The sequence below is a fragment of the Alosa sapidissima genome, chromosome 8 (genome assembly GCF_018492685.1).
Source record: "Alosa sapidissima isolate fAloSap1 chromosome 8, fAloSap1.pri, whole genome shotgun sequence".
NCBI lineage: Eukaryota > Metazoa > Chordata > Actinopteri > Clupeiformes > Clupeidae > Alosa > Alosa sapidissima.
In genome coordinates, this window is record NC_055964.1 from 19,118,100 (window position 1) to 19,262,278 (window position 144,179).

The 144,179-nt window shown below is 42.0% G+C and overlaps 5 protein-coding genes and 1 long non-coding RNA gene across 14 annotated transcripts; 3 read left to right on the forward strand and 3 right to left on the reverse strand.

Moving 5' to 3' along the window:
* Positions 1-4,914: 4,914 nt before the first annotated feature.
* Positions 4,915-44,148, forward strand: msh3 (mutS homolog 3 (E. coli)). Its single transcript, XM_042100371.1, has 24 exons — positions 4,915-5,238; positions 5,418-5,529; positions 5,730-5,968; positions 6,064-6,273; positions 6,675-6,791; positions 7,078-7,195; positions 7,907-8,040; positions 8,374-8,540; positions 15,731-15,861; positions 17,129-17,234; positions 17,854-17,938; positions 18,290-18,399; positions 19,599-19,731; positions 21,255-21,442; positions 21,919-22,087; positions 24,115-24,179; positions 24,915-25,031; positions 25,272-25,379; positions 26,259-26,373; positions 28,854-29,011; positions 36,008-36,194; positions 41,157-41,283; positions 42,550-42,718; positions 43,502-44,148. The coding sequence occupies exons 1-24, from the start codon at positions 5,071-5,073 to the stop codon at positions 43,581-43,583; spliced, it is 3,315 nt and encodes a 1,104-aa protein (XP_041956305.1). The 5' UTR covers positions 4,915-5,070; the 3' UTR covers positions 43,584-44,148.
* Positions 44,149-44,717: 569 nt separating this feature from the next.
* Positions 44,718-104,592, forward strand: rasgrf2b (Ras protein-specific guanine nucleotide-releasing factor 2b). Of its 5 annotated transcripts, none has more exons than XM_042100366.1 (28): positions 44,718-45,515; positions 67,015-67,121; positions 68,661-68,808; positions 71,047-71,136; positions 71,449-71,702; positions 71,886-71,965; positions 72,516-72,709; positions 73,330-73,439; positions 73,827-73,945; positions 74,767-74,927; positions 80,712-80,778; positions 81,664-81,800; positions 82,854-82,936; positions 83,764-84,012; positions 84,931-85,023; positions 86,779-87,341; positions 90,073-90,198; positions 91,400-91,501; positions 91,679-91,785; positions 97,632-97,744; positions 98,206-98,266; positions 100,009-100,112; positions 100,483-100,567; positions 100,949-101,146; positions 101,308-101,387; positions 101,521-101,638; positions 102,160-102,228; positions 102,676-104,592. In XM_042100366.1, the coding sequence occupies exons 1-28, from the start codon at positions 45,240-45,242 to the stop codon at positions 102,766-102,768; spliced, it is 3,987 nt and encodes a 1,328-aa protein (XP_041956300.1). In that variant the 5' UTR covers positions 44,718-45,239; the 3' UTR covers positions 102,769-104,592. The 5 variants fall into 5 exon arrangements, with proteins under 5 accessions (XP_041956300.1, XP_041956301.1, XP_041956304.1 ...); XM_042100367.1 differs by having other exon boundaries at positions 91,400-91,489; XM_042100370.1 differs by having other exon boundaries at positions 86,779-87,221.
* LOC121715082 lies at positions 54,692-65,360 on the reverse strand. Its single transcript, XR_006033524.1, has 3 exons — positions 65,171-65,360; positions 55,227-55,319; positions 54,692-54,835 (listed from the first exon to the last, which is right to left on the reverse strand). It is a non-coding gene; the product is annotated as an uncharacterized LOC121715082 (long non-coding RNA).
* A 2,632-nt stretch (positions 104,593-107,224) lies between the features above and the next one.
* ckmt2b (creatine kinase, mitochondrial 2b (sarcomeric)) lies at positions 107,225-114,907 on the forward strand. Of its 4 annotated transcripts, none has more exons than XM_042100386.1 (10): positions 107,225-107,442; positions 108,910-109,120; positions 110,846-111,044; positions 111,340-111,435; positions 111,663-111,884; positions 113,045-113,130; positions 113,289-113,412; positions 113,666-113,800; positions 114,223-114,348; positions 114,678-114,907. In XM_042100386.1, exons 2-10 carry the CDS (start codon positions 108,975-108,977, stop codon positions 114,792-114,794), a joined length of 1,251 nt encoding a protein of 416 aa, XP_041956320.1. In that variant the 5' UTR covers positions 107,225-107,442; positions 108,910-108,974; the 3' UTR covers positions 114,795-114,907. The 4 variants fall into 4 exon arrangements, with proteins under 4 accessions (XP_041956320.1, XP_041956321.1, XP_041956318.1 ...); XM_042100387.1 differs by having other exon boundaries at positions 108,945-109,120; XM_042100384.1 differs by having other exon boundaries at positions 107,227-107,442; positions 108,942-109,120.
* Positions 114,908-118,223: 3,316 nt separating this feature from the next.
* Positions 118,224-120,880, reverse strand: LOC121715072 (corticotropin releasing hormone binding protein). 2 transcript variants are annotated; one of them, XM_042100411.1, is made up of 7 exons: positions 120,748-120,880; positions 120,564-120,648; positions 120,004-120,161; positions 119,402-119,612; positions 119,088-119,242; positions 118,855-118,972; positions 118,224-118,470 (listed from the first exon to the last, which is right to left on the reverse strand). In XM_042100411.1, exons 1-7 carry the CDS (start codon positions 120,817-120,819, stop codon positions 118,316-118,318), a joined length of 954 nt encoding a protein of 317 aa, XP_041956345.1. In that variant the 5' UTR covers positions 120,820-120,880; the 3' UTR covers positions 118,224-118,315. The 2 variants fall into 2 exon arrangements, with proteins under 2 accessions (XP_041956345.1, XP_041956344.1); XM_042100410.1 differs by having other exon boundaries at positions 120,564-120,651.
* A 13,161-nt stretch (positions 120,881-134,041) lies between these two features.
* On the reverse strand, positions 134,042-137,600 carry otpb (orthopedia homeobox b). Its single transcript, XM_042100413.1, has 3 exons — positions 137,461-137,600; positions 136,756-137,141; positions 134,042-135,382 (listed from the first exon to the last, which is right to left on the reverse strand). Exons 1-3 carry the CDS (start codon positions 137,495-137,497, stop codon positions 134,861-134,863), a joined length of 945 nt encoding a protein of 314 aa, XP_041956347.1. The 5' UTR covers positions 137,498-137,600; the 3' UTR covers positions 134,042-134,860.
* Between the last annotated feature and the right edge of the window lie 6,579 nt (positions 137,601-144,179).

Here is a 144,179-nt window from a genome sequence, read left to right on the forward strand (position 1 = left end):
GTATGGTAGCTTCAACATTAACACGACTTGGTGAGGATGATATTAATAATAATACATAAATAAATGTTTAACTTTGATGACTTTGAAGGTGAAAGAAGTGTGAGAAGAATTTCTGTGTATCTATCATATGAGTTACAAGATTCAGTTCGATGGCTAGCGTCACGAAGTTAAGTGTGAGTCTGCGCAGTACTGGGGGGACCAACTGAAAAATCGTTCTATTTGACTCAGTGCCCTCCCATTGAAAACGACGGAGTCTGTTCGTCCATTTCTTTTACTGTCTATGGTCTTAGCCTGCAGACAGATCTTGCAGTTGCCTTCCACGAGCTGCACGAGCTAAAACACGCCCTCATGACGTCAGTTCAAAGACGTGATAGGGCCATTTGGGAGGAATGTCCTCGTGACGATTTTGACGGGAGTCTCATGCTGCTTCCTTATGTTGGAATATGCGAAAATAAACAGAAATCAAAGGGATACCTTCTTATACGTGATTTCTGCAACAATGGTAGGCTAGCCTACTGAAAACGTTTGGATATTCTGTTATTTTCTGCTGTTGGTTAAATAGATAGACACACATATAGGGAAAACACTTGATATTGAATTTATGGTCTACAAAGCAGGCCTGTTAACTGGATGCCAACAGTGGTTTATTTAAACTACATCATAAGAATTTATTTCGTCAGTCATCATGCTCATGTCGAACCTATTCCTATTCCCTAAGCCTATTCTCTGTTCCAGCTGACTCTGGCAGATCACGTGGACAGTCAGTCGCGATCGGTTATTTAATAAATAAATGAATTATAGTAATAATAAAATTAAAATAAAAAGCTTCTACCTAATGTGACTATTTTTTATATAAACTGTAAAAGAAAATACGTGTTTTCCCGCTGTATTCTCCATAAAGAGTAAAGTAAATTATGTACTTATTTCTGGAATTGACGTCACTTCCTGGACTCGTCTGAGGCTGGTCTGAGGTCTCTCAATGACTTAACCCCTACTGGACACTGGGTCCCTTTTTCTATTTTTAAAATAAGTATATAGCCTATCCCATGTTGTGTGTTTGTAGAAACTCAGAAGTTTTTAGATTAAACTCACAAATTTACGAGGAAAAAACTCAAATAACTGCAACCGCGACGCAATTCATTCATGCGCGAACGACGTACCCGTTTATTCTGCTCCATAACCCATTGCATTATGTTAGTCCATACATTTACTATATACTATTATTAACAATACACTGATAGCTCTTACTTTCACTTCCTGGTCCTGCATCACTTTGTTTCCCCAAGGAACACGAGCCCCATGGCCATAGCTATTTTATTCACTGTTTGGAACAGGGGAAAGTGCTGTTTTGAGTGGGGGAAACTATTGTCACAATATAAAGTGATTATCTGTACTGTAGTGTAATTATTATCTAATTATAAATATATTAGAATGTTATTATTGTATAATATGGAAACTATGTTGGATTATGTTCCATGTATGTCTGTGATATATATATAAGGGATGATGATCATTGTACAGAGAAAATTACCCTGTTATATTGGTATCTACCAATTAGAGGTGATAGACGGCTTTATTTAAAGCGAGGGATTTTTGGCCTCAGTGTGGGAGTCTGGAGTATCAACTTGCTGAGAGGTTGGATACAGAGTATTGTTAAATTTGCGAATTGTGCTTGAAGTGAGAAACGGGTTGGTTGATTTTTTTGTTTATTTTTTCAGAAAAGTATTTTTTGTTGGCATTGTGCCGGAACATGTTTTTTATAGCACTGTAAATAAATCTGCACTTTTCACCACAATCCACGTTTGCTGTTTGCGGTGTCTTCACCCCATCACCGCCCAACCTCAGTGTGTCCTTGTCACCACCATCCTGTGTGGACGTGGGTTGCAAGGCCCATTTTTCACAGAATCACATTACCTTACTTTGCAAAGATGTCATCATCTTGAATTTCCCCTGGGGATCAATAAAGTATCTATCTATCTATCTATCTATCTATCTATCTATCTATCTATCTATCTATCACATCACCGAACTAGTTTGTACCATATAGGCCTATATTGCACTGCCTGCCACCACCATTTGGTTTCATTGTACGATGATGGACAAGGATCATACGTAGGCTAGAGCAGATTAGTATAGTCGTTATTCGTTATTCGATTCGATGCGTGAATTTAAACTTGAGAGTTCGTTTTATTCATTTATTTACTCATGCTGTTGCATTTCGCTTTAGTGGAAGTAGACGATAGGCCTAATGCAGTTCGAGAACTAGGCTTAGCTTAGGCCTACCTGAGAGAGAAAACGAAACGTGAGTGTAATATCATGGTCAAGTCAAGTCAACTTTATTTATATAGCGCATTTCATACACAGAGGTCATTCAATGTGCTTTACATAAACAAAAGCAAACAGGAATAGCCGATAAAAGCATAGAAGGGCAATAAAGAATAGTTTAAAAAGTAAAGAATAATAATAATAATAATTCGGGGCAGCCGTGGTCTACTGGTTGGCACTTCGGACTTGTTACCAGTTCGAACCCCAACCAGTAGGCACAGCTGAAGTGCCCTTGAGCAAGGCACCTAACCCCTCACTGCTCCCCGAGCGCCGCTGTTGTAGCAGGCAGCTCACTGCGCCGGGATTAGTGTGTGCTTCACCTCACTGTGTGCTGAGTGTGTTTCACTAATTCACGGATTGGGATAAATGCAGAGACCAAATTTCCCTCACGGGATCAAAAGAGTATATATACTTATACTTATATACTATACTTATAAGAAAACATAAAACACACAAGGTGATAGTACATAAAAGCGTAAAAGGGCAATCATTTAAAAGTGTTTAAAAAGTAATAATTAAAATATAAAAAACAACATAGAAACTATTAAAATTTGATCTGAAAGACTTTCCCAGATTTAGACATAATAAGTGATCAGTTAGCAGAAAGCATCTGAGAAAAGTTTGGTCTTAAGTCTAGATTTGAAACTGGCTACAGTTGGGGCAACTTTGATCTCATCTGAAAGTTGGTTCCAGAGCTGAACTGCATAGCAACTAAACGCTGCTTCACCATGTTTAGTTCTAACAGTAGGTTTTACTAACAAGTATTTCTCCTGAGACCTGAGAGGTCTGGAAGGTGTGTACTGCTGAAGCATGTCTGCTAGGTAATTTGGTCCCGTTCCATTTAGTGATTTAGAAACAAGCAGCAGCACTTTAAAGTCAATTCTGTGACTTACTGGAAGCCAATGCAGGGACAAGTATTGGAGTAATGTGGTCAATTCTTTTAGTTTTTGTGAGAACCCTGGCCGCTGCATTTTGTATCATCTGAAGCTGTTTGATAGTCTTTTTTAGGAAGGCCTGTGAAAAGCCCATTGCAGTAGTCAACCCTACTGGAGATGAATGCATGAATAAGTTTTTCTAGATCATGTTTAGACATTAGCCCTCTAAGTTTGGCAATGTTTTTGAGGTGGTAAAAAGCTGATTTAGTTATTGCTTTCATGTGGCTGTTTAAATGTATAGTCCGAGCGAATTAGCTCAAAAAGGGGTCTACGGTGGCGCTAAATACAGCGAAGCTATATTTGGTATCGTTGGAATCGTAATTTTGTGTAGATTATGAATTTAACGTGCCTACAGTACCAATCCTTTCCGGAAAAAGATAAAGACCTATGAATAAAACATGGTACAATGAGCATTGGGCCAAAATCATGTGTTACTACATTTTTATATAAGCTGTTATCTCGCAAACCTGTTAACCGTTGGTCATCATTTGATCCACTTACTCACTATAAGGTCCCAATAGACTGGCTAAGTATTCAAAGCACTGGGGTCAAAGGTCAAGGTCACGTGGGGTTGAAGAGTGAAAATACAGTATTTGGACAATACCTCTAAAGCTGATTGATGGATCTCCATTATATATGACAGTTGTCCACCATAAAGGATATAGCCTAGTATGAACTGATAAGATGCTCAGGGTCATGCGGTCAAAGGTTAAAATCAAAATAAATCCATTGCATATAATGGTTGCATATAAAGGTTGATGGGGATTAATGTGTTCAATATCTTCTGTGAATATTAAAGTGTAATTCTAGCGCAACTGTTAAGGCATTGGGGTTTACTACTAACGTTCTAGCGCCCAGCTATGCTAGCTAGCATCTATTACGTCAAACTCAGTCAAGCCAGTCAAACTCTGTTATGGGACCACACTGGAAAGTAGTTCTCTCAATCTTCTACTGCCTTTGTGAAATACTGTAATCTGAATAATAAGTGAGAATGTAAACTGCACTGGGATGTACAGCAACTGTTATTGAGTTTTAAATGTTGCAAATGTTGCACCTTTTTCATGGCTTTTCTTGTAATAGGACAACATCTTAGGTCTGTAGGCTATAGGCTACCAGTCACACAAGCAAATGGGAGTCTGAAGTAAAGTAATGTGAAAGAATTAACTCACCTCTGCATAAAACTGATTCAGGGCCATTTTTGACAGTGATCATTTTCCTTTTGTTGGAATTAAATCGTTTGAATAGGAAGGGATTTTGTTTGCTTGTCCCTTTGCTTGACCCTTTGTTATAACTCAAAGTGTCTGTAAGTGTCAAATAGGCTATGTGTCAAAACTAGTCTTTCAAACATTGACCTACACACACATTTGAACTATATGGGCTTTGTGTTCATCATCCTTGAAGTAGGCTACTCAGAGTTAGCAATACCGTACCTGAAGAGGTTATAGGCCTAGATGATCATACAGTATTTAAACTATTGAGGACCTTCGAGGATAGAGCACATCAAAACCTGTGAGGTCTATATATCTGCATGTAGCCTATGTATCCAAGGATGGAAAATCCTGATTTTTTTCTACAACCAACCACTAGTCCAAAATGTGGTCAAAACCCTCCCGCTCTCAAATGCGCAACACAGCGCAGTGTGAAACGTCTCGAATGTTTGTGCGCATGGCTATCAACGTCATTCCGGCGACAGAGCTTCTTCACTGGTCACTTCTTCTATTTTTAAAAGTAGGCTACTTTCGTGTATCCAATGTTGTGTATTTGACACTGATGTACTTTGCCAGAAATACATTTCCATGCATTCCTAAAAATGCATGCAAGGTTTGCTGTAGTAAAGTCCAAACCGAATAAGAACAAGGCTAACGTTCAGACGTCCATCAGTAAATTCTTTGCTGGAGTTAACAAGAAATCAGAAGGCGACAGTGCAAATAAATCTGGAATTAATCCGAATAATCTTCACCTTGGGATTGGATTGAAGGTAAACACTCAGTCATAAGCGCTATCACAACACTGCATGTTCTGCCAACCAAACAGTTATTTAGGGTGCTTCGAAAGCCAGTAGGCTTTCTTATGCAGTGTTGTTACCCTTAAAATAACCAACAGTTACCTTTTACCGCCATCTCACCTCACCCCACCCCTGTGTGTTTTTGTAAACAGAAGAAACACTGTGAGGATGGAGTGGAGTCTCCAGGGAAGCGGGCCAAGCTGTCCCATGATGGAGAACTGGAGAGCATGGACACTGATGCCAGTCTCAGTGACTGTGCCAGAGGTAAGGCAAGCCTGTAAAGCCACGCACTGTTGGTTCAGATAAAAGGCCATGATGAATTGTTCCTTCCTTTCTACCTTTTGTCTGCAGATGATGTATTTACATTTGAACATAATTTATATGATCAGTGAAGGCTTACTCATTGATGTTGTGACCATGCCATGTTTAGCATGTTTTATAAATGCTCTATATTCCCTCTGAAGAGCCAAAACCTCAGACGTCCAGAGGTAGCCTTTCGGGCACCACCCTGGAAAGACTGAAAGGCTTCAGTTGTCCCGGTACAGCGCAGAGCAATGGGGCAGAGGCAGAGCGGTCAGAAACATCATGTGGTGGGGGCCTCGTTGGCAACAGCAAAAAGCCAGCAGACAGCCCCACAAACACTAACAGAGAAAAGCCAGATGGAGTGGACGAAAAAGAGGAGGGGGGAAACCAGCAAAAACAGGTACACACATTATGCAGGCTGGGGTGACATATTTGCCACCCTTTAGAAATGTGCTTGCTCTCTTTGGTATTGATGCCTGTGACTTCATCTCTTAGGCCAAGGGATTCAGCTTCAGTCAGTTCACGAAGGCTGGTGGTAGTGCCACCAAGAAGAGTACCCCTGAAGTGAGTGCTCCCAACAGGAGAACCAAGAGCATCTACACCCCTCTGGAGCAGCAGTTCCTGGAGATCAAAGAACAGCACAAGGACACACTCCTGTGTGTGGAGTGTGGCTACAAGTACAGGTTCTTCGGAGAAGATGCAGAGGTGATGTCTGTTGTTATTGTTGTTGTCATCAGTACATGTACATATGTATGTGAGCTTTTTATTGGGGGGGGGGGATTTGAGGTGGAATTTACTTGAAGAAGGTCTATGACCGAAACGTATTTTCTAAATAAATAATTAATAAATACATAATTACTTAGCTAAGCTCCTGATCTGTGACCTTTGGTCATATCCAACGCACCTGCCTGACAAAAGAGGTGTGCAAAAAGCCTTCCTACATTGCACAGGGGAGAACAGTGGAAATACAGCCATCAACCACAGAAAAGAAATGAGGTTGTGACTGTGATTGGTTGGTCATGCATGGACTTGCATAAATTCAGATGGCCTTTCACTGAGGAATATTATTAATGTCTTTGTGGTTCATTATGGGGTTATATTCGTAGATTGCTGCCAAAGAGCTGAACATCTTCTGTCATATGGATCACAACTTCATGACTGCCAGTATCCCTACCCACCGGCTGTTTGTTCATGTTCGCCGCCTGGTCTCCAAGGGATACAAGGTCAGAGCTGACATTTGTGCGTTATCTGGTTATTGTGGCATGAATGATTATTGCAGACATTTTGGTTGCAATTTGTTTGGGGGTCTCTCTTCTATAAAATGTCAGGAAAGGCCTAGTCTGTGTTTCTGTTGCTTTGCAAAATAAAATCAAGTGTTAACAAAGCTCAATTCCTGGATTCAGTTTCCAGATGTCACATGACTTCAGATCAGTTTTTTTTATTGCAACGTATGAAATGACTCATTCTTATCCTCTTGAATGTCAATCAATGTCCTGCCCTGATGTGTAGGTGGGTGTTGTGAAGCAGACCGAGACCTCGGCCATCAAAGCGTCTGGTGCCAACAAGAGTTCTCTCTTCACCCGCAAACTCAGTGCCCTCTACACCAAATCCACCCTGGTGGGGGAAGGTATCCTTTTTGATCTTCAAAGAATGTCTGTCATCTCTGGGACAGTTTTGTTATCCAAAGGTGTTCGTTAGGTGAATGCCAGATGTGACATTTTGTCATACCTGGGATGTCTGATTGAAAAGCAACATCACCTGGTGGATCATGAAGAATTCACCATCATGACATTAAAAGAAGCGATTGCAGAGATTTGCTCATACAATATAGCACAATAGCACATTTTTTTAGTCCTTCTGTCACCAAGGCATGTCTTATGTTGATGTTTTTTGTGGATATGTCTTCAAAGCAAAGGCTTTCTTTGTGTTTGGTGAAGAGAAGGAATCCTTGCAAAAGATTACTTCTAGTATGAACATTATAATATGGAGCCCATCAAGTCTGCAGTACTCCATGCTCCTTGTTGTGCCTTAGAGAGCATTGAGATGTAGGCATGAGATAGGCCTACAATTATTATTGTGGCTTTGACTGACCCATAAGGTACATACAAATGTATGAATGTAACAATTATTTAGATGTTGGATCAAAAATCATAACAGACAATTTGTCAGACATTGAAAAGATAATATACTTAGCCTAAATGAAATGTATGTTTGTTTGTCAATACATACATTTCATGTATGGCTATGAACCTCCCTTCTATCTCTGAAAGGCCCTCAAATGTTTCAACCCTAAATTCTAAATTCTAATTTCATCCCTAACTCGGATGGCTCGTCCCAGATGTGAACCCTCTCCTGAAGTTGGGGGACCTGGAGGACGCTGAAGATGTGGTGCAGGATGCCCCCAACAACTACCTCATGTGTGTGTATGAGACCTGGGACAAGCAGACCAAGGAGCTTATTGTGGGTGTCGTGGTAAGATCTCAGTATTTTTGGTTCCTCACCCTTGTTCATCACCTCTCTCTCTCTCTCTCTCTCTCTCTCTCTCTCTCTCTCTCTCTCTCTCTCTCTCTCTCTCTCTCTCTCTCTCTCTCTCTCTCTCTCTGAGCATTGCAAAAAGATTATTTAAACATTTAAATAATAATAATGAAACATTTAAAACTACTCTTGGTGATTTTCACCAAGTATAGTGGAATTTTAGCAACCAAAACATCAGGGCCATAACAAGATGCCTGCACTAGCACTATCACATGCCTCTTTGCCATTAAACACCATTTATTACGCCCCTCTCTCCACCGCTAACTACAGGTGGTTCAGCCTACCATTGGAGACCTGATGGTGGACTGCTTTACAGACAATGTTTCCCGCTCCGAGCTGGAGTCTAGAGTGCTGCGGATTCAGCCAGTGGAGATCCTTGTGCCGTTAGACCTCTCTGAGCAGACTGAGAGACTGCTGCGCAACATCTCGCTTGCCAGGTAACCACTAGGGCTACTCATTTTAACACTGACTGATCCCAGAAGATGGATATCATAAACTGGGATATCATTAACTGTATGGCTGTTTAGCCCAAATGGCTGTATGGTTCAGATGCACTATTATGTTTTTTAGTGTGATAAACAAGGCATACCTGTTGGCCCTCTATGTATGGCCTTGTGTTGTAAGTTGTGTTGCATCACACTCACATGTGCTTATAACACCACAGAAGAAATTGCCAGTTCATGTTTATGTAAATGTAATTGGTACTGGTCTTAGTTGTTGTCAAAAGGATGTGTTATTTGCCTAGGTGAATTTTACAATATGTATGTTCAACAAAATATCAAAATATGTTTACCAGATTGATATTTGTAGTAATGACACAGACTATGTTACTATTTTTCTTACGAAATCAATTTTGCTTCAGTCATTTCTCTTAGAGTTAGTCATGGAGTGAATATGACTGAAGGTCTGAATATCTCATTATAAGTATGGTGTAGATTATTTATAAATGCCACATTATAGAGTTGTGACAAAAAGACAGTTGATACAAAAAGAACTGAAGTAACAGTGCATAAACCTAGAAGTTAGATAATCTGAAAATGTGAGCGCTAAAATTTCATAGGCCTTTCCAGGCGTCAAGTATGTTGATCAAAGGTGTACAGACTTTAAAAGTGCACTCTTGATTGAAATTCATAACAGTTTAAATACAAATTTTTCTCATGTTCCTCTAGCTGTAAATCTAGTGTATGCAATTTTCCACCACTGGGTGTCAGTAACAGCTTGCAAATGTGTTCAATCAAGGTTATTTTATTATAATTATGTAGGCATATAGCTGATGCATAACACATTTATATTAGCTTGATTTTTGTTCCGATATTGCTGGAAATTGATAATATTTATGGTACATGCGTGACATGCATGATTGAAAAGATTCTAGTCAAAAAGTTAAACAGGGTTTAGTCAGGAGAGAATCAGATGGTTCTCAAACTTGGAGCAAAAAAGAGAGACCATTTTCAGAGTCCCCGAGGATTCTAGTAAAGGCTTGCCTCAGTGTTTTCTTGAAAATTGCATTGTTTCCCCTGTTTCTAATTAGAAATGCAAATGAATTGTCAAGGAAATCTCCATCTTGGACATCATTCCCCCCTGGCCACATCAGCCGTCCCAGAAGCACTGTTTGATTTACCGTGGTTCGCTCTCCTCCAGCAGATGTGTGCTCATTATGCATTAATGGCACTCCCCCGTTGAACAGTGGGTTTGCATAATCAGCACTCATTGCCTTGCGTGCCAAGGACTGTTATTGCGATGCGTAGCAGGCGTTTGACTTGACACTGGCGAGAGAGTGGCACTCTGCTGGGCACTCTGTGCCTTCCAAATCAGAGGTGGCATCACACCTCCAAAAGTGGTAGTGTGGAAGTTGACGAAGCACTGACACTTCAATTGTGCGACTGTTGAAAAACTGGCATCAGGCCTCTGCATTTTAAAGTCTCAAGCAACGCTTTTCTTGCGAATTGAGTTTCTTTCAGTAATTTGTTCGGTTTAAAAATTGATTTTATGGTGCTCCACTAAAATCTGAATAGCTTTGTTGTGTAGAAGTTTTGGGCTTAGCCATCACTTGATCTGGGTGCTCCCTCATCAGATAGATTTGGGAAATTTCGTCAGCTGAGCATTTTTAAACTAAAATTGTAGGTGTCAGCGCATGCTGAATACATTTACCTACACCCCCACACTTCCTCCACGTGTCTATTTCAACAGCAGTGACCATAAGACCATTAACAAAATCAATTGACAAGCAATCAATATCAATACATACTTGAAGCCTCTCCCTTAAGATAAAACTCCAACATACTATATACTGTAGCTTCCAGAATTGATTGGTTTCACCGATCAGTGTTCTGTCATGAAAAGACCAGCGAGAATTTTTACATTTTCTTTTCTTTCCTCTTGATTGAATATTTAGTAACCAGCATGTTTGTGTACATTAACCATACAATATGATTAATTTTATATAGACACCCTTGCCACACCCTTGCTGTATCATTAAGTAAGATGATGCTCTAGATCTGTCTGGCCACTAGCTGGGGATTACGCACACTGCAGAGCTCTCCCAAAGGAAAAAAAGAAAAATGAAGAAGCCATTATTGGAATGGAACTGTTCCATCGCTCTCCTCAGTCAGATAACTTATCATATGCCATGATGAGCACATATTTGCAGATAGCTGTTCTCCACTCACAGGTCTCTCGTGTTCTGTTGACTGTTGGATAATATCTGCTGGTAAACAATACAGCCTTGGCATGAGTGTGTCTCTTGCTGCGAGTGTGTCTCTTGCTGCTGTAATTAAGAGATCAGAGACTCTAGGTTGCTGCTTGGGAGAACACCACATTTGTTTGATTGTGTCTGTTTGCTGTTTATTCAAGCCTACTAATTCCTGTGCAAAATTGATTAGGGGTAAAGCACTTCAAAAGTCTAAGTCCTTACTGTAGAATGCTGAAAGCCAGGATTGTACCCCCTCCCTCTTTTCTAGCACATGGAGTGAACTGGGTTGACATCTCAGTTTGTGAGAAGTTTTCTCTCTCTGTTTGTGCTCAGGGTTACCTTTTGAGAAAGAGAGAGAGAGAGGTCTAGACAGGGTTATTGTCTTTAGATTTCCCCGGAGGACGTCACACTCACAGAGCAGAGCTTGAAAGAGCAGCTCGACACGTAGGGCCGAGGGCTGAAGATCAATTTGAACCGGACTCGAGTCGGACATCGGCGCTGCTCGGAGAGGAGGTTAATGTGGGAACAGAAACTCGCTTTTCTTGAGCTGTGCCACTGGGGGTCTTTAAGCTCATTTAATTAAAAGAGTGACCTGACCTGGGGCAGCCTATCCCCCAAACAAAACCAAGTGGAGATTCCGGGTTGGTGAAGGGGTGAGCTACCTCTCTGGTATGTTTTGTTTGGTCCTTGGTTAAAATATGATGACATTTTTATTTTGGAAAATTCTTAGATATAAACATAAACATAAACAAATGTGACTTCATGCGCAATTGCTGACCTTACCTTTAAATTGTTTATTCATTGGGTGTCTAGTAGATTCCTGTTTTGCCTGTGTTTATGGTAAACAAACTTTGCTCCATTTATTTATAGACCTGATTGATCTGGAGATTTACTCTGACCAGAGCACTTTTCAGTGAAATATTCCTATTTATATCCATGAGGCCTCGACTTGTTATGTTTTATCGTTTTTTCGGTGAAAAGCTGCGTGATTGCTTTGTTTCCTTGCTCTGAGCAGAAGTGAAGTCCCAGTAGGTCTTCTCAGATGTTATGAAATGTCTTTGGTTTCATGTTCTCAATTGACTCTTTAACCTCAGCCCTCTTCTGCATAGCACACTTCAATTATTAACGTATGATAATAATGTCAACACCACACTGTACGTGAGCTTCCAAAGTAAGTTTGCCAAAAAGTTTGTCATCATCTGGTTCGGTTGAGATGATGACTATGTTTTTGCAAATTCCTGTGTGTGTGTGTATGAGCATGGAGAGGTGTAGGTCTGTCCATACAGTGTGTGTGTAAGTATATGTGAGTGTGAGTACCTGTGTGTGTGTGTGTGTGTGTGTGTGTGTGTGTGGGATCCAATGCTCAGAGGGAGACGGAGAGGCCTAATTAGGCGTAGCTGTTCTGATTTGTGGGAGCTGGAGAAGGGGGAAGGCCTGCTAATTTGCCATCATCTCCCAGCGCCGTAAGATGAGTGATGAGGAGGGGATTCGATTAGCACAGGGGGATGAGCGATGTCGCTCGCTTTCACTCTCCCGCTCTCTATTTCAATATCTCTCCCTCTTTAGCTCTCTCTCTCTTTCTCTCTCTCTCTCTCACACACACACACACACACACACACACTTTCTCTCTCTCTCTCTCAAGATGGCTGAGGAATTATGTACACCTCTGTTTTTCTTGTTTTGTCCCCTTTCTGATTATCCTGTCTTTATTTTTTCATCTTTCATTTTCCAATTTACAAAATCGCCAGATTTTGCAAGCATTTTGGTCTAATCACTTGTAGTTCTTTTCCCCTTCTGGCTGGGAAATTGGGGATCTTGAGCACTGTATTTTTTGTATTTACTTCTGATGAGTACCAGGCATCTGAGAGGGTTGTGTTGCCTCCTGTCGCAGTGTATCTCTACAGTACTTAACTAGAGCATTCTGTTTTAATTTAACCCTTGAATGGCTTTGGAAAGGGCACTGCTTCAGGTCTTCCATATTACATCTGCAAATCATAGCACAGCCATTTGAATCCTGTTAACCATTTAAAAAGGGCATTCCAATTATCCCACCGGGTTTTTATTTCATACACTGTACCATCATGCACCTCAGGAGTCCAGTGAACCATGCCGGCATCTTGGAGTGCTTTTCTCCCAGGTGCACCCTGACAGGCGCTGCAGTTCACACAGTGTGACTGTGTGGTGTAACACTGACGTCAACAGAGGCAGAAATTCTCAGCAGAGCAGATTGAGAGTTGTTTTTTCTCTCTTGGAGAGAACGTATTATGAGGGGGTCTGCTGGAGGGGTTTTGTTGTTGACATTGTATGAACATAAAAGGGTGCGTGTTTGTGTGTGTGTGCGCCTGCGTGCGTGTGCATGTGTGCATGTGTGTGTGAGTGCAGGTGAGGGTAGAGCTCTAGCTGTGCTTTTTTGATTGAAGGGACTTGCAGCACATATATTTTTGGTTTAAAAGAGTGTGAAGATGCTTCCTGCTAGAGGAGCCTATTGGTGCATTTCTGCTCTGGAACCTGAGGCAAATCAGAGTGGTCAGTTCTGGACACTCATGAAATGGAAGCCTTTACCTAAATTCTCCTCCAGCTATATGTTTGGAAACTCCAGTATATAGTTGGAAGATTCCTCAAATCAATGAAATGTTTGTGTACATTTGTGCTTTCATGGTGTCTTGTCATGTTGTGGTGCCAACATTTTGTAAAGTCAAGAAGTTGACACGTTTCTCCAATGATCATATATCTTCTAAACATATTGAGACCTGGAAGGAATACACTCTGCACAAAATACAGTTTGAAATACTAATACACAAACTACTGTTTGATGAATATGCTTGTAAAGCTGTGGTATCTCAGGTGAAGGGTTTTTGTTTTGGCTGCCTCTACAGTATATGGGGCTTTGCGGTCTCTTAGCTCCCTTCTAATGAGACCCTGTGAGGGTTATGGAGGCTAAGCCCCTGCTGACAACGCCAAACCCTTCCCCTAAGTGAAGTAAAGCAGAGGTTGAGCTCAGAATATGCAACACTTCCCTGGAGTGGTGCCTAGGGTTCAGGCTTCAAGCGTTTTTACACTGTCCATGAAAGGCAATTTAATCAATGAGTGTTATTGGTAAAAATAATAATTTCATGAAATCGACTGACCAGCAGCAAATGTATTGACAGTGGTTACACTTCTGTTTCCTGTGTAGGGTAAGAAGCTTCAGTTGGACCCCAGCTCCATCTAGCCTACCTGTTGCAGTCTCCAATGCTTGGAGTCCCCTATATCACTCTGACACCTTGGCTTCTCGGTGCGCTCCTCTGTGACCTGTGAAAACGGTCATCTAATGTCTTTATGTATTGATTGGCTCCCTCGCCTGCAGTGAGGTTTTATTAGCCCCATCAGTCTGCTGATAGAAATGCCCTTCCTGCCCTTCAACCCCCCCCCACCCCCACCCCACCCCACCCCCGAGGTTTATGGTATGGTAACCATATTATGGTTGTGGAGGGCAAGCCTGTTGGGAACTGTTGTTTCTGTACTGATACCTTTGCAACAGTGAAGATGTCAGTTATTATGAGCAAGTCTTGCCATTGTATTGTGATTGTCTGTCTACAGGGAATGGCTTAACCATTTTGAGATCTGAATTTGAATAAGTTGGTCATGTGATTTCTTTGAGAAAACAACTGTGAACTTCACTATGCGGTTGACATTTACAGTTGTACTGGCGCCTGGCCTGGGCTAGTGGCAGTGGAGGGAATTAATTATGTTTGTTATTTCAATATTATTCGTGGTCATTGGCGAGAGAGTTGTTAAGGTCTTAAGGGGTTATCTCATTCTCAGGTTGGAATTGCAAAATAATTTCAGGAGGAACCAAATAATTTGCTATAATACATTTTGTGATTAGCAAGATTAGAGTGTAAGATTAGTTTCCATTTTGTATGTTGTAAACTTTATTTGTTTCTTACAGGGCTTTGAATAATCTTTCTGAATTTGATTTTGCCTTACTAGAGAAAGCATTTCCTATATCCAAAACGTGTGTGTGTGTGTGTATGTGTTGTACATCTGGCTGGCTGATGGCTGAAAAGAAAGGATGTTGCGGCGCTCTCGCTGAAGCCATGTGCTCGCCGCCGTCACCCTGGCAACAGCACAGAGACCACAAAGAGAGCCGGAGTCCTTGAGAGTGCTGTGGGGCTGAATGGAGGGGAGGAGTGCGAGTGAATGGAATGATGATGGTAGCGGAGAGGAGGAAATGTGTTTCTTATATTTTCTCTCCCTCGTGTTCCCTAGCTCTCTCTCTCTCCCTCTCTCTCTCCCTCTCTCTCTCTCTCTCACTCACTCACTCACTCACTCACTCACTCACTCACTCACTCACTCACTCACTCACTCACTCACTCACTCAACTCACTCACTCAACTCACTCACTCAACTCACTCACTCAACTCACTCACTGTTTGGGTGAACTCCAGTGAGTGGAATGCATACTGTAGGTGTTGTTTGGCTCCTTGCAGCAATAAATGCTTATATATATATATATATATGGCTGTTTGGAAATATCACCATAATCATAATGCAGCACTTATTAAGCATGCATTCTTCTTTATCTTTCTTCTTTATCTTTGTATGATTAGATTATTTAGGCACTCTTTGACAACACTGCTTGCAATTCGCATGAGGCATTTTGTTCACTTCTGCCTTTGCTTTGGAGTCTGTCAGTCCCCATTCAGCGGAGGAGCGCTTTGACTGTTTGGACTGTTCTGTTTGTTGTGAGACACAATTTGTTCTGACTCTCAGTGGAGGGCTTAGATAGGGCTTGTATTTCTCCTTTACTCAAGGGTAATACTGTAACTAAGAGCATTCTTGGCTTGATTGGAAACTTTCAATAATTCAATCATAGGCTATTTCAATCATTTATGTTGACCTCTTCTCATCCCCTTGCCTGACCTCAGTGTCCCCCCTCCCCCTCTTTTCCAGTGTGCAGGAGGATGACCGCCTTCGCGTGGAGCGACGCGAGAGCACCCAGTTTGAGTATGGCAATGCCATGAACACCGTGAAGGGCTTTTACTCGGACCCATCTCATCAAAGCCAGGATGGAACAGAAAAGGGTACTCTCTTAGTCTGAATGGGCTTCTTCTCTTCGTGCGTGCGTGCGTGCGTGCGTGCGTGCGTGCGTGCGTGCGTGCATGCATGTGGCAGCGTCTGCATGCTGCTGTGATGTGATTTGTCTGGCCTGACAGGGGTCAGTGTGTGTGGGCTTGTGCTGTGTAATTGAAAAATCATTTCTTCCGGGGATGGACGTCCTGATCAATACCGCCCTGTCCTTTCCACAGTGTTTGATGAGGCAGACCATGCGTCATGGCTGGACCTAACTTAGAAAACGGGCTCTCTGTTATCTTCTAAAACCAGTAAACTTCAGCCTCCCTGTGAAGTAGGAGTTTTCTGTCTGATGTGCTTAGTAAATCCAAATAATATATAAATAAAAAAATATTTTTTTTATTTTTTAACCCCCCCCCCAAAGACAGGTAATATAGTACACACATGAACTCACAAGCATCATACATTAAGTAAGTATGGGGAAATAGCCAGACAGCACAGGTAAGGGCAGAACAGGATTCTGATCATCTGTCAATAAACTGAAACAGCAAAATACAGGATGCATATGTAAATAAATAGCCTATATAAAACAAAGCAATACAAAATAAGATATACATATAAAGTCGATGTGGATCAGGTGCTACACCAAAAACTGCAATTAAACAGCATGGTTCCAACTGGGCTTGAAGAATTTCTGAGAGGGTTTTGAAAATAGAATTCCGATAATGTTCAAGTTTGTGGCAAAGAGCAAACATCACTAAGATGGCAGGGATTATCTCTACACTTGACAAAATTGTTGTCAGTCTGACTGTTGACTCGGTCTGCTTGTCGAATAACAAAACAACTTTGCTATATTATTGAAATGAGGGAATTGAGTTTTGTGTTAAAACAGGTCTTCTCAGGGCTGTTTTGGGAGTAGGGAGGGGAACTCAGGGAAGGTGTTGGAGACACTGTTCCTTGCTTGAAAGAACCGTTTTTGTTCCTTTGTTAGAACGTTTTGTTGGCGGAAAGGCTTTAAACTTGCATCACCAGAGCGTTCGCACCGGCAAAAAGAATGCAAGGTCTTCACTGCGTGCTGGCTTGCTGTCCCTTTTTATTGCAACTTTATTTATGTTTAGTGCTGTTGTCTTTTTTAATAACATCGTTGCACTGACGTACATGTACATAGTGAATCACTATGACGCATTGGTTTTCATGCAGTCTCTTTCTCTCTCTCTCTGTGTTTGTATGTGTGTGTGTTTGTTTAATGTTGCTTATGTTTTATTTGTCATTACCCAGGAGTTTACTCTTATTACAACCTGGAGCGACCCATCATCTGTTGCCTTGGTCCAATCATCCAGTATCTGATGGAGTTTAAGCTGGAGCGAGTCCTGCTCTGCAGCAGGTGTGCCCCCACCTCACCCCACCCTCACATCCCTTGACTGACTATTTGCATTTATCAAAGGACCCATCCTTAAATGGCAGGGAACATTGCTTTTTCTCACAGCTTATTCTAACTATTTGTCCACCCCTCCCCTTCATGTAAGCTCTGTTAGGGGTTGAGCCAGCATTGTCATGGGATTGCTGCTGATGTGGGGATGATATCAGGAGAGTGTTCCTTGCTTCTGCCTGAGGAGCTTTTACATGCTTTGTGTTTATTTGTGTCACAAATCCAGCTTTAATTAGCATGCTAACACTCTGCACTGTCTTGGTAAAAGTAGTCATAATTAACTTTTGATTAAAGGCGCTGTTTAAAGATAATAACTGTGTCTGATTTGCCAGGCTCTCTAATTACTTTTAATTATGTATGCCTCATCACTTCTTGAGAAACTGCCCTTGTCTGAAGATAATTTACCTTTGTTCCAGTGCATATATTATTGAGGACCTCAAACACAATCTGCATATAAGGCTCTCCAGCCCTCAGCCTGACCTCCTGCCTTTGCATTGCAAGGGTCTTTTAAAACTCATTTCATTGTCATATAATTGAGGCCTTTCAGGCTGCTCACTTGTGTGTTATTTTCCAGCTCCTTCAAACGGCTTTCGTCTGAGACGGAAGGCATGGTCCTCAACGCCACCACCCTCAAGAACCTGGAGGTGCTCTGCAACCAGGTAGTGAGGAGAGGTCCTCTCAGAAGCGTCTGAGTTTCTTTGTGTATCTTTTCTTCCTTTGTCAAAGTTCCAACCGTGACAATGATTTGTTTCTGGAGGGACTTGCTGTGTTGTGTGTGAATACATCTGTGATCCCCCCCCCCCTGTTCTCTATGTGCCTTGGAGAATGTTCTGGTTAATTGTGTGTGTGTGTGTGTGTGTGTGTGTGTGTGTGTGTGTGTGTGTGTGTGTGTGTGTGTGTGTGTGTGTGTGTGTGTGTGTGTGTGTGTGTGTGTGTGTGTGTGTGTGTGTGTGTGTGTGTGTGTGTGTGTGTGTGTGTGTGTGTGTGTGTGTGTGTGTTTCTGTGGATAGACTACAGGTGCTGTGAAGGGGAGTCTGCTGTGGGTGCTCGACCATACCCAGACAGCGTTTGGGAAGAGGCTGATGAAGAAATGGGTGACACAGCCCCTTAAATCAGTTCAGTAAGTGGGAACTGGTGTGAATACAAGACCAGAATCAATGTTCCCTTAAGATGTATTGGCACAGGGTAGAGGTCTTTTTTGCAGTTGTGGACTAAAAAGACAACAATCAACATCAATCACCTTAACATCTGTATAATGCAATGTGATGAAGCCACTTGATTAATCCGGTAATTGAAGCATCAAACAGTGAATGAGAGAAAGTGTGTGTGTGTGTGTGTGTGTGTGTGTGCATGTGTGTGTGTGTTTGTGTCTGTCGGTCTGTCTCCGCTTAATATTTCTGAAGTCCTTGGGCTCCTGTAGAGCAGATTTGTGTTCTGCTGAGGGATGGCAGACACTGGGCTTGTACCGGCGCCAGGAAATCAAGTGGGTAGTGATGCAACAGCCCCAATCCCCTGTCATGACCCAAAGGATAGCGACCTCAACCAGCATAAGCCTGCGTAAAACATTGCTATCATGGAAAGGTTCCAGCACGCTCAAAATCCGGCGCGATTAACATTGTCTGAGTTTCATTTTTATACTGCTGCTGTTTTCATGCATTGTTTCCATTGTTTTGTTGTGTAAACACTACATTTAAATTACATAGTGTCTACACCTCGGGTGATACAAAGTATTCCGGCTTCATATAAAGTAATCATTGTAGGTATACTATTACTAATAGCAGTTTACTAATAGGTACATATAAAACACATGGTGACCATGAATACATGTAATCCTGTAACAAGACAGAATGGGCCATTAAGGCTAAATTGCATTAGCCTGGTTTGATATGTTCATTTCAGTGGTGTTGTTCATGAATAAGAATGGTGGTATTGAACCATTTTTTTCTGCTGGCTGTTAGCAGTCCTCTGGATGCAAACTCATTGTTATTTCGTCTACAAGAGCACACGCCCATAGCAATGTTATGAGCCTTTGTAATTTGTCAATAACAAGAAATCACATGACCCCTGGTGTCAAACGAAAAAAAAAAAAAACAATTTGGCTTGTGTTATCAGCCGTTACTTCCCAGACAAATTTGAGCCCTGTTTCTGTCTTGGCCTTATTGAAAGGCAACTCCCTGTGAGAATCAGAATATATTTCTGTAAAAGGGCCTACTGGATGTATCTGTATTCATCCAACCCTCTCTCTTTCTTTCTTTCTCTCTCTTTCTGTCTGTCTGTCTGTCTGTCTGTCCATCTCTCTTGCTCTCATCCTGTCTTTAGGGAGATCCGTGACAGACAGGACGCCGTGGCTGAAATCCTCTCCTCCGACTCCAGTGTCGTGCCCAGCATCATGTCCCTGCTGAAACGGCTTCCTGACCTGGAGAGGGGCATCTGCAGCATCTACCACAAAAAGGTACTGGAGACGGAGAAGCGTAGTCCTGAGCTAACTGACCCTATTTGACCTGGTTTCACACATCACTGGAGCAATAGAGGCAGGATCAAATTCAGAAGTTTTTCACTTTTTGCCCACTGGTACCCACCAAGCCCTGCTAAATTGTGATTTCCAAATCACATTGACTGCGTGGCCCATCTATGATGGTTCCTGACTATCAAATACACCAGTTAGCAGGCTCAATGTGTGGGGATTTCTCTGTTCATGTCAAAATTGTGTTTCCAACCTGACATTTACTGTTGTTACAAACTTGTGGTGATTACTTTGGAAACATGGCCTCTGTTTAAATCTGGGCTGTCAAATATTGTCAATTTCTCAGCATTGTGTCAGTGGGCGAGCGTTAGTGCTGCATATTTCGGTCTCTGCGCCCCCTCACACACCCCTCCTTCTCGGCCCGTGCACCGTCTCACCTTTTTTTTTGGGGGGGGGGGGGGGTAACTGAAACGCTCCATGCTTAATGAACTGGTCTTCCTGAATGGGGGCAGCCATTAGTGTAATGAAAAGGGGGTGGGAGTGAGATGGTTGTTGTCTGAGGGGGCTGCTGTGGATGCGACGGGGGGCTGTCTCCGAGCAGCGACGACGGCGACAGGAGGCAGCGTTCATTAGCTCTGGCCGACCTGCAGCGAGCTCTCATGGACCCCGTAACTGATTATTAGAGACAGACATTTCTTTCCACTCGCTATTGTGCCATCAATGGCAAGTGAAGGAAACCACCTCCCGTCTCTGCAGATAATAATTAGTCTGTCAGTCATTCAAAAGGTTAGAAATACATGTGTGTGCGTGCGCGCGCGTGTGTGTGTGTGTGTGCGTGTGGTTGGTGAGCGTAGATAATATAGGTATTAGGTATCATTTTCTTTTTCATTTTTCCCTTTCATTAATAAGTTGATTATAGTTTCATAGTTTCTCATGTCACTTAGATGAAATTTCTTCTGATTTGACCTAAGACTGTGCTGTTTCATTTGTGGATGATAATGAACTGAGAAACTTAATCTGTTGATGTTGAAATATGATACAACCCCCCATGCTACAAAAATGTGTGTATTTAAATAATACGAGGCCTATTAAAGCACAGATTGATTCTGCTCTTTTGGTATTAGGCCCGTTTATAGTGATTACTCATCCAAAACTGAATTAACAGTGATTTTCTACTTGCTTTCCATATAGACAGTCTGCCAAAGAATGTGCTAGGAGAGAGCTCAAATGTTACCACTTTCTACTTAACTTACTAAGAATTCTAATAAGAAATGCAAGGGTAATAGTATGCAGTGGAACTTCTTTTAAGAATGTGGCCACCACGGTGTTTGTATGCTTTAAATCTGTTTTTATTCTTCAGTTTTTATCCTTATTTTAGATTTGCCAATATAGATTAGGATATAGGCCTGGTATTTGACATGCATAGTGTGACTTTGTGAATTAGCATATCAACTTGCGTGTGTCTGTACGTGTTTGTGTTTGTGTGTGTGTGTTGGCGCTGGCCGCTGCAGTGCTCCACACAGGAGTTCTACCTCATCAGCAGCACGCTTGCGCGCCTGGCTGTGGAGCTCCAGTCGCTGGCTCCGCTCACCCAGACCCAGCTGCGTTCCGGCCTGCTCCAGAGCCACGTGCTGGGCCTGCCCCAGCTGCTGGCCCCCGCCAGAGACTTCCTCAGGGTGCTCAACGAGGCCGCCGCTAAGTGAGTGACCAGTGGCCAGCACTAGTGGAACCTACTTGGTCCTTTAACATATCCATTTATCATGCACAAGGAAGTCAGTGCTTGAATTGCCCGCGATTCGGTTATGTGAAAAAGTTGTTCATACTTTAGTTCAGCAGCCAATTAAGTTTCACCCATCCTCCTCTCCACGCCCTTCTAGTCCAAGCCAATTTGTTTATTTTGTTTGTTTATTCATAGTGCCAGGACTGTAGAAAGAGTGCAAACACTGAATGGACAACTAGAGGACTATGATGAGCAATTTGCTGAGTTTGACATGTAGTGTCAAATTAGAACTTGTAAGACCGCATGTATCAATAGTATTTTCACTCTTGGGGTAATGTTGTGCAGGATTGGTTCTCTGTGCTGTTTAATTTGATAGACTTCAGGTGAGGTTTTTTTTTTAGTTCTTGTGAGAGTTTTGTGATTTAGAATTTGGTTTCTGTTGAACGACTCGACAGGAAAGGGGACAAGACTGAGCTTTTTGCAGACCTGACGGACTTCCCTCTGATCCGTGAGAGGAAAGCAGAGATTCAATCGGCCCTGCAAGAAATCCTGGAGCACCGGCGAGAGGTCCGCCTCATTCTTAGTAGCCCGTCTCTGGACTACGTTACTGTATCTGGACAGGAGGTAAGGACGGGCTCCATGAAGGCTGAATCCTCTTTAGTACATAGTAGAAGAGTTTATATCTGTGTTTTCTGTTTCATTCCAAAGTGATGTCTTATGAGGCATTATACATGAAAACAGTTGTACACATCCAGTGTGGCTGTGTTCATATTGCATTAGAAACATTGGTTACACTTTACTTGAAGGTATCTACATAAGCGTGTCATAAACATTATAAACATAAACGTTAAGTCATAAACGTTTATGACATAACGCTTCTGTCATTAAGTTCGTTTTTTTTCATGACAAGTTAGGGTTAGTGTCATTCGGTTTTTGTCATGACAAGTTAGGGTTAGTGTTAGGGTTATGACCATGTCATGTCATGTCACTCTTACTGTATGTAGATACCCTCAAGTAAAGTGTTACCGAAACATTATAGTGTATGAGAGTGAATATTTATGTTCTCACTACATATCTCCTGATACTACTGGGTTATTATTCATTTAAGCAAAATGTTAGTTAAAGTTGTCAATACAAGGTAAAGAAACTAGATAGCGTCAAGTCAAGTCAACTTTATTTATACAGCGCATTTCATACACAGAGGTCATTCAATGTGCTTTAAATAAACAAAAGCAAACAGGGATAGTTGATGAAAGCATAGAAGGGCAATAGTCAAAGAATAGTTTAAAAAGTAAAGAATAATAATAAAATAATAATAAGAAAACATAAAACACACATGGTGATAGTACATGAAAGCATAAAAGGGCAATAATTTGGGCAAAAAAAGGGCAAAAAGTGTTTAAAAAGTAATAATTAAAAAAAACAAACATAGCAACTATTAACATTTTACCTGAAAGACTTTCCCAGATTTAGAAATGTAAAAAAGAAATCATCAGTGTACACACTACCTACTATATAACATGCTGTTATCATGCTGACATGCTGATATATATATGGATGAGTGTCAAAACTGTGAGGTGCCCTGACCCTCACAGGGAAGCTACACCAGACGCGTAACTGAAGCGATCCGTTTGCATTGCGTCTGCTGCAACAATTAGCTTCCACTGTAATCAATGGAAGTAACCACACCAGACGTGATAGCGCGTACGTTCGAAAAAAAATGGATTTTACACGTCGCGAACGGAACGCTTCAGTTACGCGCCTGGTGTAGCTTCCCTGTCAGAGCCAAGCATGTGTGTGAATCAGATTAGCACTCCCCTCCACACCTTCCAGAAAGTGACCCCTGCGAGTCCGCCCCTTCAGACAAGGCCGTGACGGACAGACAGGCGGCACTGTGTGGATTAGTATGCCGCCCTCTCCTCTCTCCTGTCTCCGTTCTCCACTCTCTTCCCTCTCTCCCATCCCATCGCATCCTCTCTGGAATACCCAGCAGGATTGCATATTTACACCTGCTGCCTCTCTCTCTCTACTGTGGCACGGCGTTCATTTTGTTTGTGCTGATTGGCCCTCCTGCTGGTCCACTCAGGGCTGACACGGGGGTCACGGCTGAGCACTGGTGACCTGATCGGGCCACACACATGGTTATGCTCTGGCAGAGGAGGAGGCATATGTGTGTGTGTGTGTATGTGTGTGTGGGAGTGTGCCTCATGTGAGTGCTGTCTTGTTTTTTTATGTGTGTTTGTGTGCATGTGCATGGACAGGGAGACTGATGGGTTTGTTCCCTGTGGTAAGATGGATGGTCTGAGCGGTGATCTAGTTTGGGATTTGTACCATTGTCCTGCTCTCTCACAGCCTTTTAATCAGAGCGCTCTCGCATGTCTCGCCTGCTGATTTTGCCTGCCGTTATTTATAGTGGTCTGCTGAGAACAGAGGCTTGTTTATTGCGTTTCGCTCTAAAAGTCAGTTAGCCGGCGTGACCTAATGGGAGGCCATTACAACGGGCGATTAATCCACCCCACCTTTTCTGTGTTTCACATGTAGCTGGTGAAGAGAATAATCAGTTTTTGCCCCTTTTTGTCTCTGCCTTTCTTTTTATCTCTTCTTCTTTTCTTTCTTTTCACTCTCTCTCTCTCCTTCCTCTGCCCACTCAGTTCCTGATTGAGGTGAAGAACTCCATGTCATCTAAAGTGCCAGGCGACTGGAGCAAGATCAGCAGGTATGAGGCAACAGCCTGTCAACATGTCTGAATGCAGAATTGAAAGGGATACAGAAACACTCCAGGAAGGAGACCAAAGTGTAGGGGGCATCTAATAATATCTGATGAATGATTTTTCACTCACACACCATATTTGTCGCAGTGAAGCAACAATTTTAAGTGTATTTTTTTTGTCCATTTTGCCTTTATTTAGGTAGGACAGGTTAGAGTGTCGGGAAGCGAGTGAGAGAGAGAGAGATGGGGTGGAATCAGGATATGACAGCGGGTGGGATTTGAACCCAGGTCTCCGTGGGCACTCAAACCTGAATGTAGTATTGACGCTGCAGCCACATGCACCACATTAACAACTCCCCAAGACCAGCAACACTTAATGAGAATGATCATTGTCTGATTTTCTTACTTGTATATTACTTGGACCCTCTGTTACATAATAATGTTTTGTTGGACTTTCTTTTACGTAATAACATTTTTGGACTTCTGTGGTGCTGTGGTGTGGACTATTTTGAAATGGAGGGGGAGAGTGTGTGCTGTGGAGCTCTCTTTGTGTTTGCCCTCGGCATCCCACTCCTGCCACCAGGCAGCCTTCCCTCACAGCGGAAGTGCCCCCAAGAGCCCAGTTCGATCCCTTAAGCCTCAACTCCTGCTTAGTCTTCTCTGTAGCTTCATCTCTTCTCTCTCTCTCTCTCTCTCTCTCTCTCTCTCTCTCTCTCTCTCTCTCTCTTTCTCTTGTTTCAGCACAAAGGTCGTGGGACGCTACCACACTCCCTTCATCGTGGAGAAGCACCGCCAGCTCCTGCAGCTTCGAGAGCAGCTGGTTATTGACTGCGGCCTCGAGTGGATCAACTTTCTGCAGTATGTAAACCCCAGCTCCTCTCTCTCTCCCTCCTCCCCTCCCCATCATCCCACGGGAGGCTGTCTGTTGCATGCAGACTTCTCCAGCCCCTCTCTGGCTAAGCTGGTATTTTAGCCTCATGACATAGGGAAAAAAAACTCAGAAATGTGGATTTAGCGTGCTTGGAAATGATTAAAATCTCTTCCCCTGTCGTCTGCATGTGTATAATTTCATTATTATTTTTTTAAATCTCCTTTTAGTTTGTTTGGGGAGCACTACTACATTCTGAGGAAAGCCGTGTGTCACCTAGCAACCGTGGACTGCCTCATCTCATTGGCGCAGGTTGCTAAAGAAAACAATTACTGCAGGTGATGTAATGAGGTTGGGCTTTTCATTCTCTCATATCCTTCTGCACTGGCTGTCATGGCTCATCTTTCCAGCTGTTTGTCATACCCGTTGCTGGCTTGCTCCTCTCCTCAGGAATGGTCTTGCACTGGCTTAATATGAAAGAGCATACAGCGCACAGTGGAGTTATTGTGTTTCCCGTCAGGCTTAGAATTGTTTTGAGAAAAATGAGCAGTTAGGAAACGGTTAATTCATTAACTTCAACTTTCTCAGATTGTTCAGTGTTGCAACACAATGTCTCTAAAAGAGAGGTCTCATAACTGAGGAGAGGGAGGGAGATTGTGTTCACAATCCAGTGGGAGAATGCTTACCACACACACGCACAGTCTGTGTGGGGGAGTGGATTTGACTTTGAAGGCAGTTTTTTTTTTATACCAACTACACCCCCACCCCACTCTATACGAATGCCTTGTTTCTCCTGTTGCAACTAGGGTTACCCACCCACCCGCAGTCCAGGTCCTAAACAACACCCCCCCCGTCCTCCTCCACTGCAGAGTTTTAAAAGGGAGTAGGAGTTTATTTTACTCCTACGGGTAGAACCTTCAAAGGTCTCTACTTTATAGAAATATTTTGGAAGACTTCTTGTTGAATAGTTGTCTTCAGCTCTGCAGAACACTTTTTGCCACATAAAGGGCTCTTCTTTCAGAAAACACTTTATGTGGAATATTAAAATAGCTCTCTGTGAGCAATAGTATATAGATATGGATGTATATGAAATGTATTTAAAACATTTGAATAGTTAATAACTCTCTGTGTAGTGTAATAGTTCTCCCTATTTAGTTCTTCTGTGAAGAAAATAGGAATTTAGTCCCTGAAAATGCACTTTGCCTGTTCTATTCCAGGCCGGAGGTGCTGGAAGGGGAGCGTCAGATCGTGATCCGAGAGGGCCGGCACCCGGTAATTGATGTCTTGCTGGGCGAACAGGATCAGTATGTGCCCAACGACACGCAGCTGCAGGTGAGGCCCGCTCCCATGACGATGTGCTGAGATGTATGTCCCACTGTGTCATGCCTCTCAGCAACACCAGCGTGTGTGTGTGTGTGTGTGTGTGTGTGTGTGTGTGTGTGTGTGTGTGTGTGTGTGTGTGTGTGTGTGTGTGTGTGTGTGTGTTCATCGTAACTACCTGTGGATGCTTTTGATATTGAATAAAAGAAAAATGGAAGAAGGGTAGTGTAGGAGTGTGTGTTGATGGCTAAGGCGATTCTGATTTTTAAAAGCAGTTAGGTTAATCCTTTTTTTCCCCCTCAGTGCTCAGAAAATGTGCTGGAATTACAAGCCAACCTGCCTACCCACTCCACTGTAATAATCTGCATTTGGCTTTGCCAGCTTTTGCATTATTCTCCTCGCAGATCCATTGGACGGCTTCCTTTAAAGGGTCTGGGGGGGAAAAGCGAGCGAATTTATAGCATCTCAAGTTAAACCGCCCACTTGTGCCAAGCACATTCTTTCAACGCAAAACTCTCCACTCTTGAGACATTCGACTGTGATCAAAGGAGTTTTCTTTGGTCTCGAAAATCAAATGTTTTTTGCTTGAGTGATAGCACTGAAATAAAAATCTTTCAAAAAAAAAAACCTTACTCACTTTATGGGATCAGTATTGTTTGGCAAGAGTCAAGTGTTTCTTTCATGTCTTCCCACAGTCCCTAAATGTAGTGCTCTTCAAATCATTTGTTGATTTGGGGCACATGTTGTGAGTGCCAGGTCAGCATCACACCGTAGCGCTTTAACCCTTTAATTCAATTTAGATTTTTCAGGAAAATAGAATACTATCACTAGTATCCTCTTTGTCCACACATTTTAAAAACTACATTAAATACTATGTTCACCACATTTAAAATGAATTACACTTTTGTAGCATTTTTTGTCTTTTCCCAGAATTCATGATTTAATTTATTTAGAAATGCCTAGTCAACGGTTCCCTTTGCTTGCTTTGTGAAAGATATCACATAATGACATTGATTGATGACATTATGTCACATTCTAGACCCCAAGCGATATGGGATTTTAAAGACCGATACCGACTTCAATATTTAAATTTCAAAAACCGATAAGCAATAAATATTAATTTTTAAAGGTACACTATGCAAGATTTTCACCTTTACGAACCCATTTTGATGGTAAACAAACTTATAATAGGTGAATAGCATACCTACAGTATACAGCATAGAGGTAGCGAGTTGCTATAGAGAAAACCAGCCGTGCAACTTCAAGAACGGAGTACTTGTATCATTGCTACTTATAAGCATTGTCAAAAAGGCGGACAAACGGCCAAAAAGGAGGACACTACCTAGGTCCAGACAGAGTGCTAGAAATCCTGACAAATGGTCACCCTACAAACAATGGGTATCATCTAACGCTATCGTTGTGGCCAACTACCTTAGCTACATGGTCAGCAAATGTATGGAATAACAGTGGAAAGAGAAAATTATAGTGCTGTTGTTAAGTTACTCATTTATGTTTTACAAATACACCAACAATCAAGTTAGCCTCCCCCACTCAACCAATGCTAACATTATTTTACTGTTGGATGTAACGTTAAGCTCAAAAGACAATACTGGAAATTTAAATGAAGCATCACTATTTGGCTTTTCTTTACTTTACTTTTCTTCGTTTAAAAATAATTATTGGTTATAAACACGATACCGATAGATCGGCAAATAGCTAATGTCAACCGATGATATCGACACACCGATTTATCAGTCGGGCTGTATTACATTCTTTTGTCTTCTGTCTACCTGCTGTCTTCAACATTTAGCCAGAACAGACCATTAGGCCCTTAGAGAATCAGTTCTAGAGGGGTCTGGTTTTACTATTTGCTACTTTGGATTTTACAGAACTTCGAACGGACACATCTGTCAGAACATGCCAGTCGGGATACATTGACTATTCGTCTTTCACACGCAAGACTCACACAAGCACACAAAGGATCTGTTTCTCCTCCAAGTTATACAGAGCATATCTAAACATTGTTGATGATTATGACTTGTAATCAACATTGTCACGACTGTCTTTTGCAAGCTGCGGAGAGGCTATCATAGGGTCACCTCTTGCCTCAAGCCATGGGGTAATCTGAGAGAATGATCTTGAGCTTCCAGCCAGAAGTCATAATGCCTCTTATATATGCTGGATAATGTGAATCAACCCAGTGGTCCTTCAGACCAGGCCCTCATAAATATGCATCCAAATGATCTTACAAACACAGCTTTGGCAATTTGGCTGGCACTAGATTATGTGCTTTGGTTGTCCTACATTCACAGAGAAATAGAGTCTTTGTGTGTGGCCAAAAGAAAGGAAGATGAGTTTTTACTGTGAAAAGTAAAGTAACTATCAAAAGAGGGATAGAGACATGCTTCTACTTGCAAATATAACTGAAATGAAAGACATACCAACATCACACCGTCCACTCCTGTCTGTCTCTTGTGCCCCCTGCCATCCAGGGTGAGGGGAAACGTACCATGATCATCACGGGACCCAACATGGGAGGGAAGAGCTCCTACATTCGCCAGGTGGCCCTCATCACCATCATGGCCCAGCTGGGCTCATTCGTCCCGGCCCAGGAGGCCTCCATAGGGGTTGTGGACGGCATCTACACCAGGTAACGCTCCGGTCCAGCAAACATGCCTTTGACCCTGAAGGTGCTTACAGCGCAAAAGGTAGTTTCCATTACCCACCTTGCTGTGTTAGTTGTTGTTTTTCAGTTCAGTGTCCATGTTAGCAGGTTAAAGCATTCGCATTCACACTAAGAGAGCATGAGTTTGATGTCCTCAAAGCACACAAACAGGTGACAGTGTACTTCTTTAACCTCAAGTAATTGTAGGGTCAAATTATCTGGTAAATAAAATAAATATAAATTAGCATCCTGCAGCTTATGAGGGTGTACCATAGTGAGAGAAAGAGTGAGACATTATTGTGTATTCTTCCTAATCGACTCTTCAGTGTCTAGCTGGTGATTGGGGTTTTATGGTGTTATTCTTTTGTGTCAGCAGTACATTGTGTCTCTTCTCTTTTTCTGCACTTCCAGTGATGTCCTGGCTTTGTTCTACATTATACAAGCCGTGTTGTCAAATAGAGCACACTTGAGAGACAAGCGTTTCTAAGAGATACAAGAGGGAATCAAAAAGTTGTCTCTGTAGTCTTTCACTCTGTTGTCTTCGAGTTTACACCCTTGATAATTGGAACAAAATGCTGCACCCAGCTGTACTGCTTAGCAGACGGATCATAAGTCACATTGTGACCATGACAGCGGTACTAAAGCACACACAAATTGCTTGTAGTTGAAAACATCTGAATGTGCAGACATAAAACCCAGCACAGTTCATCCACATCTTCAGCTTAAGGTCAGTGAAGGAAGTACATGAAATGAATATGGACAACATGATCAGAAAATGAGCCTCCAAGCAGGTTACCACCCTTGACGGGGATGGTGTATGGATAAGTGAGACATTCATGTCTCATTTGTCATTTGTCAGGACAAAGGATACAGATCTGCTGAGTAGTGAGATGTTTCAGTTTTAACAGTAGAATGTGGCATGTTCCCCTCAATGCCAAAATCTCATCAAATAGTTTGAAGAAAGAGAAAAGAAGAGCGAGAACCTCTACACAGACATTTCTCAGGTACTTCTGTGTTGCTGTACCCATATGAACTCAATTGACATTTTGTTTTTATCCAGAATTCTCAAAAAGTAGACGTCAGCATGATGATTAGATATGTCTGGTGAACTTTTTACTGTATGTCTGTCTAAAAAATGTGAACAAGACACTTTGTATCAGTGAAATGTCAGATCCTATTTCATTAGAGGATTGCGCTCTTCTGTCTGTAATGCCACCTGATTTAAAGAAAACTTACATTTTACAGCCTTAATTCTTGCATTACACAGTGAGTGGAGATCGTTTGTTATGAAACCTATACTACGTCAGATTCAACAGATGTTTGCTTTCTCCCATCCATCTTGCTTGTGAATTGTGCCCGCACGGCTATTTTTGGAAATAACATCCACACTAATCCTGAGTAATCTTTTCATGTTCCCACTTTAGACATGAAAAATGGCCTGATAACAGTATTGTCCAGCGTTGCACTGTCGCTACATCCGATTCCCCTCGACTTGCACCACTAATTGAATGATAGATGAGCAGCCAATACCATCTTTCAATCTTTCATCTTACATTTGCATCCTATCTGTTTTTTTTTTAAGATAAACAATCAAAGAATTGGCGAGTTACAGATGAGACTTGGATCACCACCGTCGCCTAACATTGTTTGTCATCAATTTTCATTGTGTTCTATTGGCACACACCCTCTGTTTGCTCTTAGGCTTGGGTATTAATTGATGGTGTGGGGACCTTGTTTGGGAACATGAGGCCTGTTTTCTGCTGATACACAGGGTATAACAACGCTCTGTGTGAACAGCGTTGTGCCTCACATACAGTTATCTAATTAGAAACAGGTGTGACTTCTGTGCTCTCGTAGCATGTTCTTGAGAGCTGGTTGCGCCGCTCGAGTTTCAGCTGACTTGGCAAGCAGGAAAAGCTCCTCAATGTTTCCAATGAAATTCCTCTCAAAGTCTGCCTGTCTGCCATGGACGGGGTTCGCTAGTTATGATCCAATAGAGTAACTCTATTGCTTTGGGGAAGGGAACAGCGCCAATGAACCATAGCTAGCGAACCCCGTCCATGGCAGACAGGCAGACATTGAGAGGAATTTCATTGGAAACAAATGTCCAATCATGGAAATAATTGCAGTTCTTTCATTTTGGTGCAAGTACATGGCTTACCAAAGACCTGGTCCTCACTGGAGTCAAACATCAGCATTACTGCTGCTGAATCTCTCGTCTGATTCGCCGAGATTCTCTCTGCACACTGCTCAAAATGGTCCTCAACGAGCCAGTGAGCACAAACATTACATTATCAGTACATTTACAGTACCCTCCAGAATTATTGGCACCTCTGCTAAAGTTGACTAAAAACCAGTATAAAACATAATCTGTTGGTGATTTATTGTAATCTCACAATGAAAAAAAAATAGGAAAAATACAACCTTGAAGGGAAGCAAATTTATTTTGAGAAAAAGGAAAATCTCATAATGAAATATTTTTAACAAAAACACTTCGCTCACAATTATTGGCACCCCTGCTTGTAATACCTTCTTAAGCCTCCCTTTGCCAATAAAACAGCTTGTAATATTCTCCTATGACACCCCATAAAGTTGGAGAATACAAAGCATGGGATTTAAGACAGTTTGTGTTTACAAAATCTCCCTAGATCCAGATTCCTAGGTCTACACTTGTCGATTCTCCTCTTTGACTCACCCCACTGTTTTTATATGGAGTTTAGATCAGGGGACTGAGATGGCAATGTCTGAAACTTGATTTTGTGTTCAGCAAACCATATTGGTTTTGATCTGGACATTTGTTTTGGTTCAATGACCTGATGAATGATCCAATCATGACCAACTTTTAGTGTCTAGGCAGAGATTGACAGACTTCCTTTGAAAATGTTCAGGTTTTTCTTAGTGTTCATGAAACCATGCACCTTAATTAGGTTCCCAAGGCCTTTCGGAATAAAAACAGCCCCACAATATCACAGCACCTCCACCATAATTCTCATTAGGCATGAGGCTCTTTTCAGTATAGCCATTCTTCTATGTATGCCAAACACACCTAAAGTGTTTCTAGCCAAAGAGCGCAATTTTCATTTTATCTGACAATAGACCACACTTCCAGACAAAGTAACTGTACCATTCAGTAACTCCTGCCGTTTACATTGGTAATTAAATGACTGGACATGCCCTCTAAATAATCTATTAGCAGTGAGGTCACTTTTGATGATTTTTTGGGGGACTTGGTGACCCCAAGATGATACCTTTGTCTGTAACTCTCCAACAGTGGTTCTTATGGAATTGTTTGCCTATCTTACCATCTTCCATACTGTACGTGGGGGCAAGATAACCATGGGTCTTTGTCCAAGCATATTTGTCACATTTCCAGATGATTAGAACCTTTATAATAATTAATAATTGTTTTAACTGTAAATATAGGCATATAATTAATCATTGTTTTAACTGTAAATATAGGCATTTTCAACAAAGTACCTAGTTGTCATAGACATTCTCTGACTTACAAATGTCAACACACTTTCTTTTTATTTAAATTTAGTGTATTCTCTTGTCTTTCCAATGTTGAAAAATGACTAGAGGATTTAGCCTCTGTGTGACTTTATATTCATACCATAGTGAAAAAGAAAATCATGAACTACTTCTGAAAGTTCACAGACACTCTGATTAAAGGGAAACTTGGCAGGATTTCCCCCTCTGCTGGAGAAATTGTGCACTATGCTATTTCAAAATGGATTTGTTTACAAGCTAGCGAACGGTTAGCATAAGTTTGGCAGAACTATGTGGATGTTACAAGGTAAGAAACACGATTTAAAACGAGTTTCTTGTTTCTCACTTCTCTTTCCGGGACGGTAAGTCTCAATGTTGCAAGGTTGGTTTTCTGCCTGGGGACGCTAGGCGCAGCGGGGAAAGTCACTATTTTCACCGGAACAGGTCATTTAACCATCCGAATGATTTCTAAACGGGTTGAAATAGTTGCCAAGTTCCCCTTTAACTTCAATAAATTGAAATTAGATAGGAAAATGCTTCTGTTAGGTTTTGTTTATAAGATTTCATTTCATTTCATTCCTGTTTTGTTTCATTGTGAGATTACAATAAATCACCAACAGATATAATTAGATCAAGATTTCATTACAGTAAAAAGATTGTATAAGAAGATATGTCATTTTATCTATTGTCTTTTTTTTGTTTTTCTCTTTTTCTCCTTCCTGAGTATTGTTGCCGTGTGACGTATCTAGGGAATGAAAGTTAATTGCCTCTCCTCCTGGGGGGACGCTTGCTTTTTTATTTCTAATTAACTGTTAAATATCACGTTAGAACAGAAGCCAATTAAAGTTCAGCCTGGAGGCTAGGCTCTGCAGCCACCCAGTCTCTGTTTGTTTTGCGGTAGGACAGGGGCGTTAGGTAAACACACATCAGAACAGGGCTCTGTGAAATGACTGATGCACTTAGATGGCTATAATACCTTGATTACTGTGCATACGGAAAGTATTCACAGCGCTTCACTTTTTTACATTTCGTTATGTTACAGCCTTATCCCAAAATGGATTCAATTATTTTTTTCCCTCAAAATTCTACACACAAAACCCCATAATGACGGCATGAATTTTTTTTTTTTAAATGTTACATGTTTTTTTTAACTGTTGGTGCTCAAACAGGTACATGTATAGGTTGTAGCCATTTTGTTTTTATTCGGTGTAAGTTAGAATTGAAGTCTCACACTTTTGTGTGTGAATGTGTATCTTAAAGATGCTGATATTCCAACTGATATGCTGAACTGACTGACTGAAAAATACTCAGATTTGCAAGCAGTTATGGGGATAAATCATAAATTCATTCACCAATCATAAATGTTAGTAGGAACTGGAGAGTGATCCCCTCGCTATTGTCCACCCAGGGTAGGCCCGAGTTGTAGTATTATTCTTATCAGTTGTGTTCTGTTTCAAGTTCTGTATGACTCCATGGCCCTGAAGTTTTATAGTGGACAGACTCTTACTGAATTGTGGACAATATTACAAAGCACATTTTCACATCTTTCAGAGGTTGTTATGGAAACAGGAAATTAAACCGAATGCAAAAGAAAAGCTACAAGGAAAAGGCAATTTATGCAATTATTTTACACATTTTAAATTCTGTTATTGCCTCTGTTTCTATCATTTGTCAGTCACATTATGTTGAATTGTCACCTCTGAATCTGTCTTGGCAGACTGCAGAAGGTCTAAAATGTGCTGTTGCACTGTTGGACTAAATTGTCTGTATTGAGTGTTGGTTAAGGGAAGGTTAAGGAAAACACGACTGAACCATCACAAACTTTGAAAGTAGCCACAGAAGTATTGCACAAGTAGTCATGTTGAAGGGTATATAACCGCACTGACGATCAATGGATGTTTGTCTGCTGTAATACTGATTCAGTCTACAGATTTGTGAACATGGCCCCTTGAGCCAAATCAAGGATTCTCGGAGTTGTTACCCAAGAAATTGTCCCACAAGATGGCCGTGGGGATTACTTGGTTCACATACTAAGCCTACCAATATGTGTTTTTCTAAATTGGTGTCACCTTTGGTTGTTATACTGGTAATTCATGTTGGTATTGGCTATAGAGTTGTCTGGATATGTTCCTTTAAGAAAGTTGCCAATAATGTGACTTACTGATCCCTAAAATTGAAGCATAGCCTTTATTGAGCTTGAATGAAGATTTTCTGTGTTCGTTTAAATTACAAATTCATGTTCCACTGACTCGGTATAAAGAAAATGTGACTATTTCCGAGCCATTAGACTTCTACGCACAGCCTCTCTGTGCTCTGCTGTCTTTTGTTTAGAAATGTGGTCAAGGATAACGGCACTCCCCACAGTGCTCTAAATATTCTGTAAACAACCAAATGAAAATGGCTGAGCTGCGTGTAACCTAAGATTTTGCGCTCCTGTAATTTGCACGCTGCATTAAGGGAAATCATTGTGTGTTGTGGGAAGACTAATGTGGAAGCATGTTTGATATGTTCACTGTAATAGTACGACTTTCATCTATTTTGGGCTCAGAACTATCAGGCTCATCTGGATGCAGTGAAATCCTGCAAAGAAAACGGCTTTATGGAAAATTTCCCATGGTCTCAGGCCATGGGACATCATAACGTAATTATAAGATGGTGTTTCCTCAAAAGAAAGGCAAAGTCATTTTTCACATTTCTCTCCCAATACCTAATGAGGGGTAATCTTGTAATCAGCAGAGCCCTTTCAAGTATAACCATGGAGCTTCCTGGGGGAAGAAGGAGGATGTGTGGGGGGAAAGCCTCATCACTGTATGTCCAGAAGGAACACTAGAACACTGGAGTTTTTGTTTTTCAAAGACATCCAAATTCACATTTAAACATTCACATTCAAAAAATGAATAGTTCCTTGAAGGCTTTTTGAGTTGCGTTATAAATCTATGCCTGAACTCTTGAGTGACTGAGCGGGTCTCCAGATCTTTAGTGGATCTCGTAAAGCCAGTGGTTTTCTTCTAGTCAGTGAGTAAGAGCTTTTCTGGACAACACCCACACCAACTCAACTCAAACAAGATCATCTTCATCAGTGCCTAGAGTCATGCTCAGTGTGTTTGTCATCTCCCGTCTCCTCTTTCGTCTGTCTGCAAAGGCAGATGCTCCGACTGATGCCAAACGGTCGCTTTGAAGTGACCTGATTAGTCATCGTGCCACCCGCACACTATTCCAGTAGAGGGGGCCTGTGTAATTGATGGCAGATATTGTATTAGTGCAATTACTGCCGCCGTGTATCGCACCTAAAGAGAGGGATATGTTCAAATGATTTATGATCTGGCTGCATCCCTCGACTGGCATTCATTTTCCACATCACTGTGTGCCTAATTATAATTAGTGTTTGAAAAGGTACCGGTGTAATTTGATGACTGTTGATAATTGGTAGATTATTGACTTTTTTTCTTCCTGGACACTTTACTAAACACCCACTGCTCTTCTCCCTGTCAGGATGGGGGCCTCCGACAACATCTCGAGGGGTCGGAGCACTTTCATGGAGGAGCTTGTGGAAGCCTCGGAGATATTGGCCCGGGCGACGTCTCGCTCCCTGGTCATCCTGGATGAGCTTGGCCGTGGCACCAGCACACACGATGGCATTGCTATAGCCTATGCCACCCTGGAGTTCTTCGTAAAAAATGTAAGCATTTTTTGTGAAATGTAAGCACATTTTTGAGATTCTTTCTGAGAAATTGTGCCACTCTGTGTAGGGGACACTACTTCGCTGTAAAGGACCTGGTATATGGTATATGTATAGCAGTCAGCCACCCCACTGCACTTGACATGACGATGGTGGGGATTATAGTCCTTTTGTAGTAGCATACAGAGCCATGTCATGAGTTGTTTGTGCGCTAGCTAGATTCCACCTTAAAAAAAACAATTTCCTTAGTTCAGCTGTTATTTATTTATATTAGGCTTGCCGGCCTAATGTAACTGTTTTCTATATTAAGAAGCTGTGTGTAGAGATTGCAGTCACTTGTTTTGTTGATAGTAAGGAATCCCACGAGATTTTAGAAGCACAGGCCTGTTATGGCTTTGAATTGATTTTAGGCACAAATATGACAAGTTTTCCTTTCAGTGTTGGCCTGTGAATGGCCAGGGGTGTGAAGGCTTGCATCACTTGTGCATTAAATATTGAGCAGTTCGGAGAAAAAGGCCAATTTGTGGGCCTTTGAGGCCCAAGTGCCCTGGCTCCACTTCTACACTTCATCTCCATCATGAACAAACCCATTTACGCTGTATCATTAGAAAAACAGCCATGTTCTGTGAATAGGTACAAAGGGAAATATGCGTTACCTGCATGCTTAAAGATTGTGTTTACATGACACCAATGAAAACATGACAACAATTGAACTCCTCACCAAGCTGCAGTTTGGTTGAGATCTAGAGTGTTTTTTGGTGTGTTTTTCTTTTCATTCTAAGCCAAGCACTATGTGTAAGGGTCAAGCTTGTTATTAACATGGTCTTTTCAGAAACTGAGGCCGAACTTGCTGTCTCTGTAGCCCTAGTTGTTTTGTATGACCCCATGTGATTTCACAATGTCTCCCATTGCTGTTTATCACTCCCAGGCAGTGAGCGATTCTTGAGAGAGACAGAGAGAGAGAGGGAGGGAGAGAGGAGAGAGAGAGAAAGAGAGACAGAGTCAGACAGAGAGAGAGAGAGAAATCGGTCTCCAGAGGTGTGCCAGTGTTGTGGCTGGCACATGGAGTAGGCCGCTGGGTATTGCACACTATTGCCCGTCTCTTTGGCGACGGCTCAGCTGCTCGACCCACCCGTCTGGGGAGTGCTGTAGGTGTAATGTATTTCTGCATCGACCCCACAGGGCTGCAGGGAATATAATTATTTTTTGCATGCAGAGAGGTTGGAGGTTTTGGGGAGGGGTAGGGGTGGAAAGGGGGTTGGGGAGGCCTTGTTTGCTACAACTCTGTGGTGCTAAAGTGTCGATCCCATGGGTCTGTTTTTATCCTTGGCCATTCTGTGTCAAGTGTTGTTGATTGTTTTAGGTTATGACAAGACCCTTCAGAGCTGTCTGTGCTGGATCTCCAGTCCACAGTGGGCAATTTTCACTGAAACCGTTCTTGTTTGGGGCCAAATCAGTTGACTGAGATGACTGAGTAATTGCACCCTTCCATGTTGTATTCAGAACAGTGTGTAGCTGTATTTTGTTTCTCTCGCTGATTAGCAGTAAAAGGAAATTTGACAAACACCTCTTTAGGTTGATCCTCTCTCTCTCTCTTTCTCTCTCACTCTCTCTCTCACTCTCTCTCTCACTCTCTCTCTCTGTCTCTCTCTCTCTCTCTGTCTCTCTGTCTCTGCGATTGACATTGCATGTGTGTGTGTGTGTGTGTTGAGGAAAGCTTTTCACAGCAAGCTCTCTTGTTGGCATAGCAACAGGCTTGCCTGTCCTGTCTGTCTGTTCACCTGAGCTGTATTTAAGAATGTAAATCCATTTTGTTGTATAACACCCTTGAATGCGGCGTTGTGGACAGCCTTGACGCTGAGCCTTCTTGTTCTCGGCTCAGGAAGAGACACCGGTTGCCATAGCAAAGCACTTTGGCTGCGTGCGAGTGCTCTATGCTCAGCGGCCCTTTTTGACAGGAACGCTTTCATGGAGGAAACCGAAACTGTTACCAGAACGTGACATTTGTGTATTTAACAATGATCTGTGAACCTTCCTTGGGACCTTTCTCCTCTTCTCCCTAGCAGAATGGTTTCATTGGAACTGTTAAAAAGTCAAAGTCACTGCTTGTTTGCTTAATTTAAGCGTCCCAACCCAGAGCTTTTAGGTTATTTGGGAAGCCATTTATTTCTCATCTTTCATTCTCAGATAACACCTTATTGGTTGACAGAGCAGCAAGGCTTCCCCATTGATGGTGGTTGCCACTGTAGGAGCCATTTGCTGGCAAAGGTTCTGACGAGTCTAGATGAGATGTTTCCAGTGTGACCAATCAGACCATTAAGTCACAGATGAATGACTTAAAGCTGCAGTTGGCAAACAAACGCACTTCTACCTTCTACCTAGAGCCTGTTATTTGTTTTGCAAAAATCCACAGCTCCCGGTTCTTCTGGTCCAAACAGAGCAGGGCTGTGTGAGATCTGACTGTCAATCACAGTCTGGTGCGCACTGACGAGCACAAACTCAATGAGAGGGTGATCGGTGGTTGTGGGGGAGGGGCATAAGAGTTGTAAACATTCAAAATTTTGGCTAAGTCTCCTCAATCTGTCAAACTTGCCAACTGCAGCTTTAATGGATGAATGAATGAATCAGGATGGGTATCTAGGGTTGGTGAAATCCTTTGGAGTGGTCCTCATAATGTTTCATAGCAGTATGAGTCTAATTAACTATAGTGTGTGTGTTTGTATGTGTGTACACTACCCCTGGGTGGGTTACATGCAGTGGACAAATTTCCTTCAGGACAAATAAAGTCATATAGCTTAGGTGCATAGGTGCTCGTTCGTTGTGCAATTCTGCAGCCTTAGTGGCTGATATTCTGTTCCAGGTCATGTAGCATTTTTTTGACCGGCATCTTGACTCGGCATCGTGGTTAGCCGATAGCCTGGCTCTCGTTCACGATTGTAAATAGACTTTTCAGGCACTCGAGTGCTAATGGTTGCTAAGGTGATGTGTTAACTCACTTGCCCTCTTACAGCTCAGGTGCTTTTGTTCTCCAGGTCATGTCAAGCCACAGCACAGCTCTGAAAATATATCATTAGGCTTACTGTGTGAAAGGAACTGCATTCATCTACAGTATGAACACAGTCTACGAAAGTGTGACTGCAAAAACAAGACCCTTACATTGAACAAAGTCAATCAACACTGTTCTGCTCATCTACCTCATGTGTACTTCAACCTGACAGTTACAGTATTGTTATTAATATATTATCATTGCACTGAACTGCCTTGCACTATATTTATATTTAATCTTAAACCTCAGTCTATACTGATATTGCAATATTCCCACCCTCTTTTCAACTGTATATTGCATCTTGCCTGTGTCTGTTGAGGTGTCCACGACTTGGCAACCTTGACAGGGACATTGCATTACCCTATACCACCCATAGTGTCTATTAATTTATTTGCAAATGTACATACTGTATTTATTCTTATACATAGCCATATTCTACTGCTCTTCATTCTATTCTTACTGTTCTGTTCTATTCTTTTACTCTTTTTATGTTTTTGTTTTATTCTTACAATATATGTTGTATATGTTGTATAAGCGTGTTGTACTTTGAGAGCAAAAATTAACCGGAGTCAAATTCCTTGTTTGTTTACGCAAATCTGGCCAATAAAGCAGATTCTGATTCTGATTCTGATTGTGTGACTCACAAAGACCCAGTGGTTTTCCTATCAGGCCCACTTGGTACGGAAGTTGAATAGCCCAGCAGTAGGAGTTAAATTTAAGAACTTAAGAATGGTCATAACCTTACTTTGATATTAAATTGAGCTCAATTGTGTCTAGGAGAAATAGATTTATTTAGTATTTTCCTTGTGATGTGTGAAATATGTTTGGTCTTTGGTCCTCTTGGCTATAGTGCCATTATGCCCAGTAGATTGTTGTGGAAGTTGCACATAATTTCTTACCAGGTCTTCAGTGTTGTCTTTTATGTGCTTATCTGTTTATCTTGGTTCTCTGCAAAGTTTTAAAAATTACATCAGGACGACCTTGTGAAGAGATGTGTTATACAACCATGCAACACCGTCCTTCTCTGGTGCAGCAACAGCAGCAGCAAGATGGCCTGTTGTTGCAGAAGCCTTGTCTCTATTTCTGTACTTGTGCTTCTAACCGATGTACTGACTGAAGCTTTGTTTTAGTGAACACAGTAAACTAAGAAGGGCAAATGAACTACAGTGCAGCACACACAATTTGAATGTTCTAGAAGGCCAAGCCGAATAGGAGATGAGTGGCGGCCCAGTTCCGAGCTGAGATACGACTCTCTGCGGCTCATCCAGGACCTGGGCAGCTGAAATGAAATGGCGCTCTGTGTTTGTCTCCGGATTAGCCTCCAAATCCCCGTCTCGCTCATCTTTTCTCCAGCTCCACTTCAATGCAACCCTGGAGACTTCTCCGGAGGTAGAAAAAAAAGTCAATAAAAAGGAAATTAAATTATTTCCTTCCGAAGGAGTCACACATGCTTATTTGGACTGTAGATAGACAAATAACCTACATGAACCCCAGTGTGTTGTGTGATTTGCACAAGTACTGTCACGGATTCAGCCAAGTACTCAGTTCTGTAACAGGTGTTGCTCCGATGCTTTGTGTTATTGTTTGTATCAACTGAGCTCAGTTTGCTCTCTTGTAGAATTATCTAATTGGCCACCAGGCAGATAGTTATGAATTGAGCACGTAATCATCAATTGCTTATTTTTGCTCTTCACAATTAGTATGCATTTAAGATCTCAGGAAGATATCATTAGATGGTGTGGCTGTTAATCCATCCTGTGAAATGCCAAAACTCTGGTTGAATAACATTATGCATGAAATGATATGGGTGTTGTAAACACTTCCAAGTTAAATCTCTTTCCTTTATTAAATGGAGGATGGTAATTCCCACTTAGTATTGAGTATTGACTGGTTGTTTGTGTTCTTGTCTGTCTAAGGTGAAATCCCTGACCTTGTTTGTGACTCACTACCCCCCTCTGTGTGAGCTGGAGAGACTCTACCCGGAACATGTTGGAAACTACCACATGTCTTTCCTCCTTAACGAAACTGATGCCACGGATGACGGTATGGATCATTAATAATAGTATAACCATTTAAAACTCATCCACAGTTCCTTGTTAGCATGTTTTGTTTTTTGTTTGTAAAATGTAGCTACACTTACTTACAATAGACATGCATGATCCCATTTACACCATCTCATCTGTACCAAAGTCTTGCACACATCTGGATAGGAACAGGAACGCACTGCACTGTCCATGATTTGATGCTCGGAACAAATATTTAGCTAGTCTGGAAATAAAAACTTTAATTTCTGCATTGTTCATTTTGTGCATCCCATGAAAAAGACGAACATCCCATTGGCCATTTGGGTTTTATAATGATACAGGCAAGCTGTGTGCAGGTGAGGTCTGGCCCGCTGAATGGAGTTCTCCTGGAGGCACAGACTGTCAGTCAGAGCTGGTTACTCAACAGCTGGCCGAGACGCACTGGCCATAAGCTCATTGCGTAAGACCAAAGCTGTCACCTTACATTTGAAAGTGTTGGCCATTCACCGTCTCCAGACAGAACCGACTGGACTATCTCTCCATCAGATGGCAGTTGTGTTGTGAGGTGTAGCGCAATGCAGCCTCATCCCTCGAACTGTATTATATTTTAATTGTGGAGTAAATGAGTTGTGGAGTGACAAGCCCTCCAGTTAATGTGTTGTTTTGTTCTGCTTATGTAAAATATGATGCATACTGTCGTTATTTTATTTGACAGTGGCTTTCACACATAATTAGCCAATTTTAAATACATTCCCAACAGAGTGATGTGTCATGGTTTGAAAAATGACGCTGTGTACTCAAACGGTAATTTGAAGAAGACTGCGGAATATGGAGTTGTATGGGTTCTCTACCTCAACATTTGGCCACATGTGTCCAGTCACATCTACCAGTAGATGCTGTCAGTAGATGATTTAAATGAGAGAATGTTTTTTTCTTTTTTTCTTAATTGATGTCAATTGGTTTCTCACTTTGTTGTTATCGGTGATACATGTTGCAAGTACATCCTTGGAAAACTCTGTGATGCATATTAAAACTCTGTGGTATGTATTGATGTTACAAAACCAAAAAATCGCTTTATTTAGCTCATAAAAAAGCTTATTAATAGTTCACTCAAACTGCCCACACTTCATATTAAATGTGAAGTGTGCATTGCCATCATCATCATCTTCATCTGCGGACCATCTGCATAGCTTCAGTTGTCTGCAGCATGCGTCTCTCTTTCTCTCTCTCTCTCTCTCTCTCACTCTGTACATTCCCCTCATGTCTTCTCTCCTCTATCACCCAGAGGGGGAGGTGCAGCCCGAGTTCATCACTTTCCTGTATCAGCTGACGGAGGGAGCTGCCGGCCGGAGCTACGGGCTAAACGTTGCGCGCCTGGCCGCCATCCCAGAGCCCATCCTCCGGACTGCAGCGCTCAAGTCCAAGGAGCTGGAGGCCCTCGTGGACGCCAGGAGGTACGTGGGCAGACTGCTTGGACCATGGCAGAATTCTATACCGCTCGCTTATGGTTGAATTCAGTTCCCTGCTTATTTTTCTCCAGCTTGAAAATGGAACGCTGTTTTTGTTCTGTGATGGTTCAGTTGGTTGTAGGGATTAACTCGTTGATGATGCTGCCCATCAGTCAGTTAAAGATGGCTGCAGTGCCACATAATTATATAACACATATCTGAGGAAGGGCTTGCCCCAAAACATCACAGATTAAAACTAATATATTTGCTCGGGAGCGATTGGTGTGCGGACTTTCTTTATAGTTATCACTTTTGTTTTGGCCCAGCACCCATAGTTCAGATTATTTGGATGTGCGTGCTTGCTTGATACTTTTCATGCAGTGCCACAAAACCTTGGGGATAAATATTGCCCCTCTCTCCCTTTATAATATTCCATGGCTTGACCTCACCAGGTGTTGGTCAGAACTTTTTCACCTTGTGTGACAAAGTGCACCTGCAGTTATTTGACAGAAAGATTGTTTGCAATGATCTCCATCATTACACATAGCAGGGATGCAGAGTTTTAAAAAAATCAAACGTTCTGCTGCTCTTTTTGATAGAATGTTCTGACCCAGCGTGGTTAGTTTCCAACCAGTAATAACAACGCCTAGCCTTCACCCCATTTAAGTTTCACCACATCTTGTTTTTTTTGTGCTAGTCAGTACTTGTTGATTTGTTCATATGCAGTCCTTTCTAAACAGTGCAACCTGTTCTAAAGACCTGTTCTTTTCCTCCTATCCTTTTTTGCAGGAGGAATGTGAAGCTGTTATCAGACATCTGGAACATCACTGACAAAGAAATATTAGCTGAATGGGTCCAGACAAACCTTTGAATACACCATGGACTGTCCTGTAGGTCTTGATGTCCTGTCCATTCAGGCAGATCTTGCTGCTCTAGACTGGAGTGCCCAAATAAACATTTGGGATTTGTCCTCACCATAAACATCCTCAACAAAATGGTGTGCACTGTTGACCCACTAGTCCTTTCATGTTAATGGTGCTTTTAGGGCTGTTTTCACAGCTGTATAAACTCTATGTCAAAGTGGACTCCTGTAGACTCTACTGTTGTCATCAGTTTGAAAACTGTGCATGCATCATCACACGGCAGGGTGCCCCAGGTTGAAGCTAAATGTCAATGGCATATTAAAACGTTAATGTTTGCTCCATTTATTTTTGTTTCTTTCCACGTGGTTTGGTAAATTGTATTCTTAGTTTAAGATCAAAGATTTGTATGGCAGATTGTGTCATTGTCATCTGATTAATTCAGTACCTGAACTGTAAAACAAGGGTGCCCAGGTGCCTGTTGTTGAGCTGTGTATGCATTTTCCTAATCCCTGAAATTTGAAATGTTATAACACCGCTCTCAGGAATAAACTGCATTAGTGAGGACTTAACTGACCTCTGTTCTATGTTGTGGCATATTTGAAAGAGAAGACTTAATTGACCTCTGTTCCATGTTGTGGCATATTTGAAAGAGAAATGTTTTCTTGTGCATAAGACCAGAATTAGCCCCCATTAGAGACATTTAATCGGTGACTGGGTTTCTACAACAGTAGCGGGCAAGATTTTTTTTCAAATACAGGTCTTGAATTGGTCCCTTTCCTGAATGCTACGATTTGCATGGTACTGCTGGTTTACAAGAACTCACTGGCAAGGTGTTATTCTTGTCAATAGTTAGTTAGGCTATGCAATTTAGATGTACTTTTGTAATTGTATCTTGGGTTGTATTTTATTTGTTTATGTTTCACTTTTATTAGTAACTTTTATTATTGTACCCTGTTGGTCAAATTGATTGAAAGGGGTAACCTTGTCATGCCTAGGGAATGCACATTTTAAATGTACCACTTCAAAGGTATTTATTTTGTAAACCATAATACAAAAAAAAAAAATACTTTCAGACATATACAAATGTTCTAATGTTCAAAGCCCTTGGAAATGTGTGTTTGTTTTACCTGTTTGTCTCTCAACAACTTTATGTGTATTCATGTAGCAGCCTCCTGATGCGCAATCTGCTTTTCATTCGCGATAGGCGCGCGCAAATAAACGCGATAGTGCTTGAAGTGGGCGTAACGTAAGTGAAAGCGGGGAAAGCAGTAACGAGACCTGCCTCTTTAAGTCGGTGTCAAAGCCGATTACAGCTGATCCCAACCGTGATTCTGCCTCAGCGTCTTTCCACGACAAGGTTTTCTAAGCGTCCACTTCATCACCCCAAGACCTCGCGCTGTGCAGTAGAATTTAGGATTTTACTTCCGCTCCAAACTTTCATTCAGACAGGCATGGATTGTATCCTTCACTCGTTTGGATAAATTGCTCGATGGACTCCTGCGGAAATGAGTTATACAGACCACTTCACTTCTTTGAGACAACTTTTGCATACGTGTGGGTTGTAAGCTTCTGGTCACTTTTTAGAGGAGAACAGTAAAGGAGAGTGAACAGCTTCACTCGGCTATGGTGTCTGATAAATAAAGACACTGTAAACGGGACGGAAAATGCAGAAGAGTGTTCGGTATAATGAGGGGCACGCTCTGTTTCTCTCCGTGGTCGCGCGCAAAGAAGGCACCAAACGAGGTTATCTCTGTAAAAAGACCACAGAAAACAGTCGGTGGCACGAAAAGTACTTTGCCCTCTATCAGAATGTCTTGTTTTATTTCGAAAATGAGCAGAGCACACGGCCGTCCGGAATTTATTTACTGGAGGGATGCACATGTGAAAGAGTCCCTGCACCCAAGGTGTCAACCGTGGGCAAGGAAACGCTGGAAAAGCAGGTGTGTTACGCAACTTTGCACATTTTCAGGATGGGCAAACTTTTGCCTCCTAGACTCACTAGGCGAATGCCTCTGGTGTCTGCGCTGCAATAGAGTCGGAAAATGCTGAGGGCTGAAACAGTGTTGTTTACAACGCCTTGTCTTGTTTGTTAGTTTGGGGTCTTGTCATTGTTGATCAGTTAATAAATATTATGAATATATATCATACTTGGTCTCTCTGGAGCACTGCACTGATGTTTAAATTTGAGGCGTTCGAATTATTTTCAGCGAGAAGGTGGGGGGGGTGTAACCTGTTGAATGAAAACACAAGAAGACCCTTTTAGTAATCCAGTTTCATCACACTAGGGAGTAGCTTCCGCCGAGCATCATTAAGGGCATAACACACCCTGCGTTGATGAGTGCCTGAATGTTATAGCTTAGTCACTTCAGTAGTTCTATTTCTTTTTAACATTTACCCTCATGAATCAGTAATGTCTAAAATGGATTAATTGCGTTTTGCAAACATTGCAAATGTAGCCTACTATGTTAGAGAATGCCAAATCCTAAGTGCTCTTTGGCAGTATTTTTTTTTTTTAAAGAACATTACATTACATACAATGCAATGGCCTCAAGCCTGTTGAGCATAGTCTCATACTGGTGCCAGACCCATCAGTTCTTTCATTAAACTCTCATATTAGATTTGGAGGATCCCCTTTACTTGAAATTATATGAGCATATGAGCCTTTGAACACTATAACCTATGAAAGAGAATCTAGCAGAAACTTGATACAAGGCTGCACCTACAGGAGCACAATCCAGATACAAATAGAAACATTGTTATACTGCATTTCTAACCTAATGTGTATTCTAGGCGTTTTTTACACATTTCATGTATTACAAGGCCCAATTAGGGTTCCTATAGGGTACTTAATTCCTACCACAAGCAATCAGCTACTGGAATCCACTCAGTTTCATTTAAACTCTGAGGTTGCTTGAGCGCAGAGTCCTCCGAGACAAGGCTGAACATTCCACCCCCTGTCTAGATCATGAAATTGTGTGCGCATGAAGGAGCCCCCCTGCCTTTGTTCTCCTTTTTAATTGTCACTCTCTCTGCGCAAGATGGACATTCTTGCTAAAGATTTAAATTGCACTGGGGAGATGAGGTGGGCACGGAGATACATGGCCTGAATAGCTGCAAAGGTGGCTTGCCATTTTATCTGTAATGAATAGGAGAGATTAGAAAACACCCACTTGCGATCCTCCAATTTGATTCAATCAGATTGCACTTCTTGCAGATCAGAGCACCTATCAGATGCAGCTTTTGCTTGTTATTCTATCACAATCTGCCCAGCATCTCAGGGACTTACCTTGCACATAATTTGTTATGCCTCTTGGGGATGGTCAAGGCTTCTAGTGGTGATCAAAAGGATGGGAGAGAAGACTCACAGGGTTGCTCACAGTCTTTGTGAGGCAGTACTCTGCTGTAAAGACCTTGTGATCATCTGAAGGAACATGGAGTGTATACATACTGTATGCGCACTGGAAGCTGTCATATTGATCAAGAGCGACAGCTGTGTGTAGTCTATGTGCAAACTCCAGTGCTTATTTCTTTAGAGGATCCAGGGATCCACTTACAATGTAATGCACTTCAGAATTCTGTTTTCTCAGAATTAGTCTGCAATGGAGTGTGCAATGGACGCTAAGGTACATTCAAAATAACTGATAATTCCTGTGTCAGAAATGTTTTTTTATATTTATAAATATAACTATATTGAGTTATATATCTCAATAAAAGCCATGCACATCGCACAGTCCATCTAGACACTATTCTGATGTAAAGATAACATGTGTTTGTAAAGCACATAGTCTGTAGTGCGACTCATTTCCTACTCCTGTGATGTAATGTGTATTTCACTTTGCACTCTGCCGATCTCCTCCTTCCATGAGATTGCAGCACTGGTTTGGCTGTAACTATCAGCCTGCTCTAAATCCTACACCTACAGCCACCCACTCATGCCACACACACACACACACACACACACACACACACACACACACACACACACACACACACAAACAGAGCTGCTCACTCTCTCTATCTCTCTTTCACTGTCTGCATGCATTCTCATTCTCTCTCTCTACACACACATACACACACAGATGCTCTCTCTATCTCTATTCCTCACTTTTACTGACGCTTTCTCTCTCTTTCTCACCACTCTCTCTAACGGCCTCACACAGAGACACAATCCCTCTCTCTCTGTCTCTCTTCATCTGTCTCTAGGGCTTTCTTATACTCTCTCTCTCTCTCTCTCTCTCTCTCTCTCTTTCATTCTTTCACACTTTCACACTTTTCACACAAACACAGTCTCTCTTTTTCTCTCTTCTCATTCTCTCACAGGCAAACACAGACACTTCACATGTACCACACACATGCACTCCTGCTCAAATGAACACATCTGTTATTGATATTGGATGCATACTCAGGTCTGAATGGTTTCCACAGTGACCTTGGCAATTCTAGAGGACAAATACATCAAAGTAAAATGTATAAGGGTTCCCAAGTGAACCCATAGTGGTAGCAGCTGCCCTCAGGAGATGAGTTTGATGGTACCTACCTAGGTAATGGTAATTGTGTACAGATGGGGGTGGTGGGGAATTGTTTGCTGTTCCTCTCGAGTCAGGCTTGGGTGCTTTCCTGACTAATGAGTGATATTAACAATAGCTAATCAGAGGTTAGAGGACTGCAACAGAGTTATTAAACATCTGTATGTTTCATGCAAACCAGACTGAGAGAAGCAAAGTGTTGCTTGCTTTGCTCTTCTTTTTTTTGGTGGTCAGTGTAGACATTCAGGGATTATGATGAAAGGAATTGGTTCTGTAGCCAATATGGGACATCGGTCCCCTCATGCACCTCATGAAGTGGGCTATATGGCTATGCACGTATGAGTTAATCTGCGTGTTACTCCCTTTATCACCGTGTAATGTCTGTAAAGTGATGACCCCACCAACTGTTTCAGTGTAATCTAATATAGCTCTGAAATGGAAATGGCCACTAGGGTTGGGCGATGTCCCCCTTGGCATTTGGCATTTGACGATGTGTAGTCTACAGTAAAGCATTGTGATGGACGATGATATCGTCGGTGGGGGGGGTAGTAAACAGCCAGTTAACATGGGAGCCAGTTGCCATGGCATGTAACACCACAGTGATTCTTAACTTTTGTATCAAGTTAAGTGGTCTGCGAGACATGTAAAAAAAAGACATTCTAAAACTGAAAGTTCCAGTCCTTGATTATGATTGGCTGAATTGCATTCGATGCCGTTGTAAAATGCAGCATAAACATACACCTTGACTGCATTTCATTCTATATTACTGTGCTACCATAACTTGATACTCAAAATCGTGCCTAACAAGACCCTTTAGCTGTTGTAGAATCAGTGTAACCAGGATCTTTGGTGTAACCTACGGCCTCTCTGGGCTTATTGCTTAAATAACACATTCACGTTGCCATCAGGAATTATTTGAACAAGACGGTAGTCTCACATAGAGAAGTCTTTTATTTTTTATATTTTATAAAGTCTTTTATTTTTACACTGTTTGGCTGACAGCCTCTACCCTACATAAGCATCAGTTCTAGGCTCAATTTCATATCCAGGGAAAGAGGTTTTTTATGTTTTAGCCTATGTTAGCCTACAGCAGGAATTAGTGCCTGGCATGTGGGGGCGTGGCATCATGATTGTTGCTTCCCATCCTGATGTCTGTCAACCATCACCGGCACAACCCTATCTTCCACCACTTCTCACTGGATAACCTCATGAACACACAAATGGCACTTAAAGGAGAATTCCGGTGTGATATTGGCCTAAAGTGTGTTGAAACATGATACCGAGTGTGAACCTATGTCTCATAGCCCATCTCGGCTTGTCCCCTGCACTCCGAAATCTGGCGCTAGTTAGCCGATGCTACCAACAGCTTTTTCAATGGGGGTGTCTCGGGCATCGGCCTAGCCATGCAAATAAATCACTGTTTTACACCATTTACAAGGCTCAACGTATCTCCACACTTTATTGGTAGACCTCCGAGGGCCCTGACATTTAAAACGAGACATTGAGAACTTTGAAAAAGCACTGGTAGTTTACTTACAAGATGATTTATACAGACAGTATCTTCACAAAGTTTAGCGTTTGCAGCCATCTTGAATTTAGTCACGATAAGTCGATCGACAAATAAGAATGAACAGGTATGATCAGATTCCAAAAATAATTCTGTAGAAATGCATTGATTCCAGTTTCTTCCAGTAGCAGCAACTGGAATCCATGCATTTCCACAGAATTATTTTTGGAATCTGATACCTTATCATACCTGTTCAGCCAAAAAAGTTTGAAATTGACTGCAGCCATCTTTATGAAAATATCGTTTCATGGGTGTTCGTTTCCAGCACCAGGTAGAATTAGCCTATTAGATTCTTCGTTACAGACAGAGACAACGTAAGGTACAACGGTATGTCGTTGATGAAGATTGGACATTCCCTCAGAGGAATAGAAGTTGTTCGTGAACGCGCTTCAATTCACCTCATTATAAGCGCAAATGTATTTCATTGGTTGGGACAACATTTTGGGAATGGTGGTAGAAGTTTGCCCTGTCTCTTAAGTCCTAGGTTATTTAATGTGATGAATGTGATAATAAACAATGCGAATCAATATTGACTCACTTTAGGCTACACAAATAATGATCCCTAAATGCTACAGTATATTTGGACAGGCTGTATAATTGCACAATAGGCTATCCAACGAAAATGACTATAATTAAGTAGACATGGGACGAAGAAAGTTGTGGATAGCTGGGATTAGTGTAAATTTGCAGATTGTTAAACCTAGGCTACATGTACATTTGCAGGCAGACGAAATGAAGGCAACTCAAATTAAACGTACCGATAGAAGCGCAAATCCCTCGGGTATTGAGGTTCGAGCAGGCATTTCAAGAGTCTACAACTGTTGTTGGATATTTGGCTTTTGCGTCGACTGGCAGCCTGGCCATTTAAATCAAATGCATGGCCTAATCATGTCAATGTTGCAAGAAAGCAAACTGAATATGTTATTGACATTTGTTTAGTTTTAAATGACTTGGGGAGACATAGGTTACATGATCCCGACGTTGCGTTGTCATGGACTACAGCCTTAGCCTGACGTAGTCATACTCAGTTCTAGTCAGAATATGAGTCAGATACTGCTCCATTGGGACATAATTATGGGGCATGTTTCAACCGATACAGGGGGGGAATGCCTCTGCGCTCAATTGGATAGACCTAACCAATCAGAGCAACGAAATAGCTTACCTTGAGGTGTAGGAAGAAAACACACAAACCATCCTTCTTCTCCACAAATGCCTTAACATTGTTTACTGGTCTTTTGTAAAAGTTAGTGCCGTCAATAACCCCTAGCCTACAACACTCATTAGCGAAATCTAAGACATACGTAGTAGGGTAGGCTATTAGGAAAAAACTGATAGTCTATATCCCCTCCGTTTTTAAAAATAATTCTGTTGAACACTGATATGCTACAAACATGTTAAACAGCTGGAAAAGGCTGTCGCAAATCCCTCGAACAGGTGGTCAATCAGAGATTTCAAACGAACGAGGGAACATGTCGCAATGCAACAGCGCTGTTTTCCCTTGATGAAAGTGAAACTACGAGTTTTCCCACATCTCAACTTTGGCCAAAGTTTTCAAAAATAATCTTTTTCAGTGATAAAACCAGAGAGGGTTAAAGCGGAGCTAGTAATCAAGGATCTTTGATAAAACCTCATTAAATAATATGCATTTTCCATATGGGGTCTTACAAGCTTAATGTATCCTTCTAGCCACAGCGTTTTTGTTTCAAACATAAGCCTAATCTAAGTGTGCTCAGATGACGTGATAGACCAGGCGCTGTTGCTCGCCTGTCCATCATCGTAAAGCCCGATTTGATTGGTCCGCCCGATCTAGGGCGAGCATACTTGCTCCACAATGGAGCAATGCCAGATCGAACTTCCCGACCTCAAATGTTGTGGGCGGGACTAAGTTCGGAATGGCATCCAGGCTAGGTAGGCCTACTACAGCGTTTTAAAATAGTTTTCATACACAACGCAATGAGTAGGGAAATAATTAGATATAGGTCATTCCTATGCATACATGTATTGTCATAGTCAGTTACTTTGTCAACCCACAAATAAGGCAAATAATAGTATATGACATTTACTTTTTTCTTTTATTTAACACAAAATCTGGTATAATAAGCCTAAACAATGTAGGCATTAAGTCAAGTATCAGTAGCTCCCATAGACAGTAAAAGAAAGGTAGCTCCAAGTCGTTTTATTTGTCGCCTTGTACAGGGGGGACAAGCCATGAGATGTAGACTATTTACAACGGCAAAGTAAAATATAAATATATCGTGACTCTTGGGGGAGCTCTAGAATCTGCAAAATACCTGAAACTGCACAGTATGCCTTTTATGTGATTTTTTTTTATTAGCACTTGCATAGCCCACCATGACCATTGACCAAGCTACTTAGTGCATTGCAGCGTTTCTTTATAATTGTTTTCAATGTAACATTTTGCATTGATCTTTTTAGTAACGCTTTCTATTAATGTTTCTAGTCAATAGAACAATAAGCATCAGCATGACAGCAATCATTGTGTGAGCCCTGACAGCTTGGACTATCATAATGCACTAAAAAGCCTCTTTTTGCCTCTGTCATTAATGTCATCAAAAATAAGCTTTAATGTCTTCGAAGTGTAAGGGCTTATGGTTACAACATTGTAGTGCTTTATGGAGTGCAGTAATTTTTTAATGGTTATATAGACTTATGTTAATTATAATGTACACTATAAACTATAACCCTTTATGAATGTGTTTATAATGCTTTATGGATACTAAGTTTAAGGGTTGTCATATAATCTCCAGAGGAGACGATGGTTTCAATGATTCTCTTGCCAAAATCATTGTTGAATGTGTTTAAATATAAATATATATCCCTCCCATATTGTGCCAACTGTGCAAGTGCCTTTGAACGTCCAATCAGTGAAGCTGAGTCATGGCCAACAATGACAAAGATTTTTTTTACTATTGAGGAAGTCATGGATGGCGCCAGACCTTTTCCTGTATAAATTGCTTTTCAGTTTTGGTTTCCATCATGTTACATCAAAGAAATATAATACTTACTGCAGGTTAATTCTTTAATTTAATGTTTGTTTCCATATAATTGCATCTTATTGTATGTAATTGTATTTCACTGGATTTATGCACTGCATATGATCAGTGTTTGCAAAGAAAGAAGTTGATCTGGGATATACTTTTAAACATTTGTCATGGATACAAAACCAAGATGTAATGAATTAATTTAATAAACTGTTTCCAACACACCATACGTGATGGGAGGTTAGGGCATATAATACGATATGTGTTTTTTTCTATTTTCCAATGCTCTTGGGGGCATTTAAGTTCATGATCCCAATATAAGCAGTTTGTGGAAATTAAGATACTGCGTCTATTTCCTCGGGACTGACGCTTATGGTTCTTTTTGGATTAGCAGGGCATATTCTGAGCATGCCTCCGTCATTTATTTGACCTGAAGATCCTAGTGTGCCATTTTTAGACTGCATATTTTAATATAGTAGGTGTGCTCTGAACATCCTCTATATAATGTCCTCCTTTCATTTCAGCATTAAGGGTGTCAAAATGGGAGATGTTTTAAAGATCACAGTTCAAGATCAAATGGTCAAATGGAGTTGATATTTGTGATCAACAATCAAATTACATCCCTCCCTTTCTGTCCTGCAGAAGCAATGTGTTGCTTGGTTGGAATTTTTTGTTTGTTTCCTATTTTGAGAGTCATTCAAACGGAACACATAGTTAGAGGACTGTTTTGAATAGAGGATAGAAACACAGACCTCACATTTACTGTACATGACATTGTAAAGGACTGTTCCCTTTAGATCATTAATGCCTGGCAAACTGAGTTCTGGATGGAGAGTCTTTGTAGGGGTCCAATCAGAAGCTGTGGGAACCCTTTTTGTTGCCCCATAACCTGAGGTATGTGCCCATAGGTGGCACTGACAAATTTTACGTTTTGGCTCATATCAACATAAACTGTTCGGCTTAGCCTCAAAATCCGTGCATCAATTTATTTTACATAGGACAGTGAAGAGAGGAGGCAAGTGGGAGAGAGAGATGGAGTGGGACTGGCATATGGCCCTGATCAGACTCGAACCTGGATCCCCATGGGTACTTGGGCCCATTTGAGGTACGGGCCGGTTGTGCCACAGTACATCATTTAATCTCTGAGCAGCCTCAACAGAGCTGGCCCCAATGTGTTAACATGCTGTTTCAATGGCGCTAATACATTTGTTGATTGGTATTCGGTCAGGAGTGATGGCATAATTCAGACCGCTCTCTGTGTCAGCATTTTAGAAGAGGTGTTCTTAACTCACCTCTCTTTCATGGTCCTCGTTTCCTCCGTTGAGACGATCGGTGAGCTGGATGAAGCAGTGTTGCTCGCGTGTACAAGACGGCAAAACCTGTTCTGTTGTTGAGACCTGCATTTATCCCATTCTGTTCGTCTTCCTGTGTTAAATAACTTATGTACCTCTGTATAGCCTACTAGCGGTCAATGTGCTGAAAAAAATGCTCATTAAGGTCCACGCTTGTTTAGTCAGACATTCCAGTTTAAAGTTGATTTCCTTGAAGTTGGCGTTCATTAGTTGTTTTTGGGTTCTCAGGACAATCCTTTCAGCTGGATGTGCGGATTCTCAGGCTCACAGGTGTAATTTGGCAATGTTTACAATTGAGGCTAAAGTGCAAGTGATTATGAAATAGTGCAATCTCTCAATGCAAGTGATTCTGAAATTGTGAATCTGTGTTCAATCTTCTTCCAGGTTCTGAAAATGACCGAATATTTTTATTAAATAGTCAAATATGTCAGTTTGTCATTTGATACGTTATGTCTGTTTTTAAATTAAATATGGGTTTATTGGATTTGCAAATGATCACATTCTGTTTTTATTTAAATTATACACAGTGTCCCAACTTTTTTGAAATAGGGTTGTAGTCAACCATTGAACAACACCTCCACCACAACTGCTGAACTCTAACCACACACAAAAGAGAAAAAAACAAGACAAAGTAAATGTATTCTTATCTTATAATGGTGTTTTGCTTTATTGACAGACTGATTAGAATTTTTTTCTCTCAGGCCAAATCATTTTCTTGTGAAGACATACTGCAAAAGCAGAGTTTCTCAATTAGGTTTTTATTTCCACTGGAAAAATGTAGGTGCAGGCATTGCAGGCGGCTGTCAGGCTCAGCTGTAGAAAAAACAAAAACAGAGAACCCTCTCACCCTTTTAATCTGTGCAACATTTTCATAGCATGACCTACTTTGTTGTTTTAGTAATGCTGTTCAAACGTTGATAGCAATGCAATAGTATTACGTTGATAACAATACGAAGTTGATAGCAATACAATAACATTTTCTACAGCTCATATGGATAAGTTGAACTGGTCTGAATACATGTTTGAGTATTAAAACTTAAGCCCTAAATCTTTCTCTGTCTAATGTCTCTGTGATTGGTGACATGACTTTATTGCAGCACAAGCTTCTTTTCAGATATGTGTTTTTGGTCGCTTTGATGACCCTGTAAAACCAGAACACAGCAGAGGCACTGGTCAGCCATTTGTGACTGACAGAGGGACTCACCCCTGGTCCTTATCCTCTTATGCAGGAGTCCGTCCAAACGAAGCACAATGCCATACTGTACATGCCTGGGCAAATGGGGGATTTGCTTCGGTGCTTGAAAAAAAGGGATTTTCTTGATCAGAAAACTGCTTAAATGTAATACTCTGGCAATGTCTGTGGCTTTTTATGTCTAGGGCCAGGCAATGTCTATAGAGTCATACATATATATTTTTCCTTTTTCCAATTCCATATTAAATGGATCAGGTTGACTTTGTTCCCAGGAATTTTGCGATGGAAAAAGCTGAAAAAGAATGTTGTTGTCTTTGCTCTACCATAGACCTCTTTCAAGAGATTATTAAAAATATGCCTGTAGTATTAGTTTTCTGTCAGCACCATTGGCAGAAAATCCCATGCTCATATAACAGGCATGGAAATGCAGCTGCCTTTTGTTTCGTTTTGTTTCCTCCTCACAGATGTAATCAGCAGCATTGGCAAACAGTTGACTCATAAATGCATGGCGCTGTCCGAGGCCTGAACCATGCTAACCCTAATATTCCACCACCAGATCCTGTCGAACACACACACACAGCACAATGACCTCGAGGTGTCCTAACAATTTGGCCGCAGGATTGTTTTTTGTTTTGCCTGTTTGTTTGGCCGTTTTTCTTTTTGGTTGCTGATGTTGACTGATATGGTTTTATCTCTTGCCTTTTGTTCCTCAGGAAAAGGAGCAAAGCAGCTGTGAACTAGAGGCGGCAGTGAACGCATATTTACGCTCTATCAGATATATCTAATAAAGAACAACAGAGATATTATATTACGTTGGCAAGTGATAAAACTGAAGTGCTTAAATTGTTCTTTAGAGCCCTATAGCAAAGATGCACACACACGCGCACACACACACACTGTCTCTGCTTGTTTGCAGGGCGGTTGCTATTATTATAGTGTCTTCAGTTTCACCATTACTGGCCTTTCTTATTGCATCTTTCTCTGCCCAGAATGGGACCAATGTTGTTTTGTGTTGTTTTGCCACTGGCCTGTGGAACTGGCACAGCTGGCCAAGGCTCCCTGTGCTGCCCTGCAGGTGGAGTGGTTGTGGGAAGCAAAACAAGGTCTGAATATGTTTCCTAGCTAATGGCTCTTGCATGTTTTTTGTAATCAAGAGATAATAACTCTGAGACCGTTTCTATGGTGCTAATTAATGTTGGAAGTTGGAGATAGTGAGGATAGACTGACCCACTTTATGAAAGCTTGTAGTCATGTTGTCACAAAATGATTACTTATTTAATATATGAAATGTAGGTTATTAATTTCCCACCTTTTGAAAATCAATAACCAGCAGATATTGCTATTGGAATAAAATAAGATTGAATACAACAATTTTGCCATTCTTAGCCTTTCTTAGTCTTAAATACATTTAGATCTTTCATGCATCTCCGAGATGTGTCATTCAGAACATAATAGCAGTTCCTCTGAGCCCTGCACTCTCTCCTGACCTTCTGCTCGACCTCTAATGGTGTAGCACTTGGAGGGCTCTCATGTGCTATCCAAAAACTGAATTAAGCGGTAGCCTCAATCATCCAGGGGCGCTTTTCCCAAAACCATAGTTGCTAACCTGTTAGCAACTTAGTTGGTTGGCAATGGGAAATTGCATTGCAACCAACAAAGTTGCTAACTTAGTTAGCAACTTTGGTTTTGGGAAATGCGCCCCAGTGTATCTGTTACCTCCCTATGTACAGTCAATTCTGTAAATCTCCAGAACTTAGACATGTTTGAACAGTAGTGCCCATCTGGAAGGAGTTACCATTTGTGTTTGTGTGTGCCAGGCCACTTAGTGGGCTGCCTCGATCGATCCGTGTCAGTGTGACTTGCTGTGGCGTCGAGTTGCATGCATTACAGCACAGAGAGATTAGCTTGCCTGCGCACGCTCGGCCAGGACAGGCTCCACAGTCGCCGTCTGCATAAATGATTGTCAGTATCCATCAAGTGTTCCTAAGGATTGGCCGGTCACTGGGCAATTCTTCTGAGACGTCTCTCAAATTATCTCTCTGATCAGTTGCAGAGACATGAAGGCTCAACGTTAACTTGTGCAAAAGGGTCCAAAAAAGCTTTCCTTTCGTGGTCACACACCTGGCATCCAAGGCTTATTGCTTGGGAAAGCAGTCAGGCTTTGTATTGAGATGCTTGAAGTTGGCAGGCAAGTTGGCTTCATTTGAGCCGGAGCAGTTTGTCTTTTGCCAGTGAGATGCAGTGATGTAATTTGTCTGAGTGTTGAGCAGACCAGAGAGGAGAGGCAGGAGAAGACCAAATGCACCCCCATCTGCTGCTATGGCGTGGCAACACCAAACAGATTCGCAGATTCCATTTTAGGAGAGAAACATCTCACAATATTCACAGTCACATAGTCTCTCATCCTGATACGTCAGTAAAAACATGAAGACCCTTTAATGCTTTTGTTTTGGCAGTTGATAGGTTTTTTTCTTAAGTTAAGCTGCAGTTGGCAAGATTTTTTTGATCATATTCACTGAAACCGACACTATGCTTCGACAGAGCAACATAAATCAGCTGATTTTAGAAAAAACCCGCACTTCTACCTTCACCTAGAGCCTGTTATTTGTTTTGCAAGAATCCACAGCTCCCGGTTCTTCTGGTCCAATCAGAGCAGGGCTGTGTGAGATCTGACTGTCAATCACAGTCTGGTGCGCACTGACGAGCACAAACTCGATGAGAGGGTGCTCGGTGGTAGTGGGGGAGGGACATGAGAGTTGTAAACATTCAAAATTTCATTCAAAAAGTCCCCTCAATCTGTCAGACTTGCCAACTGCAGCTTTAATTCAGCTTTGCAAGTTATTTAAAGCAAAAGTTAGTTGTGAATGCAGTACCTGCTTTGAGAGTGACTTGAGAGTTCTTAACATATCAATAGAACAAGACGTTCTTCATGCTGGTAGAGAGTCAGACAGGTCAGTGATACAGCTGTTATCTGTGTGAATGTTTGAAGCCCTGAAGTGGTTTCTGTGCAATACTGAGTGCTTTAATTACTGAGAGGATGACAGTAATTATATGGAGTATTATTGTCATGAAGCAGGGAACAATGAAGGTGCAAATCCACATGTTTAATCTGTGTAATCCGTGTTACACATACGTAATAAAGTACATGCATATGGTGTGAAAGCTTTAATTAGAAGTTCAAGGCTTTTGGGAAGACATTTTACTGTTACACGGCTGACTACAGACGGCTAAAGACGCACACACACACACGCAGATGTGAAAACAAACGTAGTATATTGACTCATAAAACAAATCGGCCTAGCACCACACCAATTAATGGTTTGCTACACTGTGTTCTCTTGGTGCTGTACAGGTACAGATAGGCAAGCCATTAAATAGCCACAATGTGAACACACATCAGAGTGTGCTCTATATAGCGTCTGGGAAAGGGGGCTGAAGGAGAACCAGGGTGTTTTTCCATCCAGACCGCAGCCATTAACGGCTCACATGAGTCAGCCGTGGCACTCATCACATACAAGCCCTTTCTCAGCCTCTCACACAGAGTGTGCACTATGTTAAGCATATCAGCGTTCAGCACATATGTACACTGCTTGCAGAGTGTACTATGTTTAGTACAGTTAGTAGAATGTAGTGCTCACACACTTGGCTGTGTGCTAAATTGATTGTGATGAGAAATTGATAGTATTGTTCATGAGAGTGTGCCTTAATATTTTGCCTATAGTGTGCAAAATGTTTTGTGTGATTAATTGCTTGATGCTTTCAGTACATACTGTAGCTAGTGTTTACTATTGTAAATAGTCCATAGGACTCGTTGCTTAATGCTGTGTTGGATGCTGATGTAGGACTGTCACTGTTCCTCTGCTATGCAGTAGTACTGTCAAAATTGTACTCCACCGGGTCTGCACAGTCAGGACCATATTTAGCTTTGCGTAACTGCTTCATTTGATCGTCCTTAAACGAGGAGGAGGAGTGTGAAATAAGTCATTATAGAGGATAAATGTTTTTTTTTTTGTTTTTTTTAATGAAGAAAAAAAGGATAGTGCTGCTTGGCCAAAGCTGGGAAGAATCTGTTGCCATGGCGACCTGATTTGTTAGGTGAAGTGACATGGTATAAAAATACTCAGGCAACACACTTGTGAGAGATTGTTATGCAAGAAATATCTCCCATCATCTCCCCGCATTCAGCCATTCTGTTGACTTGGCTTGCTGACAGTTCCGATTATTGTAGCTTTTGTGAACTGTAACTGTAATGTTAAAAAAATATCCAGACACACACACAGCCATCCAAGTTGGGAAGTTACTAACCTGATAGCGGTGCGTTAGGAGCGGTCAGGGCGCTGAATGGGAGCTGGTAGTGCATGAGTGCACATTCAGGCTAGTGCCCCAGCCCTGTGCCCTGAGGCAGTCCGCTCCCACAGTTCAACACCCTGCCATGCAGTCTGTACACCAAAGAGAGACTGACTGACTGTGTGTGTGTGTGTGTGTGTGTGTGAGTGAGTGAGTAAGAGAGAGAGAGTAACCGAACCTAAGAATAGAAACTCTTCTGGTAATTCTGTGCTCCAGGACATGGATATTTGAATAAAAGTCTTCACCATCTCACAGATGTGTGGTTTATGTGTGTAAAATAGTGTTGGGAGGCAGATAGTGAGGGGAATCGGTAAGAGATGGATGCTGATAAGTGGCTAGAGCTTGAGCGGAGGGAAGGATAAAGTGATAAAGTGTACTATAGGTGCATTAACACCAATACAAGAGCGCTTACAAGCAGCACTGCAGCTTTTTAGTAGTTTTAATGAACACTCTTTTAGTCCTGATTTAGTGTGTGTGTGAGTGTGTGTATGTATGTGTGTGTGTGTGTGTGTGTGTGTGTGTGTGTGTGAGATATGATATCAGAGATACGCCAAAAAGGTCCAGATGACCTTCTTACATGTTCTTCTGTCCAGTTTCATGTGAGATTTTCATGGACATCAGTGTTTCCCATACATTGACTTATTTGTGGCGGCCCACCACAATATCAACATTGACCACCACACAATGATTTTCCAGGTTGTATTAAATTGTGCTTAAATCTGGTTAGCATCATAACCACGCTGTGCTAATTTGTTAAAAACTGTTGTATTCAAGTTAATTCTGCAAACCAACCGCCACAAATGGCATTCAATTCTGTGGGAAACACTGGACATGGTTTTGTTGAATGAATAAAAACGATGAAATAATACAAACACATAGGCCTACACTATTCAAATAATGAATGATAAACTAAAATCATTGCATTTGAGTTCAAGTGTGCAACATATTTCATTCTGCAGCTTCTTTTTCTCCTAAGCCTCAACCAATCAGATGAGCATGTGCCTCTCTAAAGATAACCAAGATATGAACCACAGTGTGGCTCTTCTAGTGTGTTTTACCCACCACATGATGGGCACAGAGAGGCCCCAGTCCCGTCTGCTCAGCCTGCTGTGGTCTGAAGTGCTGTACCCATAGTCCCCTGAGGAGGGGAAGGCCTCAGCCAGTTATGTTTGCAGACACAGAAATGTCCCCTCGATGTGCCTTCATCAGAGATGGGATTAAATATGAGGAGTTTTCCCTTAGAACCCCTCCAGCAACCACTCCCTCTCGACAACAGACATTTTTTATGCCTTAAAGAGCTCCTGTATGGGTCTCTCCGCATGACTCTGTCTGAATATGAGAACCTGCCATCCAAGCGTTGATCATGAGCCCTTTGTGGAGTATAGTATTCTCCCTAAAGCTGTGAAAATGTTTGAGTTCGGCACACATGCAGCGCGGGAGGTTGGAGAAGCTACTGTCTTCCCAAGTGATAGGTAATTGGTGCAGGCCAACGAAATGATTCATGGCTGGCTGTTAAACTGTCATAAGTCATTAGGGTCTTATTAAAGAGCGCAGATACATGGCTCTGTGTTTGCTTTCTGAATGTGATTTGAAATTCATGCTTGTTGATTTGCATATGACACATTCGTCAAAGTACCCACTGAACCAGTTTCTCTTCCCACATATCTTATGTCTATTTAAAGTCACATTTAAGTCTTTATCAGTATCAGGATATGTTTTTCTTTTCAAATCTTACCACCAAAGATGTGTAATTCTCCAGATAAACAAAGTCAAGTCAAGTTTATTCTACTTAATTGTCTTGCTCTATTTCTCCCAAAGTAAGGAAAAACAATGTAATGTTTTACAATTTGATCTTTTTTTTATGTCAGTGACCGGCCATTTAAATGCATTCAGTAATCTGCCCCTACAGTAAATGACAACTCCACAGTCCTTTGTATACACAGTCTTTGGTCAAATGAGTGCATTTGAGTGTGGACTGAGCCAGTAAAATCAGGCCTCTCCCTACCCAAGGCAGCTTATTGTTTACAAGAGGCAGAAGCTAGGATCACACCAAGGACTAAAGCTAGGATCACACCAGGACCATTTCCAACAGGCTGCAAACAGTGTTGGCTGTGGGTTATTTAAGACCAGTCTCTCATGTCTGTGGTGCAAACAGGACGCGTGGCTAATCCTTGTCATTTGTCTAAATCTGCTGCATACGTATAACCTCTCTAAACAGTGACATACACAAGTCCTGCAAACTCATATTAAAAACCAGACAGGAAATGAAATGATGGTTCCATAGAACGTAGCTGTCAGGATAGGTTATAGTTACTCTAACCCAGCTCAAACACAGCAGAGATGTGTTGTGTTTGTAAACCTGACTGTTCTTACATGGACATCCACAAAGACTTAAGCTATGGGCTTGTCTGTTGATTGATTCAGGTGCACATTTTAGCTGCCGAACATTCAAAAGAATGCCTAAGGCAATTTAATAACATTGGCCGTTCGAAGGCTGCATAAGTGTGTTATAGCAGTGTAATAACATCACGTGTATAACGTCACTTCAGAGTAGTATGTTATAATGAGAATTATAAAAAAGAATTCAGAATCTCCCTCTCTGGACAAATACTGTGATATCTGTAGGTTGTAGTCCTTTGGCTTTTTTTTAAATAAGCCTTTGGAAGGACAACTGAAAGAATTGCTATATCTCTGTTTAGGCAAAGAAATATTTTGAAGACATAATCACTGTGCTTTTGAAGGAGACAAGACCATTTAACTGCCTTGTGTGGCTTGATGGCATCCTTCATGCTTTGTGACTTCTAACATGTTTCTAATTTTATGCAAATCTGTGCTCCTGAATAGAAATAGACATACCGTATTTTCCAGACTATAAGTCACACTTTTTTTCATAGTTTGGCTGGTCCTGTGACTTATAGTCAGGTGGGACTTATATATCAAAATATATATAATTTACCATGTTTTTAAATGTTAGTCAGTATGAATTGACATGAACCGAAATGAAACATTACCGTCTACAGCCGCGAGAGGGTGCTCTAGGGTTGTGGAATGAGATCGGGAGCTTTGTGAACTTGCGACAGGTCAGACATTGTTTCGTACTTAGGCCGGCTTTACACAACAACGCTCCCGGGTGAAACCGACAAAATATTTTATCAGATGTGCCTTTCGTTTAGACGGCGACAGCGTTAATAATTGCCTACATTGTTTCGATTTAACTCAATGAAATAAAAGAGCTCTTCTTAATATGTTATATTGTTGGTTGGTTTAATACTGTTGCCAATGAAAAGTCGTTGTCCTACAATTGGTCTCCAACACGTCGCTCTCAAGCTACCAGTCATTTGCCAACCCTTCTGAGCTTGCAGAGGCTGAAGCAGTACTAGCCTGCATTTACACAATTGTTGCCTTGAGGCATTCCAGCCTACGAATTTAATAAAAAGTAAATCATACATAATTGAAAAAAAAACTCATTTTAGGCTACTGTAGGCCTACGCAATAAGGTTTCCATTACAGCACAGCGCACATTCAATGAATGAATGAAAGCGGATGCCTTGTCTCGCAATAAACAGCAGGTGGAAATCCCGACACTCTTTCAACTACATGAAACTTAACAGTGAACCATCAAATACTCCCCAGATTTCAGTGCCCATCAGTCCCAACATTTAGCAATATAATCAAACAGTCCAAACGTAAATTAAATCCCAAACCAAACCGAACTTCTTCTGCTTTTGATAGCCTACCAGTATGACGCTCCAAACAAAACGCTTATCTCACAATAAAAGAGAAGGCAATAAAACGCACATAAGAAATAAATACCTGCCTCGAATACAAGCCTGCCCCAAATAAAGGCACGTGCTTTGCGCAGCCTAAGTAAATAAAAGCCATAATTTTGGCCATAATTTGAGGATTTACGAGTCTGTCTTCTAAACATTCCTCACCCGTTATCCAGACATGCATGAAAACATTTGAAAACAAAACTCAGCCATAGGTTATTTTGAGAACAATGACTATCTCTTCAGCATTGTCCTAACCGTTAAAACGAGGCAGATATGACGAGGCATTGCAACAGTGTTTACAGAGATACACTGTAAGGTTGGCTGCAAAGATTATGCAGACTGTTACAATTAACTGACTCACTGGCACACACCGGTAGAATTCTCAATCTTTTTGGCCTTTATGTGTCCAGTTACATAGTCTGTTTGTTCTTGTCTTCGATTTTGTGAAATACATTTCTAAATACTTATGCCTAACCAGTTACTTATGTAACTTATGCCACGGCTGCCCACTGGTGCGACTTATAGTCCAGAAAATACGGTATACTAGACAAATGTTTCAGAAAAATCTGTGTTCCAGTGTACCTTGCAATATTCTCTGAGTACCTAGGCCTTCAGTCGTTTAATCTCCTTTGTCAATACCTTCTTTTGAAGAATTTTTGAAGTACAAGGTTATCTAATGGCTGATACAGAAGTTTGTGCAGAATGCATTGTGTGGCTACACACTTCACTGCATTTGAAAACTGTGTTTATCACTAGAGCTAACACTATTCACTGGGTCTTTTTCAAAGCCTTAGGCTGAGCTGCCACCCCCCCCCACACACACACACACACACACACACACACACACACACACACACAGTATTTCTATGATGATGATGTTTTTTTCTGGTGAGGGCTTGTACTGGGATACTGCTGGACCACTAGACCACTTAGCCTTCTGGTGGTGACTCACGTCCCTTGCTTGGCCCACTGCCAGATGTCTGCTCCGTGTCTGGACTCTCACCTCCAGTCCTGCTCACTGCTCCCCATGCCCTCACCACAGGTGTTTCCATCACACCAATTATAAAAGTCACTCCAGCTCCACCACCTTACCCCTCACTGCAGCCAGTGTGGACGCCACTGAACTATCGTGGTATATTTGTTCAGTTTCAGAATAGCTACACTGTAGATGCTTTTGCTGGTTGTGTCTCTTCAAATGAAGGAGGGTTATATATGGATGAATGCCTGGATCAGTGTACCCGTACGTGCCCTGCACATATGCTTTCCCAGTGGGGTCGCCACCACGTCCACCATTTGGTGATGATGACCAACCTGTTTTGTGCCACTGTGCTAGGTCTCACAGTGCTCTCTCATGAACTGTGTAATGTGTTATGTTTTGTTTTTAACAGTTTTGTGAACAGTAAAATGGATGCATACAGGTTGCTATATAGTGTGTGAACAGTAAAATGGATGCATACAGGTTGCTGTATAGTGTGTGAACAGTAAAATGGATGCAATACAGGTTGCTGTATAGTGTGTGAACAGTAAAATAGATGCAATACAGGTTGCTGTAGCCTGCATACACGCGGCCAGACATCTTGGTATGAGACTGGGAGTATATGTGCTGATAAACAGAAATGATCTTTATACCGGTAGTCCTGAAATATCACTGCAAGTGGAATGCTGAGTAGGCTATTATGTTTGTATTATTGTTAGGAAGAGGTGGCCTGGCAACAAGCTCGAACTAAGTCTAGGGAAATTAGATGTGCTGCCCAGACCAGAGTCCCTAACCTAAGTGTGTCCAATGGTGGGGCAGTCAGTGTGTAGGAGATGAAATGCAAGAGGACACCAGCTTACCTCCAAGTCCTGGACCAGCCCGCGCATTGCCTTCTCTAGGCGACCAGCCCATACGTAATTCCTACTTCCAAGAATGTTCATAGAAAAATGTGGGGAAAACCCCAACACAAAACAAAACAATGAAAATGTGTCCAAACACAAAATATATATCCAATGGGAGAAAGGGAATATTCATCAAAAGGGTCCAGGCCTTCCCTCATGCCAAACTGAGTTTTTCCTCCATTAAAGCCGCTTCATGGCTTTTATAGCTAGCTCACAGCTACCAGGTCAAAGAAACAAACTGGTGCCCCCTTGTGGATGAGATGTGTTTGTGAAAGTGTGCTGTCTCACAAAGTGCAAATCACAGGCAGCACATCGTAACAATTATGCTAGGTTTGTCTGTGTCAAACACCTGACAGTGTTCAATTGAACAATGCATCTTCTGTCAGCTTTGATCTTTTGACAAAACAAATACACCAGATGGAAATGGGCTGTTCTCTGCCATCAGTTTTTAATATGTTTTCAATATGAGTATGGCACACAGGCCTCTGGCAGCTCTTACTCTGAAAGGCCTCTTGTTTGAGCGCAGGCCTCCCTCAGGTCCTCTCGCACCTGCTGCACAGCACTTGACAGATTTAATTTACCTTGCAGATTCCCTCCAGTCTCCTCAGCCAACGTGCACTCGCATCAGTGTTTTAGTGCAGCCTACACACATGCTGCCGGCAGAAACAGTCAGTTTGAGTTAACACTTTTTTATATTGTAATAAAGCTCGATGAAGAGATCAGGAAAGCCTGCGGCACTTAGTATTTTGGCAAATGTTTCTCCTCTTTTTAATCTATAAAGAGGCATATTAACACTCACACACACTCTCTCTCTCTCTCTCACACACACACACACACACACACACACACACACAAACACGATCTTAATCATCAGGAGTCAATCCCTCCTAAGTAGAGTGTAAACCCGACACATATTCCACAAGCTCAGTAGTCCCTCCAACAGCAAAAGTCAGTTTTTCATGTTTGTCAAGTGCTGGTGTGACTGGGCCTTCATTGCTTTTGGTGCTTCACATGAACTGCCAGCTCTAGCACTTGCACCTTGAGTTGTTTTCGTGGGTAATGGAGCCAGCTGAATGATGTGTGCTAAGAAGTGGGTGAAGCATTGGGCCGCAGCTCCGTGATCCAGAACACATCCTTTTGATACCTGTCAGCAACACCTTTTGCTTCTGCCTTGATGTGTTGAGCAGTTAGAATGCATGCCAGAGAGGGACTGTCAGTCTGTTTGTTTCCCTCAAAAGGCCTGAATGCACTTTGCTGTCACTATATTAGTTATGTTGTCAGTGCCTCCAGTTGATTCCATGCTGTACAGTGTTGATACTAATGTAGATAGATAGATAGATAGATAGATAGATACTTTATTGATCCCCAGGGGAAATTCAAGTGTATGTAATATTTATCATTTTCTCTGATCTGAGCTCTGATCAAGATGCATAATGTACTTAATGAGGCAACTGGAGTTGTGTCTGTGACCTATACAGATTGGGGACGTGTGAGCTCACTGAAAGTTGTTCATGCATTCTAAATAAGTTTAACTAGAATCAGAGGCTTCAAACACACACATACACACACACACACACACACACACACACAATGTACAAGTAGAATCAGAGGCTTCAAACTTACACACACACACATGCACAAACTTGAAAGTTGTTCATGCATTCCAAATAAGTACAATCAGAGGGTGCAAACTCACACTCACACACACCCACACAGACAGAGAAGCAGCGTGTTGTGATGAGCTAGTCCAGGTGTACTTACCTGTGTGTGTGTGTGTGTGTGTGTGCTCTGTTTCTCTGCAGCACTACTTCCTCATCGTCTTCGGTCACGATGGCCAGAAGCCCCTGGAGCTACGCACTGACGAGGAGGCAGAGTGTGACGAGTGGGTGGAGGCCATCCAGCAGGCCAGGTACACTGTGTGTGTGTGTGTGTGTGTGTGTGTGTGTGTGTGTGTGTGTGTGTGTGTGTGTGTAAATGAGTGAGTGTACCTTTAGAATGCATTTAGATTGCCTCTTTGTGTCTTCTCTGACACTTTCACTCCTTTATACTTCTTCTCTACTTTTTTCCTCTCTCTCCTACTGTGTGTGTGTGTGTGTGTGTGTGTGTGTGGTAAACCCAGAGGCATCGGCTGACAGATCTCATCACTCCCTTTCCCCCCCCCACTCACACAGCAGGCCTTTTCAGATGCGCCGTATGTAAATCTGCCGTCAGATGTTTTCTTTACATACCAGCGTCCTGCTTAAAAGATGATAAAGTGTTCTTTGTCGTAGCTCCGGTTCTGGAGGGAGGTGTCACAGTGTAAATCAATGTAGGGGATCTGGGTGAAGCCATGCACACACACCCAAGCACTTTGCACTTTATATTCATGTCATTTCAAGCCAGCACGCGGCCTGATAACCCTACATTGGACCTGACATCACCGTTTCCCCTCTTACACAGAGTAGGTCTAGACTGGGGAGAAGCACTCCGCTCTTTATTGTTTAGTACCTGAGACCAGAGCACTTCACCACACCGCACATATTTCCTGTTGGCAGTGTTGTTTATTCTCATTATGTTGTTTAGGGATGTAGCATTCGTAATAATGCCCTCTTAACTGATACTAGCAGAAGAAGGCTGTCCGCAGCATGCATCATTGATTTATTATAGTTGCAGAAAGAGAGGGAGAGAGGTAGAGGTAGAGAGATAGAGAGAGAGATAGAGAAAGAGAGAGACAGCGAGAGAGAGAGAGAGAGAGAGAGAGAGAGAGAGAGAGAGAAAGCTTTGTGATTTGCGATCACTTGCAGTTGATATTTAGTCGTAGTTGTAATCGGGTCTATCAAACATGAACCCTGTGAGCTCTGCTCCCACTGGACTAGCCTTTTGCAGTGACGCCCTGCTGTGCACATCTGCGCTGTTTATCTTTCTGTTGTCCTCCCATAACACCCCCCAAAATGGGTATGGATTTGCGTGCTTCTCCTGAAGCGATGAAAAGCTGTAGGGGACTCTGTGTTCTCTGAGCAACTACACTATGATTGTAGGCTGTTACGACATTAATCCGGGAAAAGACACACTCCTCTCCCACAGTTGTAAATTCCAGAATTCCAGCCCTTTTACAACATTTTTGTGGTCACACAAGCATTTACACATGTGTATAAATGTTCAAAGCTTTTTCGGGTAGAGTTGGACCTTTTGAATGTGTATACAATGTATATACACAGTGGTGCTCTTGTAGCAAAGGAAATGTCCAGGAAAACTAATGCAGGACTGTCTATGCTGCTTCTTTTCCAACATTTTATCTTCATCACATATGACACACATTTATTTTCAGAAACTTCTGTTGAAAGACATTTTGACTATATGTTGATCCCTGTCAAACACAGCGTTTAGATCTAAGAATGAATAATGAAACATTATTTTAAAATGCCCCATATGTTTTTCTCTCACATTCGCCGCTTTGTCAACGTGGCAGCTACTCTGACATCATCATCGAACGTGAGGTGCTCATGCAGAAGTACATCCATCTTGTGCAGATCGTGGAGACGGAGAAGGTGGCGGCCAATCAGCTGAGGACGCAGCTGGAGGACCAGGACACAGAGATCGAGAGGTTAAAGGCTGAGGTAGGCCCTCTTGACCATTGACCCTTCACTCAAGGCCACCAAATTGCAGAGTGTAGTGAAGCGAGAGAGCAGACACCCCAACTGGCCTCGAACCCGGGGCTACTGGGTAGCAAACCGACAAGGCCTGGAAATCTGACCACAAGTGCTGAAGAGACAGGCTTACTGGTATGGCAGTCAGAGCACATCTGCAACCAAACTGACAGCACTCTGTCTCACAGTATAAATCCAAAGATGAAGGGCATTGATGATAATTTAGTTTATCTCTAAAGTGAAATCATTAAGCAATACATCAGTACTGACATTATTGAGTAGCCTAATGTGTTTAGTCATTTAGTTTCACCGTAAAATGCTAATTTGTGTTAATATTTTATTGCACTCCTGCATCCAGTGTCTTTTCTATTTATGTAATTGAAAACATGGGCTTGATTGATAGGAATGCTGAGAGTCTGTATTGTATAGGCATTATCAAATGAGAAGCTTGATTAGTTTTTGGTTTATTTTATCTAAATTCTTCAACTAGTAGAATCCCCACTGTTGTTCTTATTTGTCTTTGCTACTGATTGAGTGCCGATCAGTCTGAGTGCCTTGGGGGGAAAGCAATGACTTCCATTATTGGCACTGCGTGATCAGCTGGCTGTGTATTCCCAGTTTTGAATGAAATCAATAGGTGACTAAATGGGAGAACGTGTTACTGTAGTTGTTGAGCAGCACTCAGTAAGAAAGGAATTGATTTGAAGGTACAGCTTCCTCCTTCTCTAACCTCAAACATACTCATATACCAAGGAAAATAATGGATTAGTTGGAAAGTCATTCAATTTGCAAGGACGTGATGAATTCAAACATAGAATAAAATATATTTTTGCTGCTCCATATAAACAACTCATAACAGTTTCATTTGCAGATATTATTGTGATGACATTCTGATAATGAGGCTGAAACCTTCACTGTATGCAACTAGTCTTTCAAACAATAATAAATGACTGCACTCACTAGTAATTAAAATAAATGACCTATACCGCTGAACCAATAATTACCTGTTTTGCAATTACAGTAGACTGCATACTGTATACTGTATGAAGTGTACTCTATGCAAGGCATATATGTTTCATTAAATCTGTTAATAGGGTTGGTAAATAAGGCTTACAGTAGAGCTTTTGGAAAGCTGATTTGATGCACTAGTAAATCTGAAACAAAGATTTTCTGAAAATATGCAGGAATTATTTAGTTAACACTACGCACAATTATCATCATACAATTATCAACTTATCTCCTATCCAGATAGCCACAAAGTGGAGTTGTGTTGGTTGACACAAAAAGGCTTTTCGAGTCACGGGCAGGGTGCACACACCTTACCTACTCCCCTGCAGAACACGTAAGCCACAATTTGCTTACACTGTTAATTCCTGATAGAGGATGTCTGATGGTAGTTGTGGAATGAACAGAGGAGATTGTCTCCGGGGAGGAAGAAAGATACTTATCTAACCTGGAAGCAGTCACATCACCCCGCCCCCACAAACACCACAGGCCTGGGTCCTGTCCCTTGCCCCCTTCCCTCTGGGCTGCAAGGTGCTGCCGCACCACTGCTGCTGCTTCTGGTGATGGACAACACAGTACCATCATTGTGTAGCCTACTTATTTTTTCTCACAAAATGAAACAATTTGATTCACTCCATTTTAACAGCTGTAGTGTATTAAATAACAATATGTCTATTATTAATATGGTATTAATATTTGATTATAGGTGAAGTAGAATGTGGTGTATGTGGTGAGGGAACTGTGTTGAAATACAAAGTACAATAGCCAGGAAGTAGTGCAAGTGTGTGTCTGCTCTTTTGTACTGTTATACGGTTGTTGGCGCTGGATATTTATGGGAAGAATCAAGTCCACGGACAGTATGTACTGTATATTTGTGAGCGAGTCTGCTTGGTTCCTGCAGGAACGAGGGGGCAGAGGAGATTTATTATGTAATATAGAGCTGAAACCTTTTGAACACATATCACTGCCAGTATACAAAGAGAAGTCTGTACTCTGTTGTCGAGCCTGCCTTTCTCTTGGCTAAAAACAGTCAATAATCACCTAGGGTTTGGTCACTCAGGTGAGTTCCTGTGAAGTTAGCAACCTTACCAATTATCTTAACAATATTTTTCCTTTTTTCTTGGGTACGATGGACGTTGTTTGTATGTATTTCAGTAAAAATCAATAACCGTGTGATTTCATTATTGTGGTTGTTGTTTGCAGATCATTGCGCTGAATAAAACCAAGGAGAGAATGCGTCCTTACCAAGTAAACCAGGAGGAGGAGGACCCAGACATTAAAAAAATCAAAAAGGTCTGTGGCTACACCAACATGTCATCTACAGTGTTTACATTTTACGACCCACCATAAATGTTTACATTCCGAGCTGATCGTTGACAATTGCTGCCTGCTAGTGTGTCAATGAATGAATATGTTTTGTGTGTTAATAAGAGTATGCCTATTCTGTCTGTGTGTGTGTGTGTGTGTGTGTGTGCGTGTGCGTGTGCGTGTGCGTGTGCGTGTGCGTGTGCGTGTGCGTGTGCGTGTGCGTGCGTGCGTGCGTGCGTGCGTGCGTGCGTGCGTGCGTGCGTGCGTGTGTGTGTGTGTGTGTGTGTGTGTCTACAGGTGCAGAGCTTCATGCGGGGTTGGCTGTGTCGGCGTAAGTGGAAGATCATCGTGCAGGACTACATCTGCTCGCCTCACGCCGAGAGCATGCGCAAGCGGAACCAGATCGTCTTCAACATGGTGGAGGCCGAGACTGAGTATGTGCACCAGCTCTCTATCCTGGTCAACTGCTTCCTGCGGCCACTACGCATGGCCGCCAGCTCCAAGAAGCCGCCTATCAGCCACGACGACGTCAGCAGCATCTTCCTCAACAGGTGTTATTACTCATGCGCGCACACACACACACACACACACACACACACACACACACACACACACACATACACACATGCACATGAAATCGGCAGATTACAAATAGCATACAATAACATCAATCAATTAATGTTGCCTTTATCTGTATTAGACAATTAAATCTGTCTTTGCTCCTTTGTCTTCAGTGAAACAATCATGTTCTTGCATGAAATATTCCACCAAGGCCTGAAGGCGAGGATCGCAAACTGGCCCACCCTGGTTCTAGGTAAGCAGCAGACATCAGCTCAAAAAATGTCTAATTTATGCGGAGCGACGTTCTCTTGGTCTCTCTGCCGTCAGACTAAACTCCTCATGTCTCAGGGTCATGCAGGCATCAAGGACAAGTGATTGCCACTGACGCACAGTCGTCTCGGTCAAACAATAGCACTGACGTCCGACTGCCCGCCCCCTTAATCTCGCCAACTGCAGTCGTACAGATGATTTGATCGTACAAGCGGCTCGGAACAATAGCTGCAGGGACAGCTCGGCGGTCCTGCCTGCCAGGAGAGCAGGTGGTTGTTCACCGGGAGTGGAGATAAGCCGTTATCCCATGTCCACACCAAAGACATTCTCCAAAATGCTGTGTTTGTTCTGTAGACCAAAAAAAAAAAAAAAAACGCTCTCTGTAAGACCCTCTAAGTGTGCTTGTTAACAAAGGTAACCTGTTACCCTATAACAAGCGCCTGCTGTTGTTCCTCCACCACCTCCATCCCCACTTACCCTTCTCTCTCCACCCTACCCCCCACCCCACCCACAACCCCCCACCCGCACCTCAGCGGATCTGTTCGATATCCTGCTACCCATGCTGAACATCTACCAGGAGTTTGTGAGGAACCACCAGTACAGTCTGCAGGTGCTGGCCAACTGCAAGCAGAACCGGGACTTTGACAAGCTCCTGAAGCAGTACGAGTCCAACGCGGCCTGTGAGGGGCGGATGCTGGAGACCTTCCTCACATACCCCATGTTCCAGGTGGGGCTCCACTCACCACTAGAGACATGTTTGATTGTGCAGTGCAAGACTGACTGCTCATTTTGTAGTATAAAATGTGATCAACTGGGATTAAGGGTGAAGGCTGCCAGTTTTCCGGTTGTTGTGTTCATTGAACGTCTGTATATAAATTCATATAATCACAACAAATACTAATAACATACTAAGGCTATTATTATTATTTATTATTAATTATAATTATTATTAATATTATTATTATTATTATTATTATTATTATTATTATTATTATATAACTGATTTTTTGACTACTGCACCCGAGAAATGTATGGACTAAAAGCAAGGCGCAGCTCAACTCTGTGCTTTTTGATTCGGTAGTATAAAGTGTGCCCTGGACTTTTTGTGCTTTCTGGAGAGTCCATATGTTAATTAAGGAAGTTTATCTCCTCTCACCCCCTCAGTTCCCCCACAGTGCACACCATGCATCCAGTTCCTCCAACCAAAACACGTGTTACCATTACCACATTTGCTGTATTATAATCCTATTTATGCAGCTCATTGCTCACGCAGACCCATGAACTCAGTTTGCTGTGCTTCACCTTTGCCCCCCCCCACCCCCCCCCCACCCCCCGCTCCGCCAACAGATCCCTCGCTACATCATCACTCTTCACGAACTCCTGGCCCACACCCCTCACGAGCATGTGGAGCGCAAGAGTCTGGAGTTTGCCAAGTCCAAGCTGGAGGAGCTGTCCAGGTGAGTGCGCCCGTGCCAAAGCAGCGCCGAGTCCGGCAGGCTTCAGTCTCAGTCTGGGCCGGGATAGGGCCAGGCTGGCCTTGAGCTGCAGTCCCAGCAATGTCTTAATTACTCTAGTTGGCAGTGACAAGTTTAGAAGAGTGAGATTAATCGGTGCTATTTTTAGATAATCTGCCGTCTGTTGTAGCATAACTGCTCCACATATGTTTGTGCTTATTATGCAGATTGCTTGCATGTGGTGGATAATTCATGGGGAGTCATGGTACTATAGTAGCAGTGCATGTGTGTGTGTGTGTGTGTGCGTGTGCAATAAGCACGAATGAAAAATGAACTAAAACGTTGCAGACTTGTTGCTTGTACAGTGTGTGAATCCATGCCTCTCCATAGGGTTATGCACGATGAGGTGAGCGACACTGAAAACATCCGCAAGAACCTGGCCATCGAGCGCATGATTGTGGAGGGCTGCGACATCCTCCTTGACACCAGCCAAACCTTTGTGAGACAGGGTGAGCCCCTCCCCAGCTTCTCCCCAACACACAAGTGTACACACAAGCTCATCCAAACCAATCCAGTGCTTTGGGGAAAAAAACACACAGAGCAACATCAGCGACGACATTGGCTTGGATGTGAATCCAGTGGGGTCCTGAATTATGCATTGTTTTGGAATCAGACTTAAATGTCTCTCTGCAGGCTTCTACCATTTGAAGTTGGATTCTTCTGCTGTATCTATAATGCATGAGAACCCTGCAAAGGAAGTGTTTGATAGAAAAACATAGATATAAGATATGAGGCTACACCAGTGAGATGCACCAGTGCTGTGTAGGAATGTCATAAGCTTCCATCAAAATAGAGTGTCCTTAAGGAGACTGTAAGAGCCATCTATCCTGTTGACTCTGTTTGGATTGTTTGGAGTGGGCAGTGTGTGTGTCTGTCATTTTGCCAGTCGCTTAATGCCACTGTCACCAGTTTGTCAAGATTCTCTAAAGACTATTTGTCCATGCTGTATTTCATTGCTCTCGTTCTGTCTGTGTCAAAAGTAAACTCTACATAATGTCTTCTAATAAATCTGTCCATCATTTCAAAGCTTTCCACTGCTCTCTCTCTCTACCCCTCTCTTTCTTCTCCCCCTCTCTCCCAATATGCTATCTCCTCATGATATCTCTCTGTTCTCCTTTATATCTCTCTTTGTCTCACTCTATCTCACTGTCTCAAAACCCTTCCCCACACTCTGTTTTGCTATACCTCCATCTCTTTATGTCTCTCTATGTTTCTCTCTCTTTCTCTCTCTCTCTCTCTCTCTCTCTCTCTCTCTCTCTCGCTCTCTCAGGCTCTTTGATCCAGCTGCCCTCAGTGGAGCGGGGGAAGCTCAGTAAGGTGCGCCTGGGCTCGCTCTCTCTGAAGAAGGAAGGGGAAAGGCAGTGCTTCCTCTTCACAAAGCACTTCCTTATCTGCACACGCAGCTCAGGGGGGAAGCTACACCTGCTCAAAGTGAGTGACACACACAGGCAACAGAAACACACACACACACACATACACACACACACACACACACACACACACATACACACACACACACACACATACACACACACACACACACACACACACACACACACACACACACACACACACACACACACACACACACACGCTCACAGATGCACTTTTGAATGCACTCATTCCCTTCACGTCAATCAATGAGATTATTCCAGAAGTCTATTCCAAGTTGATTAAAGCAGAGAGTGTTTTTTTAAGTGGGTCCAATCAGAGAAATTAAATTAATTTAAATTTCCAAACAAAATGAACTGAAGAGATGAAGCCTGGAAGGAAAAACAGCTTGCTTGACAATGCAGACAGCAGTGGATGCTATGCGCAATTGTGCATAACGCTCATCTGTTGTTTTCAACATGTCCTGCAGGTCTGTCTGTTTGGACCCAGGCCTACCCCCCCCCCCCCCCAATAACCTTTTCAGTATGCCTCTCTTCATGCCAGACTAAAAATCCTGTTTTGAGTCAGTTCTTCTTCTTAGTTCTTCTTCTTCTTCTTCTTCTTCTTCTTCTTCTTCTTCTTCTTATTCTTCTTCTTCTTATTCTTTCATCTTCTTCTTCATCTTCCCTTCCCTTCTTCTTCGTGTTCCCTTGCCACTGCTGTGGCCTCCCATTGCAAGGGTATTTCAATGGCAAATTGTGACCTTCAAGGAGATTATTTTGAGGAAGATGGGGGCGGGCTAGAGAATTTATGTTTACCAAAAATTGAGAGAAGAGAGAGAAGGGAGAGAAATAGAGAGAGAGAGAAAACAGTGAGATTGAGAAAAGGGTAGAAGATGAAGGCAGAAAGAGAGGACAGATAAGCAGGCTGTCTGTGGGTGAGAGAAGTACCACAAGAGCAAACCACTGATAAAAAAATACCCTGTGAGGAGTTGGACTGGCCCTTTGGTGATCGGCAATTTATGTGTGAGACCGAAAGCACGGGTCTGTGTTTGGGAGACACACGCAGGCGAGATTACTGTCTCTCTCTGGAGCTCGTTATAGAGCATTCTTTGCCCACTGTGTCCATGGCACTCTGGGAGCTGTGGGAAATGTAAAACTTCTCCCCTGCCGAGAATGAGTCATTATTCCCGGCAAAAATGTCTCCATTTGCCATCGTTATTGGATGTGCAGAGTGAGATTGGCTCTGAGTTGGGGGGCGGGGGGCACTGACTGATTGTGTTTGGCTGAATACAGGACAGATGCTCTGATTTCATATTTCCCACTGAGCCTGTTAGGAACAGAGGTGTGTCATGTTGTTTGTGTGTATGGCAAAGGCCCAGCCAATGTTGATATCTTTATCAGATTAAGGAAGTTACCTATAACGGGACAAGATTGAAAATGAAATGTTGTTTAATCGGATTGTTTATTATTGTGAAGATTGTAATGTAGGGCTTTTCAAGACATTCTTCACAGTAAGCTCTTTATTGGTCTATGATTTCACCTGTCTGTATCCACATGTGGATTTTGCTGTTGAGAACTTGTTGCACCAAACTATTTATAGTTAAACTATTTCAGCTGGAACATCCACATACATAATTGTCTTGTTTTAAAATGTTAGAAATGTTATGATAATAAGCTACCCCCACCCCACTCAAACATCAAACATCTTGCATAAACACATTCTTGTGAAGTGTCAGAACCTATAAATCTATGATAATACAGGCAGCTGGGTACTTTCCAAGTGAAAGTTCAAAACTTGATGCCTTCAGAGACCATCATTATTTTCATAATGTGTTTGGACACACAGTGTAGATGGTCCAAAGACTGTACTGTTATTGTCCTGGAAGACCTGAGATGTATCAACAAATTTGTTGGTCATTTTCATATTGTTGACATTTCCACCCACCCCCACCCCCCTCACACACACACACACACACACACACACACACACACACACACACACAAATGTTACAGGCCTAAATAGTAGAAACTAAATTACAATTTGATGGTGTCTTGCCTTGATGAGACCAGATCACCCCGTCAGTAGTCTAATTGTAACTAGATGTACCGCATAGCGGTACAAAATATGACCGCCGCTCAGTCCTGTACATCCGTTCCGCGATAATAAATCACACTTCAATTTGTCTCCATCTTTTACTCCATCCCCCACTCTTGAAACTTTTGTGTATGCCTGTTTGGCATGCCTGTGTGTGTGTGTGTGCGGCTGCACAGAAAGTAACCTGCTTGCGCTGAAAAGGTGAATAGATTGTAGAATAGTCAAAGCCAAAAAAAACCTTTAAAATCTCTAAACAATCACAAGTAGGGCAGTTCATCACAGTTCATCCATTGCAACTGGATTGATGAAAGGTCACTTACACCTGTAGGCTACATTGTATTTGGGAAAAGCAAAAGGTATCAGCATAATGTTATATTTTTATTTATTTATTAATAAACAAAAACATCTGTCAGTTCCATGCCATTTTCAACAGCTATCAAAAACAAAGGTCATTTTTGGATGGATGGATTTTTTGTGAATGTTTCTTCTTCTACATAAGATTTTAGTCATCTTTAGTTCATGTGATACTTAATTGTCAATCCACAAATTAAGTAACAGTAGTCTGAAACGAAATGCTGTTTTACATCTAACCAGTGGTGCAAATAACTGACATGTCCAAATGGGCCTTGATGAAATGCGTCGCTAGACTGTTCATACACATTTTAACGGGCCAAAGTTGAAGAGCTGTTGTCCGTTATTGTTCGTGCAAATATAGGCTGATTCATGTTCCCTTGCATTATGTAACTGAGGTCTATGGCTAGTCTGGCTTTCACCAAACCAAGCTCAAACTTTTAAGAAATCAAAAAATAAATAGCGGGCAGATCAGGCTGGGTTCGCCCAGCCTAGTCCATAGGCGCCCGATATTGTTTAATTTTCCGATTGAGATATCCACGCTCTGGCTATTCTAAATGCAAAAATGCATCAGGGAGTTATGACAAAACTGTAACTAACAAACTAGATCCTAATAGAAAGCTGTTAGCTTCCCTAAGCTACAGGTAGGCCTATAAGCAGGGTTGGGTCAGATTACTTTGAAATGTAATCCATTACTGACTACAAATTACATGGCAATTTTTGTAATCAGTAACATAATCAGTTGGATTACCAAAAACATGTAACATAATCTGATTACTTTAGGATTACTTTTAGATTACTTCAATAAATATGTCCCTTAAGTAAAATACACCACCACTGAATTGATGAAAGAATTCTCATTCTATTCTTCTCTTTATTATTTCATTACATCTAAGAAATCTCTTTGCTCGTTGTTTTAGTGTTACTTTGAGGTCACCAGGTCCCATTGTCTGAAAAACACCCCAAACTAATACATTTCTATAGCTATTCTCCACTTTGGGGGTGGTGTTTTGGTGGTTGAAATTTTCACCCCATCCCAAAATTGATCACTTAGTCATCATGGATGTGATCATGGATCACTATTCTCCAAACATGCACAACTCAGCTTAACCTTTATAAGGGCACACCTGGACAATGAATTTAGCTTTCACTGGATTTTTTTGACCCAGGGACATGGCCTGAGATTGAATGACACCATGTCCATTTCAATTGTGGGGGTGAGAAAATTATTCCTTTGGGATGTTTTTCAACCAGGGGGACCTGGTGACTTTCTCAAAGTACACGGTAACACTAAAACAAGAGGCTACATTAAGATTAGGAGGAAAAGATCAGGCAGTGTGCCGAGAGACCTGCCCCAATAGTAAATAAGTTAGTAAGTAAGTATAGATACTCTTTTGATCCCGTGAGCGAAATTTGGTCTCCCAATCCGTGAATTAGTGAAGCACACAGAGCACACAGTGAGGTGAAGCACACACCAACCCGGAGCAGTGAGCTGTCTGCTACAGCGGCGCTCAGGGATCAGTGAGGGGTTAGGTGCCTATACTCAAGGGCACTTCAGCCGTGGATGTGGGCACGGGAGAGCAGTGCTCAACCACTTCCCCGCCCACATTTTTTCTACTGGTCAGGGATCGAACCGGCAAGCCCGAAGCTTGTCAAATTAAAAGATAGCTAGGCTATCATAAAAAAGTTGCATTGTTTGCATGATAAAATGTAATCAGGTAATCCCCGACAATGTAACTGTAATCTGATTACACAATTTTTTTATTGTAATCTGGGCTGATTATAGTTACTTGATTTTTGTAATCTGATTACGTAATCCAGATTACATGTAATCCGTTACTACCCATCCCTGCCTATAAGGTAGGCATATTTACAACATAAATTGTCAATAGGCTATGCTGGCGACACAAATAAAATCTCCTTTGGAAACCAATGGCTTACGCCTTACAGTACAGTACAGACTTAAACTGCCATATTGTGGCGAAAAGTTGTAATAAAATTCAAGCAGCTCCATGAGTCAAGGAAAGCGCGAATGAAGTAGCCACTTCTAAATGGGACCCACTACACAGTATCTTAAGGTGTGTTGCTAAAGCAGCCATAATGAAATGAAGGTGTCATTGTTTGGATACTTCACACACACGTGCTTTTTAATCTCACAGACTACAACTACCAAGCTGGAATCAAAGCACATCGATTCCCCTTTCACACCCTGCACGCACTTAAAACAAATAAACAGGCATCTCAGTCTCACGCATGTATAGGCAAAACTGTATCAGACTGGTGTAACGTTGGTAAATCTTCCATTGCACAGAATGATTTTTGTAGCACGTGCAACAAATGACAGTCGAAAGATACAATTACAGTGCTGCTATCAATTTGCATAACCGCATTTATAGTTTTCTACAAATGCAATCAATCAAATTGGCCTCCATCACTTAACCAACGCTAACGGTAACATTAATGTACCTAGGTCCTTATTGATATTATAAGATTAACGTACCTGCAGTAAAAACCAAGCATGTCCGATAAACATTCTCAGATTTATTTCGGCTTCAAGAAGAAATGGGAATTACATTTCATGTGAACATCGTCCTATCCTTATTAGACGTTCTCTGCGGTAAACTACAGTCCTTGTAGGAAGCGTCCATTGTTTTTCCAACCCACTTTTAACTTCCAACAAAATTACATCTCACTGCAACGATGCGCCATCTAGTGGACAAACGACTACGTATCGCCAGTACTGGAAATGCAGCCATGATGATGATGATGATGAATATTTGGCTTTCTTTTAATCCTACTGAATTTGTAATTATGTATCGGCCGTTTTAATACCGATAGTATGTGTGTGCATGTGTATGGGCCCCCGGGGACGAAACAAAATTTTTACGTAAAAGTCTAAAGGGCTACATACCCACCAAATTTCATGTGCACCGGTGTTTCGGGGTCCCGGGTATCATTGACCAAAAATTCAGGATGTAGATGACAGGGGAAAAAAAACTTTGAAAATCATTATATGACCGCTTCGCTAGCAGTGTCATTATCATTACACTGGAGGATATTAAATGGTGGCAATAAGAACCTTAAAGGCTTATACAAACTGGAATATATCACTATCATAACACTGCAGGCCTGATGTTAAATCGATGAAATACATACCATAACGGTTTACATGAACTGGAATTTGTTATATGTAACACTCATATATACTGCATATATATGTAACACTCATATATACTGCATATAGCCACATGGTAACTATGTGTATAATATCCATTTCTGGGTTTTAGGTCAAACTATCTTGGCTTACTCTGTTGAGCGTAAATTCATTCAATGCTATTTTTGAACATGGTTTGTTCACTCTATCTTCACCGTGGTCTCTGTTTTGACCCCTTGCAGCAGGGAGGCGTGCTTTCACTGATCGAGTGCACGCTCATCGAGGAACCGGACGCCAGCGACGAGGAATGTGAGTGTTTGTTCACATGCTGTCTGCTCCACGACATCACTTCCTCCCACTAAGTCCAGTACCACCGCTAACCAAAGACACAGACCATTACACACGCGGGAGTCCTCTCTGTCACAACACGGGTTAATTAACTGTCAAATCTGGGTCAAAACATCAGAACCAAGGTGCCTGGCTTTTCTTTTTGAAATGTCACCTAGCACTTCAGGTGCTTTAATATCCTAGATCAATTAGCTCTCTGCTTCTACAGCCTGTTAGGCCTGTAGATTTGCCTGCTGGAGGTCTCTTCTCCCACATCAGCAGATAAATGAAGTGTTTCCCCTTGTTTATGTCCCACCTATTAGAGGTGCCATGTTGTCAGCGTTTATGTGATTGATTTCTCCCACGCCGTTGGCAACAGGGAAACATCAACATTAAAGTGACTCGCATATTGATTTGTTGCAGGGTAGTGTTTCATTTGTTTTTTAGTTCTTTTTTTGTATGCCCCAAGGCCATTGGGCATTTTGTGACTTTGCTGTGTTTCAGTTTGGGTTTACTGCCTAGACCCACAAAGCCTCCACCAAAACCAAAACACTTCAAATCAAATCATAGGCGGAGGGTGGCGCATCAGGCCAAAACACAACATGACATGACAAAACACAACATCAACATCAGTTGAGGGCTGCAACTTATCCTGGCCAGACTACTGTTGTCAGTATTTGAAATGAACATGATTTCTTAATGTCTAGTGACATATCAGGGCCATTTTATGAAAAAAAAAAAAATTCTATTCTATCTATTGTCTGTATCATTTGTCTCCTCAAACATGGTTGGGCATGTTTTTATCCAGGGCCAATAGTTGTGTAACTGACGGCCTGTTTTTGGTGAAATCATACACTGTCTCCACAGCCAAGAACACGGGCCAGGTGTTTGGCCACCTCGACTTCAAGATTGTAGTGGAGCCCTCAGATGCCCCTGCCTTCACCGTGGTCCTGCTGGCCCCATCCCGCCAGGAGAAGGCAGCCTGGACCAGTGATATCAGCCAGGTCAGTCAGCCATGGCAATCCGCCTCCCACATACAGCATATGGGCTATGTTAGCTATGAGTTTAACCGGGCTAATTCATAACAACCACTGTTAACGTGCACCGTAACAAGGTCGAGACTTGCTTGTTCTGTTCAGGCATGCATGAGTTCATGCTGCTAGACAGTCTGGTAACACATATGCCATAGGCTACTAGACAAAAATACACTTCCATTAGAGAATGGAGACCTCAGGATAGTTACACCTACAATGAGACTTAATGACAATGGCTATAAGGTAAATGCTAACCTGTATCGCTAGCTGTTTCTTTTCATAACTTGTGATAATGAATTGATGTTCTTAAGAAAAGACTAGAGAAATTACCATTACATGCAAAGAAAGGCAAAAAATAAAAAAAGGTGAAATGCCCATCAAAGAAGTGAGAGAAGGTAGAAATGAGAAAGGTTGAGATCCAGATTAAGTTGCTACACAATTAGACACACAGTTGTTTTTATTAAATATAGTTTAATGGATGGATGGATGAATGGTTTGAAGTATATGGATGGAGAGAATGTTGGATGGAAAGTGCCTTGTATCGTTCCACACACACACACACACAAGCGATGAGCAAGACATATATAAAGTGATGGCACAAACATCAGCAATGGTCCACACATGAACAATTCACAGTAATGATATCAATGTACTCAACAGCAGCCTGGTGGGGCCCATGGGCCTAGAAGTCTTCTAGTAAACACGTCCCTGGGGGCGACGCTTAGCTCAGGAGATTTATTTATCAGGCCGGGGGCCCCTGCAGGTCTGACAGGGTCACTTGGGACAAAGTCCCTCTGCTATAGCCCAGGCTCTATGGAGATGTCTCTATGGAGCTGCACTTAGGGCCTGAAAACATGTTTCTGTATTTTTGTTTTCTTGTTAAATCCAAACACACCATTTAACTCTCTCTCTCTCTCTCTCTCTCTCTCTCTCTCTCTCTCTCTCTCTCTCTCTCTCTCTCTCTCTCTCTCTGTCTCTGTCTCTGTCTCTGTCTCTCTGTCTCTGTCCTGTTGTGCTGGGCAGTGCATTGATAACATACGCTGCAATGGTCTGATGACCAGTGTGTTTGAGGAGAACTCTAAGGTCACCGTGCCGCACATGATCAAGTAAGTCCTGCTTGCACCACTTTGCATGTGCCACCTATTTTCTGTTTGCATGATGCACAGTGATTGGCCAAATGAGCATGCGGGATGAACGTCTGGACATCAATAGGCCATGAAAACTCATTTAGAATAAAAACGCCATAAAACAGCAAGGGCCTGAAATGAGATTGAGAACCATTATCTTTCATCTTGTGTTCATCATCATTATATTGTGTCACTGGTGCTCGACGACATTCAGGTGCAGACGACTGTATTATTGTCATGTCCTGCTTTCATGGCTATTTAACATATTCGCACCTTCCACTGGTATTTGTTTCAACCAACCTTTGCTCTATATTGGATCAATTAGTGCTTCTTGGTTCCAGATGTAAGCTAGTAATTGCAATCAGAGTTGGAACAAATGCCTGTAGGACTCTTCTTTAGCATGGGGTGTGGAATAGTTGTTCTGACGGCTGGTCCCCTACAGTATTCTCATTCTGTACGTGTCATATAAGCATGACATAGAGCAATTTGGTTGCTATTATCTCTGGTGTCATTCATTGCCTGATGAGGCATGGTTAACCACATTTACACATGGTTAGATATGACATTACATATTATTTTGCAATCCATATCTGCTGTCTGACAAATCTCTTTAACCGTGGTCCTGTGATCAATGTCTTCTCTCTGTCCTCTCTCTATCTCTCTCTCTCTCTCTCTCTTTCTCTCTCTCTTCTCTCTGTGTCTTATGCACATGGTGATTGTTGTTGTTTTAATAGCCACCTCTGCATGCATTAATAAATACAAAGTGCCAGACCGCCAGTCACCGCCTTGGTTGTGCCTCTTATCAGATCAGACACGCGTCTCCATAAAGATGATGTTGACATTTGCTTCAGCAAAACGCTCAACTCCTGCAAGGTCCCCCAGATCCGCTACGCCAGCGTGGAGCGTCTGCTGGAGAGGCTGACTGACCTGCGCTTCCTCTCCATCGACTTCCTCAACACCTTCCTGCACACCTACCGCATCTTCACCACCGCCGCTGTCGTCATGGACAAGCTGGCCGACATCTACAAGAAGCCCTTCACCTCCATCCCCGTCAGGTAACGGAGGCGGGGGGGGGGGGGGGGGGGTGTTAGTGAGTGTTTAAGGGGCAGTTTAGAGATTTCAATAACTTGCTTTGTGAATTTTCAATACAAAAAGGCTCACATTATAAGTTTGCTATCATCAGGAAATGTAACTTCATGGCATAAAGGTGCAGTACTTGAATGCCTTGGGGCAAAGTTAAAAAGTTCATAATTTTATGATCATAATCAAGACTATGAAAGATTACTGGTGTGTGTGTGTGTGTGTGTGTGTGTGTGTGTGTGTGTGTGTGTGTGTGTGTGTGTGTGCGTGTGCGTGTGTGAATGTGTGTCCAAGAGTTTTTTACAGTAAAAAAGAAACAGTGTGTGTTTCCTTATGTGTGTCTCAGGGGAAGGTCTGCTGTTGTATATTTTCCTGGTCAGACATAATGACCTTTTCAACTGGAAACTTTTTTTTTTCTTGTCTCAAAACAGGTGTTCTGCAAAAAAGTCTAATTAGCTTGGCCCCATGTTACTAAGTGCAGACAAGTCAGAAACTCTTACACTGCACTTTCCTTCCATGCCACATTTATGGTACACAATCTCACGCAGTGGCAGAAACAGGATCCACACTCACAACAGCTTAGTTCACCCCTCATCCTGCCTGTCATTGCTTTGTGCTAGTCGTTCATCATGTTTCATGCCTATGCAAAACAGCGGGCGTCCATTTTAATGGACTCCTGTCACTTTTTGAAAATGAAGCCACGACAGACATGCCATAAGTTATAGGCTTGTTTTCCATATCATTGTGCAGTTATCCATGTCTGAGATGGGTAAGTGGTCTTGACAGTTGCTGTCCCCTGCCGCCTGGCGTGGCGTGGCGTGGCGTGTGGTGTGTGGCGTCTGCTGTTGCAGTCATTCATGTCATGTGTCTTCCCCTCCTGCCTCCCCGCGCAGGATCCAGTATCACTCATTCGACCGCTTGTCCATCACATCCATCTGTCCAGACTACAGCCTGAAGATCAGGAAGATAGCCCTGGACCAGTCAAAGTAACACAACACATTTATGTCTCTCTTACTCGCACTCACTCACTCACTCACTCACTCACACAGTCACTCACTCACTCACTCACTCACTCACTCACGCAGTCACTCACTCACTCACTCACGCAGTCACTCACTCACACACTCACTCATGCACTCACTCACGCACTCACTCACTCACTCACGCAGTCACTTGCTGCTCATTTCTTACACACTCCCTCACATTCAACTGATTCACTACCTCACTTCTCACTTCTTCTCACACCTACACACACTTCTACCCTTCCTCTTTGTCTCACTCCCTATTTGTCTCACTTCTTACTTGCTATTCATCTATCTATCTATCTATCTATCTATCTATCTATCTACCTATCTCTCTCTATCTATCTATCTATCTATCTCTATCTATCTATCTATCTATCTATCTATCTATCTATCTATCTATCTATCTCTTTCTCTCTCTCTCTATCTATCCATCTATCTATCTATGTATCCTTTATTCTCTCTGTGAGGATTATTTTTTCCCTTTATGTCTGCCAGTCAGTGCCTCCATTTTAAATGTTTGTGTTGTGGTATAGAATTCAGTTTACAGTTTTTCTCAGTCGCTTTGGTGCTTTTCTCACATCACTATTAACATTTGCACAGCAGTTAGTGCATTTCTCAAAACAATTAGTGCAAACTGCAAAACCTAGTGGATAACCTGCAAAAGCAGGTAATTTGCTCAAAATGGATAGTCCATTCCTCAAAAGCAAGTATTTATGTCAATGAAACGGCCAGTGTCATCAATATGAGAAGTCTTGACACCATCGTTTATGAACAAGATAGTCAAATGGCTTTGTCATGTTTTCATTATGGCAGTTTATTCTCTCAGTGTTTTCCCATACAAAAAAAGGTCAGAACTTGGTGACACTACCTGAACATGCTCAAGACAGCACTACATAGTACTTGTACAGCCATTTTAAAACTACAGTAAAGTTAGAAATTGCTGTAGTTAGGAGAGTAAGTGAGTACAAGACACTGATGTACATTTCACATTTTTACTATATGCTCTTTGCAATTCTACAGCATTGTGATAGAATTTGATAACTAGTTCACCAATTTTGTATGTAATGACTCAAGCAATGAAAGGAAGACTATTAGTTTTATTGGGAACGACTATTCAGCATCCATAAGTATAGTTCATTTTGACTGACATGACAAAGCAACTGATACATGTCCAAAAGCATGTGCAATTTGTTCAGAGGAAGGAGAAATTGCTACTATGATGTGCACAAATGACAAAATGTTGTAGAGGTTGAACTAATAGTTATGAGAATTTTCATTCTGATCTGAGAAAAGCACCAAAGCGACAGAAAAACTGTAAAGGTTTTAGAAGGCTGCTGCTGCCTACATTACATATGTCACATAAAGATATGCCACTCAGTATGTTTTTGAGAATAGCTACATATTTTGTGAAAATTCATCCAATTCCAAATTTATTCCAAAGCCATTGTGTGGCAGATTAGAATGCTGCCAACTCAACTGGCAGTAAAGTATCCCCACACAGACGGGTTCAGTTGGCAAATAAACTGCATGTTCACAAACTGTTTAGAAGAACAACTCTATTGTGTTTTCCTATCTATTGTATCTCCAAACCCAGTTTGCATATAAGCGGTGACTTTGTCTCTGCGGTGCATGTATGTAGGTGGTGCTGTTCTCCGCCTCTTCCTCTCCGAGTGTTATTTATGGCTTCTCTGCACATACACTGTTCCCTCAACTCAGGTCGCTGGAGCTGTTCTTTGCCACCAACCAGAACAACCGCAGCGGGGGCGACCACAATAACGACAAGTTCTCGGGCCCGCCGCCGCTCTCCATCTCCTCCCGCACCTCCTCGCCGGTGCGCATGCGCAAGCTCTCCCTCAACTCCCCACTGGGCTCCACCTCCTCCTCCTGCACCAGGGTGCTGGACCTCTCCTCCTCCTCCTCCTCCGCCGCTGCTGCCACCTCCTCCTCCTCCTCCACCACCACCACCACCCCCACCGCCGCCTGTCCTTCGGCCACCAGCAGCCCCACCTCAGCCACCTGCCCCAGCCCGGCGACCCCGACCCCCACCTCTCCGCCGCCGCCTGCTGTCACACCCCCTGCGGGCGTAACCAAGCCCCCGCTGGAGCTGAACCGCGCCCCTGCTCCTCCTGCCCCCTCCGCAGCCCCTGCCGCGGGCACAGGTACGGCCCCCTCCCCCACCTCGCCCTCCCCGGAGCAGAGCCCCGGCGCCACCGAGGAGAACCCCGAGCTGCCGCGCATCGACGCCTTCTGCGGGAAGCTCCGCCGAAGCATCCGCAGGGGTGAGGAGAGAGGGAGGGGGTGGAGTGAGAGAGAGAGAGAGATAGAGAGAGAGGGAGGGAAGAGAGGGGGAGGGGAGTGGAGGGCAGGGATGGAGAAGAGAGGAGAACGTGGGAGGGGAAGAGAGGAGAAGAGAGTTCAACTTGATTTATGTTCCCTTCAGAACAGGCTTCAGATATGTGCTTGGGGTCAGCTGGCTCTCTTGGGGGTGGTCTGGCATGACCGTGTGGAAAAACAGGGTGAGAGAGAGAGGCCTGAGAGAGAGAGAGAGAGAGAGAGAGGCCTGAGAGAGAGTGTGAGAGAGAGAGGCCTGAGAGAGAGTGTGAGAGAGAGAGACGGAGAGAAAAAGGGACAGGGTAAGAGAGGCATGAGATGGAAGAGAGAGAGAGAGAGAGAGAGAGAGAGAGAGAGAAAGAGAGAGAGAGAGAGAGAGAGAGAGAGAGAAAGAAAGAGAGTCCTCAGATTGAATCTTTTGTCATTATTTCCAGTGCACAGTAGTGATGGTGAAGATCATAGACAGACAACTCACTCAAACACTAATGCCACAGGTCACCAGTGAAACTAATTCAAAGGAAGACATTGCATTCATTACCGTGGATACAGTAAACAAATGCTTTACCTTATGGTAGGATATTCAGACTAAAACCCTAACCATTTAGGCATGTTTTGTCTATTATTATGATACTATCTCATTTAAACACTGAGAGAACCCAGAACTTAGAAGAAAACCAAAAACAACTATGAGAAAAGAGAATGAGTGACCTCGTCAGGCTGAAGGTTTTATTGGTGTTGCTGAATAGCGTCTTTGTAATCACGCCGCTTTTATGCCGACGTGCTCAGACTGTTTTGCAAACGTGCAGCACATTATTCCCCCTTTTTATAAGCACCAGAGTAGCATTCCACCAGCTTTTATGAACCCCAAACAGAAATAACACGCTGTATTGTTCACTTTAACCCTAATGGAAAGCAGAACTCTCGTGAAGCCATCAGCCATCAGCCAGATGAGCTCCATCATGCGCTGAGCTGGAGGCTGTAGTGTAGTCAGCTCTGGTCCAAAGCTTTCTCTGGTGTTATTATCAGGACTGCTCCAAGAGGCAGCATAACATGTTGCCTCGTCGCCAACATGCTTCGTCCAAAATCACGCGCAGTCCAGCGAAGGTTTCAACATCATATTGTGTTGTAACCATCTCAGTGAAGTGAAGTGAAACCAAGCATGGCGAATGATAATGGCAATGCATATCATTGTGTTACATGCTTTTGTGAAATATATACTACTACTACTACTACTACTACTATTACTATTACTATTACTATTGCTATTATGACTACTACTACTACTACTACTTCAACTGATAATAATAATGATAATAATAATAATAATAATCATAACAATAGCCACAACAAAAAACGCAACAATATCAATATAACAGCAACAACCCTGTGCTGCTTGGTTTGGTTTGGGTTAGCTGGAGGGCCTGTGAGGTGAGGCCTGCTGTGGACTCCCCTGCTGATGTACACAGTGCAGTGTAGTGCGGTGCTCCACCACACCTGGCATCCTACAGGGCAGCGGACTCAGGGCCAAGCCCCCGAGCCCCTGAGGGGTTTCGCTCTGTGGTCAGCATAGCGTCCAGCGGCCTGACAGCAGTATCCCTGTACAACTCACACAGCCTCTACTAAAGGCTACAAAGTCTCTTACAGAGCATTCTGTCGAGACACTTACAAAAGTTTTGGCCTGTACACTAGCGTCTACCATTATGCTCAGGGTAGACTGTAATGTGAAAGTGAGTCTGTGAAATCCTTGTTTGTTTATACGAGTAATCGTGGAAGATCAGCATCTGTATGCGCCAAGGTTATGCTTGAGCCTTTGATTGCTTGCAGTGAGTTCAGTAAATTAGCTTGTTTAGGTGTGTTTTTATTTGTTGTCATTCCTGGTTGAGTACAGAATATCCCCCCTTTTCTCGTTACTCAGATACTTAATCACGTTAGGTAAACCTGTCTGTATGCCAGTCCAAACCAAATGTTGTCTGCTCTCTCCTAGAGAAAGTGTTCTCTATAGCTCATGGTTCCCAGAATAAGAAGTAGATTTTTTTTCAGCTTCATGTGGTACCTAATGAGAATGATCAAAACCAAATCCTGGCAGGAACCCGAAATGTTTTTTTCTTTCAAAAGTTTTTATTTGTTGCTGTTCTTTAATGGTTGAATTAAATAGACTTGAGAATAGGCAAGGGTCACACATTATTTTGTTTGGGTGACCCAAACTGATCAAGCCATGCTCTCCTATGAAAACAAAAAGGCCAGAAATATTTCTGGCCTTTTTGTTTTCATAGGAGAGCATGGCTTGGCATATATATATATTGAGTATAAGTATATATACTCTTTTGATCCTGTGAGGGTAATTTGGCCTCTGCATTTATCCCAATCCTAGAATTAGTGAAACACACTCAGCACACAGTTAACACACAGTGAGGGGACGCACACACTAATCCCGACGCAGTGAGCTGCCTGCTACAGCGGCACTCGGGGAGCAGTGAGGGGTTAGGTGCTTTGCTCAAGGGCACTTCAGCCGTTCCTACTGATCGGGGTTCGAACCGGCAACCCTCCGGTTACAAGTCCGAACCCTTAACCAGTATATATATATATATATTGGGGTTGTAATTTCAAGGGGCCACATATATATCTATGTTTAGGGGGCATAGGCAGTCAGCATAACCTGTTGACTGCTGTAACTTTCAGCTGTTCTGGAATCAGTGTCACTGGACAAGTTCATTCCGGAGAGCCCTCAGGGCAGTGAGTCTGGCGAGATTTCACCATGTCGGTCCCCCTCCACACCACGCCACCTGCGCTACAGAGGATCTGCAGGTGTGTTTGGATTGGCTGTTTGTTATTGTGTATGTATGTGTACATGTGTGCATGTGTGCGCATGCATGAATATGGACACAGTGTGTGTCTGTGTGTCTCCTTCTGTGTATGCTGGTCAGTCACCCCAGAGGTCGATGTGTCTCCTCAGTGAAAACACTGACAGCTGTGTGACAGCCACCCAAGTCAGACCCCCAGCCCAGAAACCAGTCAGCTGTAACTGAGACAGGCTAATCATGGACACCGCCTCGGGCTCTCACCACTCTGCATGGGCTTTTTTTTCCCTTCTGGGCACATCTGTGCTTTCACTTCTTTATATCGCTTTTTTGAAAGAAAAAATATATCTATCCACCAAATGTCTAGATGGTGGAATGTTTTTTATTTGACTGCAACGAAAAACAAAACATTCCAATGTGACAGGCCTGCCTCTCAACCAACCTCACAGCAGACTGTCATCTCCCTCTATGACATACTACCAGTGCGGGGCAAGCCTGGTTTCTGTGGCACCGACACAGATAGAGGCATCCAGTGCCCTGGACACTTAGTCATTCCAATGCTGGACTCAGAAAGGCCCCGTTTCGGCAATAAATGGCAGCACTGTGTGTCAATGTGGTCCCGTCCAACTTTCCTTGGGCCAGAGTCAGTTAAATAATGTGTTTGGATGACATTAAAGGGAATCTATATATAGGAAAGTTGAAACCAGGTTAAATAATATTTGTCTTCTGTCCCAACCAGCACACACTGGTAATTGGTTCAGATCAGCTCTATCCACAGACACCGCGGAACAGACGCAGTTCCATTCGGCCTGTTTGCTCCACAGCGGGGGCACAGAATCTCCATTTTGCCCAGTGTACACCGTCTGGCAGCGTCCACAGGGTCAGATGGACTCTTTACCGTTAATACTGACCAGAGGTCTTTAATTGTATTCTAAACATTCTGCCGTTCCAAAGGTTTAGGTGGAATAAGGTCAGGCCTGTCATGCCCAAGGTTTCCCATGCTGTTTCTGAGTCATGGAGGGTTATTTTCCCCTTTGCATCGCCCTCCATATGTCTGTGTGTTCATGAGATGATGCTTCATGAGTGATTTACAATCCCAGCTTTAGGGCAAACTCCTGGTCAGACCAGTCCAGCAGCCTGTTGCGCATAATGTACTTTTAAACACCGTGGTTTGAATACGCCTTATCTCTGCCTTGTTGTTTTTACAGGTCAGGTGACAGAGAACAACCGCTGCTCGGTGTCGCCTGCCTCGGCTTTCGCCATCGCCACGGCAGCCGCTGGCCACAGCAGTCCACCAGGTGCAGACCGCAGTAGGTCTCAGAACTAGTCTATCTGTGTCTGTGACTTGTTAAGTGTTTTGCATCTTTCTTTTGCATCATCCTTTTTTTTCACTCCCTCATGAACTCTCTGGCTGCCTCTGTGTCTATCTGCGATGTTACTCTCGATCTCCCAAATGACCAGTCACTCTGTCCCTTTCTCTTGTATAGTTTTCAACAATTCAGAGAGGACATGCGACAAAGAGTTCATCATAAGGAGAGCAGCCACCAACCGGGTTCTGAATGTCCTTCGTCACTGGGTCTCCAAGCACTCACAGGTACAGTTGTGTACAAAAGCCCCTGGTGTTAGATTCTCTCTCCTCTTTATAAGTTGAGCTGTTGTAGATCAGTTTCACTCCTCATTCGGTCTTTACTAGAACAGAGTATGGAAGCATAAATGACTTCTCATTCCAGTACCCAACTGGGGGATCAAATTAGGTTTTGTGTTAAACTGCAAAGCATTCGCTCATCTTAGTGGAACTCCTGGTGCCCTCTGGCTCTGTCTAATGTCTACTGTCACCTCATTTCAGAGTAATGCTTTATGATGTGAGCCTACTTTCCTTTTAATTAGATGCAGATCCCTCTCTGATTGGGGTTCAGGCTCGCGACTCTGTAAAGTGTCTTGAGACTACTTCAATTGTTTTGTCACTATATAAATAATATTTAATTGAATTGGTAGCATAGATTATGAGTGTTAGACTGTTACAGTATTATTTCCAGCGATGGACAAAGTACACAATTCCTTTACTTAAGTGAAAGTATGTCAAATATTACTCCAATACAAGTGAAAGTTGCTAAGTCAGATTTTTACTTAAGTTGAAGTACAGAAGTACTTGCTTTTAAAAATACTTCTATTCAGAAGTACAAGTATTTGTCTTTTTAATGTATTGAAATGTAATGTTTATTTGGTCATTAGGGTGTGCATCCTTTGGTTAGTCATAGGTCTTGAAGAGACCTTTAGTTCCTTACATCCAACAAAAACATTTGACCTATTTTCATAACTTTTCAAATGGATGCAATAATATAATTTAAATCATTATTCATTCTCTGTTCACAAATCTAAAACATTTTTACTGCCGAATACAAAACCAGATAACTCAATTATGAAGAGATTATTTATCGTTTAATAATGTAGGCTAAAGATCTAGCTATGTTGTCAATGTCAGGTGATTGTCTAATTTCATTCCAATTTCGCAATGATCATGGAGGATAGCCTGCTTAACACCAGACCACTTCTCAAATCTCAATTGCTAACAGGTTCGTCTGGGTTCTCCCAGGCTACATGGAGGATGTTCTGATGAAGAATTTGTTTTACCATCATTATCACAGCCAATTCAGCCATGTTCAAATTGAACTATTGAAAAAATTTACTTCAAGATGGTTTATTGCATTATTGCATTTAAAGAATCAAAATGTGGTTAAAAGTAACGAGTACTTCATGCTCATATTTCAAATGGAGTCAATAGTACAAGATTTTTTTTTTCAAATGTAGTAGAGTAAAAGTCACAAGTTTCCAAAAATATTAATACTCAAGTAAAGTACAGATACTCAAAAATCATACTTAAGTACAGTAATCAAGGAAATGTACTTCGTTACTGTCCACCTCCTGATTATTTCTCACTCAATGTAAACTGCTTTGGATAAAACTGTCTGCAAAAAACAGCAGCTGTAGGAAAACAGCAGTTTGCTGGAAGCGGGATTCTGACCTTGAGCCTAGTTGATTTACTGTAATCAGTAAAGGCTGTTATCCTAGCCAGCAGGTGGTTCCTATTGGCTGCATCACCCCCTCACCTTTCGTTTCTTTCTCTCGAACAGTTGTTATTGTGGCAGTCGGTTATGCGCTGCCTGGCTGAGAACTCTCTTTATGGGTCCAAGCGTAGCCTCAAGGTTCTGCCCGTTTTACAAGTCTACAGAACCAGAGCACACTTCCACATTTTCCATGTCCTTACCTCACATTTGGAGGTCATAAATAGAGTGTTGCCAATTAACAACACAAACACAGTAACAAGTTTCAGCCATGGCCCATGAACTTTTAGAGTCAGTAGCTCTTGACGGCATTGACTGTTATGGCAGCAAATCCAAATGCTTTGATTTGAAGTGGCCAAGGGAAATTAAAGATGACTGCATTGACAACAACCATATGAAATTTGCTTGTGATACCGGAAAGGCGTTTGTTGTTAGGCGCGTCTTGACACCTCAGCTGACGGCAATGTCAGCACAGTAATTGTCATACACATCGGAATAATTAGTTCAGGTTCTAGATAGCACAATGCACACGCCATAGTCTACCCAACATAATTACACATCCGGTTCACTCTAAGTCACTTTGTATCTCTGTGTCAAATGTCAAGCACCAGAATAATTTAGAGCCAATCAAACTCAGTGAGTGAGTAGAGTAGAATGTATTTAGGCGGACTTACCTCTTTTTAAAAAAAGATCCTCTTAAATAAATGTAATTTTGTCATCAAAAGAGGTAATTTAGACACAACACTGAGTTAGATAGATTACATAAAATGAGAGAGGGTGTGACTGTTCACCACAGCAAGCTGCCCTGCTTCCCTGCCGTCAACCTGTCCTAATATGTTTGACACCGGAGCCCACACACACCTCAGTGAAATGGCACCGAATGTCTCTATTAGATGTTTTACTACACAGACACCAATATGTAACTTGCCTAATACCAGACCTTCCTTTGAACACTAATTATGAATTCAGTAACATTAGTTATTCATGCTTTAGACCATTTTATTGTAAAAACAAAGTACCGGTTCAGGCACCGTTTTGGCACCGGCACCGTTTTAAAAGTATTGATTTAGCACCGGTATCGGATAAAACCCAAACGATACCCAACCCTAACAGTAACATTAGTAGGCTAAATCAGCTGTACCGTACCTGTGTTACCTTTCGAGGGTTTTTAGCAGTGCTGGGGGTAGTTGAGGCGGCTGCGAAACCCTGAGCTGTGTATCCGCCTCATTGATTTGTGCTCTCATTAGAGAGTTGCCCTCTCAAAAACCTGTCAGTGCACGCAGCCGCGTACCTTTGTTTAATGCTTTCCTTCGCTTCACTGCTCCCGCTTCAGCCAAACGTCCACTATGAGCAATTAGCCTTCCTAAGCACACACACGCATAGACAGTAATCAGTGATGAGAGCACATATAGTCACAGACACACGTAAAGATATAAAAATTTGTAAATGCACACTCACAAATACACCTACACCACAACAACATGAACAGCCATGTTTATTTAGACACATACATACCATACACACACATACACTGTTTGATACAGTTTGATGACTGTCTGACTGTCTGTCCAGTTTATACCACACTAAGGAGCACTTAGGATTTTTGACAGATAAAAACTTGCTAACATGTCTGTTTTTTAGCAATATAATGGAGTAGGCAGTGTCGTGGTGTCTGCATTTTCACCCCAGACCACAAACTGTAGTATATGATGGTGTTTATCTACCATTCAGATGACAAAATACCATTAGAATGGATTTGAAAATTATATCAAAACAAATCTCTTATAATAGCATACCACATAAAGTAGCATATGGCTGCATAGTGTTGCTGTAAAGTTTTTTAGACCGTTTTTTGAAGCACTAAGAGGCTAATTGCATTGATCTGCTCAGTGTTTTGTCAGATGAGATGGAGGCTCTCAAACGCGCACCGAAAGAGCTTGTTAAAGCTGACCTTTCCGACGTTACAGGTGAGCTATGAGGGGGAGGATGAGGTTGATAGAAATGTTTTAAAAGGTTGGCGGAGCGGAGACAAAAGGCCTGGCGGTTCAGCCCGTGGATGGGGTGAAGCGGAGAGGGGTGGGCTCCCGTTAGTTTGATCTGAGGGGCTGAATGCACCGGCGCGCTCCGATTCAAATTCTCCGCTGAGTGCTGCCGCGAGTCAGTGGCCACACATTGGCACTGCTCCCTCTGTCATCCCAGGAATGAGTAAGAGGGTGAAGTGAAGGATACTTAAACTGCTACCAAACTTTACTGATGTATACAGTGCATGTGCGTGTGTGTGTGTGTGTGTGTGTGTGTGTGTGCGTGTGTGTGCGTGTGTGTGTATGTGTGTGTTGTATAAACATCAGCATATATAGACTACGCCTCTCCTAGCACACAGAACTGTGTTTCTCCATGATGTGCTGTATGGCTTTTATGAGTGCCCGAAATGGAAACACAGTCTTGCGTCACTTTTTCAGAGAAGTTCACTCCTTTGATTAGGTGTTTGTATGTGTTGAACTCTGGTTCTCTTGTGTGTCGTTTTAGGTAAAAGTATCTGCCAAGTGAGTAAAAGTAAAAAAAAAAACTAATTTGTATGAACATCTGCCAAACTGAATAAAATATAAAAAATAATCATAATCCATACGTTGTCTCGGCAGGGAAAATAGCCATGGAAACAGAGAAACATAGTTTTTTCCCACTCAGAAAGGTCCGTAACAGATCCTTGTGTGTGGATAATTGCATGACCTCAGTTCAGATTCTACAGCACTGCTGCTATGGTCTTCTGAAGCGGCTGGAGTGTGTGAGTGTTTTGGGGGGTGGGGTGGTAAACAGTATCACGGTACATGAGGAGCAGACTTCATTGGATAATTAATTACCATCAGAGAGATGCTACGCCAGCTCATCTCTCTCTCTCTCTCTCTCTCTCTTTCTATCTTTCCAACATGAGGTCCATGCATCTACACTGTGCGCCCTGACATCCCATACTTTAGCAAACATGACTTCGGCTCACTTCATTTACTTTATTTATGACAGCTCCTTATCATGGGCAGCGTTATGCAGCAGGCTAAAGTGACAGGGCCCACACAGTTGATCATTGTCCTGGGCAAGGCCCACACAGTTGATTATGGTACTGAGCAGGGCTGGCTCCAGGATGCCTGATGGCACCAATCTTCATTAGAGACCAAATGTGAGGCGATAATCGGCCTGCTCTCAAAATGAAAAGTGGAAAAAATGCCTGAGTCCATGATGACAATGCGTACATCTGCTACAATCTTGTGTGACGCACTTGAACTGGTCTAGACTTCACTAGAGTGAAATTATACGAGCATCTGGCACCATACCAGACCTGAATCTTAGAAATGTTGCTGTGAAGCACCTCACATTTTGAATGGGGGTGGTGAAGTTTAGATGTTGCTCTCTTTGTGTCCTCCTGTTATTCTTCCCCTGCCTCCAGCCTCAGGCGTTTTCGCCGGCTGGGCCATTTGAATGCCACATATTTAAAAACACAGCATGCAAATGCACTGTCTTTGAAGCCGTCACTTCAGCTCGGAGGCTTTTAGCCCCGTCCGCCGGATGTGAGTGGGTAATTACAGGTACATTTCAGTCGCCCAGAAATATGAATAATTCCAGTCATCTCTCGGGTCTCCTTGCACTCCAAATGGAATGGGTGTAAAAACACCCAGCCTTCTAAAACCCTCTGATGGAGCCATTCATTTATAAACGCATGCAGGCAAGGGAAAGTGACAAATTAAGACCTTTTTTAAATATCCCTCTTGGCTGTTAGCTCTAAGACCTTTCTTTTTTTTATTAAAAATAATTACTGTGTGCTGCTTGTGTCAATATAGATAGCAAAAAAAGTATTTTTTAATAAAAATCTGGAAGGGCAGGGGATAATGGAGGCTGAGCTCAGCTTGAAAAGATGGCTTTGGCATACGGGACTTCATCAAAGACGCTGGGTAAAGCATGACCAGCTAGCTGAGAGGTGGAGGCAAGGATAAGATCCCTTTAAAGGCCGTTAAAGAAATGGATGGCCCCCCTCTCGCTCTGCGCCATCCTTGATTAACCATCCAGCGACTCCATAGAGGCGTTGCCGAGGAACATTTTGTGATGAGAGCAGCAAGTTGACACTCTTTGTTTCAATGTGCGGGGCGAGACAAGCTTATTTCCCATTACTTTGATGTCCCGAGCCCCCTAACTGTGATGGATGTCCAGAGATGAGGACACCTTGTTTGGGAGCGATGAATGCTTCAACAGTGCTGAGCTGTGACACCTCGGGGTGGCGGAGTGTTCCTCCAGCAGGTAATTTGGAGGAAGGGGACACGTCCATCCATACTGCTTGCTTGTCTTATCACAAGTCTCGTGTCTTTCATGCCCACCCCCCATCCCCCCTTTTCAGGACTTTGAGATGAACAGCGAGCTGAAGGGCGGTGTCATCTGCCTGCTAGAAGAGGTGCTCAAGGACCCTGACCTCCTTCCTCAGGAGAGGAAAGCCACCGCAAACATACTAAGGTAGGCCACACTCCACTCGACGCCACATGAACCTGACCTCTCTGTTTGCCTTTGCGCTCTGGAGAACATTCACATATGAAACCCCTCAACCAATGAACCCCTCCACCACCCCCCCCCCTCCCCCCAAAGCATGTAAGCTCACTAAACGTCACCTCTTTGGTGGCTAATCAGACCACACTGCACACAGTGATAAGAGCACAATGGGGTGTAAATCGGCATATTCAAATAGACCTTTCAGTTGAGCCTGTGTGATGCTCCTCTTGCTGGCACAGTCCCAGCTTTGCCACAGCGCTCCATAGCTCACAGGCAGCAAGAGAGGAAGCATATTGTATTAGGAAGCAGCTCGCGTTGGTATGACAACGCTGTGCCTCTCTCTTTCTCTCCCTCTCTTTCCATTTCTCTGTCTATCTCTCTCTTTCTGTCTCTCTCTCTCTCTTCCTCTCTCTCTCTCTGTCCCACAGTGGTCTTTCTCAAGACGATCAGGATGACGCGCAGCTGAAGATCGAGGACATTTTGCAAATGGTGAGCATACGGAGCCGAACACTCTTCCTCTGCGTGCCTCTCCAGTGCCTGTGTTAAATTAGACATTTCCCTGAAATACCCGTTAATCACTTCATGGTATTTATCATCGCCAAGGCTACCCTTTGGCTCGCTGCAATCAGCCCTCCCTCCCCCGCAGATGCTCATGTTTTTTTCTTTCATTCTAGAATCTTCTTCTCACTCTATTTTTTACTCCACTCACTCTGGCAACCTATAGCTAGGTGAGAATGTGTAGCTGTCAGGGGAAGGTTTTCTCAGAGACACTGTTTGACAAGGATTGGCAGTTTCCCTTTAGCAAAAATGACAGTAGGTAGAGAAAGTGACAGTGCCCCCTGGGAATTTTTAACTAAGAAAGGAGTAAAAAGTTGAGAAACTGTGGAGGCCCCTGCCAAACATGTTATTTCTCTCATTCCATATTCCCTAAATGAACAGATGGCAAAATCATCAATTGGACATATATTTTTAAGTAGATAATGCTCAGCATTGTGCCACTGTAACTCTAAAATATGGATGTATCTTTTGACATTTGACTTACTATTGTTTGGAGTCAAGGTCGTTTAAAAGTCCATAGGAATTAAAGGGCTCCTAATTAGGGACATTACAGCATCAGAAATCCACAGGAAACCTGTCGGCTGGCTTTGAATTACAGGTTCAAACAGGAGATGGATAGTATTGAGTGGGGGGTGGGTGTGGACATAGAGGAAGGGTGGACGGGTAATTATGCTGTGTGATGAAGACAGGCCCCACCTCTTACCATGAACAGCTGCAGTGGCAACGAGGGCATCAAGAAGCAGCGGACGTAGCTGTGGCCATAGACATGACTGAGGACCGAGGCTTTTTCTCCTTGTCACCGTGATCTTGTTATTACAGAAACAGATACACCACCCCCACCCATCACCAGCCATAGCAAATCCATTGGGGATATTAACCCAGTGTGCAATTCCATAGATGGTCTGAAGGATAGTTATATTTTGCTGTGCCAGATTGCGCTTCACGATATCCATACTCTACCACTCATCTAAATCCCCAGTTTATTGATGGATACCTCCACCTCCTAAAAGCAGTTACAGTCATGCACACACACACACACACACACACACACACACTCCCACAGGCGTCCCATGTAATGTAAAATGTAAAACATCTCCAGCATCTAAATGGTCAGTCCATATTCTCTCTTTCACCATGTTCATGTATGTGCCCACAGTCTCTCCCAATAAATAAGACCCTCTGCTCCGTTTGACCCTGTTAGGAAGTCAAACTGTAGTAAAGGACTAATTGTGGTCCCAGTGTGCCTTGCCTGTGTCTCTAAACATCTGCTTGACATTCATGCTATGCACCACCCCAATGAGTTGTTTTACATTGCAAATCCTCACCTTCAGTGCTAATCGGCAATGGTATGTTTTGAGCACTCGTCCATCCGAGAGGTCCTGACTACCAATTAGCTCAGTGTAATTACTTTTTTCATTATGTGAGGATTGTTTGTTTGGGATGTGACAAATTGTTTTGTGTGCTGTGGCCAAAATCTGCCATAACAGTGTCACGCTTTGCCACTGCCCTCTGTAATTCATTTCTGACAGTGATGTTAATTTAACGCTTCAAGTTTTGTCTCAGCATGTTTCGTGTGTGTATGCATGTGTGAATGCATGTGTGTGTGTTGGAGTGTCTCCTGCTGAGTCTGTCCTCTCTCTCTTTCTCTCTCTCTCTCTCACTCTCTCTCTCAGGCGGAGTGCCATCGGACAGAATGCTTTGAGTCCTTGTCAGCCATGGAGCTGGCCGAACAGGTTACTCTGCTGGACCACATCGTCTTCAGGAGCATCCCTTATGAGTATGTAGCCCCCCCCCCCCCCCCCCAGCCGCCACACCTCCACATCCAGAGCAGATATATCAATCAGGGGCATATTTAACCTTCTGCTCTCCACCACCACTTCCCTGAGCTCTATAATAGACATGAGATCCATGCAACGTAATGTCATATTTAATGAATGCCTTGTCCTAACTGAAAAGCTGCCATGTTTCTCAGGCAGTGCGTGATGTGTCGGCCATCACCCTTTTTGCCAATTAGATCCACTCTTTTTAAACACAGTGCCGCCGGCGATTGGCTAGTGATTCTGAAGCTGGTGAGCAGCCCATGGGGAGAGGGACACCTCATGCTCCCACACTGTCACGCTCACTTATTCCTGTGTCTCTCGTCTCAGGGAGTTCCTCGGCCAGGGCTGGATGAAGACAGACAAGATCGAACGCACCCCCTACATCATGAAGACAAGCCAGCATTTTAACGACGTACGTGCACAGTGGAATTGGCTGAAACTCCTCAGCAGTGCGCTTCCTTGCCAGTCAGACCGCCTCATTAACCTCACACACGCAACCACTGAACCTGAACCTCAGCTCCTTCATTTTTGAGTCTTGACCTTTCTTTTGACTCTTTCTCTCTCCATGCTTCCCCATTTTTTATTTCTTTCGCTTTGTCTCTCATTTTCTCTCTCTCTCTCTCTTTCTTTCTGCCCCCTCTCCCACCGCTCTTTCTCTCTCTCTCTCTCTCTCTCTTTCACTTTACATTCTCCTTCTCTCTCCTTTTTCTCTCCCTCTCCCTCTCCCACGTCTCTCTCTCTCTCTCTCTCTCTCTCTCTCTCTCTCTCTCTCTGTTCTGGATTGATGTTGCAGATGAGCAACCTGGTGGCCTCTCAGATCATGACCCACACGGATGTGGGCTCCAGGGCCAACTCCATAGAGAAGTGGGTGGCCGTGGCCGACATCTGCCGCTGCCTCAACAACTACAATGGCGTGCTGGAGATCACCTCCGCGCTGAACCGCAGCGCCATCTACAGGCTCAAGAAGACCTGGGCCAAAGTCAGCAAACAGGTCAGCGCTGTGGACTTTCACTCTTTCTTCGTTTAGCTATTTAGAGACTTCTGTCAATTGCATTTAACATCATTTGTGCTTTGCATTGTCATTGTCACAAGTTGTGGAATCACGTGACATAAATATTGTTTGCATATTTCTTCGTCTGTGTCTGTGGACAGGCTAAAGCATTGATGGACAAACTCCAAAAGACAGTTTCCTCAGAGGGGAGATTCAAGAACCTAAGGGAGACTTTAAAAAAGTAAGACGGAAAAGTATTTCCTAGTTAAATACATTTTTCAGATCATGCACTAATTGATCTGTTTTAAAAATTGACAATACAGTTTGTGTTTAGAAGAATCCCTCTCTGATGCTTATGGTTGTCCTCCCTGCAGCTGTAACCCACCTTGTGTGCCCTACCTGGGAATGTACCTAACAGACCTGGCCTTTATTGAGGAAGGAACTCCAAACTTTACTGAGGAGGGACTGGTCAATTTCTCAAAGATGAGAATGGTAAGTCCATCACTGATCCCAAGGAGTGGGTTTTCATTCAACTCATATGCACATTCATGACAATTTGGCTCAATAATATGTGCATTTGCGTATGTCCATCGAATGTGTTATGTGAGTTAAAAGTGGCAATTCTCCTAATCTAGGGAAGAGTTCTGATCAGCTGTGGGATTAAAACGTAAGGCCGTCAGGGCAACATGTACAGAAACACGCAGGTAGAAATAAATGCGAATATATGCGAATAAATGGTTTCCTTAAATTTCGCATTGTAGTTTATCCGAACTGAGAGTTACATGTAATCCACCTTCCTCTAGCAAATCAAATTCAAATCTTTCGCATTAGAAGATTGAATGCACATTTCAAGTGTTTCCTGGTTTGTTGTCATTGCCCTATGCAGAGATGAAAGCAGGGATAGGTTATATTTAAACCTCATTTTAAACTACTGTTTACTTATTTTCTTTATTCTTTACTGCTGACTTATTTTCTTATTTTCATTGTGTAACTGTTAACCCCCTCTCCTGTAGATATCCCATATTATCCGTGAGATTCGCCAGTTCCAGCAGACGCCATATAGGATAGATCACCAACCAAAGGTAAATTCCAGAGCCCTTATTTCCTTCATCCACTTTTAGAATGTATTCATTATATATTATAATCTCTGTAGTTTACATTGTGACACTGCAGTGTGCATACTGTACATAGAGGATATGGTATGGGTATTTTTGGGATAGGATTAATGCCAACATTGTGGATGTAACTTTCACACCAACGCCCGTCTCAGTCACTCTCTGACAGCGAATCACATTTTTATAGTTACATCATATATGCTGAAGCTTCATGCAAATGCCAGTGACATTCATACATTCAGTCATTGATTAATTCATTAATCTGTTCATTCATTCGTTAGTTAGTTTGTTCATTAATTTATTCATTTGTCCTTTCATTCATTCATTCATTCATTCGTTCAGTCATTAATTTGTCTGTTCGTTCCTTTCCGAGCCTTCATAGCACAGTAATATGGTTTCACTGTGCATTCTTAGGTCACTCAGTACCTTCTGGATAAAACCCTTATCATGGATGAAGATACTTTGTATGACCTGTCCCTTAAGATCGAACCCCGGCTCCCTGCTTGAGCCCCGGCTACTTGTGTGGAGCTGCTCCTGCCAGGAGGGGCTAGGAGGAGGCCTGCTGGTCTCTCAGAGGGTGGAGAATACTGGAACAAGATGGAGGACTGACAACTGGACTGGGTGGAGTTAGGAAAAGTAGAGAAAGAGAGAGAGTGACAGAAGATTGTCGAGGGGAAGGATAGTGATTTGTATGAGGGACGTCTTTAAGTGCAAACGTTTGCTGAGCATTCCAGTGTAAATGGCCATTAGGAAGGAAAGGATGTGAGACTCTCGTGATAAAGGGAGTCTTATCGGAGGAAAGAAAATGCATTTCAGACATCATTACCATGAAGTTTTGTCTGATAAGAAAGAAAAAGAATTAGAAAAAAATAAAAGAAAGAAGAATGAAATGTAGCATGTACAGAAATAACCCCAAATGGTCCTTTCGGTTTGTACGCCAACTCTTGTATGTCTATCTGTTGTGCCATTTCCAGCGGTAGCAGTAGTTCCCAGATCTCTGCTTTTAATGGGTTGTTGAAGTTGACCAGTGAATCTGACTTTGCATGAGCTAAACCGTGTGGATGTAAGTAACCCTTTTCCATTGAAATCTATCACCTTTAGTCCCAGGCAAGGATTGCAGTATGTAGGTGATGACACATCTACAAACATCTGAATGAGATTTTTTTTTTAAGTTCAATTAATTTTGCCAGGTGAAGCTTAATGCAGTGTGATTAATGCATTAGAGATTGCCATAAATGGTGAAAACAAACTCTTATGAGGTGCCTTGTCTTCAAACCTAATCAAATTATGCCTATTACTCATTCAGCACTGTTAACAAGTCTGAATGAGAATGAAAAAAGCTGCCAAAGCCACCTTAACATGTCTATTTTGGTATTATCTAAAGTAACTAGCAATCAATTGTTCCCTCCACAAACAAGTAAACAAAATCCAACATCAGTACTCTATGGACCCTTTCAAGAATAAAAACAAAAACAATGCTTGAACGTTCTATTTGGGCCCCAATCTACTTCCTCTGCATTAAGATAACATATGGAATTTTAAAAAGGAAGTCTTGTGGGGCCAACTATGATGCTGATAATGGAACTCTCTTGAAAGGGTCCATTACCACAGCTATGGATCTGTGTGGATTCTGAATAGTCTGTAGGCAATGCATGTGAATGTAACAGCAGTGCGGTGTGTGTAGAGTAAGGGGCTAATGACATGGCCTTTCCTCTGGTATTGATCGCGGGTCATTCCTATCTGTTCCTATTGGGAGCAGACAGGTCACTCTTTGAGAGGCGGTGCCTTTTTTTCATGTGTCTGAAAAAGAAAAAAAGCCGCAGGGAAACACTGATGAAAGTTGCATGGGGCTCGCTAGAGGCTTCAAATGGCTTTTTCATCCAAAGGTGCCATGAAGCCCCCAGTCCTCAGTTCATGCGTGAGCAGGATCTATCACAAAGGGACCCAAGATCAGCTAGATTCAATCCAAACAGCAAGCAGCATGCTAATCAAGTACAAGTGTAGCAGGTATTTTTTTTATTTTGGTGGCGAAGAGTATTCTGCTCACAGATTCGCGTTTACCTTCAAGGGGAATGAACCATTTAAAGTACTGCATATCATTACTCCAAAGTCTCCCTCTAGTGGCTAGAGCAGGCCAGCACACTAATGAGGATTGAGCACCAAGAGGTGAACGCTGGCGCTCTTGTCTTTTCCACTTCAGAGATGAATAACAGAATAATGCATACTGACATTAATGTGTTAGGTGGTCACTGAGTCTTTGAGAATAATTTATCAGTCAGTTGCATGAAACGTTAAAGACATATTTGCATGAAGGTTTTTTTTTTTTTTTTTGCAAGAACAATGTTATGCATTTCTCTGTCACTGCTGTGTATTTAACTTGATCTCTCTAAGAGTACCGTCACACCGGTGTGACGGGAATGTTGAGAAATGAACATTCTAAAGAATATCTGGGTTCATTGAATTCAACATAGAATTTTAGAACCTTCAATTGTTGCGGAACTTAGAATGTTCAAAATCCTTTAAAGAAAAAGAAGCAAAACAAGCAGACGCTGCCTCTGTTCTGACGAATGCCCCCCCACCCCAAGCAGTGTGTTATTTGCTGTCATGTTCAAGGTCTGGGCTGATGAGGAAGGGTTGGCATGGGATATTGTAAAATACCACTGTATGCATCACGGAGAATGAGTTAATCAAATATCCACGGCCCATCTCCTTGTTTATGGCTGGGCGTCATGAAGCAGAACCAAGACTGATCTGTCCAATGGTAAACTGTGCCAGAATGTGGCGGCAGCAGGAAGGTCGCACTTTTTCCACAATGTAGCGTCGCCTGTCTTATGAGATAAGTGTGGTGTATTTATTTGATAAAATATTTATTTGACCCTGTTTTGTATATAGTGCATCCAACATGAGTTTATGAAATTGTGTCACTTCTGTTGTTATATGATACTTTAATTTTTGCAATCCAGTATAAATGAGCGTTCGACTCTGCAAAGTAGTTAAGAGAAAAAAAAAATGTAGCATATTTTTCATGGATCTATTAGATTTCCTCTTCATTTTTTATCAGTTTTGTGTGATGTATAATGTGGACACTGCGTTATTGCTCATATACGTAGCATGGTTGCATGTCTGATTTCCCCTGATGTTTTGGTCTTCTGTGACACCTCTTCTCTTCTTTTGTATATTACTGTGTAAAAGTCTTGTGTCACGTTTCTCTCTTCTCTGTCTTCTATGACACAATGTACAGCTGAAGTACAGCAGTTCCATGCTCATGTAAATTAAAATGAAACAAATCCAAACATGCTTTCCATTCATTTCTCCTCAGCTATTGAAACACATAATATGTTCTATGACAATTAGCAGTGCTAATTGTACTATAAAAAACAAAACAAAGATCAAGTGGGGGCATTTTACAGATATTCCTAACGTGCTAATCCAAGAACCTGTCCACACATAATTATAGATATCCTCCTCGGTTTAAAGTTAATACATAATCAACTAGACAGTGTTATGTTTGTACAGTAGTATAAGTCATCTTTTGAGATGGACATGAGAGTAGTTTGAAATGGTCTCTGCAGTCAGCGCAGCTAATGGAGCCAAGGGGTTTTTGTACTCTGCTGTTATTCCAGGAAAGGGTGCAAATCCCAGCCTGCCAGATCAACAGTCTATCATCTTTCACTGCTAGAGTAGCCTGAAGCAGTACATGACAGGACACCACGTGCTTTCTCCACTAGAGTTTCAGCTATTGCCTCAGCAGCCATCCACATCTGACGGCTCACTAAAACTGCCGTGAAAGAGTGAAATCACTTAAGAGGTCCACCTTCAACCAACGGTTTTACATAAATCAAGCCACATGATGAGCCTTGGATGACATACAACACAGGCAGCTGCCAGTGAATGGACTGTAATCTTCATTATACGATAATGAACGACCTCCTTAATTTCCCTCCCTGTTTAGTATAGAGATCTCACTCTATTTATCACCCTTCCTCCCACTCTTTCTTTCTGCCTCTTCTGTCTCTCCTTCACTCTTGTTAGCCTCTGTCCTTCTTGCTCCTCTTCTCTCCTTTTCCCTCACATCTGTTTCTCTTTCTCTCTCTCTCTCTCTCTCTGTTCCTATACTCTCTACCCCCCTCTCTCTCCCCCCACTTTAATCCACTGGAGGAAGCGAGGGAAGAGAGGCGCGGGACCAAGGGCTTTGGCATTAAATCAGATAATGCCACGGATCTCAGGTTTCTGCTGTGCACACACGACTCTCAACCACTGTCACCTCTTCATGGACAGAGTTAGACAGACATGGGGAGGGGGGGGGAAACTGTTGCAGTTTATCATAATACTTTATGAATGAGTGACACTACTGGAGGTATCTGAATTACATAAGAACTCTTTATTTTGAGGTCTAAATGTATACATTTATGAAGGTGTAAACTAGACTTCATGTGATTGATACGGTACAACAATTAGTCGTGGACAGTAAACACTATAAAAAGATAGCATGAACAGAGGGGACACACGCATGCAGTCACCTGCAACTGACAACTCTATAATCAGCACTTACAGTATGGATGGGCGTTAAAATTTATTGGGCCATGGCAGCCAAGGATGACATGTTCGTGATAGACCCCCCAGGAGCTGTGCTGTGGAGTGTGTGTGTGTGTGTGTATGTATGTGTGAAAGTGTGTGTGAGAGTGTCAGTGTGTGTGTGTATGTATGTGTGAAAGTGTGTGTGAGAGTGTCAGTGTGTGTGTGTGTATGTGTGAGAGTGTCAGTGTGTGCATATGAGTATATCTAGGCTGAGTGGGTTAAAGACCAGGGGAGATGAGTGGGAAGCAGCCCAGCCCACCTCTCGGCCAGCCCAATCCAGCCCTGGGCAGGGCAGGGAAGAGGGCAGACCCAGAGGACAATCAGGGGACAGTGGCCAAAGGTGTGTGGAAGGCTCTGGAGGATTTGACCTGGGATAGGGTGTTCAAGGACAAAGAGCCCTGCGCAGGCGGGCCCTGACATGCTGACAGTAGAAATAGGATTGGCTGGCGGGATGAGCTCTTATCCTGAGCTGAGGCCCGGTGCTAGCTCATTCCACAGTGCACGCTGAACTGTGTGGCCGGGAACGACTCCTCCACGTCTATCTCCGCGGATACTAGGAACACGTCTCTGATCCCCCCCTTTCTTCTCCCCATCATCTGTAAGGTAGGCTGCTTTTACGCTTGCAATGTGCAGGTGCATCATTTGGCATTAGGTGTGAGTGAAGAGGCTTTTGAATCAATGAATGGGTAATGTGTATATAGAATGTCTGGACTATGGATTAATGTACTAATTTCATTAATAGTTCATCATTCATCATTTCAATTTATTTAAATTTGGGCACACAAAATTAATGGTCTAAAATACAAAACATTTTAGACGTCTGTGAAAGGGAGGTAAAGTTATTGTCCTAGTCAATTCTTTCAATTAAATCAAATTAAACATATGCCACCACCCTCTTTGCTGCATATCAACTAGATTTCCAGAACTTTCCAACATCTTTGCCAAGATGTATGCATTTTCTAGCACATTCTCTACCTGTTGTCACAAAACTCATCCATTACCCAGAATACACTGCCCCATTCAACCCGAGGCCCCACTCCCAGACAGTCAGCCTGCGTAAGTCCTTCTGACCGGTGTAGAATGTCACGTTGGATCATGTGGCCACTGGGGCTAATGCCAGTGGAGCCTGGCCACTAATGCTTAATCTAGCCGGCCTGCTATTAATACAGCGCTTTCTTCCCACACTCCCAGAGGGACACCACTCATCTCTGCTCCCAGAGCCAGACACCTCTTTTCCATCACCAGAATAGCAGCCACAGTCTGCTGGTGGTTAGATGTTCAAAAACAATTACAGGCAGGCTCTGTTTATAAATGTATTGTTGCTAGTTTGGTTTGGGAACTGTTGCCTTTAATTCTGCATGTATTGCAGGACGTGGATGTGCATAGGTGTCTAAAATTGAATTCAGCTTAATGTTTTCGGAATGCAGAGCTGTCTTATGTAATTTACATGGTCCTGAGATAAACTAGTGATCTTTAATGCAGCTCTAGTACGACCAAGGTCAAGGTGACAGTTGTCAGTGAGAACAAGTCTTCAGGTCATTAATGGCAAAGACATACATATGTAAAACTGGTAGAGAATTGTCAGTAGCCTACTGTGTACTCTGAAAACTAGATGTACCTCTCAGAGAAGTGCATATGTATTGGTGGTCATTGCCTGCTCTGTGAGAAGTCATACATTTGAATTACCTGAACATGTGTCATTGCATGCTGGAAAGAACTAAAAACGAGCACATATCATGTAACACAATATGTTAGCCTTTTACATATTTCCGCCATGCATAGTTCCATGCCTGTCATGACCTTTGATCAAACAGACAAAGTGGCCAGGTGGAAAGGTATGATGTAAATTTGGACACACGCTAGCCTCTCTCCGTGCTTATGCACGTAATGTACCACATCAAAGTGACAGGTACAACACCTTTGAGTAGTATCACGTTACCCCACGTGGAGCAGGCAGGCACACAACCAAGTGGGACAGTCAGATCAGAATGAGTTTTATCTTTCACTATAGAAGGCAGACAAATGTGACTTTCCTCATTTGCAATTGTCATCATCTCTAATCCCCCTCAGATCTGTAACATTGGTCTGTCACACTCCCACAGTAGCCTCAGTGTTGGGACAACTTCCGGGTAAAGATGGCGAGCTCTTTCACACGCATGATGTCTGGCCGTAACACGGCCGTGGTATTGGCCAGCATTGGAGCATCCACGCTGGCCTCTGGCTACCTGATGACCGACTCCGGTGTCACTGCACAGGAGAGGATGAAGATGTACCCTCCCAGGTATCACACAACATCACAATACTAATTACATGACAAGTCATTGAACAATTTCAGATATAATATGTTGCACAATATATACCCCATGATATGATTATGCAATATCATATTATAAAATATGGTAGTTGATATATGATATAGGCCTATTCAACGGCCTGCTCTTTTCTTTGCTAACTTTGGAAGTTTCTCAAGGCACAGGTTAATTGCACTTGTCGTTTGACCCTGCTGTGCAGCTAAAGCGTTTGTAGGTTCTGAGGTGACACCAACTTTATCGGTGCACGCTGAGATTTTGACGCTTGACTGAAGCGGTACCAAGTGCTGTTTCCTGAAGTGCCTCTGACACTTGACTCTCGCACTCATCCACTCTCAATCACTGTGGCTGCCAGTGGATGTCACACACGGTTCCAGCACACCTGCCTGCCTTAGCATGCTATACAACGTGATCTGATTTATACTCACTCGTGGCCATTTCATCAACCGCCGTTAAACTTCGCTCGCACGTCAACACTGTGTCCCTCGATGTTTGTTTTGAAATTATTTTAACTTCGGGAGGAGGAGAGGTTTTCACCAGGAGATATTTCACTCTGTCACACGGAGCCCAGGAGGCGTCATTGCAAGATTGTTTTTGGTATATCAAGAGAATGTGCGCTCGTTTGACTAAATCTTCTCATTTTACTAAATTGCGCACTCATATTTTATTAAATTGTGTGTACAATTTAGTATATTGTGCACTCGTTAAACTTCATAGTGCGCTCGTTTTACTAAATTGTGCACTCAAAATAAAAATGAGAGCACAATTCAGTAAAATGAGCAGACCACACAAAAACTGAGCCCACAATTTAGTCGAATTTAGCACTATTTAATCATGTGAACATGAACAATTCACTAAATTCAGTGCACAATCTAGTAAAATGAGAGCATGATTTAGTAATAAACGAGCGCACAATTTACTAAAATTAGTGGGCCTACACATTCTCTTGATCTACACACTTAAGGTAATGAAACAGGAAGGCACACACAAAGCTTGTGTGGAAAAATGTGTATTGTAGCCGAAAAGTTGCAAAAGAAGTCAGAGGCTAAAACTGGAGCAACAGACGTTTCGGACCTAGTCCATTTTCAATGTCTCCAGTAGCTGGACGGACGGAGCGGACGCACCAAGCAATACACGGGTCAAAAGTGTAGGCGCAGACGCCGACCTTGCTGGTTTTCCCTTGATCTACACACGAAATATCTTGCAGTGATCTCTAGGTTTACGTACTGGCCCGATAAATTCTTAAATATATTTGGGCTCCTCATACTTCGAAATGGAAATGTAGAGTCTCCAGCATTTCTTGATTGATGATGAAGTATAAACTTTTGCTCCACTTTCAACCACAGTGACTTTCTCCTCCAATGTATTGGCAACTTTGTATTGCTTTCTAAGTCAGCATAATTTGACAAAACTCTCTGTAAGATGACAGCCAGAGAGAGAGTGAAAAAGTTTGTTGGTGTTGGTATTAGTTGGTGCACTTAATGATAGACCAGCGATGGCCCATCAACTGGGTATTATTCAATATTGATCAGATATTTCGTTTAGGGTTATTTGTGTCACTCGATCATATTTCAGTCTTTTGTCAGATGTTTCCTAGTATTAATATTAAACTATTATACTATTATTTCATAGCACGTGTCTAGATAATGTGTGAGGTGTTGCCCTCAGGCATCTTCTTTCTTTTCTGCTTGTCACAGTGCTGACTTTCCAGACCTGCGCAAACACAACAACTGCATGGCTGCTGCTCTGACCCCTGGGATTTATGGACGCTTGAGGGACAAGATGACCCCAAACAACTGGACACTGGATCAGTGCATCCAGACTGGGGTGGACAACCCTGGGCATCCCTTCATCAAGACTGTGGGCATGGTCGCTGGAGACGAGGAGAGCTATGAGGTGACCTGGCAAACACTAACCATCCCCACATCACAATCAACACACACATCACATCAAAGAGAGGGGGTAGTGGTAGACCAAGGATCTTGCCTAGAGCTGATTTGCCAGATCCAGACCAAATCTTGGCCAAGTGGATCCCAGAACAGGCAGCTACATGGAGAAAATTAAGCTAAATTGGTGACTGACACAACAATTGTCAGTAGCAATCATGCAGGCGTCCTCATAAAGGGGATTGTGGGTGATATTCCACCAGTATGTGTAGACTGGAGCTAAAGGTTCCTCTGATCACCCACAGGTATTTGCTGAGCTGTTTGATCCAGTCATCAAGGACAGGCACAATGGCTACGACCCCCGGACAATGAAGCACCCCACTGACCTGGATGCTTCAAAGGTAAAGCACATACTCTTCCTTTACAGGAGTCAGTGGGTTCCTACTTTTTGCACGTGCAAACCTTGTGCATCGTGACTCTTATAACGTTAATGGTCATGCATTTTTGGTTCACTTTATACCTTTTGGAAATAAAGTAATTACTCATTAAAATAAGTACCATAGATGATGATGTTCTGCGAGTGTAATGCACAGAATTAGCACCAGTGATGTGCCTCTCTCTTACCCAGATCACTAACGGCACGTTCGATGACCGCTACGTCCTCTCCTCCCGCGTGCGCACTGGCCGCAGCATCCGTGGCCTGAGCCTGCCTCCTGCGTGCTCCCGCTCTGAGCGCCGCGAGGTGGAGCGTGTGACCGTCATGGCACTTGCCGGCCTCAAGGGTGACCTGGCTGGACGCTACTACAGCCTGTCTTCTATGACTGAACAGGAGCAGCAGCGGCTCATCGATGTGAGTGTCCACCTCGGTTTGGCCATGTTCTTGGTCATGTTCTTCATAAGGACCTATTTAAACTAAAGTATATTATGAGATTCAGTATACATTGGAGTGGTACGGCAACATACAGAGCATATTTTGTAAATCTAGAGCCAAGGCATTTCGAAATGTATTGTAACTCTGGTTTAATTTATAAATGCAATAAGTTTTATGCCATCACGTGATAAACAACCCCAAAGTCAAATACAGCTCAGCTATCAAATAAGTTTAAAGTTATATGTGGAGGACTTCGGGTGTGATTAGACAGGATACGCTTGGCCGCTTCTAAAACATGAGGTGCACTATGTTTTAATAAAAACACGAATGACATTCGGCGCTTTCCCGCTTTGAGTTGAACTTTTTTCCAATTCGAGGCGCTCAGGGCGCTTCTGCAAAAACGTGAGGTGCAGGACGCGCTCAAATGCCAGACGCTCTGGGCGCATAAGAGGCGCGTAAAAATGCTGTCCTGTCTGATCGCAGCCTTAGAGGATATTTCTTGTAGTGAATGTCATAAATGCAACATAATCAACTTGATCAACTTGACTTTTGACATTGACCTTTAACCCCTGATCACCCCCTCCTCTGCTTTTTTTTGTGCTGGCCTGTCTCAGGAGCACTTCCTGTTTGATAAGCCAGTGTCTCCTCTGCTCACTTCAGCTGGGATGGCCAGAGACTGGCCTGATGCTCGGGGCATTTGGTAAGGCCCAGGTAGATGAGTAGAGCCGAGTCGAGTACAGTAGAGTAAAGTAGAGTAGAGCTCTCCCAGGTGGTAACCTACCTACTCTGGAACATATGGGTCTGTTAGTTGGCAAGTGCCTGCTCTGGATCTCAGCCCAGATCAGGGCCATGTGCTTTAGAGAATCAGCTGAACACAAGATGAAGATCACAGTCACTGTGCAAGTGTGTTCCTTGTGGCTGGAATGGGAGCACTACAGAAGCTTCCATTCAAACAATCACCAATCACACACCCTCTTGTTCCCTCTCTGATGAGCCCCCCCCCCCACACACACACACACACACTGCCACACCACCACCATGATCCCTACCACCATCCTTCTCACCTCCTTCCTCTCCTCTGTGTCCTGTTGGTCTTGTCTGTCAATCTCTGTCCCTTCCTACTGGTCTGTCTGGTGTAGGACCACTTCCTGTTTGACAAACCTGTGTCCCCGCTGCTGACTTGTGCAGGGATGGCTCGTGACTGGCCAGATGCCAGGGGAATCTGGTATGGTGCATGAGACTGGCATCACCAGGCGCCAATTATTGTATGCATGTGGTGTGTGTGTGTGTGTGTGTGTGTGTGTGTGTGGGGGGGGGGGTTGTAAGAGTTTAACCTTTTCAATGAGTTTGTCCTGGATATATCATTATAATATCCTTACATAGGCACAACAATGAGAAGACATTCTTGATCTGGGTCAATGAAGAGGACCACACACGTGTCATTTCCATGGAGAAGGGTGGCAACATGAAGAGGGTGTTTGAGAGGTTCTGCAAAGGCCTCAAAGAGGTATGGCCCTTACAAAACTCTAAAGGCAACATCCTTATCAGAATAGGAATATCTTTGCATGTTAGTCCCTGTTCAAATCATATATTTATTTCAGTAAAGATATTTTTTTTCTTTGTGTTGTGCTAACTTTGGTAGAGTTCCCTAACAATAGCAAAAAATGGATGAATAGGATGTTATAGTGACTGGATGAGTGGAGTTGAAATAAGGCTGTGATGTAGATGGTTCTGTAAATGTGGACTCTATTTTATGGTAGGTGGAGAGGCTGATTCAGGAGAGAGGCTGGGAATTCATGTGGAACGAGCGCCTTGGCTACATCCTGACCTGCCCGTCCAACTTGGGCACTGGACTCAGAGCCGGAGTGCATGTCCGCCTGCCCAACCTCAGCAAGGTGACATAACTCAAACTCATCTCACCATGCTTTCAGTCTTACGTCCAGTTGGAGGACCACAGTACTATTGCCATTTCTCTTTATAGCCTGTCTTTAGGTTAGGTTCTTTACAGTCTGATAAGGTTCATTGATAATGACACTATGTAAGCAAATGATATTGAACAGAATTGAACTAATTGATCAAAATTGATCAAATGCTGATACTGCATTCAGTTCTTTGAGAGCATAAGTACTACAACAGTGTTGGATTACCACTGGAGGATAGCTATTCATCAGACCGTTTAATGCCAATTAAACTTGCATTATGCATTCCCAATGTGTTATTTACTGTTGAAAGTAAATTTGGAAAGAGGTTGCCTTTCCATACAGTCCGTCATTAGTAATATATTCGTTTTTAATATTTTTACTTTAACCATATATAGGACTCACGCTTCTCCAAAATCCTGGATAACCTGCGACTACAGAAGAGAGGCACAGGTGGTGTGGACACCGCCGCCACCGGTGACACTTTTGACATTTCTAACCTGGACCGTCTGGGCAAGTCTGAGGTAAACAAGCTCCCCAGTGTGAGGATCCTTCCTCTTAGCCAAGGGGGGTTTAATCTGATCTGGCCAGAAGATCCCTCAAAGCCGAGGTGTAAGGCCCTGCCATATTGTAGTGGTGGCTGATACGTCTTAGTGACGATTGCTAATCCGTGCTTCTTTAGGTCATTCTTTTACATTTAAAGGCTTTACAACAAGGGTGCACTAACAATGTCCTTCTCCACGTGGTTCCCTAGCTGTGCATTTGATTGACACCTTCTCCATCCCTGTAACCTGATTTATACAGCACAATCTCCTGACTGTCATTTTTTGTTTTGTTTTTGTTTTGTTTTTAGGTGGAGCTTGTTCAGCTGGTCGTTGATGGCGTCAACTACCTGATTGAGTGCGAGAAGAGATTGGAGAGAGGTCAGGACATCAAGGTGCCCGCCCCGCTCGTCCAGTTCAGGAGATGAGTAGAGCGTGTAAATCTCTGAGCTGTGAGGCTACAGGACAGGTCCTCCTCCGCTCACTGCAATACTAAAGGTCTTACTTGAACTATAGACTCATTAAACTATTCTAATAAAAATAAAAGTGCAGTGTGCTTTGCTTCTTTTTTTTTTTTTTTAAACCAGTTCATTCATTTTGGGAATAATATCCACCAAAGGTTTGATGAGGAATCAAACTGTGTTATATGTGCAATAGCTTGGTATCCATTACAATGATTTTGTAGTTCTGCTGCACAGTTACTCTGGTCTTCTCCTGCACTTGTGCTCTGTTAGATGGTATGATGAGAAGACAAGGAAGAAAGAAAGAGTGACAGGCAACCTGTCGTAAAGTCCATAGGGGACAAAAGGCTTTCCAATTACCCCCTAGCCTACTGTACTAGTCAAGTCATCAGACCACTGTGATCATTTTAGGCACTCGTGGAGCTACCGCAACAGCCAATACTGGAGTAAGCTCCTTAGCCTGGGACCAGACTGCGCTAAAAAAGGATTGTCACTCCTTACAATAAGGATGGGAAGACACAGAAGAGGCTTAAAATATCTACCAAAGGGGGTCAAACCGCGGCGATTAGACAACTGTCACAATGAAACGTTTCTCTTAATTCATTCATTTTTCATGCATGAGATGCTTGCTCTCTGAATATATACGAGGGAGGTTATGTAAGATGCATCTTTGGTTTCATGAAAAAATAGCTCACATGTCTTTCTATGTTCTCTCCAGTACTCCCAGAAACATTTAATGTCACAAACCTAACACCTATGATGAGGAAATAATATGGTGCTATGACAGACTAAATTATTTAAAATGTAATCAGCATTTTAACTGAATTTTCCAAGATGTGAGAAACCCCTTTCAAGAGTAATTTCTATTTTATTGTCTCTATATTTCCCTTGTAGTTTTGTGTAATACTGCACTCAATATATACATAGTGAGGAATACCCTGAAAAATATACCACTAATTCAAACATCAAGTTCATGCACTATGAAGCTCAGATAGAGGATTTTTTAATTAACATGCCAATATCCTTTTAATACATAGTTCTCTTCTCGTTACTATGTACGTCTGTTTGTTGATTGGGGTGAAATTAGTCCAGTGTGTCTGGCTTTACCTCCATGACCCTGGGTCCCCCTACAGTCTCGGCCTGGTCCCTTCATTAGAAAGCTAATAGACTTCCCGAGGTTAATTTACCACTCTAAAAGCAGATTAATGACGTGTATCTAATAATGCCATTAGTGCTCCATAGCGGATGACCAGGTATGCTCACAGAGGGGGAAGAGGCTGATCAGTATGTGTGAATAAGTTCCAGTGATCCACATAGTGACCGAGGACACGTAGCACTTTTGAAATCAATCCAGAGTTTGTATTTATAGCGGATAGCTGAACGCCATCCAACCTCTGTTCTTGTTAGCATGTGTGGAAGGCTTGTGGGACCATTGCAGAGGAATGCTTACTCACAAGATCGCTACGTGGAGGACGACTGGGTCGTGGCAGGCCTGTATTTCTAGTAAGAAGTGGTCTCTCTCTCTCTCTCTGGCTTTGTCTTTGACATAAAAAGGTGCATGTGGCACAACATGGATCTTTTAAATCCAATCACCAGTCTCACACACTCAATCAAGGCAATTTTTGGATATCAAGTCAAAATGTCTTTTGTCATAATGTAAAAGAAACTGTATTGTGATATTACAATTATTAATTATTATTAATGATCAATTATTTAGGATTTAACAATCAGAATGTATGAGATTAGATACATTCTATGCTGATACAATGTCCCCTAAAAACAAACACAATAAAACCCTAAAAAAGGTCCTGTCTAAAAACTGTAAGCCTATATGTAAATTGTAAAACATTATTTAAAAAGAACTTTAAATGTTAATTTAAGTTAACGTTCATAGCACTCATTTTCCTTCATAGCCTATGTGAAATATTTCACACATTAAATTATACTTATTGTAATAGTAAATCATGAGAAATCTGAGGATTTTGGCAGTAAAATTGAATAACTGAGTACTGAGAAAAAAACACAGATGTTGAGGAAACTTGACAGGTCTTGCAATTTCAGGGATGAATGTGAGGTCAGCTATTGAGGACAGAGTTCAAAGTCATTATGACAGCTGGCCCTGTGCCATTCCAGCGACTTACTGCCCCCTGTGGACAAATAGTTTAACCAGCTTTCTTCTGAACTGATTACATAGTCTACTCTAAGTCGAGAACTCCCTCTGCTGGCGGATATATTTTAAGGCCTACTAAAAACCATTGCGAGGGAAACTGGAGCAAGTAAAACGCGCACTTGTCTGAGTTCATAAATTCACCCCGTGTATCCATCAGAGGCGCATGATGATAACGGCTCCTGACCTCTGCACTACGTGCACGTTGGGACATATTTCCATCACTACTCTCAGAAAGCCATAATTCTGTGAACAGGCTGTGCTGGGAGGATGGACAGATCAAGACTTCAGAGACGAATTACTCTGTCCCTGGCACTCAGAGGTAATAAACTGAGTTGGTTTCAATCAAATTCTATTAGACTTCTGTATGCCACAGTAGGCTAGTATGTGATGCCAATAGTGGACCTCATGTGACCTCACGTACCACAGTGTTGTACAACCAAACAACCAAATAAATGTCCGCTTATCATTTTCAATGCATTTAAGTGACTATTTCTTAATTTCAGAAGACATCGAAAGCGATATCTGCCCCAAGCTTAAATATCAACATCGACAAGCAGGAACAGCATTAAGCCTACCTGTTGCGCCTTCACCGGACAGCTTCACCGTGGGGTGTTTATTTAACTCTGTTTACCCTGACTGTTGCCGTCGACGTGTGCTTTAACCTCATAAATCTGAGGCTGATACTTCAACTGTAGGGTACTTGGAGGAGCTTCTCTCTACGCACAATTAGAGGCGACGTGCAAACGTTTACAAAGAGCACATGTTCTTTAATTGAATAACATGTCTGATTTCACTTGAGATTAATTTGTCTAAAGGATGTCCAAATGAAAAGTAGTCTGCCATCAGTGTAGGTTACAGGACAGGAGGATTAGTGACTTTTACATGTGAGGAATGATTAGATCGTAGCCTACTTAAAAGCGTGCTTTCTATTTCATTAAGAATAAGGCTAAAACTTCTAGATAACATATCTGAAAGACAATAGACCAAGTTGAGTATTGTAGGTAGAGAAACGAGGTAGGTTGATGAAATACACTTTAGACCACTTAGCATATTAAGTATTAACACAGTTTATTTTAGCTGATTATCTTGATTCTTGTCAGTCAAGTGTTAGTAGGACTTCTACGTTTTAATGAATGTAACAGTATTTTGGATTATGTCATGTAATGTGATACACTCAAGGAATCACACACTTAAAGCCACTGAAAAACAAAGATTGGACACATCAGTTTGAATGACATGTGTGATTTTTTATTTTATAATGCATATTAAAAGGGGATATTTAAAGTCCTCATCACTCATTCAAAACATCTCTCACAACTCATTTTAAAGAGCAGAAATCCTCGACTGTATTCTCTTTTACTTTAAGTAACTCATTGTGCTCCAGGAGCCTGTATTGGAAAGACACACTGTTGATGTATCTTCCACTAGCAACCATTCGCACAGCAGTATTGTCACATCCAATCTTCATTTGAGCTGCAGGGAGAGGAATGTTGATGGACAAAACTCAGTGACCCATGACAAAGGAAGACCAAACCAATGCCAGGGGACTTCACACTGACAAAGGGTTTGCCATTTTTTTCTTCTGAAATAGGAATCTTAACTCATTACGTAAGATCTCTTGTTTTGTCATATGTGACACTGTACAAAGTAGTTTTTTTTTATTTAGGCCCTACATACTTACATTGTTTTAATTGTACAACTTATGAATAGTTTTTTTTTTTCAATGAAACAGCTTTGTGTACTAAACATTCAGGAATAATTTGTGTTAATTTGAGACCTTGTAGCAGTAGACAGCAGAAAGTCAGCATTTTAAACACTGCACGTAATTATTCAGGATAGGTATGATGTCATACTCACTTTGGCTTTCCAGCAAAAAACACAGGTCCGTTATAGGAAGCATCTTTGATGTGTCAATCGCATTGCCTCCCAGAATGACCACAAAGTCGTCTGAATCAGCACAGTCGGACCCGGGCCTCTAGAAAAGGGTCATTACAGGTGAGGCATTAGTTGTGATATCACACCAGGCAAGCCCTGTTAATAAGACACTTTATCACTAAAGTACACTCACTGGTGTGTCATCCTTTGCTTACCTCAAGGGCAACATCATTTGATTGTGACTGGTCCAGGCTGAGCTTGGTAATCTGAATCTCAACAGGGTAGATGATGGAAAAGCTGCAGTTTCTTCGCTGGTGAGGGATTACCATTGTAAAACTGCCTGCTGGAGTTTGGGAAATTATGTTGCAAGCTGCAAATAGACAGAGAACACCACACATGCATACAAACACAAGAATGAAACCTCACACGCTCACACAAACGCTCATAAAAAAGGTTTCTGGGCACTCTCCCTGTCTCCTTGTGGCAAAATGTCACCTGCTGTGAGGGGCGCTAACGTATGCTCACTCACGGAACGGGTTGATGTGTTTCTTCAGTGTCACGCTGAAGCCTTTCCTCGCTGTGTGGACTCGGAAAAGCATCATGGCCACGTTTTGCGAGGACTGGAACAATCCTTTGGACATGCCTGACGTGCAGTAGTCCACATAGCGCTCACTCAGAGACAGAGAATGGTCAAGAGAGCTTGGGAAAATGTCTCCATTCAGGATCCAGCCATCAAACATCTACATGGAAATAAAGTGGTTTGACATCATAAAAAAAAGAAGCTATTTTTGCAACACACTGCACCTCAACTTTAAATGCACCTAAATGGCAGCTTTAGTGCCATGAAGTGTGTATGGTACAATAAAGACTAGTACAGTGTGACCACACAGTGTTTTTTGTATGAATCTCCATATGAACTGTCTAAAGCCCCCAATACAAACAGCAACTCGTTCTCCCAATGCAACCAGATAGATATATAGATAGATAGATAGATAGATAGATAGATACTTTATTGATCCCCAAGGGGAAATTCAAGAAATGGTACATATTCTACTTCAGATTCTCTTTTCAATTATTTAAATATAAAAAAGAAATAAAATAAGAGGAAACAGTAATACACTATTACAATACCTTTATTATATCTCCCTGACTGCAGTCGATGTCCACCATGCTGAGTTCAATGCTGATGACCTCATTGGGCTCACCGATGAAGAAGACTCCACAGTTAAGGTGAGCATGGTCACTGCTGAATGTGAACTGGCCCTCTGTTGCCACCATGTCAAAACACCCTGCACAGGCAATAGTGGGCATTCAACAAGAGGGTCTAATTGATAACACTTGGCATTTGTTCATCCAAAAGTAATGACAATTGTGCGGACTGGCAGTATGTCCAACAAAATGTTGTTGATTAAGACAGCATGGAGAGATGTGTATAGTTATCAGGTCTAAAGTAAGTTCCATATACGACATTGTGCTCACAGTAGCCTAACAATAACAATGTCCAGTATTATCCCAATAATATACAGATGAGATGTAACTGCCTCTAAATCATCTTGGTTTACGTCTGCTGTAGCAGTCGCCAGGATGACAGCAGCCGCCTAAACTGAATGCGCATGATTTATTCTTCAATTACCAAGTTCGTCCGATTTTTAGAAGCAGAAGTATATATGCATTTGTAATAGGATACTTACGCAAGGGTCTGCTGTAAACAAAATCCCACGGTTCTCTCTTATTCACCAGTGTACGGGAAAGCAGTTGGTCAAAGGTTACTTCATTCTGCTGGCGTAAAATAAGCGTTGAACATATCAAAACATTGATGCGTTAACTCGATTAACTTAACAAATGTGATGATCCAGTAACAGTATATAATTTTACCTGCACGTGAGTATCCAGCCCATTGAACACTGCATAGAAGAGCAGAATAACTATAAACATTTTCGCTGCCATGATCTCTCCTTTGATCCAAGCTCCGTCACACTGGAGATGCTTGAACGCCCCTTATATAGACTGGCTTGTTGACAATGTACTGAAACCACTCAGCTCTGCAAAGCCAAGGTTAAAGTGGCACAGAAGTTTGCATGCGCTCGATGCCTCGACGTAGGTTCATGAATAAACGACAGTGTTTGCGTAAACACTACACGCCTTTAAACGCTATAGACTTTCTTGTACTTATGAACTTCAAAAGTAGGGTTAGTTGGACATAATCGACAGTAAAAATGACCAAACTATTGTGATGGGGCATCGAATACAAATAGTTGGACCAAAAAAGTGAATGTGTAGTGAATAAATATCTTTACAGTTCGAGATGCATCAAAAAGTTTCAACTGGACATCACCACACTGAAATACAGTCGTCCAGCCTCTGGCTAGATTCCATTTGCAAGGTGCTGTATTCACAATTTCTGTTGAATATCTTACTGCCCCTAGTGGGGAAACTCATATTTCATGTGATATCAGATCAATTCAAGCACCAGATGTAATGCAGATGCAAAAATTAGAATTAGATACTTAAGTTTAAATATATATTTTGGGAAAGTATATTGACAGAAGTGCTATTACAGTGAACAGTTCGTGGATTCCCCTTTGTCTAAATTAAACACCTGCATGCAACCAACTGCACATAATACAGGAAATTTATTGAAAACTATTTTGTTTAAAATGGTCAACAGAGACTGTAGCATAAGATTCATGAGCATTTTTTTCTTTCATATTGTGGCCAGTTTGTAGCAAAATAAATGTATGGAACTGTAGTGAATGCTGACAGAAAATACCCATATAGGCTTATTTATAGCTTCTCATTTAAACCATTTACATTTTCTTAACGCTGCAGTACAGCTTTAAACATCTTAATATAATCATATTAAAATGTTATGTGACATGCTTTAGGCTACCAGATGCTGCCCAAACCTATTGATAATGTTTGAAGACTGCTGCTAATCTGTCACACTCAGTCATTAGGAAGATCAGCGCTGAGAGGAAGTAGGTCTTGTGGAGGGTTGCTACAGTTCACAATAAGCCCTAAGCTAATTTGTGCCTCTGCCATCAAGCCTGTTTCTTTCCACATTTTGTCCTTACCACAGCAGAGCAAACAGTGGCTCAGTGCTAATGCAGACCGCACATTACTCATAGCCCCTCCAGGGCACGGAGCCAGAGTTGCGGTTATGTAAGGGATTAAGCTCAGTCCCACGCTTTAGGCACCAAATGATCACATTTCCAATGGCATTCGGTGGCACACACGTCTGAATGAATTCTCCACAAGTGATGGCTATGGCAGCTACTTCTCTTCCTTCTCCCCACCCCCCTTTGCCAAGACCACCACGGAGAGAGACGCAGGAGGATCGTAAACACATTCACAAAATTCTGTTTTGCAGCAACATCTGAAACCCTCAGTAATTTGGTTGCATGGGAACAGCCACCTGACGTAAACAGCCACATGTTGTGGTAGTATCACACTGAGGGTCCGAAGCCTTCAGTTAATCTTCATTTGACAGGCCAAGGCCACTGCTACATTATCCAGTATAGTTTTTATTGTGAGGGTTTTTTAGAGAACTTCAAACGCTTATCAAAGCAGCAAAGGTCTTCACCACAAAAAGGACACTGCCAAAACAAAATGCACAAAGTGAAAATAAAAAAACTGGCTGCAGTAATGCTAAAATATCAGTGCATGGTGGGTACATAGACGGATTATGAACTTTTGGGCCCCTGGGCCTAGTTTGTATTATGGGACCCCCACTAATTGTCACATATGTGGGAAGGGGGGTTTGGGGGTCCTCCCCCAGATTTTTTTTCATTTGTATGATGTGATTTCCTGTATTCTGGTGCATTTTGGGGATGGCCAATACTTTAAAGGCACACTATGCAGGTTTTTTAGTTTAATATGCAATTTTTTTTGCTTAATTTACCTTCATTTAACGGCTTCAGAGTCATTGGAATGGTTATATGACTTTTTTCGGGTTGAATGGTGGCCGTCTCGCTCCCCCCTAGTGCCTGTGAGCGGAAAAACCACCCTTGCAAGTGTGGGCCGGCGGGCGAACAGCCTCAGTATCAGGAAGTATAACGAGTGTAACGAATTGCTTTACTGCATTCAAATACACATACACGCCAGGCACCGGCTAGAAAAAGGTAGCGATGGAGTTTCTCAGACATTCGTCATGACAGAGCTAGCGAAAAAGAAGCAAAAACCGAGAAAACAGTAAGGAAATTGCCAATACTGCATAGTTTACCTTTAATTCAATCAGATTCATAGCCTACATCCTGATGTGTTAATATTGAGGCAATGATTCCATGCAATGGCTTGGGCTTCAGGGCACCCTGACCCCTTGGGCCCCTGGGCCTGGGCCCGGTAGACCCGTGCAGTAATCCATCCCAATTACACTGGCTCCACTAGATGTCTGTGTGTAACATGATTACATCAGGTTTGTGTATTTATAAACACACCATATGTCCCTTATGAACAATCATGTTACAATTGCAGTGTAACACGATTCAATTCTGAACCTGTAGGCTCCTAGCCTATGTAACACCATGCTTCAATACAATTTAGAAGCACTAACAAACTGTTATGAACTACATCCTTCCTTTGTTCCCCCGTTGCCTAGAGCATATAAATGGCCTGATTTACCTAATTTAATCACCTCATTTAGTCAGTTGTCATACATTACATTTCAGTTGCACCCAGTAACGCTTTCTATTCATTTTTGGACATTACCCCAATTGTTGAATCTTCTGTAGGCTTACGCATGTACACCATTTTGGCCAGAAGGTGGCAGTGCCTACAAACATAACACATTTTCCATCCAACTCTCTTTTTCAACTTGATTTTTAAAGTAACATCGAAGGAGAGTGCAACTGGGCATGTTTTTTTACAATGAAACTAATAACCACACTTTCAGTCCAATCATTCAACACAATCATTTTTGCATGTACGTTTGTATAAGGCTGCTGAGGTGAGAGGATTGTGTGTTTGTGCGTTTCTGTGTCTGTGTGACGGAGCAACAATAAGAAAGACTGTGACACTTTTAGCATTTCCATGTATTTTCTATCCCTCCGAAAAACGGTGGTCAGACATTTTCACATATCGCTCTAACGACCTATCACTCAGGCGCGAGACAGGTAGCCCGCTCCCGGAGAGAGAAGATCCCCTGTTCGTCACGGGTGTCTCCTCTCTCCTCGGATTGAGACGGCATGCGCCTGATGGCTGTGACCTTCATGGTGGCTTACATGCCTGCCTGGCACTGGGTTTTGATTTAGTGTGGATCTGCTGCACTTGTCAGGGGCTGGAAGGTGCTTTCCATGCACTAATAGAATAGCTCAAGGGCAGCAGACAGGTTGGCAGGTGAGCTCTGACAGTGTGCTGTGTTCTGTTGGGGATAACGCAAAAAGCATAAAAACCGCCTAACACAGGAGAGGTGATACATATGTGGTTAACGTACACAAAAGCGTGAGGGCTCCGTCATGGTTACCCTGGAAAAGGCGGTGTCGGATATCATTGGGAGATTTTGATGCCTGATTGAATGGTCATGCTTAACCGTAATCTTTTTTTCTGTATCGATGTTAAGGTTCCACTGGTTAAATAATCAGATTTAACAGTGTCATGGTGTCAAAGAAAGACTGTGTGGATATTTTCCTTTCATCTATACACTTCAATCTATTTCACCAATTTTATTTTAATCAATCCCCAATGCATGTAATTGTTTTGTTTCCTAAGGTTAGATAGAAGAAAGAAGTTTATCTATCTTTACAGGGACATTCAGCCACACCAAACTACAGGTAACCGGTAATCAGATAGCCTTGGATAGCTTTGTCTGGAAATTAAAATATGTCATTAGAACTGATTACATTTACACATAGTACTTTTTTGTTGCATATTTTTATTCTGGACCATGGATGCTGTGTGTGTGTGTGTGTGTGTGTGTGTGTGTGTGTGTGTGTTTGTGTGTGTGTGTGTGTTCACATACAAGCGTGCGTGCATGCGTGTGTGTGTGTTTTGTTGTGTTTCACTTGTCAGTCAAGTCATTTAGCTCCAAAATTGTATTGATTGCATTCCAGTGCTGTTGTGTGTGCCGAACACGAATTGAGTTTTTTTTATGAGTGGACAATTCCCTCATAGACTCCTAATGGCCTAAATTGCACCCATTAGTTGGACTCTCAACAGAAATAAGGACCCTTCCTGTCTGTGTGCTATAGTCAGCACCCAGCGATTCACACAGATGTGTTAGCGTGCATTAGCCATTCTGCTGTTATTCCTTTTGTCTGCCTCACACCAAAGAAATGTGCTTTCTCCTGTGCTTCAACAGTGAGCAGTTTACATCAACAAACACATAAAAACCTCTAATCAACTTGATTTACGCCTGCCGCACCACAATTTATCACATAACTATGGTCTTAATCACTCCATATCAATCATCATTGTTTAATTATTATATATGTGAAGACATAAAGAAAATCACATGATGGAGATTGTGCCATACGGTTAAGAATGCATAGATAATGCTCCTTTGTGTGTGTTTTCTATGGGGACGGAGCCTTGCCAGGTGAATTATCTTATATATTTAGCCAAAGCCATTCAATACATGGCATGGTCTTCACAAATTCCTATATTAATTTCACTCCGAGATTGTCATTAAAAAATCAAATTGGAATCGGCTGCAGCACGTCTGCACAGGGGCCTGCCATGCACACACGCACGCACACACGCACACACACACACACATACACACAGCATGTCAAATATATATACACACATACACATACGCACACACTCACGGGGGAGAGAGAGAGCGAGAGAGGGCGAGAATGAGAGAGGCAGGAGCTCCGAGCAGATGGTGCCTGATGAAGATGGATGCCTTTGAGGCCAGCGAGTGATCCAGGGAGACACTCTGAGCCTGTGTATTTCCCTTTGTTTCAAGAAATATTTGATAGCACCTTCACTGCTGTCTATTACAGCGATGCGCTCACACATGTGCGAGTCTAGCATCCCCCCACCTATATGGGGAGGTTTGTTCTGTTTTTTCTTTCTTTCTTTTTTTCTTTCTTTCTTTCTTTTTGGAGACTAGGGCCGAAATGTGAGAAAAATCTTTTCAGTCAAGCATTAGAAAATTTGCCTAGAGGTGCCAAATTTAATTGAATTGAACCGTTTTTGTTAGTTTTTATTCATATGGACCCAATGCCGATGTACAATTATAGTAATACCAGTTATACTATTATAATAGTTATCCTATTATACTTTTACTTCCTATGACACTAAGGTCTTAATTCTCAAATATTTGGGTTTCTGAAATACTTTCTTGTTTCATCATTATTACTGCTTAGTGTTTTGACAGCTCCTGCCTATTCAATGCCACTAGACAAATCAATACAAGCCCAAATATATAGCCAAACTGCAATATATCAAAGTATCATTATGGAATTGTGACCCAAGAATCAACATTGCATTGAATCATGAGGTCTCCAGGGATTCCCACCGCAAACAGAGACTGGAAGTTTGTCACAGGTTCCCCTCTCTTGCTGTAAATCACAAATTCTGTGAAGAGATAATGGTCGCCCTTCTGAGATTAGCAGCTTCATCCTACACCAGATGTGCTGCTGCTCCAGACTGTGAGGTGTGTTTGCCAGTGGTAGCATAGCTATACAACTGGCTAACTCTGAATATAAGAAATACTTTATGATTAGTGCGCTGTGCTTAATTAGATTATGATTCAACCTCAAACATAGCTCATACATGTTTTAATTACATTGATTCATAAACAGTAGCAAATGTAATGGAGTTGACCCAACCGATCTTATCTGTCTGTTAACTGAAACAAGGAGTTTACCTTGTTTGTCCTGTTCTGATGAAATGGTGAAGTGGGAAAGATGGCCAGTGATGATCCAAAAAATGATAGTGAGGTGGGTTACCTCATCTTAAAAAGGGAGCATAATGCATTCTGTGCTAGCTACTGTATTCTGATCCAAACAGGTCAGAACATATCTATTTTCACATGTGACTATATACCGTTTCTCTTACAGTACCACCTTGCATATCATCCTCATTCAGTGAACTTACAGTATTCATACATATAGGGAAAGTTTTGTCCCCCTCTTTATTGGGATATTTTTAGCAACTGTGTAGCAGTACAACTGCACTATAGCAAGCCCTCTCACACGAATATAGCACACGCAGACACAAAAGATGAAGAAGGGGCGCGCTCTCTCTCTCTCTCTCTCTCTCTCTCTCTCTCTCTCTCTCCTCTCTCCAGTAGCAACCGTTTGAAATAGACAAAAGGTGCAGGTGGAAAACATGTCACCAATTAACAGATAATTGATTCCATCCTTGGCTGACAAAGAAAGGAGTGGTTGTGGCCTGTCAGTAAAATTCTGCGCTCAGCGTTATGCCTTGGTGCTAAAAAAAAAAGCAAACCTTGTTCCTTCTTCATATGTCTCCTCCACAATCACTAACACTATACTAGTTTGCTGAAAAGCAAGACTTGATGGTGCTGTGAGAGCAACACCTAAGCGTAGAACAATGTATAGCTATTGAGACATCAATTCAATCTATAGGTTACCCATCTAAAATTACAATCCGTCTTTCATCTCTGTGTGTACATCTGTAATGTATATAAATGTTAAACATGTAACATTCCTTTCTTTGTCTGACTCAGTCTTAGACGCAGTCACTGCTTAGAATCTACTCCCAGAGAATGTAGACCGATGGTCATCAGTTGTTCATGAATTCGCCCATCAGTGTGTGAAAAATTGTTTAATGAACAACGGGTTACACGTCCACAAACTCATTAACCTCAGAGAGAGTGAAACTAATTGTTATATTTGAATAATATAATTTAACATCTGTTGGGAGTGTCAGGAACAGGCACCATTGTAACAGCAGTGTATTGAGATCTGCTTTGTTGAGGCAGTAGTTGAAGCACTCACCCTCAAGTTTCTCTCATCATCTAAATGTGTGCATTTGTGGGTGAGGTGGGAGGAATTCTATTTTTCTCAGCTCATTACAAACGGTTTCCAGTGTGGTTGTTTATCATTTGTGTATTTGGGTAGAACTGTAAGGAATTATTGGCTGTCATACACTATTATCAAGTGAGAAATGGAACCAATGGCTTCGGAAAATGCATGTGGTTAGTCTGAAACTGTTAATTGACTTCATGTGAACAGTTATGAAGTAGAAAATGGCTTGATTGAATGATTTCCCATAACGGCTACCTGGATATTGTGCTGCTGCAGAGGTTGTGTCCATGTGAAGGACATCTGAAATCAAGGCCTTACCCAATGGGACCTAACAGTTTACTCTGATGTTGTTTCTCCCTAACTACAGCTTGATACATCTCATTTAAACTTCATAATATTGTTGTAGAATGTTGCGTTCTGGTATTGTAGTATACTGTAGCATAGTGTAAATAAACATTGTTGTGGGATAACACAAATAAGCAAAAGTAAACAATGAATATACAAGTACAATGCCTTGCTATGTTTTATACCTTGTTTTATATCTTGAATTTCCCCTAGGGATCAATAAAGTATCTATCTATCTATCTATCTATCTATCTATCTACCTTTGTTCATTCTACCTGAAATGGCACACTAATGTGTAGTGTGTGATTGCTCATTCACCAACCTTCATTTTTATAAATAAAAACTGCTATTAGAGGATTATAGTAAGTGTTTCTAACTCATGTCCCATATTAATCATTTTCAAATGAACATAATGCTGCATTGACAGACATTTTTATTCATTAATCCTGCGTTGAGTAAGGCATGATCTGGGTTTGAAATGCTGTCTCACACTGAATACATTAACAATACTGAGTTAGTTTTATCAGCCCTATTCTATTCATGAACACAAGCCAATTTCAGTAGAGTCACCTTAGTATTTTGTACTTGATAAACTGAAGAAATATATCTTGTTTCATTTACGCTGTGTATTTTGCTACTGTGTTTGAATTTTAAACTGAATGTACCACATAGCGGTAAAAAATATGACTGCCGCTCAGTCCTGTATCCTCTCCGTGAAAATAAATCACGCTTGTCTCCTACTCCATCCCCTATGCAACTTTTGTGTATGCTTGTATGTGCGTGCCCGTGTTTGTGTGTGTGTGCGTGTGTTCCTGCGTGTGCGTGCATGCATATGAGTGTGTGTGTGTGAGTGTGTGCGTGCCTGTGTGTGTTTGTGTATGTGTGCGTGTGTGTGTCTGTACGTGTGGCTGTGTGTGTGTGTGTGCATGCGTGTGTGTCTGTGTGTGTGTGTGTGCATGACTGTGTGTGTGTATGTCATTTTGTCTCCATCTCCTATAGAGCCTGACCGATATGGGATTTTGAAGGCTGATACCGATTTCAATATTTGAGTTTTTCAAAAACCGATATTGGCTGATAGTCATTTATCATTCATAGTCATTAACAAACACAATGTAAAAAGGTTTTAATCAAGGTGGGGCATTATGTATTTGAATAGGCCTAACTATCTAGTTTCCTAATGAAAGGCTCTTCATATACAGTATTTTTTTAAGAAATAAAAGATTGTATAGAATGGAAAGAATAATAAGAATAAAAGAGGCCTTTGTTCTGTGATAACTACATTGCCACAATGTACATTGTGAGCAGTTTATGCTTAATGACTATCCCTTTATGCAAGCAAAACATTTTACAAGTAGGCCTATGATCAGTTACTTTACTTTACTTTTAGCCTTTGTAGCCTTTTTCTTACTTGAAACACCTTTGTTGAAATGCAAGAAATTGAAGACTAGTAGTGGGTCTTTGGGAATGAACGTTAGCTCAGATGCTCACATTTATTTTGTGTAGACTTTTTGTGGTCCTAATGCAACATTTTACACAGCACTGACAGGGCCACCAAGGACTGTGAGCGAGTCAACAGCAGAAAAACCTATTTAGCAAGCAGAAGTGTCCCAGCCCGATGTTTAGGATACATCGTAGACAGGTAGCCTGTAGGAAGTGAAGTGGAACCAAGTCAAGTAACACATGTGTCTTGCAGCAAGACGCTGCGTCATCTGGTGGACAAAATACGTAATGCCAATCCTGGAACTGCAGTCTAAATCAAGGATCAACATTCGGTTTCCCTTTACTGAATTTAAAATAATTTATCGTCTGCTATAATTGCCAATACCGATAGTTTGGAAAATGCCTGATATCGGCCTGCCGATAAATCGGACGGGCTCTAATCTCCTACTCCATCCCCTACTCTTGCAACTTTTGTGTATGCTTGTATGTGCGTGCCTGTGTGTATGTGTGCATGTGTGTGTGAGAGTGTGTGTCTGTGCGAGTGGATGTGAGTGTGTGTGCATGCGTGTGTGTGTGTATGCGTGCATGTGTGTATGTGCGCGTGTGTTTATATGTGTGCGTGTGTGTGTTTATGAGAGAGAGTGGGTGTGAGACAGTCCTGCCTTCGCTCAACACTACCATCTACAGGCCGGTGGGTATACAGTCAGTAAATGTACACATAAATTCATCCCCCCATGGATGAAATTCCACGAAACTTGGCATACCCCCCAGAGGATGTCAGGTTAATCATACACATGACATTTGGTGCAGTTCAGAACATCTCAACTGAAGATAGGGGCAGTAAGTAAAGCAGTATAATATTGCATTTTCATTTTTTACTGGGGGGGAGGGGGGGTTGGGTGCAAATCACAAATGAGTGGTTATGGGCTATGTTGATGTGGGCCCTTGAGACCAACATACCATAAAAATGTTGTCATACTCTGTGCCACGGTTCAGGTAGTTATTTAGGAAGAAACGCATTTTTGGGGTTTCGGGGGGGCCAGCGCGGGGGGGGGGGGGGTGGAGTGGCCCCCCGGGGACCAAACTAAATTTTTTCGTATGAGTCTAGTGGGGCTACATGCCCACCAAGTTTCATGTGGCCCGGTGTTTCGGTGTCCCGGGAATTGTTGACCAAAAATTAAGGAAGTTGCTGACGGGGAAAAAAACTTTGACAATTCCTATATGACTGCTATGCTCATAATAAGTGGTCATAATAAGCCCCGACTATGCTTTCAAATAAAATAAATGAATCGTATGTAGGTGTATGGCGTATTAATAAATCCCTGTAAGAAGCCAGACAGATTATCCTGGTTTCATTCTAGTCATGGTCATCATCTATATGCCGGGCATTAGAGAATATGAGTAAAAAAAAGAAAGTGCTCTGGGGAAAAAATCCACATTTGAAGAGGATTTTTAGGAGCTTTACCCTTGAAGTGTGGAGATTTGGCAGCTAATGATGTGCCGTTCATCCAGTTAAGCTCGATTGTTGACACAATCAAACATCAACCTAGTGGCTTTTACCGGCTATCCCATGGAATGCATTGTGGTTCTGGAAAAAGAGTCTTGCTAGAATTCACCTTGTGGCTCCTGATGTCAGATATGTCATACGCCTGCACCATATGAATGGCCAGTCGAGGTCTGCACCTGAGATGGTTATGGGACAAGTAACTGAAGGTGGCCGTATACCATCACTGTCCAGTTTTTACATTAGACTCAGAAAGAAGAGCTTTGTCAACTCTGACCAGGCCCCTGCTGTGAGTGACAAATGCAGGCAGAATGAAAAAAAAAACCTTGTGAAGGTGTAGCTGCTGGGCACATCAATAAATGTAGTTGTTTACTCTATCCAAGTTAGATACTGCCTATTTTAGTCTATTGCATGCAGAGAGTAGAGAATGCTAAATGAAACAAATTATTTCAAAAACATGATTTACCTTCACCCTCCAATATGCTCATGAATCATCAGCGGCTTCAATCACAAGCTCCAAAAAAACGTAATTATTGTTGCCTGGCAGACTTGGCTCACATACCACCCGCTACTGATATGGTGTATGAGTGTGATAATGAGCATTGAGGATTTAGGGGAAATGACCTTCACATAACTCCAGAGTGATCATCTCAAACACTAAGGCCAATGGCATATTGATGTGCTGGAGATAAATAAAAAAAAAACAACATGCCAGTATATGGCACGGAACAGTTGCACACTTGCCCCATCAAATGTTGGTGGTGGTGGGGGGTGCTGGTTGATGCTGGCTGATGCTGGTATTCAAGCACATAGGCAACTGCCTTAAAGCGGTGTACCAATATTCACCCCCTGTCGTCCCTCTCCAAGGTCACTGTCCCACTGTTAAAGGATGTGTATGTATAACTGATGTACCAGAAATGCTCGACCAGAAATACACCACCATGTAGCTCTTTGTTGGTTTTTAAGCACTGTGTTTGTGTGTGGAGAGTCTAATCAAGTTGAGATTATATTTAATAATAGATACAATTAGAAAGTAAGGGGTAGCCTATGAGAGTCCAGAGAATCAAAGAAACCTTTAGATGTACACTAACAAGTCTAAAGGTATAGAGGGGTTTAGATCTATAGATGTGTGAAGACTTTGTTATGAATGGTGCCTGGTGCTCCTGTCTGGAAGATGTGTCCTTAATGGATATTAGTGTGCTGAATATATCCTCCCACAGATGTGGCCTTTACTCCAATGCTAACCATGCTACTGAAAGACTGTCTCATAAGGGACTTCTGTCAAACCATTTAGCAGCCAATTAACAACCTTAATGGCATTCCACCAACAGTTTAAACTGCATCCTCCCACAGACAGTCTGGCCTACATGACAGATTTAAAATAATTGGCCATAGGCCTGCTCCAAAATACCTGGAACACGAAATAGCCTAACGGTAATAGGCTATGGAATAAGTAGGCTATATACTAAATGGGTGATAGTTATTTCGTATGGATTACATGTTTAGGAGGATAAAATAATATGTTGTATTATTGTACAGACGTAAAAACGACTATTGTAAAAACGACCTCTAGAACCAGGAGCCTCAAGCGCACTAAACTATGGCGAGGAAAATACTGTAAGGGCAGAACCAATAGTGGAACTAATGCAGCGTTAGCTAAATTTAATCCAAGCTGGACGCTGATGGTCAAAATCTGGTTTGTGAAACCTTTGACAGCCGTACGCATGTAATGCGTAAAAACAAATGTTTTTGTTTTAAATATATAAATAGCAGGTCTCGGTTTAATTTGCTTTTCATTATGGTTTAGCTTGCAAGCATGTAAAATGTGACTTAACCCATCCTTATTGTTTCAAATGGTTGGCCAGCTAACCAAGTGTCCGACCTTGACTCTCCATCACCATGCCAACTCTTATATTAAGCCACGATCCCTAGTCTATAGTCCTCGTTCTTGGGTTGCATTAATCATTCTAATTAGAAGAAAATATCCAGTTATAAACATAGCCTATCGTTTTGTTACGATCCAATCACGACTATCTTACACTGTGCCTGTTCACAGCATTTGCTTGACTTCTGCGCAAACCAAAACAGTGAATGGCCTAGGCTAGGCTACTATCTTAACGTGAGGTCAGAACATTGGCAAACACGAATTTCGGTTTTTAAAAATCCGTATTAATTGTTGGATCCATAAGCCAATATCAAAACAGTCCTTACTTCGCCAATGGATCCCATCTCTGCCAACCGAGAAGAGGCGAAAATTTATGATGGGCAAGGTTTCCATGTACTGGTTTGATTATTTTACCTAAAACCTGGCATGTCAGTGAACACAATGCTGTCGTCTGAAAGCCATAATAGTGAAAAATAGCACATTTATTTTAATATTTAGTTGAGTTATTGTTTGACAGACGTAACCGAGACCAGGCTGTTTTACAGGTAGATTAATTATTCATTCTACTGCGTAGCCTAAATTACTCATCTGTCACATTTAAGTGATGAGTCGCGCGCGGCGCGTTCAGTTTGTGTTTATTTTGTTTTTTCTTTTCTAACCCCTTTCAACACTGTGGGCTTGTCGCTGAACTGACATTTTAGTTGCAGGTCTATCATCATTATTGTCCAATATCGACAACCTAGCTGCAAGCAATAATAATAATAATAATAATAATAATCAGATATTGTGCAATGACTACATGTAGCCTAGACCTAAAATCCATAGTTTTGTGGGGAATCTGCGTCATGGAACTAAAGCTACAAAATCACTAAATAAAATGTGTCAATTCAACAAGGCGTAAAATGTTACCTGATTTTACAGGTCAAATAGCATAACTTCTTCTGCCGCTGAGCATTCTCGTAATCACAAAATTAGTCTTTAGTCACCCAGTGATTCACTTTAAAAGACAGAGACGTTCTTAATTTGACGTACTGAAAATGATATTTATTTATCCATTTACAATAATTTCATATAAACCTGTTAAAGGAACAGTGAGATGCTTTTGGTGTAAGTCAAACAGTTAAGAACCCTATTTCAGTAATAAGCACAGACAGTAAACATACCACAAATAAATTAATAGATCAATTAACAAGAATGCTTATACAAACATCTCATCTTTAACATAACTTTTGTCTTGTCATTTCGCCTTGTTTTTTATTCGGCCAACACATGCAGCCGAAGTTGTAAAATGGTATTTTTTTTATTCGTTCCCTTTTTTGCGGTGAGACGTGTTTCTTTACAGCCTACAAAAATGAAGTTCGCAAAGTCCTTTTCAGCCTACACTGTCTATCCTTGAACCAAGTCTCGCATGCTGTGCATGTGGAACCGGGAACGGTGTCCCAGTTTTGTTCAATCATTTGTAAATAATGTCAGTTTAGTCAAACCAAACTAAACGAAACCAAATATGATATGATACTTTTTAAAAGACTTTTTAAAAACCTACAACCACAGATAACGCGACCCCTACATATGACGACTGCCTGTCTATAAATACTGTACATAAATAAGTTAAATACATCAAATAAATAGCCCAAATAGACGAAGGTTTAGATACAGAGGGTTATTTAGGATCCAATTAATGAGTATAATTTTACTGATAATGTGCAAAATACAATCAAGAGTTGAGAAAAGAAAAAAATGAAATGCTATCGGCACGTCGTCAGCTCTCATTGACTATTTCTGGTGACGAATTTCAGAACCTGAGTAAATCGTTCCCTCTGTTTAAAATGGCGGGGTTGAAAGAATAAAAAAACACACATTGAGCGTTCATCATCATTAGGTGAAACTCATAGAAACCGTGTGCTCCAGTGCTTTGCGGCGCAGAGAAGCGATGCTACTCCCTCTCCACACATCGCTATCCGGGGAGCTGCAGAGCTGGGGAGAGCCGGTGACATTAGTGGGGCCAGAGAGGGACGCTGGGACCATCCCGCCGAATGTGGGTTGGTACAGGTGGGATTGAAGGCCACCCCCGTTGGATGACAACCCATTGGAGAGGCCCATCGAATTTGAATGATGGTTACCCGACAGACTGCACTGGGACAGGGACTGGGCCATGGCCTGCTGCCTACCCAGGGTTGGCGGGAGTTGGAGCTGTGAAACCCCGGGCATACCAGCTGCAGCCCAACGGGTGTCATTGGCATGAAAAGAACATAGGCTATCCCCCATCGCTGCTGCAGCCGCCGCCGCTGATGGGAACTGAGGCAGACCGTGCGTGGGCAGCAAGGTGCCGGGAGCACGGAAAACGTTGGTGGTCTTCTTGCGCTTCTTCCACTTGGCACGTCGGTTCTGGAACCAAACCTGGAAGAAGAAAACAAATAATAATGAAACACCAAATGAACTTTAATTAATAATGACATTCAATATACCGTCGAGTAATGCTCTGCGTTATCGATTGCGCATTATTTTGATGTTCAACATAAGGCAACATTAACATAATCTTTCCCCGAGATATTTCACACTCCTTAAATGCTACAAACCATGCCGCTGCTTGAACTAAAACGATAGTGGCGCAAGAAATGGCACTAGAAACTACAGCCGATTAATTTAGTAGAAATAAGATTTCAAAGTAATTTTATTTTGGCTCCTTGTTCATATATATGCATTTGAGATGCATTCCAGCATATATTTCAAGCATAATGATATTTCCTCCCTGTGCAAACAGGGCGTGATAATAATGGAAGCCTCCGTGTTATCCAGAGGTTTATAGAGACCTCAGCCCATAAGGCTAATGATTAATGGGCGCTAGTAGCCGGAACATCACATTAAAAGTTTTATCTTTTATTCATTTCAAGAAGTCAGCTGTGAAAACGGGGGGTATAAATCATGTTACGCACACAAGAATGCATTATATAACAAAAAAGCCGTCGACCATATAGTTTGCCCTTCCTCTTATGAAGATATTATATTTGATGGTCCATTCCTTGGAGGGTGAACGCGAAAGGTTCATGCTGCTACACTAGAATGATAAAATAGTAAATACACGGGCACAACTATCAGACACTTTCCAAGGACCAGTTATGACACCCACGACGTGTACCCATGGGTAATAGTATTTTTGACTAATGACAGTTTACATCTTCAATTGCCATTATATAATTTGCATTATTTTCACATTCATGATAATAGCCCATGCTCTGTTATAAATAATAATGGCTTTTGTTGATGATTATGTTTTGTTTATGTCACGCGCATGAGCCTATTATTTACATTAATATATACGCATATTTATTTCTTGGAGTAAAACATCCACAAAGACCTTGCTGCATTAACTATAAAAGGAAAAACTATGCGAAGTAAATACTTAGGCTATGTTTGTATATTTTCCTATTCTTAAGTTTGCCTGCGATTCCACCTGAACCTTAATCGAACATACCCAGTCAGTCCACCCTGTCAATCCTTGGGCAGCCAGATTTACACAGAGAAGTGCGAGTGCTAGTTATTTTACCTGCATGTTACACTATGCCTTGGATGTTATTGCTGACGTATGGCGTAAGAGCTTTTGGAGACTTGGTAAGGTTCCTTACAGCCAGGCTGAATGTATCTGCTGAACAAGCTCAGACTAGTTTTGCCTTATTTTACGTACAATTAAGTCATTCAGCCATTCGCAGACTGTAAAGATGCAGGGGAAATACTGTCACATTACTTATATCCAGCCGGAAAAAATGTCTCACCTGCACTCGCGATTCCGTTAAACCGATTCTGAGTGCGAGCTCCTCTCTCATGAAGATATCAGGGTAATGGGTCTTAGCGAAGCTCCTCTCGAGCTCGTTAAGCTGAGCAGGGGTAAAACGGGTCCGGTGACGTTTCTGTTTCTGCTGCTGAGTCTGTTGGTTCGACTGGTTGGAGATCTGCTGATGGTGTTTGTCTTGATCTTTTGAGTTGACCTGCATACCGGAAGGATTGGATCCACTATTAATATCATCTCCTGGGAGAAGTGTTGCGCCCTCAACAGAATCCCCACCCGGGGCCATGTCGCCTGGATGTCCCGTGTCCGATCCTCCAAGTCGACACTTCAAGGCTTCTCTGTGTCCAAGAAGCTCGGATGCATCCTTCATGCCTGGAAATAAATTTCAGTTCAGTTTGTTATAATAGCGTTGTCTCTATGCCATTCCTTATCACTGACCACTTATAGAAATGAACCATCGCATTGCCTTCATCGCATCAAAATCTTGTTAGTGAAGCATATAGTTATTAATTTAATCTCTGAAATCAAATTAAATTATGAACAAAGTCAGGTTATTACAAGTCCAATACTTCTAATTTCTAGGCAAAGTCTCGCGAGTTATTAAATTGAATTCCCAATTAAACTGTCGAAATCTCATTTCATGTTTAAAAGTCGCCCGGTTGAACACCGGACTTCAGCCATCTCAACTCACCGAGACGCGCATCCAGGAGGTCGGCGTGAGATAGCATCCCGCACCGGTCCAGGGTGAAATCCCCCCAAAACAACACTACAGCCTAAAACTAGTTAAAAGCATATATAGCCTAAATGAGAGAAAATTCAACTTGTGTTTAAAAAGGCGGCACCTCGCATTATAATGTTCTTTACTGGAGCAGGGAGGCGCTTAATAGTTGAGTGAACCCATGAGCTTCCTCCAATAAGAACCAATCAGAGACGGAGTCTGGAAATGTCATCCTCAAGAGCCCACACAACCAACCACTAACAACCACAATCCAGACTCATCCACAATAAGTGTCTCATTAGTTTCAAATCTGATTTATTGTTGTTTCATACCAAAAGCACACACAGTTTAGGATGACTGGGTCAATCTCTCTATGGTTTAGAAATAGAAGAAAAACACTTACACACATACCAAATTTTACGTAAAAATACCTGTTGTTGTAAATCGGTATTAACGATGATGCTACATATGTTAACCTACATTCTTTCAACGGCCGATAGAGCCAGAGGCTCAAGGAAATAACCATGAAAGGAGAGAAACCTTTTATCTGCCATAGCAGGGACTTCACGGGTATCTATTATCAGTGATGTAAGATAGGACTTAATTCTGAGCCAAGCGATCCATCTTTTCTCTCTAAGTTTTCCTTTTTTCCCTCCTCCCCAGCCAACAACATATTTCAGATTGGTAATATATTTCTAACCAGTGCAATTTTCAAGATCATTAGGCATTAAGGTAATTAGTGCCAAATCTATAAGCTTTTATCACGTTTATTAGGAATGAAATCAGCATAAATTTGTACCAATTTAGTGCTGTTTAGACTTCACTGACAAGTTAGGAGGTCGTGTTACAAATTATATCAGGAAATTAAGCGCACAAGTTGAAGCAGATTGGCTGAACAAGGATTGAAGACCCACCATCCTAATACTAAACTAAATGAATTAAAAGACATCTTGGGAAAAACTCATTAGGCGATTTTAAACACGTATGTCTTGCTACTTCATGGCCGATTCGGTTCTGAGGCTGTCCGGGTGATCTCGCCATGAACAAAGAGATTACATATTGACCTTGTAATTGCACGTTTGTATCGTTTGTATTTGCAGAAGATACCCCTGCATGTGCTATGGACGGCCGTAAATCTAATATGCTTAGCCGCGTACTCTTTCGCATAGTGCACAAAGGACGCGCTGAAGCGACAATAAGCGCCCTTTCAGGCCTTTTTGTGCCATTTTTCGGTCCAGTCGGTCTAGAGAAGCCTATTCTTTTTTCATGAAGAAAATCTTCCCATACCACTGACACCGACAGTGGTTACTTCTGAGTAGGACGACGGGCTCAAATCCGAAGACAGCGCTTACACAAAGAGAGAGGAACCACTTCAACTTGACGCTGCGGAATTTCCAGTCTAACGAATACTAGGATGATATGATGCGCAAGCCACACGCAAGATTTGAGGGTCAGTGATGTTTTTCTTCCTTGATTAAAGGATGAAATAAAATACACCAATCATAACCACTGTTCTACATAGAAGAATAGCCAGTAATAAGTATGTTAGCATAGAAAAATACGGTTGCCGTTTGAAATTTGCTGTTACAATGTGTAAATCTCGAATAAACTGTGGGCTACTTTCTCGTAATTGTTTAGACGCATTTTAACTTTGTGTAGCCTATTTATGAGATGGGTCAATATCCTGCAATAATGTTTACTTTTTTGTAACCCTTATGTTTGGATTGTATTCTTGCAACCTACGTTAGCATCGAGTTTTTGTTGTCTTTTGTTTAACAGTAAACAGCTGCAATACAATAAAGAAGAAACGTGTATAATGGAACGTGTGTGTAAAAGTCACATAGGCTATTAAATGTAGAAAGGTTGTTCATGGAATGTTCTCATTAGAATTTGCCATTAGTTTAAAAACTCCAGGAAATATGGTGCTAAGGAAACAAGGTGCTCACACCAACAACAAAACAATATAATTGTACCTATTCAAACTTTTTTTTATTTATTTATCTTGCGTTGTCACTGTAAAATCATCATTATTATTATTATTATTATTATTATTATTATTATTATTATTATTATTATTATTATTAACAGCCCTATCCCATCACCAGTGGAAATAAATTGCTCTTGTAATGGTCATATTTTACAAGATGGCTTGTTATAGCCTACATCGCTGCTCATGACATGAAGGGAATGGCATTTTAGTAATGCCGTTTTATATCTTCTTAATGTTTTGTTGTTCAGGAGATAAAGTAGGCTACAGCCTATGGCCTTAGACAGTCCTTAATATTATGTTAACATAAAAAAAATAAACAAAAACACACACAAATGTAAAATATCCAGATATAAGTAAAGTATAAAAACTGCTTGCCAGGTATTATGATGTCTAATATTAATATTATAGATAAATACACTCACAAACACACGGGGCATTTATAAAAAAAGGGGAAAAGAAGGCAAATGAAAACAAATGGATCTTTCTCTCTTTCCCTCTCATTTTTCTGTTCTATCAATCTGCATCAATCCAACCCAACCCAAGTTAAAGTATGCAAAAAATCTGATAAAAGCAGACTTGATTGTGTTTGTTCTCTGTCTTGCAGGTCCACCAACTACCCAGTTTTAAATAAATAACATGCTCGAGGGAAAAAAAGTGTCTTTCATTCATTCGCAAACTAAATCTCCAACAGCGTATGCCAGAATCATATTTCGCGCAGAGAAAATTGGTTGGTTTTGGACCTGCAGTTGAAAATCATAGCTCTATTTTGCGTTTACATTCGCTCCTGACGGGGATGACGGGAAGGAGGAGAGAGACAGAAGGATAGATATTTGCAGAGAAGGCACTCATTCTCCATTCTGCAAAGCAGGTAGCAAGCTCTGCATCTCATTCTTTAATTAAACTTGTGGCCCTCCATGTGGAGACGATTACGACGTGATATATTCGAAAGATGTATAATTAGGGTCCCAAATAAAATAATCAGCATTGAAGAGCGATTTCCTTGATGAGATGGAGCGGTTGGGTGTCACGGAGTAACCGGGTCCTATTAAGGTGATAATGAGACTTTCAGGGGCGAACCCGTTATCAAAATGTATAAGATGGAATGCGCTCACTTTTGGGGGGTGAGCTGTGTATCCATTTATCAAAACGTTGTTAAATAGTGTCTGAATTATTATGATATGTATATCCACACGATATGCTAGTAAATTAATTGACGTTTTTCACGTTTGGACTATTATATGCCTAATGGTCACTTAAGCCATCATTAAAGCTGATTTTCTTTACGATAAGAATGCGATAAGAATAATAGCATCAGAAGTAAGAACAACAAGAACACCACCAAATATACAGAAACAATGGTCCAACTAGCCTAGATCAGTATATTATTATTATTATTATTATTATATATTTTATTATTATTATTATTATTATTATTATTAATAATAATAATAATAATAATAATAATAATAACAATAATAGCTACTGGCCATGTTGTCCAATGTGGGGAATTCCATAATCAGTTTTACTTAATTTGTACAGGCCTAAAATGAGTTGCCCACTGACCACTTTAGAAAGTGACAGTAAAGAGTTAGGCCTACATTAAACCTATATGACCAATAATGTTTTTGTTAAAAGTTTACAATGGACTAAGGCCCTATTGTTTTATATGAGCTACTCTTTATTTTAATAGTTAAAAAGACTGAGACTAGCAATTCACATTTTGTTGTAAAAAACTCTAAATGTAGCCATCACTGGGGGCGCTGTTGGTGGGCCTACAGTGGCTAAGCTCACAACACAATGACCGCACAGACCAACAGTGCTATGGAACACAACTAAAGCAATAGTCAAAAGGCTCTGAAAAATGGAATACATAACCATATATTTCAGCATATCCAGATGGTGTTACAGCAGATAAGTGATTAATAATATTGAAGGATAGGCTTTAAAATATAAACCAATTAATGTTAGGATAGTCTAAAACGATTATCTATAAATGCAAATAAGTGCGGATAGCAAGTTTTACACATAGGCTAACATTGGCAAAACGTAAACAGAAAGCGAATATTAGTCGTGTTGCACTAGACCGTATCATAGGCTTTTCTAGAATGGATCACAAATAGCTGCAGCACACCATCAAGATTGTTGACTAATTACAACTGTTAACAAACTGCTGATAAGATTGTTGTAAATACACATGGCTAAGAAAAATAAAAGCTTTGAAACTTTAGTTTTGTTCTTGTTTGTTTACTGAAAAAGCTACATAGACAATCATAGATGTTGAATTTTGTCAAGGGAATAGACTGACTTGCCAAAAATTAAGTACAGAGGAAAAAATGGATTCGTTTATAAGGGTGTGTGCCTTCCATCAACAAAATGGCTGAAAGTCCAGCAGAGGACAATTTTGAGCAGTGTGCGAGTTCCAGGCCTGACCCTGGTGACCCCTGTGAGTCCATTGACTTCTCAATTTCCACTACCAAAGGGGTTGCTGGGGGTGGGGGGTGGGGTGGATTTTGCACCCTCAAACCTTGTTAAGTCCATTCATCCCCACTTGGCACTCTGGAGACGTTTTGTTCTTTTTTAAAGCCAATTTCCACCAATGTCTTGTGATGTGACCCAAAGGACTGCTCTCCTGGTTTGTACCTAAAATGTAGAGATATGCCATCCGCCACCCAATTCTATTAAAAACAGCCCCCCCCGCCCCCCATGAATGAATGTACATTTCTTAATAGTACATTAAGATCAGAAACCAACTTTCCAACTCCAACCAGTGTGGCACATACAGCTACACTTGCACTTACATGTTTCCTTTAAATGACGTCAGTCCACATCATAAAGTACAAAACATCTGATAAAGTACTGCCATGCAGTTTACTGTGACAGTCATTATGTGCAATAATTGCACATCATTTCAAGCTATTTATGTGCCACAGGGAGCCGTTATATACATTCTGATCACACTAAGTGTGATACGGAAAAGCATTACATCTGACAGCCTGGAAAAATCCCTCATGTTATCTACCTGGACACAGAAACTGGATATTTTGGATAAGTTGATTCTTTGATAGAATCAACAATTATTAGAACTTAAGCTAGTTATTCATGGGACAATTAATTTTTTTATCCACTTGTTTTTTTCTGGATGGTGGGGAAGTGTAAAATGTTTTTAGCCTCTGGAAGATGGTCCTCTTGATAGATTTCCATTTGAGTTTTTTTTTTATATTGCAGCAGAAGAGAAAAGAATACAAATGACGTTTCTTTCCCCTCCTGGACTGTTTTGCACATTCTGCATTCTGCCTCTGGCATAAGGAACCTGCAAAGATTTGACTTGTGCTGGCCTTATTGATGGCGGGTAAAGAAAAGTATTGATGATATCACTCGATTTGAGTAGAACCGAGGCCAATTGGAATCTACAGATATTGGGCTCAAAGTGTTGGTCATCCTTGAATACCTGCAGTCAATATCCCAGTTAATCCAGTCTCATATGACTCTGTTGTACAGTGGGCTTGTATTTACCATCACAGGTCTTTGTGAAAGCCGGGAGGGTGGAAACTTTATTTCTTTAAAGAATGCAAAAAAGCTATGAAGTGTAATACAAAGACCTATAGGTTAGATGAAGAGGATATGTTTAAAAAACAAACAAACAAAAACAAACAAACAAACAAACAAACAAAACAATAACACCGAGTCTCATCTCAGTTGCCCTACGGTGCTCGACTTTGCTAAGACTACTACCATATAGGAGCAAAATACCGTACAAATATGTTTAGGTGCCTGCCCTAACTTTCTAATTAAAACAAAATGGTGACATTTTTTTATTCATCTGGATTCCATTAGAGCTAAAACTCCTAATTATTTTCACAGAAACAATTTCATTTTGTATTAATTTTAATAAAACTCTAAATGTCTAATTCATTATAATATATTGCAGTAAATTCAAGTAGTTTATTATAACTATATTTTGTTTAATATTAGATAATTTGTATTTGCATCCCCATGTGCGTGAACTGCAAGTCAATGCAATGCAGCTGTTGTTTTGAATCAGCTACATAACATTTACTTTCCTCTCAGTAAATGAGAAGATATGTGTCAGCATTTTCTATGACTCCAGGTCACAACTGATAAACTTCCCCGTGAATATTATGCATGGTTTACTGAGGTACTCCGCTGCAGTTTCTTATTGAAAAGCAGCGTAAACAAAGGAGAAGTGGGGCAAATGGCCTTAGAGGGGTAAGGACTCGGTCCACTGGTCACTTGAGCTACACAAAATTAGGAACATGTGCTGGCAATTATTAACAAATTCCATCATAATCAGATAATGCAATTAATTGGATCAGCAAATTAAATGGCAGAATAATTCATTTCTGTAACCTTGTATAACATTTCAGCCTGACCTACCAAACCACTAATCTTCTATGAGCAGACAATAATCAATGATGGATGAATATGTAAACTCCTGAGAGAGGCCTTAGTTTTGTTCACAGAGATACATGGATACTTTCTTACTCCCAAAGACGGCTTTCCAAGGGTTCTGAACAATATAAGCCTATCTGCCGCTTCCCCGTACCTTTGTTTATTGTTTTCCCATTTACTGAGCTGTGGGTCTAGACACAGAGCTCGCAGAAGCACAAAACCAAAGCAGGTGTATACAGGTGGTGCTTAAAGGCTAGATGCCTAAAAAAATCAACATCACATTATATACCAC

Bases quoted from the DNA above. Each gene is read 5' to 3' on its own strand.
- LOC121715072 (XM_042100410.1), bottom strand. From the start codon at position 120,819: ATGGCAGCGAAAATGTTTATAGTTATTCTGCTCTTCTATGCAGTGTTC. The intron at 120,162-120,563 runs GTAAGTATCCTA...TTGCCTGTGCAG, and splicing joins TGTTTACAGCAGACCCTTGC to GGTGTTTTGACATGGTGGCA. The intron at 118,973-119,087 runs GTAAGCAAAGGA...ACCCTTTTCTAG, and splicing joins CAAATGATGTTGCCCTTGAG to AGGCCCGGGTCCGACTGTGC.
- msh3 (XM_042100371.1), top strand. From the start codon at position 5,071: ATGCATGCAAGGTTTGCTGTAGTAAAGTCCAAACCGAATAAGAACAAG. The intron at 17,939-18,289 runs GTAGTGAGGAGA...TTCTGTGGATAG, and splicing joins TGGAGGTGCTCTGCAACCAG to ACTACAGGTGCTGTGAAGGG. The intron at 42,719-43,501 runs GTACGTGGGCAG...CCTTTTTTGCAG, and splicing joins GCCCTCGTGGACGCCAGGAG to GAGGAATGTGAAGCTGTTAT.
- ckmt2b (XM_042100386.1), top strand. From the start codon at position 108,975: ATGGCGAGCTCTTTCACACGCATGATGTCTGGCCGTAACACGGCCGTG. The intron at 109,121-110,845 runs GTATCACACAAC...TGCTTGTCACAG, and splicing joins ATGAAGATGTACCCTCCCAG to TGCTGACTTTCCAGACCTGC. The intron at 113,413-113,665 runs GTATGGCCCTTA...ATTTTATGGTAG, and splicing joins TCTGCAAAGGCCTCAAAGAG to GTGGAGAGGCTGATTCAGGA.
- otpb (XM_042100413.1), bottom strand. From the start codon at position 137,497: ATGCTATCTCACGCCGACCTCCTGGATGCGCGTCTCG. The intron at 137,142-137,460 runs GTGAGTTGAGAT...ATTTATTTCCAG, and splicing joins CCTCCTGGATGCGCGTCTCG to GCATGAAGGATGCATCCGAG. The intron at 135,383-136,755 runs GTGAGACATTTT...TTCTTCTTCCAG, and splicing joins TAACGGAATCGCGAGTGCAG to GTTTGGTTCCAGAACCGACG.
- rasgrf2b (XM_042100366.1), top strand. From the start codon at position 45,240: ATGCAGAAGAGTGTTCGGTATAATGAGGGGCACGCTCTGTTTCTCTCC. The intron at 81,801-82,853 runs GTCAGTCAGCCA...TGTGCTGGGCAG, and splicing joins GGACCAGTGATATCAGCCAG to TGCATTGATAACATACGCTG. The intron at 101,639-102,159 runs GTAAGTCCATCA...CCTCTCCTGTAG, and splicing joins ATTTCTCAAAGATGAGAATG to ATATCCCATATTATCCGTGA.